Source organism: Haliotis rubra, unplaced genomic scaffold (assembly GCF_003918875.1).
Source record: "Haliotis rubra isolate DU_JTF1 unplaced genomic scaffold, ASM391887v1 Scf166, whole genome shotgun sequence".
Taxonomy (NCBI): domain Eukaryota; kingdom Metazoa; phylum Mollusca; class Gastropoda; order Lepetellida; family Haliotidae; genus Haliotis; species Haliotis rubra.
The window spans coordinates 238756-382934 of record NW_025765625.1 but is presented as its reverse complement, the minus strand read 5'-3'; the positions used below and the strand labels follow the sequence as shown (position 1 = coordinate 382934).

General features: G+C 39.4%; 4 protein-coding genes and 1 long non-coding RNA gene across 5 annotated transcripts; 2 read left to right on the top strand and 3 right to left on the bottom strand.

Moving 5' to 3' along the window:
* Positions 1–21546: 21546 nt before the first annotated feature.
* On the bottom strand, positions 21547–38808 carry LOC124272085 (kelch domain-containing protein 10-like). Its single transcript, XM_046707229.1, has 10 exons — positions 38729–38808; positions 37421–37578; positions 35962–36046; positions 34701–34855; positions 33927–34075; positions 32737–32821; positions 30352–30418; positions 28630–28677; positions 26841–26980; positions 21547–25208 (listed from the first exon to the last, which is right to left on the bottom strand). Exons 1-10 carry the CDS (start codon positions 38799–38801, stop codon positions 25002–25004), a joined length of 1167 nt encoding a protein of 388 aa, XP_046563185.1. The 5' UTR covers positions 38802–38808; the 3' UTR covers positions 21547–25001.
* A 103-nt stretch (positions 38809–38911) lies between these two features.
* On the top strand, positions 38912–59010 carry LOC124272084 (nuclear-interacting partner of ALK-like). Its single transcript, XM_046707228.1, has 9 exons — positions 38912–39010; positions 39609–39747; positions 41032–41182; positions 41873–41956; positions 52485–52612; positions 53818–53924; positions 54321–54447; positions 54671–55099; positions 56227–59010. Exons 1-9 carry the CDS (start codon positions 38916–38918, stop codon positions 56305–56307), a joined length of 1341 nt encoding a protein of 446 aa, XP_046563184.1. The 5' UTR covers positions 38912–38915; the 3' UTR covers positions 56308–59010.
* A 5680-nt stretch (positions 59011–64690) lies between these two features.
* Positions 64691–82905, bottom strand: LOC124272086 (ubiquitin-conjugating enzyme E2 H). Its single transcript, XM_046707230.1, has 7 exons — positions 82764–82905; positions 81188–81264; positions 79908–79982; positions 77342–77381; positions 74294–74346; positions 72515–72643; positions 64691–68687 (listed from the first exon to the last, which is right to left on the bottom strand). The coding sequence occupies exons 1-7, from the start codon at positions 82814–82816 to the stop codon at positions 68569–68571; spliced, it is 546 nt and encodes a 181-aa protein (XP_046563186.1). The 5' UTR covers positions 82817–82905; the 3' UTR covers positions 64691–68568.
* A 7851-nt stretch (positions 82906–90756) lies between these two features.
* Positions 90757–104933, top strand: LOC124272087. Its single transcript, XR_006897238.1, has 3 exons — positions 90757–90766; positions 100054–100058; positions 104818–104933. It is a non-coding gene; the product is annotated as an uncharacterized LOC124272087 (long non-coding RNA).
* Positions 104934–106654: 1721 nt separating this feature from the next.
* On the bottom strand, positions 106655–129440 carry LOC124272083 (eukaryotic translation initiation factor 4E type 3-like). Its single transcript, XM_046707227.1, has 7 exons — positions 129280–129440; positions 127064–127136; positions 125214–125308; positions 122452–122512; positions 121778–121844; positions 119056–119211; positions 106655–108643 (listed from the first exon to the last, which is right to left on the bottom strand). Exons 1-7 carry the CDS (start codon positions 129429–129431, stop codon positions 108588–108590), a joined length of 660 nt encoding a protein of 219 aa, XP_046563183.1. The 5' UTR covers positions 129432–129440; the 3' UTR covers positions 106655–108587.
* Between the last annotated feature and the right edge of the window lie 14739 nt (positions 129441–144179).

Here is a 144179-nt window from a genome sequence, read left to right as displayed (position 1 = left end):
CATACTTCCCTAGAAAGGGGTTCATATTACCCATTGGGGCATAGATACCGGTGAATATATTGTCTGTAATTGTCCCTAAATATCCAATATTTCCTTCTGTACATGGGAATAAATGTGTTGAAAAGATGTGACATTTTCTGACCAAGTCATAACTATTGTTTCCAAAATAGCCTGACATGTAATATTGATATCCATGTCCATGAAATGATGATTGTCCTCTTGGAAGGTGTTAGATAACTATAACATCAAACATAATAGATTCAGTTGTGATAGATCTGCAGCCACTATAACAACCAATGATTATAGTGCTGGCGATTGTCCTTTTCTTTTCAGCACGATTGTGTCAATTGAACTTTGTTCCAGGTATGTTTATCAGACATTCAACACCTTGAAACAAGCAGATTCCTCAGATCACTGACCACCTTCATCAATGAAACATGGTACATGTTATTCAGCTTCCAGCGTCAGCCTCAGATCGGGTTGACATGTGTATCTCAGCACATACAGAAACCCCTAGACTAACAACTAGTCTCTGAAATGAACATATTTTACTGAAAAAAAAGTTCATAGTAAAAAAATATATATATAATGAAAAGGAGCCCTGAGATTTTCTTAATTTCCTGAAGCTGTGGCAATCTAGACTTGCCACATTTTCTAGACTTGCGTGGGCTTTCTTGGATATATTTGCTTCAGGGTCTGTACGAGAGACTAAGAAACCCACAACAACCATGACTTGAAGGTATTGGGTTGGGGAAAATAGCCCAGTGATTAATGCAGTTTGGTCATGTCGGTGGTGGATAATACATTCACTTTGATTTACGGCACAGTGCTTTAATATATTTTATATTTTATGTTTGTTTGTTTTTTGGGTTGTTTAGGAAAAGGTTTCAATACACGGAAAGAGTTCCTTCCGTTCCCCCAACCCTAAACCTAACTCTAAACCTAACCCTAACCCTAACTTAAATTTTGGACTTTCAGTCATTTTGCGAGTTCTCTAGTAATTGTTGTGTTAAGTTTTGTTAATAATTTTAGTATATTTATAAATATTATTTGAGATGGGGGAACGGGAGGAACTCTTAAAGTACTATAATTCGATTGAAGTGTTATCGGCTGATCGGGCACAGGTAATATGTCGTTAGGGGTGCTGTGTTTTTACTGATGTTGAACGCCGACCTGCTCAGTTCAATCGGACTCGTGCTTCGTTGTAGATCATCGGCAAAAATATCTAAACTGACATCGCCTTGGTTGGTAATTTGTGTGTATTTCTGATTATCGACTGATACTGTGTGATTGACCACTGGTAATATCAACAACTGTTTGAACCTGGAAACATTAACATCAGATGAACGCCTACCTGACTCCATAGCAGCGTCTTCTTTCATCCTTCTTGCCCGCCCATATTTGCACGTGCAGTCCGTGCTGTGACGTCATTTGCTAAATTTAGCAATCTCGTAATCAGGGTGGGGTTTCCCTCCAACATTTATTTTTAATTTCCATTTTGAGAGTGGGTCGGGGCGACGAAGAAGGGGAGTGGGTTGGACTAAGGGGTGCATTTTGTGATTAGGCACTGTGTGTTCCGTTCATATGTTGTTTTACACCGCATTCACCAATGTTCAAGCTCAGAGACTACTGTAGGGTCTGCAGATAACTATAGTCCGTTTGGCTCAAAAGCGGACCGATGAATTGCAATCTAACTCGAAAACTAATAAACATAAAATACTCAATGAAACGCTGATCATAATCAAAACATCATACCAACTCTGTGAGGTTTTTGCAGAATTTTTGTCCTAAAAATAAAAAGTTGTTTAACAATCTATCATTAAAATATTGACACAGTTCACTGTTTGTTACGAGGGAGGAATGCAGAGAAAGGGACAGCCAGGTGTTCGAGAACGGATGGAGACGGCACAGCACAGGTTAATGAATAAATAACTTTGTCTGTGAACGTGCTTCTCGAACACCTGACGAACCACCCTATCCCATGAGTAGTCTGATTTGGTGGAGACAAACTGAAACCCGGTTCTCACTGTTGTGTTCAATATTCGGTATTCATATACATGTATTCACCATTTAAACTGGTTGCCAGACCCGTGAAGATCACGGTTAGAGCTGGTCCTCTGCAACCCACGCTTACCATCGTATCCATATTGCGGGCGTAGATCGATGCTCATAATCACTGGATTGTCCGGTCCAGTCTCATTTAATTACAGCTTAGTGTCATATAACTGGAATATGGCTGAGTGTGAGGCTCAACAACAAAGTGTCCGTTGACCAGTTATCACTGTGAAATATTTTCAACACACGGTTAAAGCCGACATTTCATGCAGCATGTTTTACTATCAGATCAGCATCTTGCTCTAAAATACTTAGACAAGACCCCAGGTGGTTATATGCACGGTTAGTTCAGTCATAGCTTACCTAGACTACCGCTTAGTCGCTGAATATATATAATTCTGATAGTAACAAACAAGACCATCTAAATTGAAAAGAAGACCCAGGGACCAGAGATTCTGAACCTGAGGAAATCTAGACTTGCTTCATTTAGGGCTTTAGCACTGCAGATAGGGCTTGGCAGTAGGGAATAATGTGGTTCCGGGACTGTGAGACAGGCTATAGTGTACCACACTAATAACACCTCATTCAGTCCTCCCGAAAATAGGACTGTACGCACCAATAAAGTACTTATATTTCAAACATGCATAAGGTGACTATACCCCAAATCCATGTAACAGATGTTAGTTATAAGCGTGGGCTCATCGAAGGTGGGGAATATTGGCTCTCGTCCACTGGTACGCGACGCATTATATCCAAACAATTCTTATTCCTTGAATAAATAAAATATATACCGAAGTACCTGAGATTACATAATAAGTACTCTGTTTGAACTGAAGGAGTGCACGTGATCACGTGATACAGTTTCAGGAAAGAATGCTGCGTTTTTGTGATCCAAATCCCTAATGGAATTCGCCTGTACAGGGTCACGTATGTCTGTGAAGTTGCCTCAAACACTCATTTAAATTCAAATTAAATTGTTCTTTTCACATTGCAGTCTGGTTACGAAATCACCCAAACATTTCAAGATTCATCTTTCTGTGAACTGGTGTTTTAAAATAGTTCATCCGTCGATTTCCAATTCTGACGATAACTGCTTCGGATCTAACAAAACGAATTGCTTGTGAATATCACACTATATCGCTATTTCACTTTGATATAAGGAGGTGAGGTGAAATGGGTTTTAACGTCGCTCGTTTAGTTGCTCATAGACGACGTGCGTATGTGTGTATGTGTGGCTTCTTGTACTAGCCCAGACTTAAGCTTGTTTTATAGTGCAAGCTCACTGAGAATACCCCACTCAGACACATTATGTTGACTCCAAGCCGGCCAGTCCTTGCTGTACCCACTAATGCCGAGTGCCAGGCAGGGACCAACAAGTACCATATTTTAACGTCTTTTGGTATGACGCGGTCGGGGATCGAACCCGCGACGACCTTCGCTTTCCTCACGGACGCTCTAACCACTACACCATGGAGGCGGTCTTGATATAAGGAAATTACATGAGAACAGTATATGCCGCTATAACAATAGTTCTGCTCACTCCAGTAACTCGACAAGTCTCAGAAAGTAAATTAACTTAAAGCCACAATACCTATTCATAAGACACCTTTACCACAAGTCGAGTACATTTTTCTGAACAGTGCCTGTATTGTTTATGAGAGTTTATGACGGGCTGTCGTCTGTTTCCCCTCAAAGAAACCAGTGACTATTTGGTGGGGTTACTATACAACCAACAACTGCAAAGTTACGTACCCAATATCCTTCAAACACGATTTTTAAATAAATGTACTGTGATAAAAGTTAATTCGTTCATTCATTCATTCGTGGGAACATATTCCCACCAAACTTTCGTACAATATATTGAAAAAAGAAATTGTAACTATCTGTCTGTCTGTCTGTGTGTCTGTCTATACATGTTCAGTGGTAATGATCGATGTTAGATTCGTGAATATTTTCTGGACTGACTGTTGTTAAATCGGCAAAAGTTCTCTAAGTTGAATAACTGTTTTGTGAAATGTAAATTCATTGTTTGTTTCCATATGCATTACCGAACAAAATATTTGAAGCGGTTTCTCTGGAATATATGGTGCCGTTTCGACGCGGGAACGCTTTAACTTAATCCCAATGGATTCGGTGTGACCTCATTTCCCTAATGAGATGTAACGTAGTATAAATCAAGATTATGCAAACATGAAGCAAACTAAGAAAATATCCAATTATTTGTGTCATTTCTTGGACTTGAAGACTATTGTGTCCATTATACATGTAAATCAGTCGAGCAAGATGGAGTGCAGAAGGTTAGAAGCTATTAGTTATGTACATATAAGCAGAAGCGGCCAGCATGTTCGTGTGATGGGACTATACCACATAACGAGTCTATTTGACTCATGCATGTAAGGTCGCGTCAGCATATACGTTATAACTAGTCTGAATACCTTAGCAATATGATGAGCGCATATTTTATTTACAAGCGATTAAAGGATTAAAAAGCAGGTCGGCTTACTGCATTATGCATACTTCAGGAAAATGACAAGTACACATTTCACTCACGGAATTCGATTTCTAGCATGATTTTTTACATTAATATGTGTTTGTGTTCGCGTGTGCGCGCGTGTGTGTGAAAGAAAAGAGAGAGTGTTGAAGTACCCATATGCAATTGACAAAGTATAATAAACTCTCTCAAGTTTATTGATATTAAGTACCAATCATTCGAATACAAATGGATTCACTGAGGTATATATATGCAAAAACCTATGTATGTAATAATGTTTGTCATTTGTGAGTAAAGTTCAAGGAGCATCTGATTAAGCGTTGTTATAGTATAAGGGAGGTAACTCTTCCTTTCAACGTGAGCTCCACACAATTTGATGTGTTGACACCTGCGTATAGATGTGGCTTGTGTTCGACCCCCAGGGTATGATATTTTTTGCGTTCATGGGCGGCAATAGTATGTAACGTGTGTTGTCTGGGGTGTATTCACCAAAGGCTGTGGTGATTAATATTTACAAATAATGCAAACAACTAAACTTTGAATATTCTATTCAAATAGAATCTAGTTTTTCTGGGGCACACAATCAATACGACCATTGACATTTGTTTTAATGTTTAACTATTGAACCATTATAGTGGAGCATCCCTGTATATATCATGCAGTTGTCATCATCATCATGTATATATCTGTATGTTTTCTTGTCTTCATGTGGAAGATCAGAGTATCCTGCCATTGACATGTGTTATGGAGAAATCATTATCATGAATAAGCTAGGGGTATGGCTTTTAAAGACTTATGAAATAGGGTTAAAAGTGTATGTGCGTATACTATCGATAGTGTAGGTGAAATCTTAAAGTACTCCGATCACCATTTTAAAATTAGTATCTGAGTATTTGTGAAAACAAATTCAATGGTCGACAAAAACAACTCCCAGTTGCGCGTATATTGGATCCACGTGATCACAGGATGGCACTGTCGTCTCATAGTCCAATACGTTTCTGGATGATTGCGAAGGGGAGATTGGCCCCCACTTCAGCGAGAGCATGCCGTGTTCTTAAAGAGTTGTCGGTGACAGCAGTGCCGTGTTCTTAAAGAGTTGTCGTTAGGACAGCAGCTATGCAGTGTTCTTAAAGAGTTGTCGGTAGGACAGCAGCTCTGCAGTGTTCTTAAAGAGTTGTCGGTAGGACAGCACCTCTGCAGTGTTCTTAAAGAGTTGTCGGTAGGACAGCACCTCTGCAGTGTTCTTAAAGAGTTGTCGGTAGGACAGCACCTGTGCAGTGTTCTTAAAGAGTTGTCGGTAGGACAGCACCTCTGCAGTGTTCTTAAAGAGTTGTCGGTAGGACAGCACCTCTGCAGTGTTCTTAAAGAGTTGTCGGTAGGACAGCACCTGTGCAGTGTTCTTAAAGAGTTGTCGGTAGGACAGCACCTGTGCAGTGTTCTTAAAGACAGACAGCACCTGTGCAGTGTTCTTAAAGAGTTGTCGGTAGGACAGCACCTGTGCTTAAAGAGTTGTCGGTAGGACAGCACCTGTGCAGTCTTCTTAAAGAGTTGTCGGTAGGACAGCACCTGTGCAGTGTTCTTAAAGAGTTGTCGGTAGGACAGCAGCTCTGCAGTGTTCTTAAAGAGTTGTCGGTAGGACAGCAGCTCGGCAGTGTTCAGGGTTTGTGACTGGACTGGTCACTTAATGCAGACGAAAGTCCCTTGCTCTAGGAAGGGCGTCACGACGATCTTTGAAGCCAAGACCGTATCAATGAAAAGCACCAGAGCCTTGTTCTGGTTTGTCCATTTGACGTCATCTTCAGGTGACCCAATCCTCGCGTGCTTGACTGTGACGTCTGGTCAGACGGCTGTGAAGGCATGCTGAAGACCGAAGACCAGCCTCACGGAGGTGAATATGCACTTTCTGAGTAGAAAAATTAACGCCACTGGCGTTCCGAATATCAGTTCTAAATTTGGTGGCAGCCAAAAGGTGATGACGTCTTGCAATCAGGAGTGAGGAAATGAGAGAGTGAGTTTAGTTTTACGCCGCTTTTAGCAATATTCCAGCAATATCACGGCGGAGTGAGGAAATGTCGTTTAACGGCGCATCAATGCAGTCAGGAGAAACCCTCTCCTCCCTCCAAAACACACGTGTCTGTGGGTAGCTGCTCCAAACTTCTGGTATCTGTTTCATGCCCTCACAAACCTGCATCGTGTCATCTGAGTACAGAAATTGACCGACCATCACTGCCGAGCTCGGAATAGAAGAGGAAGCTTTGGCCTTAATTCGCGAGTATTATTCTATCTTCCAGACGACCTCAGCTGACACTACAACTGCCTTTCTACGGTAACTGGGGTATCATTGGGTGTGGACAGCACCCGCAACTCATTCTTACACTTCACCATGAATGCGGAAGGTTATACTTCCCCGCTACTCGGAACATCTGACCAGCAAAATACACCCCCTATATCTACTGACCACATTCTTCACAGGGATAGTCCAGCATAACATGGCTTTCTCAGAATGGAACCCACGTGACCATGTACAGTTGTAGTGTGTAACCCATGTCCAGGCACCTTGGTCGTCTATTATAGGTATGGGGTACTTGGGTAAGATGACATCAAGTAGACGTCACGGTGACAATAGAACTTATGTGTGAAGCCATTTCTGGTGTTCGCTACTGTGATATTGCTGGAATATTGTTACAAGCGGTATAAAACCTTACTCGCTCACTCCAACCAATATTTATGAGCAATAAAACAAAAAGGTTTAGGTTTAATTAGCGGATATTACTCACAGGATTGGTGTACCGGTGTTTAGGCTGATCTTTATTGACATGCAATATCAGGGAGATAAAGTTCCGTCAAATGTATAGTCAGCATATTTCTCAACAGAACATAACTTCACGGCTCATTATTATTTCAAAGCAGTGAAAGGATATATATTCTTCTTGAAGGTTTTTCATGGACTTGTCAGCGGTGAAGTAAATGAGTGAGTTAGTGAGTGAGTTTAGTTTTACGCCGCTTTTAGCAATATTCCAGCAATATCACGTCGGGGGACACCAGAAATGGGCTTCACACATTGTACCCATGTGGGGAATCGAACCCGGATCTTCGGCGTGACGAGCGAACGCTTTAACCACTAGGCTACCCCACCGCCCCTGAAGTAAATGATCGTCCAACACCTGGAAGACAAATTCGTCTGCAAGATGTAATCCCATATGCCCCGTGCTGAAGAAGTGGGTCGGCAATGGCTAGTCCGACTCTCCACCAGTAACATCAGACGAAAGCCGATGTCTGAGGTTGGGTCGTCCCATCCTGGTGCAGGCTCCTAAAAACAGCAACGTGGAGACATGGTATAGGATTCACTGGTTGATGGAAGCGGATATCTTCTACACGTTACCGACTGCTGCTGTCGTGTATTGGGACGTCTTGGCTGACCCATGTACCGGAACCCTTTGCTTGTGGCTCAATGATGGTGTGGTGTTAGTATAAGTGCCAGTTGGATGTCATTACATGGGACCCTCCATGGTCAACAGAAAGTACTTCGTGACACATTTCCTTACTTGCTTGTCAACAGTACAGGAATCTGTATCGAAACGAATCTGTATCACCTGAATAAGAAGGTGTTCATCCATAAAGTTTGTCCTTAACTGACATTCCGACTTCTAAATATGCCACTCAAAGAAGTTGTCCATTCCCTTGCCAGTCGTGTGATATTTATGGATAAATAACGCTAGACCTCACCGTTCTCGAGCCGCCATGGCCTATTTGCAGAACAACGCCATCAAAACATTTCCATGGCCAACAAGGAGAACCGACATGAATCATATCGAACATCTTATTATTATCTTTGACGCCAAGGTCGAGCTAAAGATCCGTCTGTTCAAAATCTACAATGGCAGAGAATGCTGATGCTGAAAATTCGACTCGATTGCCAGTATGAGGAGGAGATGTGATCCGTGCGAGGGGTGGCTACACCAGGTACTGATGGGGTCGCCATTGGTGGCTCATAGAATCACAACAATCATTATCAGAGAACTGTGGGACAATAAGATTGGTGACGTAGTCACAGGGGCTTGTATTGCTGAAAATAGTACGTCCTACCTAGGTCCAACACTCAGTCGCTGATAGCCATCTACAATTATTTATATGTACTGGTGAACGAGTGTTGGACCTATGACGTATTATTTTCAGCAATACAAGACCCTGTGGTGTAGTCATGGTGACATATTGTGTGCATTCCTCAAAGACTGCAAGTATACTACCCATCAAAAGTTTAGACTCACTTGAAGCATTCACTATATGTCATGCATATAGGCATGGCTACATCGAAGATGAATTTCTCCTTGGGGAACCAGCTGCAAACCTTATGCAGAAAAATTGCACGAGGATAATGCATCAAATTGCCGAAACGCATGTGCAAATATCGTGCATGTGAACAGCTGCGTTTTGGTTTAAGGTTTTGTTTAGAATTCGCCAATTTCCACTGAATTTCAATTTTCAATTCAATTCAATTTATTTCGGTAATAGGGGCCATAGGCCCAGAGTACAAACAATACATCGCATTTTGTTTTGGTGGCTCTTACGTAAGAGCGTGAATGGCATAATTATACAAGTAGATACATTGTACAATTGAACAATAATAATCATAGGTTGACAATATGATAATGCAAAAGTTGATAGGATTAACTCCCTTGCAGTTTGGTACAGAATTCTGAGAAAGAGCATATCAAGTCATAGCAAATTGTATATGTATGTAGTGATGAATGATCACAATAATTTATAATGGTTACAAGTCAAACAATTAAACCATAGTTGTAGATGTTATGCGGAATATGATTGAGTTGTCTCGCTTGCATCAGGTATTCAGGAACTCCTGTCTCACAGCTGAGGCCTTGAATATGTATTCTGCTAATAGTGACTGATTCTCGCACTTCATGATGTGGATAAATTTCTTTTCGCTGGAGAGATAATGGGGAATATTCAACAGTTGGGATCGAAGATCATGATATTGAGAGCAAGTAATATGAAAATGAATTTCATCCTCAAGTACACAACTTTTGGACATAGACAAACAGTATTTACACACTCTCTCATCTCTAATAATTCCTAACCATCTCCCTGTTTCAATAGCAAGATCATGATTTGTACATCTAAATCTGGTTAGAGCTATTCTATATCTGTCTATTTGAACCACATTAAAATATGACTCCATTTCAAGTGAAGATTTACTGGCAATAAAGAGATAACTTGTTGCTTTCCTTAATGTTTACTGACCAATTTTGTCTCCAACAGTCAATAACTCTCTGTTTGAAAATGGTTAAAAACAATGACTTGTCTCCAACTCCTTGGTTTCCCCACACGATACCAAAACCATAAGAAAAGAGCAAACATCTAATACAAGAGGCCCATGATTTTCTCCCTGCACTGTCCAGACCACAAAGCATTGAATAACATGCTTTTGGATATCTATTACTGGGCATAGCTTGTAGTTTAAACCAAAAGTTCAACAATCTGCACATCTGACTGATAAAAAGTGGAAACCTGCCAAGTTCTCCATAGATGACTGCATTACTTGTGCTAGATTTGACTGATAAAATCCTTTTGCAAAATTTCAAATGAATGTTCTCTGCACAATAAGATTCTTCATAGCCCCAGATTTCTGAAGAATAATTAAGTATTGGGACTACCATCCTGTCAAACAAAATAAGTGTGTCTTTAGTTTTCGATTAAACTTATTTACAAAATTTAAAAGAAGATATATGGCTTTCTCAGCTTGCTGTGTAAGTGTGTTCCGAGCTAAACTCCATGATAATTTGGATGGAAAACAGATTCCAAGATACTTATAAGAGCTGACGACATCGATTTCTTGCGACTTGATATACCATTTTTCAATACTTTTTACAATACTCCATCTTTTGAAAACAATAATTTTAGTTTTGCTTAAATTGATTTTCATTCCATATCTGTCACAAAATTCTACTACACAATCAATATTTTTCTGCAATCTTCCAACAGTGTCACTCACGTTAGAAATGTCATCTGCAAACATCAGAGAAGTTATGTTGTCAAATAATTCATTTACAAATATTCCTTGGCACTTCTTGGCCTTGAGCATGGTTGGCAACTCATCAATGAAGAGAGTGAAGATCAAAGGGCTGATCATACATCCCTGACGTGTGCCAACTGTACAAGAGAAATAATCAGTTAAAGTCAGTTTTCTTGCAAGAACACAGGATTTCAATTGCTCATACATAGATGAACTGACTCTGTATATTTTCCAGTTTGATCCACGACGTAAAAGAACGTACTTCATAAGGTGGTGTTGTACACTATCAAACGCCTTAGTGAAGTCAATAAATATACAGTAAAAGCGACCTTTTCTTTTGGACAGATACTTCTGCACTAAAGAGTACAGAGTAAAGATATGATCAACTGTACTTCGACCCTGTCTGTAGCCACACTGCTCTTCACCAAGAATTTCGTTGTCTTCACACCAAGCAACTAGCCTGTTTTGTAGTATTTTTGTAAAGGTTTTCCAATAACTGAGAGAAGTGAAATACCTATATAGTTATTGGGATCTGAGTTACTGCCTTTCTTGTGCAGAGGAAACACAATAGCCTCACTCCATTCTGCTGGAAAGATTCCTGAATTTAGAAGGCTATTAAACAACTTATGAAGGTAGGGTAAAAGTTCTGTACTACCATATTTCAGATGTTCATTTAACACACCATCTGGGCCAGCAGATTTCCAACTATTGAGATTTCTCAGAGTGAGTTCTATTTCCTGGAAAGTAATTTCACTGCCTAGACCACAATCAAATGTCACCTTTTCTCCCTCTAAACTAATTTCTGCTGCACTATCTAAATACTCCTTCAACAAGTTTTGTACTTGGTTGTCAAGTCTCTACCTATATCGAAATAAGTTTCCTGAAGTAAGGTTTTGAAGTAATTGTGCCACTCCTCTGGAGCAATAGAACTGAACTGAGAATTGCATTTTGTGAAAAATTTGAGTTTCTTCCACAATTCCTTTGTGTCGAGAGTATTGGTTAGCAGAATTAGTCACCGAGGAGTTCTGTCGGCTTTCATACAGCCTTTTCTTTTTAAACTTGTTTCTAACAAAATGATATCTCAAAAAGTCCTTGTCTATCCCCGTTAAACGAAACTTATCCAACAGATCGTATTTCTCTTTCTTTAATGATAAAAGTTCTAAATCCCACCACGCATCTTGAGTGATAGAAGATCTGAGATTTTTGCGACAAGACATTCCACATTGCACAGCTGAAGATGAAATAACTGTGTTATTATATAAGTGTTGAACACTATTAATATCTGAACAGCTGATAGCATCTTCAAAGGACGGAGCCATGTTGTTAAGATTGCGTGTTAGTTCCTCCTTATATTCACTACACACTATATATATCTGTCCAACATAGCTTGTCCCACGTGTGTGTGCTAATACAGGTGGGTTGTGAAGAAGATAAAATATTCAGATTTAAAGAACAAGATACCGGAAAATGATCTGAATCATCGATACGTAGGATCTGGAAATTGGAAGCTCTATAACATATTGGATGAAAACATATCGTGCATGTGAACAGTTGCGTTTTGGTTTAAGAATTCGCCAATTTCCACTGACTTTCATCATTTATTGAACTCATGACAATAATCTTTTCAACGTTACAAATTTGTTTTACAATACATCAGCTCATGTGTAAACAGTACCTTTAAACAGTATGGAATATTTTGCAAAATCTAGTTTAGAACAGTTGACTGGAGGTAACTATTTAGACTAGTGAGTCTACACTTTTAATGGGTGGTATACATTGTTGCCGATTTTCAATTTCAGTTTTGGTTTGGTTATAATCAGAGTAAAATATGCTACAGTTACCATTTTGATACTCGGAATTTCGTTTTCTAAGCAAATACCGATATATCAAAACATGTTTAGTTTTCGTACTTGTCATATTAGAAAGTGCGTGGCGCTTGATCGTATCCTCCACATGTCTATCATAATAATATTTGAAAGCTTCACTAAGATCTGAATGTTAAAACCCTAATCAGTTTGTGAACAAGAGTCGTATGACGACATCAGAAATCGGAGACACCTTGTATAACTACCGTGTAACATTGATCTGCCCTCTCATAGTCCAAGGATTCTAACAATATACATACAGGAGAAATGAAAAAAAAATCAAGCGTATTTCAGAAAGATTAAACATCATTTCTTCGGCATTTAAGTCGGTAATTTTTCACAATATTTGATACATTGTCACCATGACTGCTTTGGCTTAAGTAACTGTTGTGTGCGTGATATGTCAGGGTTTTATGGCTTGCAACCTGTTGTGTATTTAGTCACGATTCCGTTCGCCATCACGATTTGCTGCTCGTATATTTTCTTTTTCATAAAACGTAGTCACCACATATGTGTTGTCTGTTTACATGCCTTGATTGTATATCTGCGCTGGGCCGAGTCTGAACTTGTCGCTTGAAGTGTTCTATTCTATTTTATGTGTTTTGGAATTCATCAATTTTCATATTTTTTTAATCTGTTTTCGTGAAAAACCAGATTTGGCTTACACCTTAAACAAATCAAACTTTTTGTTGTAGCAGATGTGTTCTGCAATTGTAGTCATCAAATAATATATACTAGTAGTGTATTACCCAAAGCAACAAAACAAACCTGAAGTCGTTAGTTTCGTTCAACTAAAATGCGAAAGCAATAAACGGGCGAGTGAGTGAGTTTAGTTTTACGCCGCACTCAGCAATATTCCAGCTACATGGCGGCTGTCTGTAAATAATCGAGTCTGGACCAGACAATCCAGGCATCAAGAGCATGAACATCAATCTACGCAATTAGGATACGATGACATGTGTCAATCCAGTCAGCGAGCCTGACCACCCGATATCTTACGACAAGCATGGGTTACTGAAGATCAATTCTAACCCGGACTTTCACGGGTCAATAAACGAGCGAAGCTGGACATATTGAAGACACGCATGTTTCAGAAGAACAAGGCTAAACGCTTCAGGTTTTGTGTTACTGAATAAGTAACCTGACATCACTTTCGTACATGTCCTTTCAAAAGTCATTTTAGGGCAAAATGGCTTATTTCCTCATTATGAATGTTTCAACAAGTCTTAGTTTTAACAATCCATTCCTTAACAAGACAAGTAGAAACGAGTCGAGAATGCGTGACCGTTTTGAAGGGTTCTGATCAAAAACGGGTCGCCAGCCAGTTTAGTTTAAAGACAAACGAATGAATAAGTGATTGCTTAAAGGCATGAATTTCATGGATGCCTACTTGTTATATGATATTTATATAGCGCACATATCCACGCAACTAGTACATGCTCAAGGCGCTGGTATATTTTCCCCTCGATCATTGGATGTCAATTTCAACGGTACATCGTATTATCAATCTCAACTCCCCTGGGGAGTATACAACTCTTGCTTGCCACTACGCGCACGGAGTTATTGTGGCTTTCTCACCCTAACGAGCTACCCATTCACAGCTGGGTGGACTGGGACACATAGTCACAGTACTTTGTCCAAGTTCACTGCACGTTGCTGTACCCGCAACTAGGTGTTTGCACGTATTCATGTGACCACCATCTGGTCATTTACCAATGGATTCGTGGTTTTAAGTGCACAGGGTTGTGTACTGTACACTAGGGGTTGTGACAACACGGAAAGAGTTCTGCACACAAAGTTGCCTCCAAGGTATTTTTACACCCGGTCACAGGCGGGCTCGATCCCGGCACCTCAACCTCGCTGGATGGCTTGCCTGGCGCCTTAGCCAGCTCGCCCACCGCGCCCATACTTCTGTATTGTGAAGGGTCACTATTGTACTTGTGGACGGATCTTGTTGCATCATCTCCATGGTGATGTACGTCGTATAGAGTGACCCTTCACAATAAAGAAGTTGACATCAATAAAGTTCTTGCCTTTATGTGTATCACTTCTAAATGCCCTTCAAACACTCCACTGAATGCTTGTATTTTAAAGCTTGGAAAAAGTTTATCTTATGACAGTCGGCCCTGTTTTAAATCTGGTTTCTCCCACGGCAGGTTTTATAAATGTTACATTCACTGCAATCTGTTGCACTTCAAGAGCTCAATTGTATGTTTTACCAATAATAAGACAATAAGCTATAATGAGTGAGAGAGTTACAATTTAACATTGCATTGATATTGTTTCAACAATAGTGCACACGACACTACGTACACACGCACGCGCACACACACACATACACTGTTCCGCCAACGACTGTCGCTTACAATATTACAAGTGGTTTTGTATTAACAGTTTTCAAATATTCATATTTTGACAAACAGATTGCTTAATCGTATAGTGTTTCACTTACCTTAGTCAACTTCAGAACTCATGTTGAATAACTTATGTACGTTTCTTCGAAAATGGCCAGAGAAAAGCACATCACAATCCCAAACTCTTCGATAACACGAAGCACGTAGATAGTATAAACGTCAGTGATAAATATCTAACATGCTTTCATTGCCGTTTCAAATACAGTTTTACCAGCTCTATAATTTGACACGTATAGGTGCAATATTTAAAGAGAGATCACTTCTGCTTCCTTTCATGGCGTCTGTAATTAACGCGCACTGAAAACTCGTGAAACGAAGGCGAGTCCTGATTGGTTTGACGCGAAACAATGACATCACGTGACATTCTAGCGTGGCATGAACACCTGCGAGAAACATACAACGCTTGAGCCCTGGACTTAGATGTTGTAATTGGCTTGTTTGTAATTGTTTCGAAGTAAAAGTGAGAAATCGTTTAAAATCTTGTGTCATAACTTGGAAGCTGGTCTAGTGGATTGTGGAAATTAGATGAACCATTGCCTTACAGCATGGCCCTGGTGAGATCAGTATTGTTACTTTATGTTTGGTATTCATTCATTTGCGACAAAAACTTCACGTTGCCAGATCGTAAATGTATAAATATCATTAAATATGTGTTCCACGAGGCCACGAACTGTACAAACCACATTAAAGTCTCTATTGAAAGGGCGGTAGGGTAGCAAACTGGTTAATGCGCTCGCTCGTCACACCGAAAACCCTGTTCGATTCCATATATGCAGTGTATGAAATAAGCCAAAAAACCAGCCAGACATAAGGGCTGATAACTTGAAAATGTTACCAGCCCAAATTGGATTTAACCAGACCAGACACCAAGCAGCATATGGTGAATTTACTCAGATGTATGAAACATCTAATTTTTTACCAGACCATCGAGTTGTCTAGCTGTAAATTTAGACCGTCCATCAGAAATCTAGCCCGTCTCGGGCGGTCGAACGGGCCTTATTTCATACACTGATATCTGGGTACAACGTGGATGTGAAGCCCATTTCCCATGTCCCCCGAATATTGGCAAAGCAGGGTAAAAAACAACAACTTAACTCACACACTTTATTGAAAAGTATAAACTCTCAGAGCGTGGTTTCATGAGAAGCCATGGGCACTTAACATTTAACTCTTTCAGTATAAATTGAGGGAGTCGAGATCGTTAGGGGGTCATACGATTTCATAGACCTTTATGACGCTAGTTTTAGTTTTTAGTCTGTTTCGGTTTTAATGTGTCGTTTTCTTTCTCTTTGTGGTTGTACGTGCGTGCGTGTGTACTTTTTCACAAATTGACGCACTGGCTGCATTAGAATCAGAATGCATTCTCAATTTGGGGGCAAGGTACATGTAGTCTGTTTTCCTGGCCATGGTCCAAATTCAGCATTTACATGATTTACCTGATGGCACTGTAATTAGCTGTGAAGAGTTGTGACCCTTGGCAGTGGGTTCGAATCCTTGATTAGCACTGATTTTGCTTGTCTTTGGTTGTCAGTACCAAACCCATGGAAAGACCTGAATCACTTCGTCTTTGATACAATAAATAAATATAATTGAAAAACAGTTCAAAGCTGCCTCAAAGCGACTCACAATAATACCAGGCTGACTTTTGCTGGTGACCATGGACAAAGGACGGTTAAATAGTGATTCTAGTCCTGTCTACTCTGTTAGAAACATCTTCTGTCTAAACTGTTAAATGACTCTCCTGTTTACACTATGAATCAACTGTTTACATTGTTACAAGAGCTCGCTGTCTTCATTGTCAAAGGAGTCCTGTCTACTCTGTTAGAAACGTCTCCTGCCTAAACTGTTACATGAACCTCCTGTTTACACTATGAATCAACTGTTTACATTGTTACAAGAGCTCACTGTCTTCGTTGTTAAAGGAGTCCTGTCTACTCTGTTAGAAACGTCTCCTGTCTAAACTGTTACATGAACCTCCTGTTTACACTATGAATCAACTGTTTACATTGTTACAAGAGCTCGCTGTCTTCGTTGTTAAAGGAGTCCTGTCTACTCTGTTAGAAACGTCTCCTGTCTAAACTGTTACATGAACCTCCTGTTTACACTATGAATCAACTGTTTACATTGTTACAAGAGTTCACTGTCTTCGTTGTTAAAGGAGTCCTGTCTACTCTGTTAGAAACGTCTCCTGTCTAAACTGTTACATGACTCTCCTGTTTACACTATGAATCAACTGTTTACATTGTTACAAGAGCTCGCTGTCTTCATTGTTAAAGGAGTCCTGTCTACTCTGTTAGAAACGTCTCCTGTCTAAACTGTTACATGACTCTCCTGTTTACACCATGAATCAACTGTTTACATTGTTACAAGAGCTCACTGTCTTCATTGTTAAAGGAGTCCTGTCTACTCTGTTAGAAACGTCTCCTGTCTAAACTGTTACATGAACCTCCTGTTTACACTATGAATCAACTGTTTACATTGTTACAAGAGCTCACTGTCTTCGTTGTTAAAGGAGTCCTGTCTACTCTGTTAGAAACGTCTCCTGTCTAAACTGTTACATGAACCTCCTGTTTACACTATGAATCAACTGTTTACATTGTTACAAGAGCTGACTGTCTTCGTTGTTAAAGGAGTCCTGTCTACTCTGTTAGAAACGTCTCCTGTCTAAACTGTTTCATGAACCTCCTGTTTACACTATGAATCAACTGTTTACATTGTTACAAGAGCTCACTGTCTTCATTGTTAATGGAGTCCTGTCTATATCTACTCTGTTAGAAACGTCTCCTGTCTAAACTGTTACATGAACCTCCTGTTTACACTATGAATCAACTGTTTACATTGTTACAAGAGTTCACTGTCTTCATTGTTAAAGGAGTCCTGTCTACTCTGTTAGAAACGTCTCCTGTCTAAACTGTTACATGAACCTCCTGTTTACACTATGAATCAACTGTTTACATTGTTACAAGAGTTCACTGTCTTCATTGTTAAAGGAGTCCTGTCTAATCTGTTAGAAACGTCTCCTGTCTAAACTGTTACATGAACCTCCTGTTTACACTATGAATCAACTGTTTACATTGTTACAAGAGCTGACTGTCTTCGTTGTTAAAGGAGTCCTGTCTACTCTGTTAGAAACGTCTCCTGTCTAAACTGTTACATGAACCTCCTGTTTACACTATGAATCAACTGTTTACATTGTTACAAGAGCTGACTGTCTTCGTTGTTAAAGGAGTCCTGTCTACCTCTGTTAGAAACGTCTCCTGTCTAAACTGTTACATGAACCTCCTGTTTACACTATGAATCAACTGTTTACATTGTTACAAGAGCTCACTGTCTTCGTTGTTAAAGGAGTCCTGTCTACTCTGTTAGAAACGTCTCCCTGTCTAAACTGTTTCATGAACCTCCTGTTTTACACTATGAATCAACTGTTTACATTGTTACAAGAGCTCACTGTCTTCATTGTTAAAGGAGTCCTGTCTACTCTGTTAGAAACGTCTCCTGTCTAAACTGTTACATGACTCTCCTGTTTACACTATGAATCAACTGTTTACATTGTTACAAGAGCTCACTGTCTTCATTGTTAAAGGAGTCCTGTCTACTCTGTTAGAAACGTCTCCTGTCTAAACTGTTACATGAACCTCCTGTTTACACTATGAATCAACTGTTTACATTGTTACAAGAGCTCACTGTCTTCATTGTTAAAGGAGTCCTGTCTACTCTGTTAGAAACGTCTCCTGTCTAAACTGTTACATGAACCTCCTGTTTACACTATGAATCAACTGTTTACATTGTTACAAGAGCTCACTGTCTTCGTTGTTAAAGGAGTCCTGTCTAATCTGTTAGAAACGTCTCCTGTCTAAACTGTTACATGACTCTCCTGTTTACACTATGAATCAACTGTTTACATTGTTACAAGAGCTCACTGTCTTCGTTGTTAAAGGAGTCCTGTCTAATCTGTTAGAAACGTCTCCTGTCTAAACTGTTACATGACTCTCCTGTTTACACTATGAATCAACTGTTTACATTGTTACAAGAGCTCACTGTCTTCATTGTTAAAGGAGTCCTGTCTACTCTGTTAGAAACGTCTCCTGTCTAAACTGTTACATGACTCTCCTGTTTACACTATGAATCAACTGTTTACATTGTTACAAGAGCTCACTGTCTTCATTGTTAAAGGAGTCCTGTCTACTCTGTTAGAAACGTCTCCTGTCTAAACTGTTACATGAACCTCCTGTTTACACTATGAATCAACTGTTTACATTGTTACAAGAGCTCACTGTCTTCATTGTTAAAGGAGTCCTGTCTACTCTGTTAGAAACGTCTCCTGTCTAAACTGTTACATTGTTGACCAACAACCCAGTGCCCATGAGTCCTTTAGGGAGATTGGCATCAGAAACCAAGAATATATTTTGCCTTAGAACCATGTGCCACTGAGAACCTTGGTTGTCACTAGGTGGTGGTGGTGGTGGAATTGGGTTTAACGTCGTGCTTGAGAATATTTCGCTCATATGACGACGTGCATGCATGTGTATGTGTATGTGCGGCTGCTTGTACTAGCCCAGACTGAAGCTGGTTTTATAGTGCTGGCCCACTGAGATACCATGCCGCAGTGAAGCATGAATATCCCACCCAGACACATTATACTGACTCCAAGCCGACCAGTCCCTGTTGTACCCATTAATGCCGAGCGCCAGGCAGGGACCATGCCGCAGTGAAGCATGAATATCCCACCCAGACACATTATACTGACTCCAAGCCAACCAGTCCTTGTTGTACCCATTAATGCCGAGTGCCAGGCAGGGACCAACAAGTACCATATTTTAACTTCTTTTGGTATGACGCGGTCGGGGATCGAACCCGCGACCTTCCGCTCTCCGGGCGGACACTCTAACCACTACACCACGGAGGCGGTCGGTTGTCACTAGGGCTGTGTATTGGCCAAACAATTGTATTGCAATATATTGCGATTTAGGTACCCGTATTGCGATATATTGGGGCCTTAAGTGTTTGACAGTGAGTTGCACTAATTGTGCATGTCAATCCTATTTTCTACATTATAAGTCCCTAAACATATATGTTAATGGTTCTGATAACAGCAGTCTCAAAATTAGGTTGCATAGTCATGGATTGTTATTTTCTATTTTATACAATTTACAGTATTACAGTGTGCAGTTTTGTCATTGGATAACGAAGGAAAACATCTGTTGTCAATGAAAGTATGTGTAGATTATAATTTATTTAATCTCAGAATCCCCACACAAGGAGACAAACATGGGTCACCAAGAATCTATTTAATCTCAGAATCCCCACAAGGGAGACAAACATGGGTCACCAGAGAATCTATTTAATCTCAGAATCTCAGAATTACACAAGGAAACAAACATGGGTCACCAAGAATCTATTTAATCTCAGAATCCCCACAAGGAGACAAACATGGGTCACCAAGAATATATTTAATCTCAGAATCCCCACAAGGAAACAAACATGGGTCACCAAGAATATATTTAATCTCAGAATCCCCACAAGGAGACAAACATGGGTCACCAAGAATCTATTTAATCTCAGAACATGGGTCACCAACAAGGAAACAAACATGGGTCACCAAGAATCTATTTAATCTCTCAGAATCTATTTAATCTCAGAATATTTAATCTCCCACAAGGAAACAAACATGGGTCACCAAGAATCTATTTAATCTCAGAATCCCCACAAGGAGAGACAAACATGGGTCACCAAGAATCTATTTAATCTCAGAATCCCCACAAGGAAACAAACATGGGTCACCAAGAATCTATTTAATCTCAGAATCCCACAAGGAAACAAACATGGGTCACAAGAATCTATTTAATCTCAGAATCCCACAAGGAAACAAAATGGGTCACCAGAGAACATTTAATCTCAGAATCCCCACAAGGAGAACATATTTAATCTCAGAATCCCACAAGGAAACAAACATGGGTCACCAAGAATCTATTTAATCTCAGAATCCCCACAAGGGACAAACACAAACATGGGTCACCAAGAATCTATTTAATCTCAGAATCCCCACAAGGAGACAAACATGGGTCACCAAGAATCTATTTAATCTCAGAATCCCCACAAGGAAACAAACATGGGTCACCAAGAATCTATTTAATCTCAGAATCCCACAAGGAAACAAACATGGGTCACCAAGAATCTATTTAATCTCAGAATCCCCACAAGGAGACAAACATGGGTCACCAAGAATCTATTTAATCTCAGAATCCCCACAAGGAGACAAACATGGGTCACCAAGAATCTATTTAATCTCAGAATCCCCACAAGGAGACAAACATGGGTCACCAAGAATCTATTTAATCTCAGAATCCCACAAGGAGACAAACATGGGTCACCAAGAATCTATTTAATCTCAGAATCCCAACAAGGAGACAACAAACATCTCAGCTTGACAAATTATTCCACATTGCCCTTAGTAATGGAGCAAGGATACTTAACCTCAAGTTCATTCTGCATGCAACAAACCATTTGTTTGTTTTTGTTTAACACCGCACACAGCAATATCCCACAAATATCATGGCAGCTTGAGTCTGGACCAGACAATCCAGTGATCAATATAGTGAGCACCAATCCACTCTGACTACATAAACTTGACACATGACAAACAAGTGAGAAACACAACACTGACAGGTTGAGTGAGTGAGGTTTTTATGATGCTTTTAAGAATATTCCAACAATATCACGGCCAGACAGACACTGATATCATTGTCGGCAAACATATTTTCTGTACTGACTTAACAAAACAAATATGAATATACTTTTCAAAGTCTGCTGGTGATGCGTCACTGAGGATGGATGTGGAACACCAAGCAGGCTTGAAGACTCAGTGTAAAATTCTGAACTGACAATACAATAAACAAAATCCCACATTCTTAGTCACTGAAAAATGAGTATTTTTGTCCTACAAATCCCAATTCAGTGTAAGGACATTGTGAGGTCTTAAGACTGTGAAGTCAGGTGTGGTTGACGGGGAATCAGTAAAACAGAGACCCCAAAATGAGGCAATTAAGAATAACTGGAATAAATGGCATCTAAAATTAGAAATATATAAAAGAAAAGACTCATAGTTACTAGCACTGACTGCATGCTTTTGATGAAAATATGTGGTTATTACCGTATCTGTTGCATTAAGCGCCACAGTCTAGTGAACCCCATGTTCAATATCTTAGTAATCTTCATAAGCATCCCTGACAAAGTCAAATGATTCACATGAATTACGTTTTACATCCAAGACGGTAACTGTCAGTTGTCTGTGGTCTGAGTTGACCGCAATAAGGACCCCATCACGGGGGTCGGCTCATGTACGAAACATACCATTTTGACACTGATTGTAGGGGTCAAGTTAGGGGATCTACGGTAATATACGGTACACTTGTTGCTTATGATTTTATTAAGCACTGCCATTGGTAAATTTCTTAATTACAGCAATTATTTAAACTGACTGCTAATGTGTAACAAGATCAATATTAAGTCAAATTACACAGGCCAACAAACAGAAGTTTGGATCAAAGTATTCTCATGTTAATTCTGCACTAGTTCCCCTGTATCATATTGGCAATGACAACTGATATATTTTAAATTTTTATTCTATGTCACTCTTTCAACGTTTTCTGCAACGCAACATGGAGGTATTATCTAAAGCAGCAGAGATTGATGAAAACTATTTGTTCATGACCAATTTGAAGTCTAAATCTTATACAGTTGAAGAAAAACTAGCACAACTAGATACCACTTTCAGAAGTTTGGTCTTTGTTTTGGCTATGTCTCAAGCTATTAACATAGCCATGCTAAATATTGTTAAAGAATTAAATAAATTTCTAATTCTCAATGGTCAAGACTTCTACATGAAGCCACTACTGGTATATATATTGGGAAGCATAACACAGATGTTTCTTCTATATCCCATTTTCAGGAAGAGAGAAGTAAATAGTATGAGTAAAAAATATTTTCACTCTAAAAAATACATGTTAGTTTGTTGTTTAACACCACATTCAGTAATATTCCAGCAATATGACGTCAATCCATTGATTGACATCTTGATGCCATGTGAGTCAAACAGCTTTCAACAGTCAGTGAAATATATCCTGTTTCTCTTCTTACGACTTCAACCAGTCAAAATGGTTGCAATACTTTCTCAAAAGTATTTTGGAAGCAAATAAAACTTTTCAATATCTTTATACAATGAAAGACACCAACAGAGTGTGTTACTCGGTGTTACTAGTTGTTAGGAAAATATTACCATGATGACATATGGTACATCTGTCTGAGACACCATGTTGAATATACATTACAAGATTCAACTGATATTTTGCATGTTTTATGGATTTCCAGCACTTTTGTTCTGATTGGGTGTAACATCCTCTGCTATTGACAGGTAAGGTATCTAAAACATCAATTGATGAACAAAAACCATCTCAAATACATAATATATCATGACAGATTCCAGATACAATTATCAAACAAGACATTTTTTCTGTGGTGAATTCATCAAACCCTGTATTGGAAAAAGATTTGATTTTAATCATATTTGTTAGCCTTGTATAAGTAGACAGACCGGTTTTAATCATCCAAAACTTGCTTCCGAGGCAGATATTGCAAGAGATTAAGTGATCTCCCCTGGTAGATACATGTACTGCTGAAACGAAATTGGATTACAATGCCTTGCAGATCATTATTACATCATCGTTTACCATGATGTCAGATCTACATGACGTTACTTATCAGAAATGGTTAGTTGTAGACACACAAAACACCGTTTATTACGGCTACAAACAGATAAAATAGAAATATCTGGATGACAAAAAGAATCAAGAATCTCCCTCTGATGTCAAATACTAGTATCAACACGCATTGATAAAAGTTTAAAGCTCCATGGCTTTCAAACTGTTAACAAAATTGTTGACATGGTTGATATCCAAAGACACTAGGGAGAGATTGTCTGTGTGTCTGAATTCTAACAGATTGTATCAAATTATACTGAAAAGACATTTTTAACATACAAACATCAAATATTAACATTAGTCCAACACAACCAGTGCACGGTTAGCTGACTGGAATGGCGGATTATGATCGGATGATTGATGAAAGACTTCACTAATATATCACATAAGCTTTGGACTCAGACCCTGCTTACAGTCACATCGAGTTATAACATTTCTTGAAGAAACAATAATATATATGGATGAACAACTTCTTTATTACAAAATTAGCAACATTTTGGTGGAGGTCCTGCTTTTACAGTTGCCTGGATTAGGGTTTCAGTTGAGTGGAGAAGATCGTTAACTACACAATGGCAGAGATGCCAACCCCAAAGCAAATAGTAGTTTCAAGATCAAAATTAGTAGTCTGACCATAAAATTAGTAGTCAACTACATGACAATTTCGCTAAAATTATGTTTGTTACTTGTAATGATTCCAGGTGAAATACGTCACTACATTTGATGAATGGAAGGTAAGTGAAGTCCAAAAATGTATTTAATCGATGAAAATATATGTTTTTGTCTATATGTCCAAATTTGAATGAATTTTCTTCAAATTTCATAGAATTTCTAGTGCAATCATATTGGCAGAGTTTAAGGCTACAATTTGTAGCGACTACGATAAAATTGTAGAGGTTGGCATATCTGCAATGGGTAAGGTTAGAGTTAAAATGCCAAGAGGAGAAGCCTGTAGTATAAACAAGTGAGAGAGTGAGTGAGTGAGTGAGTGAGTGAGAGCATGGTTTTACGCTTTTTTAGTAATATTCCAGCACAATCACAGTGGAGGACACACGGAATCTCTGATGAGTTGATGGAAAGCTGGAGTTGAGTTATAGCTTACTATCATATTTGTTTATATGCCTCTCAATCCATACACTGTACATCACTTGATAAGGTGTTGGAACCTACACCAAAACGCTCCTATTATAATAATGTCGTCTTCCATATATCATGTCCTTCTTAGTATTCCAACTGCTAAATGCCTCTCAAAGAAACCATTTTAAGAATCACAAACTAAATATTATATAAATGTCAGCTTCATTGCAATAAATTCAAGCAATGGCATCACACATGTCAGACATGCACATTTTGATCAGTGATAACTGCTTTGAAGGGAGACAACCCCTACAGTCATGAAACCCGGTCCAGGAAATCAGCCGGAACGCCAAGCTCCGCGAGAATTACTTTATCAATATTGTCCGTGCTTGGCAGAGCGCTAATCAAACTATTCCAGGCGATTTCTTGTAGTGAGGGGACCTTCAACCATATTCGGTAGATTTCACTGGTTCTCACATTGTCAATTGCTGTGACGCCACCGAATATGTACATGCACCCATTCTGAAACACGGAAACAAGGAAAACGCATTAAAACATTTTTTTACTACTTACACATTTAATTCTCTTGATTCAGAACAAAGGAGACCAAGTGCAGTTGGTGGGTTGGAAGTTACAGTGCATGTGTTGATATAACCCCACATATTGATAAATACAAACAGCATGAATTCAGTATGCTCTCAGTCTCAATTCTCTATAGTCTCATGTTCAGTGGAAATGAACTTCTTTTTTTGTCTTGTGTTTAACACTGCACTTAGCAATATTCCAGCTATATGGCGGCAGTCTGTAAATAATCGAGTCTGGACCAGACAATCCAGTGATCACCACTATGAGCATTGATCTACGAAATTGTGACATGTGTCAACCAAGTCAGCGAGTCTGACCATCCGATTCTGCTGGTTGCCTCTTACAACAAGCATGGGTTGCTGAAGACCAATTCTAACCCGGACCTTCACGGGTTGGAAAAGAACTTCTCTGCTGCATGTGGAGTGTGATGTAAAAAAACATAGCTTTCTTAATAATTTCAGATTCTTTCAGATTACTGTAAACGTACTTATTTTCGCGTGGTGCAATTTTCGCGGAATTGACAGTTTAGACTACATTGCGCGGTCAATTATTCGCGCAATCAGTAATTGCCAGAACTGCCAGCTGTCTCTTTGGCCGCCACTAATAGCAGTGAAAACAAACAGAGTGGCTTAACCTGTCAGGCGGCGTTTATTGCTTACTCACAGGAAATCCCTATCTGTGCGATATACTAGTACACAGTAATCCGTTTAATCCGGAAGAGATGAAAAACACATCAGTCTTATGTTCGAATTCTGGCGATTTTGGCAATTAACTTATACTGTATATGAAGCTCTTTGTGATTTCAAACAAGCGGGTTGTTGTGAATGAGATGATTGAGTGTTAGTGACTATTGCTTCATGATGTACTGGTGAATAAAATCTTAATGAATAAATAAAATACTGCTGTATTATTTCTTTCGAGTCGTTTTTCACGGTAATCTGTTTTGTATCAAACCATCTGTCATGTGACCAATTTCCATGGGCCACAACACTCATTGCTGCTTTTTTAAGCTAATTAGGCAATGGGATTTGGCTCGATTATTTAATTATGTTTTGGGAAATCCATTACAGCGACAGTTAAAGTATGATCGGTCGATCATTTAAGATTCCGTAGATTTCTGTCTTCAAGCGTGATGTGTTATGGTAACAACTCAGAGGCGTGTGGCTAGACTGAATGAATGACAGGTTTATTAAGCGGTGTATAAATTTTCGGCTAAAATGTTTTTTGTAGCGAAAAATAAAACCTCTGAAATATATCGTTTACAGTATTTTACTTAGACAGCTATATGTATGTGTGTTTGTTCTACTTCGGACAAACGACATTTTGATAATGCTAGCCAAATGGGACACCATGCCACTGTTTAACATGCATACTGACTCAGACAATGTATACTGTCTCGGTGCAAACCAATCTTTGTATTATCCCATAAGGTCGAGCACCAGGCAGGGAAACAACATGTACCACATTCTAAATCTTTTCATATGATGCAGCCAGGATTCAAACCTCTGACTTTTGTCCTCCAGGTTAATACTCTATCCACTACACCCCATGTGAGTCTGTGACACTAACCGGAGCGATGTCTGCAGCGTGGAAGTAGGTGGGCAGCACCATGTCGGGGGACATCTTGGTCCAGGTGTGGGTGTCCAGAGAGAACCGCCACAGGTCCGGCAGGATCTTCACCCCATCCATCCCTCCACACATGTACACGTCTAGAGGGAGGCGGAAAAGGGAAATATTACTGTGTCCTGTTCAGCACTATACTAGTTACATGACAACAACCTGTAAATAATCAAATCTGGGCAAGATTTTTTTTTTTAGCTTGTTGTTTAACGCAGGACTCTGCAATTTTTCTAGCTAAATGACGGCAGTCTGTAAATATTTGAGTCCGGACCAGACAATCCAGTGATCGACAGCATGAGCATCGATCTATGCAAATGGGATACGATGACATGTGCCAACCAAGTCAGCGAGCCTGATCACCTGCTTCTGTTACTCGCCTCTTACGACAAGCACAGTTTGCTGAAGACCAATTCTAACCCGGATCTTCACGGGTCTAATCTGGCCAAGACAAACCAGGGGCTGATATTCAGAACAATCAACACCAAAGACAAGCGGGGACACAAATCATCAAACTTGATCATATAGATCCATTAAGTGGACATTGATGAGGGCCAATTCCAACCCAGCATCACCATGTGTTGTTATGTTAATCTATTATACAACTTTACCACGGTTTGTGATATACCTAAAATTGTACACTGAACTTGTTATCTTAAATAACTTCAGATTTTCATGCATTGATTTTTGCTGATTTATCCCATAGTAACAATATTCCAGCTAAAGTCATTGAGTTTAGGCAGCTTACCAGTGCCTGAAATTATGAGCATTTTAAAACAAGTGAATTTTAACCCGGATCTTCACAGGTTTGAAAAAGAAAGAAAGATATAACTGAAGACATAGAAATCAGTACATACATGTTTGACATCGAAACAGCATTCAAAAGATACAATTCAGACTTAAGATGGAAGTTTGAAATGACAAATATCAATCCATTTAAGGTCAGTACAAATTTAGTCATATCTTATTGCAGAGCACTAGGCACTGATTCTAACATTCCATTCTCAACTGTTAGATTAAGAACTAACATTTGTTAAATATTTCTAATCTTTCTGGACAAAATGAAATATTACTAGACTGGGGCTTCAGTCTAGCATGTAACATCTCTGGGTGATACCTGTGACCAGGTGTAAAAACCTTGGAGTCAACTTTGTGTGCAGACTCTTTCAGTGTTGTCACAACCCCTAGTGTACAGTACACAACCCTGTGCACATAAAAGAACCCACGAATCTGTTGGTATATGACCAGATGGTGGCCACATGAATACGTGCAAATACCTAGTTACAGGTACAGCAATGTGCAGTGAACTTGGACAAAGTACTGTGACTACGTGTCCCAGTCCATCCAGCTGTGAATAGGTACCTCGTTAGGATGAGAAAGCCACAATAACTCGGTGCGCCTAGTGGCTGCAAGAGTTGTATACTCCCCAGGGAGTTGAGTTTGATAATACAATGTCCAGTTGAGACTGACATCCAATGATCGAGGGAAAAAATAGCTGCGCCTTGAGCATCACTAGTCGCCTGGATATGTGCGCTATATAAATATCCTATAATAACAATGATATGGGATCAGAGCAAATGGGGGTTGATAGCTCGAGCTTCGATTCACTTCCTAAAGATATCATGACAGGAGGTGACACTTTAAAAACCATTCCAGTCACCTGAGACAGCTGGTTACACCTCAGAATGTGGCTAGAAACAGCCATTAACAGACCTGCAGGAAGAAGTAAGTGTTTTCTCACCATTTTTCAGCTGGCAGCAGCTGTGGCATCTGCGTGGAGCAGGGAATCCTGGGATACGAGAGCATATTTGAGTTGGTTCATAGGAATTGTGTCAGTTTTATGAGACATTAATAATTGGCTGACATTAGTTTCAAGTAGCTAGCTTTAATGATAGATTTCTATGGTAATAATATCTAAAGGAGATTATTTTTCATATCAAGCACAGATGAAAGAGTAAGCTCTACTGACAAGTAGCAACATAGTGAATCAATCTTCAGTGGGTGTTTAGGGACAGTTCGTAATTTATGGCTAGTGGGGTGATGATGATTTTTATGGAGAAGCAGTGTATGAAATAAGCCAAAAACCCAGCCAGGCATCAGGGCTGGTAACTTCAAAATGTTACCAGCCCAAAATGGATTTAACCAGACATGACAATCCAAACAAAATAACTCAATTTTTAGTTATTGTTTAGATACTGTTTTAGAGAGTGCTTTGAGCTTGCGATATGATTGTTCAATGTTCAAACAGTAATTGTCAAGTCTAAATGCAAAGCTCAATTTGAAAAATAGATTTAAAGATACAGAAATTACTTAGATGTATGGAACATGTTATCAAACATTTTACCAGACCATCGGTCCAGCTAGCTGTGAATTTAGACCCTCCATCAGAAATCTAGCCAGTCTCGGGCAGTCGGACGGGCCTTATTTCATACACAGGGAGAAGCATGTACAATGTGAGTGACCCCCTCCCTCCCCTACCTAAACTTTATGTATAAAGTAAGTGATCCCTCTGCATGTCATGTACAAAGTCAATGATTCCCCCCTTCTCATAATTATATAAGCAATTTTTCTAAATACATGTATTTATAATGTACAAAATTGCTGACTACCACCCCACCCCCTAAAAAAGGACATGTGAACAAAATTGAAGACCCCCCTATCTCCCTAAAACTAAATGGGTGACACAACAACAACAAAAAAAACCCACACACACACACACACACTTTACACAGCTGGTTCTCTTGTCAAGTGTGTATGTTATAAAATGACACATCAGATCTTATTGTACACTTCAGTGTGTAAGACTGGGTTTTTAATGGTCTCCAGAATAATGAATCTTAATGATACATCGCATTGCTCATACATTGCACGATATTAACTGCAGTAAACACAACAAGTTGACATGATTATCATATCAGAAAATTATCTCCCTGCAAATTATCTCCCCTTAATCAGAACTGACTTCTGCGTGACTACTTGACTTTCTATTTCTTACTTGCTTACCGAGTCAGCAAAATAATGAAAAATGGTCATTGATGTTTTGTTAATACTGGGACTAGTACTTTAGTAAACTGTAAATATCTCCATCAACTCAATATTCAAGCTCTTGGTACCATAAAGTGACATTAGTAACTTGACCAGCTGCAGGCAGCATGTATTTATTTGCTTCCAATAACGGTCTCTAAGATTTCAAATATATTTCTTGAAGAAGTTGATTTTGTATTTATTGAGATCCAAAAGTATGATATAGACTTTCACTGAAATGTTTTGTTATTTTTGTTTACATGTTTTAAGATTTTGCTGAACCACATTTTATGTTACAAGGGATGGTGAAATATTCCTGCATGCTAGGGTGAATTTATGCTTCACAATTTTACATTCATTATCAAATAATTTAATTCTACAATAACTGCAGTGCTGTTAATATGTGATTGTCCATCATGCTCTTGGACCAGGCACCTACCAAACCGTTTATCAGGTACAGCTGGGATATTCTCCCACACCCGCTCTGTAAGACAGAATGTCGGAATCTGAAACAAAGCAAAACAACTTAGTGGGCAGCTTCTCAAATCTCAAAGTTTTAACTACACTCCTAGTTATGAAGGAGGGCCTAGATTTTTGAAGCTCTCTTATCGCTAAGATAGTCGTAAGTTAATGTTAATGTATGGCACTTACGACTATCTATGTCTTAGCTAAGATAGTAAGTGAAGTTAATGTTAATGTATGGCACTTACGACTATCTTACTTGAGCTAAGAGTCAACTTCCAAAAATCTAGGCCCTGGGTTTTTGTTAAATAGACTTTAAACCAGTGAGACAGTCAATATTGCTGCATCAGAGTCGACTTTAAACCATGCGACAGTCACACTTCATCAACCAGGGTCAGCTTTAGCTTTCAACCAGGGTCAGCTAGACCAGACTCCTAACCAGGGTCAGCTTTAGACCATGAGACTCCTCAACCAGGGTCAGCTTTAGACCTTGAGACTCCTCAACCAGGGTCAGCTTTAGACCACAGACTCCTCAACCAGGGTCAGCTTTAGACCATCAGACTCCTCAACCAGGGTCAGCTTTAGACCATGAGACTCCTCAACCAGGGGTCAGGGCAGCTTTTTAGACCATGAGACTCCTCAACCAGGGTCAGCTTTAGACCATGAGACTCCTCAACCAGGGTCAGCTTTTTAGACCATGAGAGCTTTAGACCTCAACCAGGGTCAGCTTTAGACCATGAGACTCCTCAACCAGGGTCAGCTTTAGACCATGAGACTCCTCAACCAGGGTCAGCTTTAGACCTTCAGCTTTTGGAGTCCTCAACCAGAGTCCTTTCAGCCAGGGTCAGACTAGACCTCTCCTCAACCAGGGTCAGCTTTAGACCATGAGACTCCTCAACCAGGGGTCAGACTTTAGACCATGAGAACCTCCTCAACCAGGGTCAGCTTTAGACCATGAGACTCCTCAACCAGGGTCAGCTTTTTAGACTTGAGACCCTCAACCAGGGGTCAGCTTTTAGACCATGAGAGACTCCTCAACCAGGGTCAGCTTTAGACCATGGTCAGCTTTAGACTCCTCAACCAGGGTCAGCTTTAGACCATGAGACTCCTCAACCAGGGTCAGCTTTAGACCATGAGACTCCTCAACCAGACTTTAGACCATGAGACTCCTCAACCAGGGTCAGCTTTAGACCTTGAGACTCCTCAACCAGGGTCAGCTTTAGACCATGAGACTCCTCAACCAGGGTCAGCTTTAGACCATGAGACTCCTCAACCAGGGTCAGCTTTAGACCATGAGACTCCTCAACCAGGGTCAGCTTTAGACCATGAGACTCCTCAACCAGGGTCAGCTTTAGACCTTGAGACTCCTCAACCAGGGTCAGCACTAGACCATGAGACTAACCAGGGTCAGCTTTAGACCATGAGACTCCTCAAACCAGGAGACTCCTCAACCAGAGTCAGCTTTAGACCATGAGACTCCTCAACCAGGGTCAGCTTTAGACCTTTCAACCAGGGTCAGCTTTAGACCATGAGACTCCTCAACCAGGGTCAGCTTTAGACCATGAGACTCCTCAACCAGGGTCAGCTTTAGACCATGAGACTCCTCAACCAGGGTCAGCTTTAGACCATGAGACTCCTCAACCAGGGTCAGCTTTTTAGACCAGCTTTGAGACTCCTCAACCAGGGTCAGCTTTAGACCATGAGACTCCTCAACCAGGGTCAGCTTTTAGACCATGAGACTCCTCAACCAGGGGTCAGCTTTAGTCAGCTCCTCAACCAGGGTCAGCTTTAGGAGACTCCTCAACCCAGCTTTTGGATCTTCACTTTAGACCATGAGACTCCTCAACCAGGGTCAGCTTTAGACCATGAGACTCCTCAACCAGGGTCAGCTTTAGACCAGGGTCAGCTTTAGACCCTGAGACTCCTCAAGAGACTCCTCAACCAGGGTCAGCTTTAGACCATGAGACTCCTCAACCAGGGTCAGCTTTAGACCATAAGACTCCTCAACCAGTGTCAGCTTTAGACCATCAGACTCCTTAACCAGGGGTCAGCTCAACCAGGGTCAGTTTTAGACCTTGAGACTCCTCAACCAGGGTCAGCTTTAGACCATGGAGACTCCTCAACCAGGGTCAGCTTTAGATCAGGAGACTCCTCAACCAGGGTCAGCTTTAACCAAGACACAGTCAAACTTCTTCAACCAGGGTAGGGTTTAAACCTGATAGACGGTCAAACTTCATCAAGTAGGGTAGGTATGGTTTAAAACATTTCATTTACGGACTGATTTCTGGTGAACTTCTTGCTTCCACTTGGGAATCAACACATAACAACATTTAGCAGAAGCATGTGAGTGTGTTGTACATACCAGCTCAAACCTGTAGGCCTCCCCAGCAGTGCCTCCCCCGAATATATACAGTCGATGTTGGTAGCATGCCATCTCATGTCGATATCTGTCACAATACAGGAATTACTACATCTTAATATATTTTCAAAGTGAAATTATTCATACTTATCCCAATTCATACTAACAGCTTATTTCTTCATTCTCCTAAAATGTAGTGGAAACAGTTCTCCAATAACAGAAAAACATTTCACCCAAACTCACCCTTCTTGTCTATATACAGGTAACCAAGAATGATGTGACAAAAGTCTTATTATGTGTTGAACTTTTCTAATTCTTTGATAAGATCTAATTCTTCACATGATCAAAATAATGACCACTCTGTTTTTCAAAATTCAGTCTCTATTCATAGCACATTTGATTAAAAGATTTTAAATAGAACTGTAAGATCGAATAAAACTGGATGGTTGAAATACATGTAAACAGATAAGGAATGTTTGTGGGTTTTTTTAATTAATAGGATTCTTATATTATCTCACTTTGACAATATATTGCCGACATGACAATAAATTTTAACTCCCATTACTTTTAAATTAGTAAACAGCCAGGTGGAAACAAAACCTATTAATTTATGACTTTCTTGTGAAATTTCATTTTAAGAAAAGTAATAAAACAGTTTGTCCAAAGTGAAAATGTGATTATGGTGAGTGTTTAACATGTGTTGATGTGAGTCTGGTCACATCGATGGTGGAGTGCAGGTAAAGGCTTGGAGTCCCAATTCAACAACATTAATAATGAAGGATAAAAGTGACGTCTTCTGAAAGTCCGCTCCACATTAGATTACTGACATATAGGTCCGCTTCACATTAGATTACTGACATATAGGTCCGCCCCACATTAGATTACTGACATATAGTGTGACTATCATCATCCGTAGAGGACGGATCAGCTGGACTCTTATATGTGTGATCCTACCTGTTGTCTAGATCAAAATGACTCTCCTATTCCTGAGTGTATCTGTCATTGGAATGATTGGACTCTAGTGTACTTCAGCCTACTTGTTGTCTGAAAAGGGTGGATTCTCTGTACCTGAGCCTACCTGTCATCTAGATAGGAAGGACTCTCCTGTACCTGAGAGTATTTGCTGTCTGGATCAGATAGCATGAGTCTATCTGTTGACTGGATCAGATGGACTCTCCTACTTCAGTACCTACCTGCCCTCTGGGTCAGATGGACTCTCCTCGTCCGAGGACAGCTTCTCCCACACCAGGGTGTCGAGACTGAGTCTATGGACGTCCATGTTGTACACAAACCCTGTGGTGCCCCCACACACATACAGGTATCTGCCTATCAGCAACATCGCCTACAAATAACAAGGTAACTTTCATCAACATGAGGGGCCAGTGTTTGAAATATACATCGACCCAATGGCCCAAGGTCGACAGATTTGTTCACAGGTTGATAGTTTTAATTTCAGCAGGCCCCTATGCTACAACTTTTAGATTTCTTTGTCATTTATTTTAAATTATTGCTACTATGCACAATAAATCCTTTCCAAGTAACAGGATTAACTTATACATGGGTGGTGGAGTAGCTTAGTGGTTATAATGTTTGGTTGTCACTCTAAAGCCTAGGTTTGATTACCCACATGGATACAATGTTTGAATCACATTTCTGCGTCCCACATGATAAAGAAGGAATATTGCTGTAAGTGGCGTAAAACCACACTCACTCATATATAGACTGACTGACTGACTGAGTTTGGTTTTACGCCGCTTTTAGCAATATTCCAGCAACATCACGGCGGACTTATATATAGACAATGTAATGGATTATGGTGACTGTTTAATGGAATTGTTTCTTGATGAAACATGACATGAAATTGTTTATCAATCTACTACATCGTCTCAACACGTATCACGATTCCGATACATATCCATGAATCTGGACACACCACTATGTAATACACCCAGACCACAGATACTCACATGGCCATATTTCTTCTCTGGATGTTGTCCTGTACACTTGAAGTGCTGCCAGCTGTGACTTGTGAGGCCACACACATGGAGGTCATTACTACTCGCCTCACCGAACGGCACACCGGTACCTCCGTAGGCAAGCAGTTTGTTGTTGTCACGGACAGCTGGAAGCATAATACAATAATTTAATCAATTAAATCAAACTTATACAATCAATATTGGTGTGTCTCTCAGGGCTGAAAGTGCTGACATTTCACAATCGGAGGTACCAGTATCTGATTTCATGACACTGTTACAAGAAATCAGGGTATAGTGGTTTGCAAGGTATACAGATTATTTTGAGTTACCTCCCTTTGTAGAGGCCATTGGTATCTGAATGTCTTTCTGTTCACATGCTGTAAACTGTCTCTAGGGATAAAGGTTAATTTATTTTCTCTTTATGATTATGATGTCACTGATGTTGATTAGATGTACATGTAACTATAGAAATGTCAGTTTAACTTGCATGTGAGGATGAGCACTGTTCAGTAAAGTTGAGACAAGTTGGAAAACTGTGTTGTTGTACATGTATTTGGCCAGTAACGATACCAAACTCAACTGCCGCTAGTGTGCAAAATAGCCGCTGGCCCCGCTGATCCATGACTAGTAAACTTTTTGTCAGGTTGGAGAATGTGAGTGAGTGACTTGAGTTTTACACCGCTTTTAATATTCCAGCAATATCATGGGACACCAGAAATGGGCTTCACACATTGTGCCCATGTGGGGAATCGAACCTAGGTCTTCAGCGTGACGAGCGAACGCTTTAACCACTAGGCTACCCCACCGCCCTGGAGAATGTGAAATGTCTCCAGCCTGACTGGCAGGTGAATATTTAATGGTGATTTGTTCCTTGCTATGTACATCACAGTCAACCTCAGTCTTCAGCTTGTGAAACTTTATGTTGGCTAGTTACATTCAAGACCAGCTAGCACCCCTTCGCTTTTAAAATGTTGAAAATATTTCACTCACTGCATGTAGGTACAACAGAACACCGAAAATACTTAAAATTTATGAACTTAAATAAATTAATATCCATTGGCCAGGCTCCATGGCAACTAGACCCAGGAGAGGAGAGAAAGTGACAATATGCAATGCACTTGTGCCCAATCACTTTGTCTTTTCAGACAATAAAATATGATTAGAACAAACCCAGGAAAGAGATCTTGAAATATCCATCAGCCTGATGATACCAATCTCCATGGCAACAAGACCCAGGAAAGTGTCTACCCACCTGCATGTGAGGCCAGCTCAAGGGGCATGTGACCTGTTGTGTTCAGCTTCTTCCACTTCCGGGACACAAAATTGAACTGCCACAACTAGACAAGGAGGGATAAATTAGGATATGATTCACTTTACACATTACATAATACAACATGATGATTAGACTTTAGAACATTTAACAACATAAACATGATAAATTTTACAATCTGATTAACATATCCATAATCTCATTGTTATTCCACATGTTCAAATGGACAAAGGAAATATGAATGAGGACTGCATGTGTACATATTAGTATTTGGAACCATAGTGAAATATCCTGAGTGCTGGCTGGTGTATTCAGTCTGACTACATCATAAAGTCTGGGGCTGAGATGGGTAACTAGGTAGATCGGGTAGATACTGAGGACCTGGGTACTCCAAGAATACCCAAACTGGTGGTAGGTCATGTGATACATTGGTGAATGACAATAACACTACAACTTCATGATTACACGAAAAGTTGCTTTTGTACATACATGTATTTCTCTCTGACTAAGCTTGCATTCCTTCTGACTTTCACATGTTTGAGTAAAGCTAAAACTTCAGTCAGCTACAAAGCATGCATGATCAGATCATATACTGTAAATCACAAATTTGTTGTGATTTACAGTATATGATCTGATCATGCATGCACGTTTTTGCGTCCTGATATTTTTGCGACTTATTATTATTCTAAATAAATTGCAACTGAAAGTTCTACCTAAAGTAAATCCAATCACATATTAAAGGTTGCCGCTAATCTTGAATGAGCTCAGTAGAGTACTTCCGTGTGTATGAAGTCAGTGATGTTTTCCTTTGATGATTATATGAACTGGTGAATAATAAAGAGATAATGAGACATGTTATTTGTTGATTGTTTTTAGCATTTGACCAGCAAATTGATATTTTTGCAAATTGAAGTCATTCGCAATTTACGCAAAAATATCATGCTCACAAAAATATCGTGATTTACAGTATACATGTACAAGAAACTTTTTGCCAAGGTTTCGGTAAAACAATTCCCAATCTCACATTTTGTACCCATCGTTTGAGACCTAAAGCAGGAAGTAACAATGGACTTGTTCCACGCCTAATGGTAACATTCATATGATTAAAATCATAAAACACAGTATGCATGGTAAACCAAAACCTTAATATCAATACTGTGGTAGTTGTGTTCAAAGTCAGAGGGGAATTATCTAAGCACTGTTTAGAGACACAATAGCTGGTATCTTCATACAACATTTCATACCAAGGCCTTGTCGTTTCAAAATGCAGGAAAACAGAAATCAGTTCAAAAGTCAAACTTAACACAATACCTACCACAACATAAGCTCACTTGACTTAAATTCAGGCTAGTTGTAAGGTGAAAGACGGAACACAAAAGAATATACTGGGGAAATAAAGATAATAAATGTGATAATTGTTGGCTTTCAGTTGAGAACTTGCCTCCTTGAACAGTGGGAAGTAAGTGTCTTCTGTATTTTCCACATCCCAGTACTTGGGGTTGTAGCCCCCAAGAGAGTACAGGTCGCTATCCGTCACCACGATACGATGTCCGCTCCTTGCTACCGGTAGATTTGGATCAGTGATGTCACCCTCGCCACCTGGAATAAAGTAAAGACACTGTATCCAAATTGCTTAGATCGATGCTCATGATGTTGATCACTGGATTGTCTGGTCCAGACTGAATTATTTATAGACTGCCGACATATACCTTGAATATTGCTGAGTGCAGCATTAAACAACAAACAAACAAACAAACAAACAATCAATCATGACAGATGTTTATTTTACTTTTACCTTTTACTGATAAATATGATATATAGAGCTAGACTTCTGGACCTGGCAGAAAAGAGACAGTCCTCAGATGGACTTTTCAACACCCAACATCAAAGAATGTGAGATCCAACATGCTCAATTTATCCAAATTCAATTTTCCATTCTCCCTGTTTAGAGTGTGTGGGTGAGTTCATCTTACATCGCTTTTAGCAATATCCTAGCAATATCACAGCAGGGGACACCAGTAACGGACTTGACACATTGTACCTAAGTGGGAAATTGAACCCATGTCTTCGGCATGACGAGTGAACGCTTTAACCACTAGGCTACCCCACAACCTCTCTTCCTGTTTAGAACCATTATCATGACAACTCTTTTTTCAATATGTCAGAGGAGATGACATCGATACAGAAGAGACAAGAATTTGAACTAATTATTCAGTGGGTGTATCTGCTTTTTTAAGATGATCAAATGAAGGAAGACTGAGAAGACAGACATCACCCTAAACAATGCCAAGAGAGTGCATTTTACCAGGTGAACTTTTACATTTTGAGTAAAATTGATAAAGTAGATTTTAAACATAAGTCCAGATATGCAAAGAACATATTTCATAATGACATAGTGTAAAAGCACGATGAACTTGCTAATTCAATACTCTAATGTCTCTATTCCGATGACAGAAGATGTACAAAGATTGGTTCGGTTTATGTAATAGACATGCCATTTTGATGCTGATTTAAGGGTCAAGTTAGGACCTCGGCTTTATACATGAGATTGGCTAATCTACGGTCATATACGATAATTCGTTAGAATAGAATTTTTAAGCTAACCAAAACTATACTTCACAGCTGAACTAATGATCGCGTGCCTAACCCTTAGGACCGTAAAGTTGTGTGTGATTGACAAGGTATTCAACCTAAAGGGTGTTGACGGGGCTTTGTTACATATTTTGACAGAAAATGTCACAGTACATACGTTGTCCATCTCCAACTGATGGTTCTACATGGGTAAATCTGTAAACATCCATGGACAGCGCCATATTTCTCATGCCAATACCATACGGTATCAAACGTTTCATTGGATACTCTCATTTCACTGACCCAATGAAAATACCTCATAGCTGCAAAGGAAGTCAATTAATTCGCTTCCTGTGAAAAACATCATGGCTGCCAATACATGTCCTGTAACTCCGGAGCGGGTTCGAAAAATTCTTTCATCGTTTTTGAGCGATGGAACGAAGAATGGAAACGACAAGGAGTACGTGATAAGTGAATTTATGTCATTCCTGTTAAGTGTAATTTAGCAGGTTGTCTTAAATTGTCTCACAATAGTAATCAAAATTCACATCAACGTCTGCCACATTCCTGCCTGTGCTTTGCAGGTTGAACAGAACAAGAAGGTAGCGAATCTTGAAGTGCTCTTTCTGATTCCAGTTTTGGCCGCAGGTGGTCTTGAAGCTAGACTATGCTAATGAATTAGCTAACCAGCTCCTAATATGTGCCACCTCGATTCTTGTTCAACTAATGTTCAACATCCCAATACTGGTCACCTGCCAAAGGATGAAAACCAATATTCCCCCCAATTCAATCCATTGCTTGACAAGATCAGAGAATAACCATATACAGCACTATATGTGGAAAATTGTGTTGTTGGACTTTTGATAACACATTATTTGCTCACATTCATGTGTTGTGATTTTATATTTCCTGACAAGTTAATTGGTTCCCTTTTGAATAAACTACCCTATTTCAATTATTGTTTTATGAACATTAGCATGATACATATGATGTTCTTTGATCAAACTCATAAAGGACATTTTTTTTCTTTTATTGTAGTTTTGCTTTTTGTCTTTTAGAACTGAGTCAGAAAGTACAACCACTGCAACTGATGCAAAATCTCAGGACAAGGAGAATACGACGACAGAGAAGAAGCAGGATAGTTGTCCTAACTTGCGAAGCAGGGATGCCTTCTTTACCAGAGTTGCCACATTTTCGGTATCTTTTGTACATGTAATAGAAAGTGATCTTTTTTGTAGAAGTTTCCTGATTTAAATTTTTTTCCATAGAACTTTATTTTTATCTGTTTTAAATTAATCTTAAATAAACACTAAAATATCAATTAGTTTCTATATGGAAAGAAACAATTTCAGTGGATGGCTGTTGCATCTCTGCCAATCAGGTCGATTCGTGCTGATTAATGTTGAATGAACATGATGAACATGCCGGTTGAGGCTGGTTGCAGTGTGTGAATATGTTATCAGCATTTCCTGTACTGTTGGGCACAATGTTTACAAGTGTCCCAAAACAGAACTGCATTCTATTTCTAATTAAAGAGATAGCTGAAACAAAAGCTTACTGACACAGTGGATGATTTGAGTGTCATGGCGACATGTCTGTCATGGTCTGATTAGTTTCAAGATGTTTTGCTTCTTGGAGTTTTGTACGTTGGTTTCTTTGAAATTTACAGGCTGTCACCATATAGGTGTCATAATTGCCGAGTGTGGTCTTACAGAGAAAGCAAATGCAAGCCCCCAATGCATGCACCTGTTTATTACTATCTTGATAAGAATGAATGGATATCCAATATATGGGGCTGTGATGTTGCCTAGTGGTTAAAGTGTTCGCTTGTCACGCTGAAAACCAGGGTTCGATTCCCCACATAGGTACAATGTGTGAAGCCCTTTCTGATATTGCTGGAATATTGCTAAAAACTGTGTAAAACCATACCCATTCACTTATCCAACTTATTAGTAAATATAGGTCTGGTCCTAAAATGTATTTCATGACAGACAGACACTATATTCCATGATTCAGGAGGGGCGGTGGGGTGGCCTAATGGTTAAAGCGTTGGCTCGTCACGCCGAAGACCCGGGTTCGAATCCCCACATGGGCACAATGTGTGAAGCCCATTTCTGGTGTCCCCCACCGTGATGTTGCTGGAATATTGCTAAAAGCGGCGTAAAACCAAACTCGGTCGGTCCATGATTCAGGCTCTTGGCCATCATGCAAACAATTGGAAGGGCATGATGCTGACTATTTGCTGGAAATTAAACTGACTTATGTTACAAGGATGATCTGTTTCTTATTTATCTTGTAATATGAATATACTCCAACATTTACCATTATGGATATTGTCATCAGTCTTGTAAAGGTTTCAGTTTTTGATGGGTTCATCATGTAATTTGGAAAGCTGTGTTTTTTCTCTTGAAACTACAAAACACACCACATGCACATGTAGAATAGCTTATCATACATGTTTTGACCTTAACCTATAATTAGCCTCTGACCTGGTTTGCTAAACCAGGAGAGTTGTCTCCCTTGGTATGTGCGCAGTATGGCTGGGAGAACACGGACGTGGACATGCTGCGATGTGTCAGCTGCAAGTCCTTCCTGTGTGGGAAACTACCTGCGAATACAGATCAGGTAGCATGTGAGTATTGTAGTTATAGGTGACAACAAACCATAAACATTTCAAGATATTTTAACATCAACCAAAATGAGCCGTATCTTGGCTTTCCTTCAGCTGATGATTTAATGCATTAATCTTTTCTAAATCAATATTAAGAACACAAAAGCGGTTTCTGACAACTTCACAGTTTATCAAGAACAAGCAAACCTTTTACACCTCTTGTAGAATGGTCATCTTCAAAGTTTGTAAACAAGCAAACAGACAAGGCCATGAATGAAACATTTAGCTGAACCTTTAAAAGGAAGAAATATAATCACATGGATGATAGTCTCCTAATCTTTATGAAATTATTTTTCTCATATTTGTCCCACATTTACCTCTACTCTTACCGCAGTTTAGTGTGTATGTAATCAGACTGGTTGAAACACCTGATCTTGACACCTTACATTTGACTGTTGAGTGAACATGGACCTTAGCTCCCCCTAGCTCCCCAGAACAAAATGGGTGACCCCCCCTTAAAATCATCATCACAACAACACCCCACATCCAATATGGTAAGAATTGCATCATCAGTAGACCTGATTTGAGTTTCTAATAGATACATGTAACTGCTGTATGTTAATTTCTCTCACTTTTGACACAAAGGTCTGAATTCCTTTTCATGTGAGTTGACCACCCCTAAACAATCATGTCCTGATGCCTGTATTTCAGACAAGGAAGCCTGTGAGAAGCTCAAGAAGTCCATCTGTGCCAGTCATGAGAAGATCTGTTCCTGGTCCACCAACCCTGCTCCAGGTAATCTGTTGTTACTGGTCATAGAGCTGAAGATTGCTCTTCTTGGTTCATTTTAATGGCATATTTCTAATTTTGTTCCTATATTTTTCTTATCCTGACTCATGCTTATTTGCTTGTCTTCTTCTTCTGGCGAACCTAGTGGAACACTTGTATCTCCCAATTGAAGTTCCCTTCAATAAAGAATCACTCATTAGTACTCACCACGAGTTACCTCCCTTCTGTAAGCGGGAAGCGAGAAGCCAATAAAGCCCATGTGCCTCACTCTCTCCTTCTTAGCCCAGTCTCTCCTTCTTAAGCCCAGTGAGCTGGACGTGAGAGCGCCTGTGTCTCCCAACACACTATATCCTTTAATTATATTTAGTTAGTTCCTCTTATACGTTAGTATAGAGGTAGTACTAGTATAATTATTCAATTTGCATTGATTATTAATTGTGTTTCTGCTGTTTTATTCACGGTTCGTCGTGTTTGTTCAGTAGGCTACATTAATGAAAAATTGCACAGAATGTAAACTACGTTATTCTGATACCGATCCACATTTAAAATGCCCTAGTTGCATTACTCCATGTTCCTTTGATTCTCGTTGTAAATTTTGTATCAATTTACCTATCTCTGCCTTTGACAAATATTTATGTTCCGTTTATAGACGGAAGGCAGATAAATCCCGTAAACAGAATTCAAACATGGCTAATAGATCGCAAATTAATGTTTCATGTCAACTGTTGACTGAGGACACGCCACCGGCTGGTGGCATGCCTGAGTTTCCCTCGGCGGATAAGCGTGGGGCGCTTGATCCGCTATGTCCAAGCGACCTGCATCTCAAGAGCTGCCGTCTTCTCAGTCCAAGTCGAGGAAACCATCCATATCATCATTACACTCGTACACCAAGATCTACACCTTCATCTAAAGGGAAGTCAACAAAATCTAATAATTTTGCCTCTGATATCTTACCAGTTACAGAATTAGCATTATATGATGATGATTTGCCAATTATCATTCAGAAGTTCGTCACAAGAAAGCGGCCCGTTTCTGCGACTGTCACCTCAAGCAGATGAACACACAACCCGGAGATGCCGACTCTATCTCCAGAAATTTTATCTGAGGGTCCCACCTCTGCAGAGAGACATCCCTCATCAGCATGAACCGCTTCAGGCGACTTGATCAACCACATAATGAGGGTGATGGAAGACTGCTACGGCTTACAGAGGCCTCAGAGCCACGGGCCTCAGAGCCCACCCCATATTAAGTCATACAGGGCCTCAGAGCCCGCCTTGGCCAGCGTAGGGCCTCTGAGCCCATAGGCGCCTCCGCGAAGGGCAACCCTGCCGGGTGAGCTCTTTGCATAAGGTATCCCAGGCGCCTCCGTGAAAGAGCCAGAGCCTCACCTTTTGCAAGAGGCTTTGTGAGGAGAAGGCTTTCGCCGAGCACGCACCTTGTCATGCACGCGAAGGGCGTCCGTGAAAGCAAGCTCATATGTCGGATCGGACACTGACTCCAGACATTGGCGTGGGGCCGAAGGCTAAGTGGTTCTACATCGCCTAGAAGACGATCGCGTAGCCCTCAACGTTCGAGAAGTCCAGAGCGTCTGCGAAGCCATCACCGTTCACGAAGCCCACAATCTCCGCGAAGGATGTCTTCTCCAAGGTCTACATACACTAGCCACTCGTCAGTCCGTTCTCCTCAGTCCTCACATAGATCTTCTTACAGATCGAGGACTCCGACATACGACCATACGTCAGAGGAGGACGATGGTATCATTTTCTCAGAGGCTGAGATAAGGTATTGGATGGTAAACGAATTACAACTGGCCTCTCCCTCTAAGAACGAGGATACAGCCCAAACTTACCTGATGTTAGATGATGATGTAGATCATATCACCGTGCCTCCTATGGATCCTATCGCAGCCGTTCCTGCTAAACTGGATACAGCCTACTCCAAATCTGCTAAAACTCAACTTACCCATTTACCATTCTTCAATGCCAAGAGTTTTTATGGACATAATATGGAGCCCTTTTTCAAGACTCAGGAGATTGATGAAAACTTTAAACTTATCAGTGATTCCAAGTCCAGAAGTTATAGGGTGAGCGATCGCAAGATGGCCCAGTTAGATACCATTTCCAGAAGGATGTTCTTTGGACTCAACAGATCTAGGACTGTTAACGAAACTCTCATCACCAAGTTCAAGAACTCCACGGATGAGGAAGACAGGATGATCTATTCAGCTCTACTTATGCAGAAAAAAGATCAACAATTCCTTACAGACCATCTTTCAGCACTTACTGAAACTACTACCATGACCGTCGGCAAGGATTACTAGCCTCCTGCTCTTGGAATAAACAATTCACAGAGCCCCTATACACAGCTCCATGGTCTTCACCCTTACTGTTTGGTGGCAACATTAACAAGGTCTCCAAGGAAGTATCAAAGATTCTAGAGAAGTACTCATGATTAAATCTATGGATACATTAGCGCCAGGTCTTTAAACAATCAGCACAGAGGTACTCGGGCAAGTCCAAGTTTTCAGGGCTACAGAGAGCACGGGATAAGAAATTAGCGGCCGTTAATAATCCCAAGGATTCCTTTCGTAAGCCCGTACAACAAGTTCAGAGGAGGATCAGCTAGAGGCAGATCATCCAGAGGTGCCGATGGATTTAAGCGATGAAAGTCAGGTTGGAGCGACTGGAGTCTTCCACCCCAGTCGTCCCAGTACAACCTTCTCAAGTGGGTGGGCGTCTACAACTACACTGGGAAAACTGGGGAATACTTCAAGATCCGTATGTATCCAACATCCTTCAGAATGCGGATATCGTCTACAACTCAAGGCCAAACCACCGTTAACAGTCAACCCACCAGGGTTCAAGCGTTCATCTGGCACAACTTCCGATGTTAAGAGAAACAGTTCAGTCTCTACTAAACAAACAGGCCTTAGAAGTTCTCGATCAGCAAAACATCATACCAGGTTTCTACTCCCCAGTTTTCCTAGTGCCGAAAAAGAATTCCAAAGAGAAGTATCGTCTCATTTACAACATGAGCACATTCAACAGAGAATTTCTATGCAAACCACCAGCGTTTCGCATGATACATTTACCTCAACTCCGTCATCTAATTCGTCCACTAGATTACATGGTAAGTATAGATCTGCAGGGCCGCATACCTACACATTCGATTCATCCCAGTTCAAGGAAATATCTGAGATTTATGCTAGACGGCATACACTACCAATGGAAAGTACTTCCCTTCGGAATCACTTCGGCCCCATGGATATTCACAAGAGTAACCAAGCCTATTGTCTCATACCTACATCGTCAAGGCCTGCGGAATGCATTTTACCTAGACGACGGTATACAGGTGGATCTAGATCCACAGCGTCTCAGACTACAGCTGAACTTTACAATCAAGCTACTAACGCAGTTAGGCTGGTTAGTAAATCTACTCAAGTCGGACCTAGAGCCCATGCAGGATCTGCAGTTTCTAGGTATACGATTCCTTACAGCGCAGAGAATCGTATGGTAGTCCCGGAGGACAGATGGATCAAGATACAACAACTGATCCCCCAAGCCCTACTCTCTCCGTTACCACTACGTCAGTGGCAGAGTCTACTGGGACTACTCACATCAGCTCAAGACTTGACACTCAGAGGCAGGCTTCAATTACGTCCATTACAAGTCCTCATCAATGCCCATCTCGAGGACCCTCTACCGTTCAGTCTACCAGATTACATCAAACCACATCTACTCTGGTGGACCAAGAGATTGAATGTTTGCACAGGTGTCTCCTTAGTAGAGCCGGAATCGAAAACACATCTCTCGTGGGCTAGCGTCACTAAAAGGTTGGGGAGCCCACCTTACCGGCAGGACAGCGTCAGGCCTATGGAGCATTCAAGAGAGCTTATGTCACATAAATCTGCTAGAGATGCAAGCAGTCATAAGCGCCATAGGTCACTGGAGCAACCTATTACAGAGCGGCTCAGTTAATGATTCACACAGACAACTCAACAGTGGCGTTTTATGTGAACAAACAAGGGTCAACAAGATCACTGAATCTTCTCACTCGATGTTTCAAACTGTTGATTTAGTTGACAGTCTAAACATACGCATCAAAGCCTGCCACATTCCAGGAGCAAAGAATGTGTTAGCAGGCGCTCTCTCTCTCGGCCGCACCAACCGTCGCCGACAGAATGGATGCTCCACACAGAGATATTCAATCAGATAATCATGGAAATAGGATCTCCTCTGATAGACCTATTTGCCACCCAATTCAACAATCAACTGACAACCTTCGTATCGCCAGTGCCAGATCCGTTAGCTTGGGCAACGGACGCACTAAGCATATCATGGGAGGGACTAAACGCGTATGCTTTCCCGCCTCCTGCGTTAATCCCACAAGTCTTGCTAAAAATCAGTCAAACGAAGAGCCTCGATCTGATTTTGGTCTCGCCTTACTGGCCAGCGAGAACGTGGTTTCCAGACCTCATACTAGGAATCGGAAAACCAGTACTTCAGCTCCCACTACGCTCCAATCTACTGATACATCCGCACACCAAACAAGTGCACAAAACACCAGAAGCATTCCGACTTCACGTGTGGATTGTATCAAGGCATGTTTGAATAAGAGAGGTTATTCCACCAGAGCGGCGAAGGCGGTCACGCTTGCACTACGTAACTCTACTCGTAACTTATACGATGACAAATGGCTCAGATTTGTCAATTATGCTGCTAAGAAAGGATTTTCAGCCAGATTTGCTACACATCCTCAAGTGGCAGATTTCTTATGTTTCCTACGTCAAACTAAGAATCTAAAAGGATCTACACTGTCCACTTATCTTGCAGCCATAAGTTCAGTCATAACAATGAGAACGGGCGTCAAATTGACCAAAAACACGGAGTTACTTTCGCCTTGTTACGTGCCTTTCGATTGGAAGACCAGAAACGGAAGTTTCAAGCGCCAGCCTGGGATCTAAATGTGGTACTTCAACACCTCACAAGTGAGGCTTACGAGCCATTGTTATCTGCGTCATATGAATCATTGACCCACAAAACCTTATTCCTGCTAGCGTTAGCCACTGCCGCCAGGATGTCTGAAATTCACGCTTTGGATTACGAGAGAACACGATTTGATGATATTCATAACATCGCTCATCTGGGACTTCGCTGGGATTTTATAGCGAAAAATCAACTACCAGGTCAACCAGACAAGTTGTTCCATGTCCCAGCTCTCTCATCCATACTTGGACCGCAGGATACGATGGACTTATCACTTTGCCCTGTACGTGCACTGAAAATATATCTCCAAAGATCCAAGCAAAGTAGAGGGAAATTCAAAAGATTGTTTATCCCTATATCTACCGCCTCACAGACAGAAGTGTCACGCACTACCATTTCTATTTGGATCAGAACTGTCATACTAAGAGCCTACAAGGCAGCTGGACTGGACCCTCCAAGTGCTACTAATCCTCACGAAATTAGAGCACTAGCTTCAACTTTGGCTTTACATGGAAATTGCTCATTGAATACCATCATGGAGGGATGTTTTTGGAGATCCGATATGGTGTTTGCCAACCACTATCTGAGAGATATCACCGCTAAGGATGTCTCAGGTATCCACCATTTCAGTCCCATGGTCCTCGCTCAACAGTTGACAGTTCCACGGAGAAGATAAGTCTATCTTGTTGATTTTATACTTATCTGATAACAGTACTAATAGCTATTTGGATCAGAACTGTCATACTAAGAGCCTACAAGGCAGCTGGACTGGACCCTCCAAGTGCTACTAATCCTCACGAAATTAGAGCACTAGCTTCAACTTTGGCTTTACATGGAAATTGCTCATTGAATACCATCATGGAGGAATGTTTTTGGAGATCCGATATGGTGTTTGCCAACCACTATCTGAGAGATATCACCGCTAAGGATGTCTCAGGTATCCACCATTTCGGTCCCATGGTCCTCGCTCAACAGTTGACAGTTCCACGGAGAAGATAAGTCTATCTTGTTGATTTTATACTTATCTGATAACAGTACTAATAGCTACATGCTATCTATATATATTTGCTTAAGTTAAAATATTATCTTAAGCTCAGTACTATGATTTATATCATAATATATATATACCTACAACTCTTACGAGTTTCTACTATTATATATATGTTCAGCTTAAGTTCTTCCTTAAGCTCAGTCATATGTTCATTTCATAACATGTATAAGTTAACAAACTATCAGTAGTTGGTTACTATTATACAGCTTAAGTTATCTTTATACCTTAAGCACAATTCTGTTATAGCTTATATATATACATATTGTAAGCTTACTACTTTGGTTCTTATAAAAGTATTCATTATAAACTATCAACAGTTTATACTATCACATTAATGGCCTTAGCTTAATTAATGTTCTATATACTTTTTATTATGTGCAGTAAATTGTAATAACCTTCTTTAAAGGCAGCTGTTATATTAACAGCAGGAATTCAGTTCAGTGCCTTCATGAAGTTCCCATACGGAAGAAAAGTAGTGCTAGATAATATAGAAAAGTATGATTTGACAGACATTTGGAGGGAGAGAAATTATGATGTAAAGAAATACACATGGTGGAAAAAAACACCCCTAAACAACAGTCCAGACTTGATTTCTTTTTAGTTTCTCAAGATTTAGCAAACATGACAACTGACTGTTCAATACTTCCAGGATATAAATCTGATCATTCAGCAATTACCATGTCTTTTTCTAATCAACTTAATAAGGAACGAGGTGGAGGATACTGGAAACTAAACACATCATTACTTTATAACCAAGAATATGTAAACACAGTCAAGGATATGCTTTTTGAAACAAAATTAGAATACTGTAACTGCACTGAGGATGAACTAGGTGATATTGAAGATTCTAAACTACAACTTAATATAAGCGACACTTTGTTCTTAGAAACATTTTTAATGAAAGTGAGGGGGAAAACAATATCATTCTCTTCCTACTTAAAAAAAAGCAAAACTGAAAAAAGCAAAAATTTAGAAGGAAAAATTTTGGCAATGGAAGAAGAAATCAGAGAAAATTTCCAAACCATATGTGAAACTAAACTTTCTGAACTATCCAAATGTAAATTAGAGTTTGAAAAATTAAAAGAAGATGAAATAAGAGGTATACAGATAAGAAATAGAATTCAGTGGTACGAGGAAGGAGAAAAACCAACCAACTATTTCTGTCATCTCGAAAATAGAAATTATACCAGTAAACTTATGAATAGTGTTCTCAATGACAAATGGGAAGTAATATCAGATGGTAAGGCTATATTAAATGAACAAAGGCAATTTTATGAAAATCTATACTCATCAGGTGGTAAAATAACAGATAAATATATTAATATATTTGATGATATTATTACACCCAAACTGCACACTGTACAGGCTGAAAATCTTGAGGGTGATATTACTATAGATGAAGTAACACGAGCCGTTAAATCAATGAAAAATAACAAAAGCCCAGGAGTAGATGGTTTCCCAATAGAATTTTTAAATTTTTCTGGAAAGATCTTCATATTTGGGTTTGTAGATATATATCAGAAGCATTCAGGCAAAATATGTTAAGTCCAACAATAAACAGAGGCGTCATCACATGTATCCCAAAAGCTAACAAAAATAGACAGTTGTTAAAAAACTGGCGCCCAATTTCCCTACTGAATTCTTTGTATAAAATACTCAGCACATGTATAGCCAATAGAATTAAAACAACATTGAATACTCTTATTCATGAAACTCAGACAGGTTTTATACCTGGAAGGTGTATTAGCGAGAACATTAGATTATTATACGACATTATGTTTGAAGCAAAAGTACAAGATAAAAAGGGACTCTTGTTGCTTATTGACTTTGAAAAAGCTTTTGACACTGTCTCTAAAGAATTTATAATTTTAACAATTGGAAAGTTTGGCTTTGGACCCAATATGGAAAAATGGATCAAAATATTAATCAATAATGCTACATCATGTGTTATACAGAATGGTCATTTATCTCAATTTTTTGACAATGAAAGGGGCTGTAGACAAGGGGACCCAGTCTCTCCCTATATATTCATCTTAGTGGCTGAAATATTAGGAATAATGATCCGTAATAACGCTTGCAATAAAAGGAATTACATTGAATAACACTGAACATAAAATTGGACAGTACGCAGATGATACTGAATTATTTCTCGATGGTAAGAAGAAAGTTTAAGGGCAGCAACTGACACTCTCAATAATTTCTACAAAATGTCTGGTTTAAGAATAAATATAGATAAAACGAAAGCAGTGTGGATAGGCTCAATGGCAGGTAGTAGCATGATTTTATGCCAGGACCTTAAGCTTGATTGGCATAATGAGGACTTTGATATTCTAGGAATAAGACTTAATCCTAATTTAAATAACCTTTGGGTAATTAATACAAGAAAAAGACTAGAAATTATTAATAGAACTCTAGGGAATTGGAGGAAAAGAAAGTTGACATTAATAGGAAAATAACTGTTATTAAAACTTTAGCACTTTCATCATTGGTGCATATATTCACCTCACTCCCAAATCCTCCAAAGGAATTCATTGACAAATTAAACAATATATTTTATAAATTCATCTGGAATGATAAGCGGGATAAGATAAAGTTTAACGACACTTATTAGAAAATATGAAGAGGGGGGACTCAGAATGGTTAATGTACAGGTATTCATAAACTCTTTAAAACTGTCAGTTTTACATAAATATCTTCAAAATAATAGCAATTCTATCCCTAGTATCTTTCCATTTAAAGATATATTTCTGCTTGGAGCCAATATTGAAAACTATGTCAGTATTATAAATCCCTATTGGAAAGATGTATTGGCTGCATGGGGAATATTCTATAAAACACATCAAACTGATTTTACAGATATTGATCAAATCTTATCTCAACCCCTTTGGTTCAATCACCAATTCCAAAATAGTAATTTCATTATAAACCATTGGCATCTCAAAGGTATTCACTCTATAAGAGACTTGTGTAATGATCAAGGTATTTTGCCATTTAGTGAACTTAAGAAAACTTACAAAATTAAAGGCACAATTCTTGACTATTACCAGGTTCTTTCAAATATACCCCAAAAATGGAAAGAAACTATAAGAAAGAATTTATTGATTGTTCATAATCATTATCTTAACACATCACTGATAGATTTACTTTCAGCACCAAAGAGATCCAGATATTTCTATGACAAACTTATAACTACTGAAAACCTACCATCAACATGTGAAAAATGGCAAAATATCTTTGATATTGCAATTCCATGGCAAGATATTTTTAGAAAATATAGAAGATGTACAAAAGATACCAAATTGATTGACTTCCAGTTTAAATTTATCCACAATATTGTCTACACAAAGAAAGAATTATTGAGAATGAAATTAGTAGATGATGAACTTTGCTCATTTTGTAATTTAATGTCAGAAAATTTGATACATGTTTATTGGGAATGTGAATATGTGAAAACGTTCTGGCTGAAAGTGAAAGAATATATTGAAGATAAATCATCAGAAACTTTTACCCTTACAAAATATACAGTCTTAATTGGCGGATATAATAACGACCTTATGAATCACATACTTCTTGCCAGTAAAAATATATCCATATATCAAGTATTAAAAAAATAAATTATCACTGGATACATTTGTAAAAATATTGAGTGATATCTTCAAGACAGAAAAGTTTATTGCCAGTAAGAATCAAAACATATTACAATTTGACAGAAAATGGTCATCTCTACTGCACACATTCCCAGCCTAATGAAGATCCCAATATGTGTAATGCCAACCCATATGAATTTCTCTCCTACGGTGTACAAGTGTTGTTGCATCATGTGCTTTGTATACATGTATCTACTGATTTTGAATGAATAAAAAAAAAAAAAAAAAAAAAAAATCCCATACGGTTATTACAATCATATCACTTCAAATCACTAATTAGTAAAATCCAAAGTATATATAATCCCACCTCCTAATCCGTAGGATTCTACAAGCAAATAAGCATGAGTCAGGATAAGAAAAATATGAAATTTTTAGAGTAAAATTAATATTTTATACTTATCCTGACTCATGAGGTAAGCCCTCCCGTCCTCCCCACTTAACACTTTGGATATCTCGGGAAAAAGAAAGTGTTGGGCTCAAAGCAAAAAAGGAGAGAGTGAGGCACATGGGCTTGGGTGGCGCCCTCGTTCCCGCGCTTACAGAAGGGAGGTAACTCGTGGTGAGTACTAATGAGTGATTCTTTATTGAAGGGAACTTCAATTGGGAGATACAAGTGTTCCACTAGGTTCGCCAGAAGAAGAAGACAAGCAAATAAGCATGAGCCAGGATAAGTATAAAAATATTAATTTTACTCTAAAAATTTCATGTTGCTATGGTAATGCTGATGTTGTGTTTCCATGTTTCAGACTGGTAAATGCATGTTGCTATGGTAACTGTGATGTATATCCATGTTTCAGACTAGTAAATGCATGTTACTATGGTAACTGTGATGTTGTATGTCCATATTTCAGACTGGTACATGCATGTCCCCCACTATGATCTGGAGGAGGTGAGGCGTGACTTCCAGACCCGGTACAGGAGGCTGAAGGAGGCCAGGGACACTTTACCGGACATCAATTATGACAGTCTGGCCAAGTTTGTAAGTTGTTACACTGAGCTCTGGAGAAGCTGTGCATATTAAAGTACTGTCGGAAATAGAAAAAAACTTTTCTAAGACCATGGCTTTATGCAAATTAGTGTGCGATGATATTGTATTACAAAGGACACTTTTTAAATTCCCATTTTGAAATTAAACTTAGCTTCATTATAAATGATAGCTGACGTACAAAATAATAACTTTAAGACTGAAACTATGAAGGATGTAGCTACCATGGAGTCTCACTATCACCATAAAAAGAAACAGGTTAGAGGGCTCGTCACAAAAGCAAAACCACAATGGGTGGTTGGGGTCGGGCTGGGGGATAGAGATAGGATAATCCTTTAGGGGAATTAAACTGTGGAAGAAAACGGCATGTCATAACAATTTACAAATAATATCCAGTCCTGTCTATCTTCGGGTGGTCATGCCACTTATATATTTTGAGACATTTAATACGATTGCTGATTTAAGCTTTTCTATGGGTATGGGTATCATCCTCTTTACATATCTCAACATAAACTTTATAAAAAAAAAAAGACATGTAAGATGTTAATCAATAGATGAGACATGTTCAATACACATGAAAAAGCATAAAATATCTTTGAGATGACCCCTTGTGCCTGCATGCAGCACATGCACTTCATGCCAGGTAAGTCGACGGTCCGTTGTCATACCTGGCTGAGCGACCTAATTGCCATCTATAGTCTGATCTATTGTTTTCAGCAGCTATTCGTATTTTTGTTAAGTTTTGCCCCATTTTACGAGTAAACGTGCTTTTCTGGATATCCTATTACACATTCCACTGAACGCCCAGTTAGGCCGATGTGGTTTATTTCGACATATGCTATTTGCAATGGTGTAAATTTTAGGGATACAGAGTAACAGCCTAAAAACAGTTTTTTTATCTATTTCCGACAGTACTTTAGTGAACAACTCATACTGACCTTTGGAACTGATAATTAAATCTAGGGTACATGTTTTGATTTAATTATTTTAGTATCTTTTGCTTGAACATGCAGTGGATGTTGTTTGCATCCATTCTTTATTCATTCCTTATCAGGACAGAATAATTTATGTTCATTAAAACCCCAATCCAGAATCCTGTGTCACTGAACAACTGAGGACACAGGATAGTTGTAAGTCATCTTTATAACCAGCAACATCTTGTGTACAAAAGGTCTATAATAATTTGCTCATTTTTGCAGGGCTTTGACACATACCACTGTGGGCGACTGACCTTCTCTCTGGACAAGTCCAGTACAGAGGGGATGAAAGTGGCAGCAGCGCTTGCAGTTACTGGCTGGGCCATCAGGTGAGAGACTTGACACAGACTCTTGTTCCATCAGCATCAAGTATTCTAAAGGCTAAAGTCACTGCAAGTTGATTATTTGTTCTGTGGGTTAGAACTGGTCCCTGGCAATCTATGCTTGTTAGAAGGAGAGGCGCCATAACAGGTGGCATAACTTGATGGTGTCTTGTTAGTCACTGGATTGTCTGGTCCAGATTTGATTATCAATGCTAAACCAACGCAAGAAGTTGTGCATATCACACTCAGTAAACAGCCAAGACTTTCTGAAATATCAGTTCACCTGCAGGAACCTTGATTCTGAAACATGAAGTAGGCCCACATATGGGAAATCTAATTTTGAAATTTTTTAAGAACAGTCTTTAATTTGCTGAAAGGTTTCCTCATTAAATCTCTTTTCAGCAACAATGACACCCTAGTGTGCGAGTATTGTCAGAGGAAAGCTGGGTTGTGGAATTTCAAGGTGAAGATCAGCAATGGCTCCGACCAAAATGGTGATTCTGATCCTCCTCTGAAGAAACAGAAATTGGTTAGTAAATCTAGCAATCATATTGTGCAAGTATCTTTCCACTGATCGTGGTTCTTGTTTTGATTAGAAACTGATCACTCACCACACTACCTTTTCCGCCATGATATTGCTGGAATATTGCTAACAGCTGTGTAAAAACTCACTCACTCACTCACTCACTCCTTGATGTATAGTGGCATTATACTCACTGTTAACATGTACAATATATCTTCTTGGTCTACAGGAAAACAAGGACAGTTTTGATCCATCTGATGAGCATCGCACATTCTGCCCATGGATCAAATTACAAGAACAGGAAGACAATTCCCAGTCTGCAACTGGCAACAACACTTCACAAACTAGCCCAAGTCTGTTTCGAAACAATTCTCAGTCGTCAGCAAGTAACAAAAATTCACAGCCCAGCCCAAGTCTGTTTCGAAACAACTCACAGCCCAACACCAAGCATAGTCCGGTGCCAAAATCACCGAATACACAGAGTCCAGGGCTGAACTCCTCACAGTGTTCCGACACAAGTAATGATAGCTTTGGATCCCCAGGCCCTGCGGAGAGGAAGGAGGGTACAAAGCTCCCAGGATGGGTTCAGAATCTCAACATCATTGCTCCTAGTCTTCTCTCGAGTGATAGAGAAAGTTTGTCCAAGACAATCAGGAAGGTGAGATTCCCTTGTTGGTTCTTTGAAACCCCCCAGGGGATTCTGTGGTAGAATTGGTCTGCCTGGTCATGCGAGGCAAATTAGTGGATTGGATGGTCATTCTGGGTGAATGGTTGATTGGGTGTCATCTTACTCATTGGTATGCTCATAATATCATCACTTGATTCAAGATCCCGGGCGGGCGCTGGGGTATCCTAGTGGTTAAAGCGTTGGCTCGTCACGCTGAAGACCCGGGTTCGATTTCCCACATGGGTACAATGTGTGAAGCCCATTTCTGGTGTCCCCTGCCGTGATGTTGCTGGAATATTGCTAAAAGTGGCGTAAAACCAAACTCAGTCAGTCAGTTATCCCGGACTTGAGTATTTTCAAGTCACTGTCATATTGTTCTTTGTGGTGTTAAAAAACAAATAAACAAAATAACAAAACTGATAAAAATTCCCCTTCCGAGCTTCCCATATGTGTCAGCTTGTATACAAACTGGTACTGATTGTCATCCTGAAATTAACAAATGCAACTTATTATTTAGCCTATTCAATTATTCCGTGTATTATACAGTAAACTATGTATATAATGAACACGCTTATAACGAACTGATGGATTTAGCAAACTTCTTGTTTGGTCATGACCACTGTCTGTATATTTATTCGAAATGTGTATATATCCTGTGTATATATCCTGTGTATATATCCTGTTAAAAGATCCAGGTTAACATTGGTCCTCAGCAACTCATGCTTGTTGTAAGAGGCAACTGACAGGATCGAGTGACACATGTCATCGTCTCAATCGCGTAGATCAGTTTTCATGCTGTTGATCACTGGATTGTCTGGTCCAGACATTTACAGATTGCTGCCATATGCTGGAATACTGCTGAGAGCAGAGTTTAACAACAAACAAATGAAATGTGTGTAATGAACTGTGGTTACAATGAACTAAAAGGAGCAATCCCTTTGAGTTTGTTGTCAATGTAATTACTGTAATTACATGAAATTTTGTTGTAAAGTGAGTTTGAAAACAAAAAGCTTGTGCACAAAGTATGTCTTATACATAACTAAAAACTTAAGTGTACAGTTTTAGAATTTTGTGGCACAATTTGTTCGTACATGTGACAGACTTCTTGATTGTTTCAGAGTCCTATGGTAGTCGGGCTCCGCTCAATTCGCAGGCTGTTCAAAGACTGGGCTTCACCAGAGACCAAACAGACATCTTGATCTTTGAACGTCCATCACTTGTAAACTGTTATCTGATTATATGCAAGATCATCCTCCAGTGTGCTGTATCTCTGTTCTCCATACATACCCTGGACTCATCCATCACCAGAGCTTCATGAAGGAAGCAATGTCACCATCCTCATCTGTCTCTTTTGATTTCTCTCTCCCATGGGCTTGACTTCAACAACCAGTCCAGTGCTTCTTCTAAATATATCTGTGGTTTGATCTGCATGCAAAATTGTCTTGCAATGTATTGAAGTTGGAAATATTGTTATAAATGAACTATTAGCTGAATTATTCAGAGTGCTACTAGTTAAGCAGTGAAGAAATGCTGGATTAGGTGATTATTTTCAGTGATGAAGCTCTGGTAGTGAATAGGTCCAGGAGTTACCCTGGCTATAGGATACACTGGGTTATCCAGGATGATACAAGACATGTATGACATCCTAGCATACTCAGTGACATTTTCTGAAACAGAATGTTTGAGTCCAAGAAGTATTCTGTATTCATTAGACGTATCGTTCATATCACATATCCGCCTTGTAATAACATCACATCAACACCTGGAATGTTACACCTCTGCGGCATGAGCACATCCTGTTTTGACGGAGAGCCGTCTCAGTCATTCAGAATCACTACAGATTGCAGTGTTTGTTTATTTGTCAAAGACCATAAACCGGTATGGTCACTGGTTTGTTGTTTAACAGCGGACACAGTAATATTCCAGCTATATGAACACAGTCCGTAAATAATCAAGTCTGGACCAGACAATCCAGTGGTTGACATCGTAAGTGTCAGTGAACGTTACCGGGTCAAGTTGACACGCCTCCCATATATCCATGCTCTGGATTGTGCTGGTATATGTAAGCAAGCAGCCTTTTATCAGTAACTGATTGCAAGCTGCAACTGTGTCAGCTATTCTACAGTATAGTGTTGGCACAGACTGGATTGTCTGGTCCAGACTTGATTATGTAAAGGCCACCATCATATAGGAATGTGGGCAAGTGCAGTGTATAAACTAACAAAAAACAAAATCAAATCAGGGACCCTGCACCTCTTATATTGATTGTTTAGCCATCCAATGAAAAACTCAAGAAAGGTAAACTTTGGTGCATATGACAGTTTTGTTTTGTCTAGCCTGTGTGTAATGGTTTTCTCAGAGGAACTGTGGTTTGGATTAAGATTTGAGATAAACATGTTTTCCCCGATGTGAGAGCCAGCTGTATGGCATCTGATATTGTAAATATATTATCATTGATTTGTATTTCAAAAATGTGTTCAAATTTTTTTTGCTTCAACTATTTGTGCCAATGAGTCAAGATTCTGTTGTTGTTTTTCATTTGTTGTGTACATACTTTAGATCATTTAGATATAAGATGCTCATTATAATAATGATATGCGTGTACGATCTACGACATAATGTCCGACAACAGTGCAATAGCTGTTTACACTCAGACTCCAGTATGTTTGTGCATGAGGTGATGCACTGTTTATTTCACCAGTCACTGCTCCTACTTCTATGTAATGGGATAAAGAAAATCGTTATGAATGTTTAAAGCAATTTTTTCACCAAGTTAACATTATATATTGATCATTCTTCAGCTTTGTGTATTTTCTTCATCACATTTGATGTGAATCTGGCACAATGCGGAGTCTTGGAGACCCTTCATTAAGATTGTTGAAATACAATGTATCAGCAAAGCTGATGTGGCATCTCAGAGCAGTAACTTAGCCAAACTTCATCAGTCAAATGTGAAAACATCTGTACAGTTGTACACAGTTTCCAGCCTCCATTCAAAATATTAGATCCAGGTGTATTCTTGTATGAAACACTGAACATCTGAAATGACATCGTCTCATTGTACATTGCCCAGTTGTTACCTGGCAGTATAAATCAACTATAAGACAAGATAGTATTTGACATTATGAAACTTATTTCATTGACTTTCCTCTGCACTTCAGCTATTGTTAGCCAATGTTGGAGAATTTAAAGTCTTCAATGCCAACAACTTGTCGAATCTATAAGTGGGCAACATACTTATGGAGTGATCAAGAGGCAAGATAAATCTCAATGGGTATTTATAGTTTTCTTTAGGTGTTTAATATACTACAATTCCTTTTGGCCCTGTGTACTGGGTATTTATATACCAATGACTAGACATGGATCGTGTAATCAGAAGTCTGCTTGAAATGTTGTGTCAGATGATTTCCAATTCCTATCTGTGCATATGCTGTCATTCAGCGGTCTTGTGTGGTGTCCACTTACAACCGTCATACTTGCCAGAAGCAGTGCTGTTGTGCATAATTCACTGACGTTGATTTCATATAGACGTGATGCCGGTCTTTTATCAATAAATAAAGTTATGTGAAGAAATACAGGTGACCATCTGAAACAATCTACATTGTCAGGTTATGGTGTTAATTCAGATTTCTTGCATATTTGCATACATGGGTAACAGTGAATATGTTTGCAGAAAGGCAGCTCATCAAGCTCGGTATCTTGTTGAGGATAGTTTTATCTCTGGTTATTTTTGTAGTTTACAACAAGCTTGTTGGAAACCATCTCAGTCGAACATTGATTGGTGCAATTTACGTCTTTTGAATATTTTTCATGTTTACAACTATTTGTGTATTGTCAGGACACTATTGACATTAAGCTGTAAATGAACATTAAATGTTTAATTAAACTGTATGAGTCATGTCTATCATGTATTATTGTTTGTGTCATGTCCTTTAGTGTAGGGCCTTCCTTAGGTATAGTGGGTGGACTGATGAACACCAGGGCCAGGTATAGTGGGTGGACTGATGAACACCAGGGCCAGGTATAGTGGGTGGACTGATGAACACAAGGGCCAGGTATAGTGGGTGGACTGATGAACACCAGGGCCAGGTATAGTGGGTGGGTATAGTGGGTGGACAGGTATAGTGGGTGAACACAAGGGCCAGGTATAGTGGGTGGACTGATGAACACCAGGGCCAGGTATAGTGGATGGACTGATGAACACAAGGGCCAGGTATAGTGGGGTGGACTGATGAACACCAGGGCCAGGTATAGTGGATGGACTGATGAACACAAGGGCCAGGGGGATGGTATAACACAATCCCAAGGACTGATGGACTGATGAACACCAGGGCCAGGTATAGTGGGATGGACTGATGAAACACAAGGGCCAGGTATAGTGGGGTGGACTGATGAACACAAGGGCCAGGTATATTTGGATCGACTGTACCATACAAGGTTCATGTCCCAAGTACAGTCAGATGGACTGGTCCACACAAGGCCCATATATCACCAGATGGACTGGTCCACACAAGGCCCAGATATCATGGGATGGACTGATGAACACAAGGGCCAGGTATATCACCAGATGGACTGGTCCACACAAGGCCCATATATCACCAGATGGACTGGTCCACACAAGGCCCATATATCGTCAGATGGACTGGTCCACACAAGGTTCATGTGCCAAGTACAGTCCGATGGACTGGTCCACACAAGGCCCATATATCATCAGATGGACTGGTCCACACAAGGTTCATGTGCCAAGTACAGTCCGATGGACTGGTCCACACAAGGCCCATATATCACCAGATGGACTGGTCCACACAAGGCCCATATATCATCAGATGGACTGGTCCACACAAGGCCCATATATCACCAGATGGACTGGTCCACACAAGGCCCATATATCACCAGATGGACTGGTCCACACAAGGCCCATATATCACCAGATGGACTGGTCCACACAAGGCCCATATATCACCAGATGGACTGGTCCACACAAGGCCCATATATCACCAGATGGACTGGTCCACACAAGGCCCATATATCACCAGATGGACTGGTCCACACAAGGCCCATATATCACCAGATGGACTGGTCCACACAAGGCCCATATATCATCAGATGGACTGGTCCACACAAGGTTCATGTGCCAAGTACAGTCCGATGGACTGGTCCACACAAGGCCCATATATCATCAGGTGGCCTGTCCAGCACAAGGCCCATATATCATCAGGTGGCCTGTCCAGCACAAGGCCCATATACAGTCAAATCCCGATGAGTCGAATGCTGGTGTCTCGAATATTATGCATAACTCGAAGTACCTGTCGGTCCCGACCATTCCCTGTTATAATTGTCATCATTTGAATACCGGTTACACAAATTCATCTCATAAATACACACGATGACTTGAGAAGGAAATTTGGTCCCATGAGATTCAAACAACAGCAATCTTGTATACATAAGCCGAAGTCAGTCAATGAGAAGTTGATTGGTGTAGCAAACTGATCCAATTAACAAACCAGCGCGGCTCACACCTTTCCGCCATTGACGGGTGAGTTCAAAAGGCAGATTAGTGATTGTACGGAAATCACTGTCTGTGCTAATGAGACTGGAACTGATAAGGTTTCCCTATTAGTGATATGGAAATCATTAGATAAACAAATGCTTAGGCGGAGGAATTAGGACTGGATCATCATTTTTTCTACCCTCATAGACATACCTATGTCTCGAATACATTGATAAGTAGAATTTATTACTTGGTCCCCAGTGATTCGACTCATCGGGATTTGACTGTATCATCAGGTGGCCTGTCCAGCACAAGGCCCATATATCATCAGGTGGCCTGTCCAGCACAAGGCCCATATATCATCAGGTGGCCTGTCCAGCACAAGGCCCATATATCATCAGGTGGCCTGTCCAGCACAAGGCCCATATATCACCAGGTGGCCTGTCCAGCACAAGGCCCATATATCACCAGGTGGCCTGTCCAGCACAAGGCCAATATATCACCAGGTGGCCTGTCCAGCACAAGGCCAATATATCACCAGGTGGCCTGTCCAGCACAAGGTAATGTCTCAGGTGTAGAGAGATCAACTGGTTGATGGTCAACCAGCTTCAAGTCCAAAATTGAAACCATGTACTGCCATCTTCATGCAAAAACCACAAAATATAACACAAAAAGAAAGTTGCAAATTTATTTACAAAACACATCTTTATAATGCGTAATATAATAAATGCACATCAGCTGGTCATCTCTCTGATGATTGAAAGCTTCTACCTGTAGTTACCTGCTCTACGCAGCAACTACTGCCTGTTCCCCCTCACTAACACACACACAGAGTCCGCTGCCAGCTGTTTGCTTCAAATATCATGTAGATGGCAATGGTAAAACTAAGTGATAAGTTTGATTGATATTCAAAACTACTCACCGTTGATACAATTTTGAAGGTAGATTTGGTTTCATTGCTCCTTGCAAGTTCTGGCCATGTGATGGAACTGGATTTTGATAAAATTGCTTGCATGTCTCCATTCTTCACACAAGTGTATGAGGGTTCAAACGGTTGCCTAAAAATCTGGTATCCATGGTAACTAAAGAGCTGAAATCCTGTGGAATACCACTTAGGAATGTTTATCCCATTCAAAGATTTTCAATATTTAAAAACCAAGAAACTATTTCATTTGCCCATATTACATTTTAAGTTTAATGCTGTTGATTGGGCTGGCATTGTTCTTAACTTACTCACGCAGTATGAAGCTTTGGCTGTGGATGTTTTTCACTATGTGTTAATGAAGTAATACCTAATATGGTATAAATGTCAGATATTTCTTGGAACACAGGCAGTAACAACCTACTAGGCCTTCTGCTACGAGATCAACCATGACACAAAGTAAGATTTCAACATAATTGAAAAATGAAAATATGCTTTCTTTGCTGAGAAATGCTAACATGGATTCTGAATGGTTAAGCTTTATGGTATGCAACACCTGATTAACATTCAACTTGAAAAAAATCAATGTGTGTTTATTCTGGACTGACCTACTGACCTATTTTATTCTTTCAAAGCAATGTCTCGCACATGTTTTAGCAAGGGACAAGAAATGGTCTTTGAACACTACCCAAGTGAGGATTCAAACCTGGGCCATCACCATGAAGAGTGAACTCTTTAACAGCTGCATGTACAGAAGTACTGGTATTGGAAATTACTCAATACCACTGCTTGATAATCCTTACCAAAATGTTGCACCGAGAGAACATAATAATGTAAAATACATACCAATCTTGTCCTTATCAATGTTAATTATGTCCTTATCAATGTTAATTATGTCCTTATCAATATCAATCCTGCCCTTATCAATATCAATCTTATCCTTATCAATGTCAGTTCTGTCCTTATCAATGTCAATCCCAACTTTATCAACTTCAATCTGGTATTTATCAATGTAAACCCTTTTCAGTGTCAATCCTGTCATTATCAATGTCAATCCTGTCATTATCAATGTTAATCCTGCCCTTATCAATGTCAATCCTGTCATTACTGTCATTATCAATGTCAATCCTGTCCTAATCAATGTCAATCCTGTCATTATCAATGTCAATCCTGTCCTAATCAATGTCAATCCTGTCATTATCAATGTCAATCCTGTCATTATGTCAATCCTGCCCTTATCAATGTCAATCCTGTTTTTGTCAACTCTGTCCCTATCAATAATTATGTATATAACCTTCTGATCATGTTGCAAACTTACAGTATAATTGCCTCTAACTTCTCATGGCAGGTAATTTCAGGCTTACAAAGTATTTTCGACTAAATGTTTTGACTTTAAAATAATTCTTTGACCCATATCCACAGAAACATAAAAAAATGTCTGATGCAAATCAGCTACTTCAACCTCTAGATTCAATACAAAATTGTGGAAAACGTTGCACAAAATATCTTTAAAATCAACAAATGGTAATCTAACTTGCTTAGGATGGGTTCAGTATTTGCACATTTTAAAAACAAAACAAACATAATTATATACTATTGACAAAGTTCCAAATTTGAAATCCTTCCATTCTTAATAAACTTCATCAAGATTTTGAGTATGATTTATCATTATTCATCAATATTAGGTTCAGGACAACTGAAATGGAATTCACATTGACACTGTATAACAGAATTGTAATTGTAATTCTGTCATTAATATATTTACTTAAATTATTCTATAATGATGAAGGTGTTATGTGGTCGATGGAAAGAACATTTGGCAAAAAGCTTCAAAAGATGAAATGAAACATAAGGGGTTCTGTAAGGAATCTGTATACTGGTAACCATGGAAACACAACATTAATTATCATGCAACAGAAAAAGTTTATTTACTCTTTAGAACAGAGTATCAATGCTGAAATGTCAATGGTAGATGGAAATATGACACATTCAGATAGGAACTGCTCACCATTCTGTCCACCCCCAACAACAAAGAAGGTGTCGGAGGTCTTTCAATGGCTTCTACATGATTCCAGTCAAGATTCTTACCACTCACGATGTTTCAAACAAAACCTGAGAAAATTGACTTACCCTATGTCTACACACATTTTCACCCAGTTACTTTAAGGAGAATGGTCTTGTTTTCAGCCAAACTTTGATGATGCCTTCTCTTTTACACAAATACATTTATCTCCGTATTTGGTTAGAACTATTCAGGCCTCTCCATCTTGTTCCAGCGAGACTTCACCTGAGTGAGAGCATGAATGAGCTGGGTTTAACGCTGCTAACAGTATTTCAGTCATATCACAGCGTGTCAGCTTCGTGTGAAGAAAGTCGGAGATCCAGACATTTCCCACTTCGCTGAAACTAAAGAGGACAGGCATGGTGCTGACAAACGTACAAACATGATTGGGCAGAACTGGGATTTAAACCCAGATTTCACTGAAGCAAAATCATAGCATCTTTTGCTGAAACCCTCCACTAATGTAAAAAATAAAGAGGAAAAGATTTTTTCAAAGAGTATGTCATGGCACTAGTATAAGCATATATATAAAAAATAATAATTTATCTTCAACATGTTTTGAGTACTACCTTTAACAAAAATGGCAATAGGCACTGCGAAACAGTAACTTTAGTTAATTAATATTCTATTAAAATAAAATTTACTTTTCACCTCGTGTTTTGGGCCCCTATCAACAAAGTATTCATATCCCTACGACATTCAGACGCCTATTGTAAACATTAGAGTGAGTGAGTTTACTTTTACGCCGCTTTTAGCAATATTCCAGCAATATCACGGAGGGGGACACCAGAAATGGGCGTCACTCATTGTACCCATGTGGGGAATCGAACCCGGGTCTTCAGCGTGACAGGCAGACGCTTTAACCATCAGGCTACCCCACCGCCCTGTAAACTTTAGAGTTACGAAGGGTCATAAATTTATGACCTCTTTGTGGATCGGAACCCTGGATTAGTAATCTGTGACACTAGTACTTAAAATGTCTGCTCTTACTGTAACAGAAAGTGCACTCCATAACAAGACTCTATTCAATGATTCCAGTATCATCTTGAGACAAGAATCATCATGGATAATCTTTGAGAGAGTAAACAAATCAAATCTTCAACAGAATCAAAATTAACAATATTTATTGAAAGAAATAATGCTTACCCATAGGGCAAACACTTTGAAAGAATGGTGAAAATCTTGATGTATTCTAGTAAGGTGAGATAGTATTTCAGCACTTGGCGATGTGGACGACAAGATCAAAGTGACTAGTTCATCACTTGTACAATGATTGTAATGTGTCCCTAATTATACAGATTATACACGGATTATGTCAATGCATATATGACTTTCCCTCCCTAAGCGGTAACCATGGAAACAGAGGTATCAAATGTCCCAAAATATGAGTAAGAGTTTAATTATTTATGAAACATTTTCTTGAAATAAATCCATTAAATACATTACTTGTATTTTGAAAATATAAAATTTCCCTTCACCTAACATACAACATATTACTTTACTAAGGTGCAACTTGATATCATAGTATCACCATTATATTCTTTATACATCATAGGTTAACGATGACAGAGTGAGTGAGTTTTACACTTCTTCTCAGTTGTAACACGCCATGTCAGCTTCATGGAGTTAGATATTTACCATTTTGCTGATGCCAACAAGCACAGTATGGCGCCGACACACCAAAAAACATTATTTGTGCAATCCAGGATTCAAACCCACAATAGGTTTCTGGTGTGCCAAGGGGACTAACAATGAAAGAAATGTGAAACCTAATGACTTTGGGATGTGCGAATCTGATTTGGCCACTTTATGAGGTATTTCCGATGATAATGCCCAGTCACACAAACCAAGATCTTATGCTGTCAATTTTGTCAACCAATTATTTCAATTAGTTTTACCCCCTTTATAAATGTCCTTTGCGTAATCCCTCAAAGTCATTACACATGGCCACATGAAAAACATTTGTATTTAGATTTTGCAACATCTAAAATATTCTCCCTCACGTCAGCGTGGTCGCCGTGAAACAACACATACCTTAGCAACATTTATGTGGATATTTTGCAAACCTAGCTTTGTACCTTGTATCATACTTGGAAAAAAGATACATAACTGCCTTAATTTGTATCAAATAAAATAACCAGGAAATGTTTTTTCGCAGTTCTGGCCGTGTCATTTCTTAAAACACTCTTCTCTGTTCACAATGTTAAACAATGAAAAAGATGGCAAAACATTTCCCCTGGAGATAACTGGGACAAGTATGTATTGAACTATAGGGAAACATCAATGGAGTACTGACACATCAATGTTATCTAGGAAAACCGTTTCCCTAAAGAATTCCACATACTATTCACCTCACAACTATTCGGACCATTTCATCACAAGGGGGGGGAGAATGGGTTACATAAGTAACAAATATCAACTGTCACATGACTGCACGTTACAGAACACTTAGTCACATCACCTCTTGAAAAATGCTATTATCCAAAACACTTTGGTTATTAATAACCAACCACACATTGCCAAACTCGTCCAAAATAAACAGACCATATTACAAAATCGTCACAGCAATATGATTTATTTTTTAAAATTTGGCAGGTGGCAGTGTTGGCAACCAACTGTAAAATCTCTATAACAATATGAAATTTTTCTCCTAAATATATTATGGTATACTGTTGTTGAAAAATGTCGAATATCTATGGGAGTGCTCACAACCCCATTGTCTGAACAATATTGCCGACAGGACAAGAATCACACACTCCCAGTGTAGGCTAACCAGCTGTGTCTTCTATATCGCTTGGTACAAAAGTAGAACAAAGAGACTTTGCATATGGGTATATAGTCTTATGCTTCATTGTGTAGTTCTCAAACTCCCTACCACTAGGGTTAAAATATACAGTTTACACATCAGGATCAGATAGATTCAAATACATCAATCATGAAACTAAGACTACAGATATCAATATTGTACAGATTAATTACAGCAAGTTCATTAAGATACAGAAAGGGTTTTATCATCACATACCAGATCACAGACTCCAGTGATGAGGACAACGCACAACCCAAAGCCTCTCTTTGAATAGGTTGCCATGGAGATCACATCTCTTATCCAATAGAATCAGTTTTCCAAAATTTCATCACAATTTGCAATGAGTCAACATGGAAATTTCATTTGTTTATTTTTCTTAGAAAATACAGGTTTTCCAATGACAATAGGATGTGTGTTAAAATAGCACATGGCCAACTAATAGGTTCATCTTAGATTCCTTGAGTGAGGAACACCACATTTGTTTGATGAGGTCGTTCATGAACTAGTTCAGGGGATTTAAGTTCACAGGTAAGGTCAACAGGAAATATCACACTTCAGTCTCAAAACATAATATAATAATGATGATTTCTTGTATAGCTGTATAGACTTGTTCAGAGATTTCTTGGGTCTTCGTTATTTCAGCCTGGAGTCAACGAGTCTGTCATCAAACTACATAACAAATATTCTCTGCACCTCCACACCTACGCTTCACAGTCAGTCAACATTGCAGCAGTCATGTACAAACAATTCACTTCATTAATTCCATTCCATATGTAAAAATAACAAAAATGTCAATATATGTAAATCATAAATCTACATACAAAATATGTTCATAGACTTTATGAAATCACCAAATATGTTAAACAAAAAACAATATGCTTCATTTGTAATCTTTTGCTTTCAAGTCCGATTCACTGTTGATGCTACAACCTTGACTGTCTATGAAGAGAATCTTGTCTCCACTCCCGGTATCCATGGCAACAATCCCATGACCAAATATGGTCAACATCTCCAACAAGTATCACTACGCACACAAAGAAATAGGGCAGGCATGATCACAACATCAGTTGGGTGACTGAAAACTTTTCCAATATAGCAAATCAATTTCACTTTACTTTCAAAACTTCCTATATCAAAATGAGTATTTTGCATTGTGAGGTGCAAAAAATTAGTTCGTGAAATAGAATTTCTAGTCTATTTGCTTCACCTATTTTCTAGGCTTACTTTGCAAAGAAAACCCACTACCAAAGTAGAAAATTCCAACATCGTCTTGAACCTGAGTTTTGTGGAATATAGTGATGACTAGATTTAAACGAACATTAATAGAAGAAATAGTTCTCCTGATGTGAAATAGGAATTCGTTTCCCGATGTGAAGAAGGAATTTATCCCCCAATGTGAAATAGGTTTGGAGGACTTCCAAACCTGGTGCATGAACACTACACATTTACATCATATCACTGACGATGATTTCCCCCATTAAAAACAACTGAAAACGATAAAGAAACAATGAAGTTAAAATTCCTGTGATAAATAATGACTATTGAAGCAGCCTCCGTCAACCAGCTGATGAGTGACGCAAACACTGTACATGAACAAACTGCGGGCTTTCATTAAGTAATGTGACTAAAACTACAATCCTGTACAGACAGTGGTGTTGGTGCTGGCCAATATGAGATGACAGCCATGCAAAAAATGATGATGATGAAGACGACATCTGATGATGACGGCACGCTACAATCACCACACTATCAGGAGATCGGAATTCATATTTTGTTCCAACTGTTGTCACGACATCTTGTGAATGAATACAACCAATTTTGAAACAAATATTTGTCAATAAAATGTCAATGCCAAGCCAAAATTATCTGTTATGACACTATCTGTAACTAATGTCTCATAAAATCATTTGCTTAAATCATAAATATATTTCAAATGAGAATTTTTTAGTACTTTTGAGAATAGCTAATAATATGTACTTTATGAGGAATTTCTGCGCCGATAATAAAATATTTAGAGTCCTTACAACAGCTGCAACAAAGTACGCACACGCCTGACGTTGAAGTCGAACACAGGCAACTAGTTGTCATAACATATCCCCGTGCCATCTGCATGACTGCAAGAATGTTGGGTCTAGAGTATTTACAAATGAATTATGTACAGATTAAATTAAATGAGATGTTAAAGCTCCATATCCTGAGCTTCGTCTTCAGAGAAATCACTCATGGAACTTTCACTAGATGAAGATGCATGTTCTTGCTCTCTTAATGCCTCTTCTGTAGCATATTTCTGAACATATTCTGGAAAAAGAAGAAGAAAAAAACATAGTTTATTTGAAAAATAATGTAAACAATAGCATATATATACTAACCATCATAATTAAGGGAAAACCCAGGTAGCAAGAGACAAACTGTCACATTTCCAAGAGTGTAGTTCAATTGCACCTGAACTGACATATTTTATGCCCACAATGACTGGTACTTGTATGCATTACAGATGTAATGACTGGTAGTACTTGTCATGTATTACACATGTAATGACTAGTAGTACTTGTCATGTATTACACATGTAATGACTAGTAGTACTTGTCATGTATTACAAATGTAATGACTAGTATGTGTCATGTATTACACATGTAATGACTAGTAGTACTTGTCATGTATTACACATGTTATGACTAGTAGTACTTGTCATGTATTACAGATGTAATGACTGGTAGTACTTGTCATGTATTACAGATGTAATGACTAGTAGTACCTGTCATGTATTACAGATGTAATGACTAGTAGTACTTGTCATGTATTACAAATGTAGTGAGTAGTATGTGTCATGTATTACACATGTAATGACTAGTAGTACTTGTCATGTATTACACATGTTATGACTAGTACCTGTCATGTATTACACATGCAGTGAGTAGTATGTGTCATGTATTACAAATGTAGTGAGTAGTATGTGTCATGTATTACACATGTAATGACTAGTACCTGTCATGTATTACACATGTAGTGAGTAGTATGTGTCATGTATTACACATGTAGTGAGTAGTATGTATTACACATGTAATGTGTCATGTATTACACATGTAGTAGTAGTATGTGTCATGTATTACACATGTAATGACTAGTAGTACTTGTCATGTATTACACATGTTATGACTAGTAGTACTTGTCATGTATTACAGATGTAATGACTAGTAACTGTCATGTATTACACATGTAGTGAGTAGTATGTGTCATGTATTACACATGTAGTGAGTAGTATGTGTCATGTATTACACATGTAGTGACTAGTATGTGTCATGTATTACACATGTAATGACTAGTACCTGTCATGTATTACACATGTAGTGAGTAGTATGTGTCATGTATTACACATGTAATGACTAGTAGTACTTGTCATGTATTACACATGTTATGACTAGTAGTACTTGTCATGTATTACAGATGTAATGACTAGTAGTACCTGTCATGTATTACACATGTAATGACTAGTAGTACTTGTCATGTATTATGTAGTGAGTAGTATGTGTCATGTATTACACATGTAATGACTAGTACCTGTCATGTATTACACATGTAGTGAGTAGTATGTGTCATGTATTACACATGTAGTGAGTAGTATGTGTCATGTATTACACATGTAATGACTAGTAGTACTTGTCATGTATTACACATGTTATGACTAGTAGTACTTGTCATGTATTACAGATGTAATGACTAGTAGTACCTGTCATGTATTACAGATGTAATGACTAGTAGTACTTGTCATGTATTACAAATGTAGTGAGTAGTATGTGTCATGTATTACACATGTAATGACTAGTAGTACTTGTCATGTATTACACATGTTATGACTAGTAGTACTTGTCATGTATTACAGATGTAATGACTAGTACCTGTCATGTATTACACATGTAGTGAGTAGTATGTGTCATGTATTACAGATGTTATGACTAGTAATACCTGTCATGCATTACACATGTAATGACTAGTACCTGTCATGTATTACACATGTAATGATTAGTACTTGTCATGTTTGGCGAGAATACTCCTGAAAGCAGCATGAAATGATACTCACTATAAAAGAAATAAAACAATGACATTTTTGTCATCACTTGTTCAAAGTGTGTGTTTATTAATGTAATAATTCATTGTTAACAACGAAACACCTCCACAAAGGTATTAGACCATTCCAAAGGTCGAGATTGTGTTTGAGGCTCCCAAGAACAATCTTGGGGCCTCTCAAAAGTCTGCTTGAGGCGATATATGCTCAACATGTGAGTACACAACAGATTGTATTGAAACTAATTTTAGAATTCAGAATTTTTAGAGAAAAACCTTCATGCCCTCAAGCACCATTTTAAAAAAGACATGGTTTTGAATGTTTCAACCTGAGAGGAACAACACATGGTACTATTCCGAATGTCTAGACAAGGCCTGAAGTATAGATAACTGATCCCAGAACATCTTCATGAAAGGGAGGTAACTGCTGGTGGCAATGCACAATGATGCGTCAATCAATATTCATAGCAACAGCAGCCCTGTTATATCACTATGCAGATGATGACATACTTATCCCACATTGTGTTATCACTGTTATCCAATTCGATATAACCACGTTACCTGATAACAATGGCTCAGGTAACAATGCCTCCCTTGACAACAAAACTAACACTGACTTCAATCAATGAATTCTCAACAAGGGCTCACAGTGGTAACAAAAGGGAAAATAGCAGAAGTTTCTAAAGTTCAGAATTTCTATTTTGTGACTGCAAGGTCAAAACTAAAATACTGTATCCACAATCTCACCTATCATAATGCCTTCACTGGATGATACTCTTTTCTTATGCTAAAATATCAAGTTATCCGTACACTGTACCTACTCTGTCATCTGTCAACTTCTAAGAAACTGGTAGTGGTGGGACAGCGTAGAGGTTAAAGTGTTCGCTCATCAAACTGAAAACCCAGGTTCAAATCCCCACATGGGTACAATAGACAAGCCCATTTCACGTGATCCCTGCTGTGATACTGCTGGATTATTGCAAAAATCGGCGGGAAATCTTACTCCCTCACTAATACTTAGATATAAACTAATATTCACCATCACCGATCAAGAGTACATAATTTCCAACAGCCAAGGAAACCTAGCTGATGTTATCTGTGCTAGAATAAAATAGAGTAATGGTTTATTCAAAATACACGTTTCATCTGCAGCTGTTAGTTAACAAGATCCCGTGTCACCTTGTTGTTGTGGCTCCAATATCGTATCACCCACGACAAATTACAGCACCATGACAATCCCATCAGTTATTTTAGGTTCATATTTAGAGCACCATCAATAATTTCATCCAACACTGCATTGAAAAAATCAAAGTTAACTATCATGTTTATTACTGAATATTTTTATGACCTATAAAACTTTGTCTTCTGGTGATGCGCCGTCATACAAAGCAAACCTTAACGCTACCACAGTTGTCAATGTTAAACTACAGGGCCTAGATTTTCAAAGCTCTCTTAGCGCTAAGATAGTCGTACGTAAGTTAATGTTAATGTATGGCACTTACGACTATCTTAGCGTTAAGAGAGCTTGAAAATCTAGGCCCAGGAGTTTATGATCGCTCTGTACAATGCCACACCAAACCCAGACAATATTGTCGGCAGTGAAATACACCCATATGATTCCTGAACACCTGATAAATTTAGTGCTAACTCCCTATTTCACCAACAGCAGTTTCCAGTAATATTATATTGGAGTCTTCATTAGACAGATGCAAGACCATCAACAGACTTCACAGAGTCAAAAAACAAGATACAACCATGCTTCCAAGCAAACAGTATCAGACTACTTTGACGGACTATACAAACATCCTGTCTTTGCCAGTGTTTCTGAAATACAGCCCTTGTGATTATTTCCTTTAAATAAAATGTATGTTGTAGTTTAGTCGCAACTTCATCAGACAGCGGGACAGTAGAAAGCTATGTCCAGGAGAGGCTTTCTATCAAGATGAAATGCTGTAATATGACTGGAAGCTATCTGAGTGACATGGCAATGGATAGATCCACAGTGTATGTAATTACAGGATCCACAAATGATAGCATAGGATGCTTTGAGCAATATGACTCACCTCTAACTTTTTTCTTGTATTCCTCTGGTTTGTGTAGATATAGTGCTGCAGCATCCCCATTTAAAGGATCTATTGGGTTGGGGTATGTCAACAGCTGAGGCAGGAAGGACTCAAATATGTTGGACAGGTCTGAAATAAACCGTACAAGAGTGAGTGAGCGAGTGAGGAGGGTCTGATGCTGAAGTGAGCTGTCTGCTTTGTGAGTGAGTGAGTTTAGTTTTATGCCACACTCAGCAATATTCCAGTTTTTGGCGGAGATCTGTAAATAATCAAATCTGGACCAGACAATCCAGATATCAACAGCATGAGCTCGATTCTATGCATCTGGGATATGGTGACACATATCAACCAAGTCAGCGAGTCTGACCACACGATCCCGTTAGTCGCCTCTTATGACAAGTAAGGGTTACTGAAGATCAATGCTAACCCGGATCTTCACGGGTTGTCAGCTTCATGAGGGGAAAGCCGAAAGTGATACAGGTCTCAGACTTCCCAGAGAATCGAACCCAAAATCATCAATCACGTTTCTGTTGAGGGATGCAACTCTGCACATTGAATTGTGATAAATAGCACTATCATTACATCCAAGTAAAATAGGCCATTAAAATGCTCCCACTTGCGTAGATTGATGCTCATGCTGTTGATCACTGGATTGTCTGGTCCAGACTCGATTATATACAGACCACCGCCATATAGCTGTAATATTGCTGAGTGTGGTGTTAACCAACCAACCAACCAACCAACCATTATAATGCAATCAAGTGGTCAACATGGTGAGCAACAACCCAAACAGTGAATGTATAAGTACTCCCACTTACACATTTGTAAACTGGCTGTTGTTCTGCACATAATGCCATGACAATATAAGCATATATTTATGGTAGTGGGACCCTCACCACATATTCATCACATAAAACATTAACATACATAGGATAACAGCTAACTGTGTGATTGTGTACACATTGTTCCTTAAAATACATCAATATATGATTAGTATGTCAACGTTGGCAACATAGATACTTGCACAACTGTGGAAATTGTGGAATGGAAATTGTGGAAAATGGTGAAAGCGAGGCCAGTGGATCAAATATTGAGTGAGTGAGTGAATTTAGTTTTATATACATCTCTTTCAGCAAAATTCCAGCAATATCACAGTGGGGGGGAAACCAGAAATGCGCTTCACACATTGTACCAGTGTTTAAAACTCCCAAAATTCCAAGCCAGACAGCCGGACTGGTAATTTAAAAAAATTACCAGTCCGGATACAAACTTGCCTGTCCGGTTTTCAACAATAAAAAACTGTGACTGCCATTGCCAACTCGCGCAAGATCAATTCACTATTTGTAGGCATCGCAATTAACTACATAGCACTAACAGGCAATGCACCGAGTTAAGGTAAACTGAAAGTACACGTGTTATGATTGGTTATCGTAACATGAACTGTACAATCGTATGTAGTTTAATATAATTTTCATAATACCTTAAACACCTCAAACTGACGACAGGAGAAGCTGTCTGATATTATCAAATATTTACAGTTAGGGGTAAAAATATCAACCAGACCACCGGACAGGCTACTTTTGAAATTTGACCGTCCGAGATGACAATAGACCGTTCCGGACGGTCGGGCAGGCGGGAATTTTAAACGCTGATTGTACCCATGTGGGGAATCAAACCCAGGTCTTCGGCATGGCGAGAAAACACTTTAATCACTAGGCTACCCCCACCGCCCTCAAATATTGAGAATCACACACAATATCAGTTTCATCTACAACTCACCATACAACGCTGTCCATGCCTGGTTAATGACATCTAAACACACCGTGCCAGATCTGAAGAAAATAGCAATGTGTCGTTACTGTCAAATAACCTCATCATATGTAGAGGGTGTTTAGCATGCTACTCACGTTAATAGACAATACCTTCGAACATTCATGGTATTAGTACACTTTTCCTGAGAACACAGTACTACAGTGAAACCTGCCAACACCAGCACCTGTCTAATCTGGCACACTGTCAAAACCGGCATAACATTTTGATCCCGCCATTTTACAATGGAAAATGATTGTCAATGTCTAATCCGGCATCCAGTCTAAACTGGCATTTTATTTCGGTCCCGTGGGGTGAGGGTTGAGACAGGTTTCACTGTATTTCAGTGCTAACACAGAAACGAAATGTATGTTATCTGCTCCTAGTACATGTTTGCAACATCTAATTGTGTGAGAGGAGCATTGTAATGCCATAAATATCCACATTCAAGTAAATCACTTCTTTCTTTCAAGTGCACAACATGCGAGGAGTAGTTTGAGGATAGAATGTTGATACAAGAGCCCTAGCATTAGGTAAGTCACAGAAGTACACACTGAACAAACATTTGTTTGAACAGACCCTGCTCTCTGGGTGTGACAAAATCAAACAAATATCTTGCCCAATACCCTCCTACTACAATCTACAATGATATTTCATCAGATAAAGATGAAACAGGAACTAGTTAAGAGGACAATAAGCCCATCCAGCTGCCAATCCTTGGTTACCCCCCAAACAAGCACTAAATCCATACATAAACTGAAGGAAACCATCCCTATTCAGAATGTCAGCATCGCATGTCTGTACAAGACGTGAGGAATAATGAAACTTTGAGTGAGCGAGTTTAGCTTTACGCCACTTTTAGCAATATTCCAGCAATATTGCAGCAGGAATCACATGAAATGGGCTTCACACATTCTACCCATGTGGGGAATCGAACCTGGGTCTTTGGTGACGACGATCGAATGCTTTAACCACAAGACTATTCCAATGGCCACCCCTAACTGCTGCATAGCCTTAGATTGGGGTCAAGAACTGGATGCTCTTCTGAGACAGGGGTTTCACTGTCCCACTTTCTCCACATAGGCCTTCACTCCATGAAGTAAGTGAGTATGGTTTTATGCTGGTATTAGCAAGATTCCAGTAGTGTAGCACCAGGGGCAGCAGAATTGTTCTTCACACATTGTACCCATATGGGGACCTGAACCCAGGCCATCAGTGAGATGAGCAGCCCTGGGTGCCGTTCCACTAACCGATCTTAGCCCTACGCCAATCGTAAACCCCTAAAATCCCAATCTTAGCATGACGTTACGATCGGCATACCGTTCCACTAACCAATCTTACTCATGTCAATCGTAAAGTTAAGATCCAAAGTCTAAGTTGCTCATGACCAACCTAGAATCGCTAAAATCAATCGTAGAGAAACCAAAATGGTGGCTTTCATATTCTATGTGACTGACTGACTGACTGAGTTTGGTTTTACGCCGCTTTTAGCAATATTCCAGCTACATCATGGCGGAGGAACACCAGAAATGGGCTTCACACATTGTACCCATGTGGGGATTCGAACCCGGGTCTTCGGCGTGACGAGACAACGCTTTAACCACTTGGCTACCCCACCGGCCCTATTCTATGTGAAGAAGAAGAGCAAGCATTTCACCGTGAGCGTCCCCTAAAAACCCCCATGAAATGAATATGTTTATTTCTGTGATGTAAACAAACACTGCACTGAAGCCTTACAAATGTGAGGCCAGTCTGACCACTGTTGTCATGAGAACACAGCCGAGTCGGTGTAATACATTTGTACATAGAAATAGAGTACAACAATATTGCAACGTCATGGTTAATAATAGGGACGGGTCATGAAGTGAACAATGTTGTGAAACAAAAGGATACAAATATGTTTGATTTCACTGCGCTTATTTGGTGGGGGATTCTGAATTTTAAGGCAGGCCATGTGTTTTTCAAGACCACTAACAAATTCTAGATATGTTATCAGATAATGTGCTTATGGCGAGGTAGAGGCATTCACATGCACTTGCACCTGAAACCAAGGTGCTCACTACCCTAATATTTTTTCTCGAGGTTTTTTCTCCATGTTTTTCAATTGGTTCCAAAACTACTTCCTTCGTCTGCAAGACTATGCAAAAGGAGATAACTCGTGCCTCGTATTTTTCTATCTCTCGCACGAAAGAGTCTCGATCTAAGCTTAGATTGGATCGTAAGATCGGGACCGGCTACGATCGGCCTAAGATCGGTTAGTGAAATGGGTGTAACTTTTAGCTAAGACGATTGTAAAATTGGCGCAACTTGCTCAGATTGATCTACGTTAAGATCGGTTAGTGGAACGGCACCCTGGGATTCAGGCACCCAATCACTAGCTGGGAATCCTGGATGGGACTCAACCCAACAAAAAGTACTAGAATCTGTACTTTAATGAGAAAGTGTAATCCGAAATATAATGTATGTTACATCTGACCGTTTTCTAAATATCATTGTGTATTCATAGTGACAGCATGTGTCATATGGTCCATATTCATCATAGTGAGTGAAGGTTTTAAGACAAACCTGGCTGATGACAAAGTTACCAAAGGCAGGTTACTACAGTAGTGATTGAGTGAGTGAGTGAGTCCAGTTTTATGCCGCTTTTAGCAATATTCTAGCAATATCACGGCGGGGAACACCAGAAATGGACTTCACGCATTGTACCCATGTGGGGGAATCGAACCCGGGTCTATGGTGACAAGCTGACGCATGAACCACTAGGCTACCCCACTGCCCCGGTTACTATGGTAACAGAAGAAAGCTGGTCATCCCAGGTGGTCCCAGATTCAAGTACAATCCATGCCAAGCTGCCACTGTGACATCTAATCCACATTAGTAAACTATTAGTGGATAATCGGGGCCTATCTTCACCAACATAATGACAAAGGTCACAAGTCAAAACAAAATCATCTTTTTAGAGCGACTGACATTTTAAAAGCTGTACAGTTTCTACCACTGGGCTTTGACAATACTTACACTTCATCAATATTGGGGTGGTATATTCTATTCATGAAACCTGCAAAGAAAAACATGCATTTCTGAGTTATGTTATGAACACATGGTAATCACCGAACAGATAAACGTGAATTACTGTCATCACAGTATGTAACATTATGCATAAAAAGTGCATATTTCGATTACTACCTTGATGTCAATGTTTGGATTGCAATAAACCAAGCTATTTCAATGACAGCAGTAGCAGTGTTTGAAATGAACAATGACTGGGAGGATCAACTGATGTCTTTAAGGTTTTTGCTCTCAAAGTATTTGAATGAAGGCATCCTTAAATGTTTATTATTTAGCATATGGGATACGACTTTCATGTTAAATCCTGACCTTGAAGCACATTGTTGCATCAGTTATTGCAGGGACAGAATGAAATTTAGCTTAGGGGTCCACACGGGGCACCAAACAGATGATTTAGGTGAGCCTTTGGGAAAATGAACATGCCCATACGTTTTGATGTTCCAATTAAACTTAAAACAATTACATCATTCAATTTATTTTTGAACAAAACAGTAAACATCATGTAAACCTGTAAACCTGAGAGCTGGATTTCCTAAACATCATCAGAGTGCAAGAATCGTTCAGCATCATTTGTCCTGGACCCAGAAACTAACCACAATGTATGTTATCATCCTGGGTCCCATTCCACTAAGCATCCATAACATTACGACCTGTCATAACTTTTCTGTTTACCGTAGGCTTACGAATGTCGTAGCACTACGAACACTTAGTGGATCAGGACCCTGAACGGGATTTCCTGTAATGTGCACTGGCATTCAAAATGGCTGCTCCCACATGGTGCTAGGGAATGTTTGAATACAACTGACTGACTGAGTTTAGTTTTACGCCGCTTTTAGCAATATTCCAGCAATATCACGGCGGGGGACACCAGAAATGGGCTTAACACATTGTGCCCATGTGGGGAATGTATGAATACAAACAGATACAGCTGACTATACTCTGCAGTAATGAAGTTATGGCATCGTTATGCCACAGGCAAACCGCAAACAACAACAAAAGATGAGGATTGTCTACCAGATCCGTTGTGAATCTAGAGACTCCTATATTGGTGAAACGTCCCACCCGCTCCCACTACGAATCAAAGAACACAAAACTTCAGTCCAGAAAAAAAACTTGAAATCCGCCATAGCTGACCACACCCAAGCCAACCCTGACCATGCCATCCCATGGAACAACGACGACATCCTGGATATCAACCGAACAGACTACAAGATTAGGAAAGTCCTTGAAGCCATAAAAAAACAACACTACATCATGATCAAGGTTATTTCATCTCCTCAGCCTATCACCACATAATCAAAGACGATTGCCAGTAATCCACCCATACCTCACTTGTCCATCTGGCTTCAGTGCTTCCCTTTGTGTGTTGTAATCACGACCAATCACAGTGTACTTCAACTTACTTATTACCATCTCATTGTACATCAACTCAACCTCTAATCACAATCAATCACAGTGTACTTCAACTTACTTATTACCATCTCATTGTACATCAACTCACCATTGTATAAACTCAACCTCTAATCACAATCAATCACAGTGTACTTCAACTTACATATTACCATCTCATTGTACATCAACTCACCATTGTATAAACTCAACCTCTAATCACAATCAATCACACTGTACATCAACCTACTCAGCTGAAATCACTAATCAGATGTCCAATGTACATCAACCTTGTCAATTGTATATGCTCACTATGCAGCTATGTATATATTTTCCTTGTTTCAACTCATTGTATCACTTGCTTGATAACGGTGTCAGTACCTTCACAGAAACGTCGCACTTATGGCAACAGAGAAGTTGACTATCCAAAGAACTTGGTTTTCCTTAATCTCTATTTTATTAATATACCTACAAAAGTTCTAACATTTGAGTCAAGATTACTAATGCACTGTTTGTGTCTATTCTGCCCGCTTGTCTGTAGTGATTCACATCTCTAGGGGAAACAGTGAGAGTGAGGGAGTACTGTTTTATGCCACTTTTAGCAATATTCCAGCAATATCATGGCGGGGGACACCAGAAACGGGCGTCACACATTGTACCCATGTGGGAATCGAACCCGGGTCTTCGGTGTGAGGAGTGAATGCTTAAACCACTAGGCTACCCGACTGCCCCGGAAAATGATGAGTGATGAAGAGGCTTACACAACACAAAAATGAGCATGCAGCAGCCTTTAAAGTCTTGATAAAAATAATATAGTGCATCCTGAAGGGCAGAAAGTTACATTCAGTGAACCAACTTAGTGATCAATATAGAGGTCCTGTAAATAAAGTAACAACCAAGTCTTATAGCACAGTATACCGGTTCTGGACCATTTCACTACTAACAGGATCCTCATGTTTCCTGTATGGACCCTTGAAACTAATTATGGGGGATTCCGTGGACTCTAGGTCACAGGTCAAGGTCAAACATGGTTGAGTGTACTGTATGGGGTATCAACTTGTTACACTTATATATGTTACAGTATGGAAACAATAACATCACAGGCTTGCTTATTTAGACTCATTACCTATTGAGGGTGACTTGAATGGGTACTTCTCTGGCAAATCTACCCGGACCTTCCAGACACCACCTTCATAGGGGGCTGAAAGTAAAAACGTTAGTCAGAACAACGTCAAACTATGGGTATCGTAATAATAAATATAATTCCAATCACATGGTGCAAAAATTGAGATTGATAATGTACTCATGGCACAATACTTGTTATAAAAGAGATTAGAAAGATAAATCTTCCTGTTCTTTGAAAGAAGAATGACTTGGCACTGTAAAAACGTACTCTTGAAGATTGTTCTGATTCATGGCCCGGTGTGATGAAGGTTTTAAGGATATGACTTGAGTTTTCTGGGGACGTCAAGGAAATGCTTCTGTCCAGAACACATGACCCTGATTGTGCCGTGAGCAGGATACAGAGAGAATGCACACACTAATACATCAAGGACAGAACTGTTAAGTCCACTCTTGCTCTCACCAGTCATCAGTGAAGCTGCACGTGCTGGAGTGATGCTGTCGGACTGGCATTTCTTGTGTTTATATTTGTTGCGGTCTGGAGATGATGTTCGTAGACATACTATATAGTAGACTGTTCCCAAGTCAATGTATGACAGTATCTAGCAGGACCTGACGCTCTTTTCTCAGTAACAATATGTCAAATGGAGAAAATATTACTGAGATGAAACTAGCAGGATTAATATATTTCAGCGACTTGTTTCTCCAATAAAAATTGGGAGCAACCCACAAAACTTCCGTAGCTCTGTGCCATTTGCATTAAATTGTAAGCCTATGATAAAGTATAGAGTTATGATGGGTCGTAATGGTACAAAAGTTTTGCAGATAGGGTCCCTGTATTGTAAGTGTATATTGTAGTAAGTACAGACCCAGCAAACAGGTACCTCTGTTTACCACATAAAGGTGTAACAAAGTTGCCTCATTTTTCCATCAAATCATACCAATTAACGCACAATCAAATATCATGAGAGTACAATTAAATTCTTTTTCAAATATTCAGTCTACATATCTTAATACATATTCAAGGACTGACTGACTGAGTTTGGTTTTACGCCGCTTTTAGCAATATTCCAGCAATATCACGGCGGGGGACACCAGAAAAGGGCTTCACAAATTGTACCCATGTGGGGAATCGAACCCGGGCTGTCGGCATGAGGAGCAAATGCTCTTACCACTAGGCTACCCCACAGCCCCCATATTCAAGGAAGTAGAATTACAGGCTCAACTGAATGTGAAGGTAAAACAGACATAATTCAGAACAAAACAATAATAAAATATACTCACTTCCTGGTGGACCATAAAATTTCACCATGAACTCATTCAGGCCTCCAAGAATTGTGACCTCATGCTTGCTTTCTATTCTGAACAAGGGTCAAGGATCACAACAAAAAAAGTCATATCACAATTAACATCAAAACTGAAGCTCTAGCCTTTGATTCTCAACAACAAGAACACCTACTATCAAAAGCAAATGGCTGGTATGAATATAGGTTTGTGCTTGTACTGCACAAATATTAAACTGAACATTGCTTGTCTATTTTATCTCTGATTATACATGAATAACAACGCTGGCTTACAGTGGCACAAGAATTAGTTTTATTATTGTATCAAATATTATGATTGTCAAGTAACTTTTGCAAGGATAATATTATCCCATGTAACCTTGGTAACACAGTCAGCATACTTCCTGAGAGAAACTATGAACGAAATTTAAGAAATCATTGACATAATTATAAGCAGTTATAGAAATAGTTATTTCTCATCACAGAAGTAATGAATAATATTGTACACCTGAAATAGGGCCATTGGCATAATAAGTAAGTATTTCAATCATGCTGTTTATTTAACATAACAAAATGAGCTTGACACACATACATGTATCAAGTTCAAATTTTGACTTCCTGCAGAAATTCACCATATAACGAGGCTTATGTGCTGATCAATTTCATCACATTTCTTCTGCCTTCTACAGTCAAATTACTAACAAGGAGAGAGCCAATTACTTCAACTGCTGCTAATCCCTCAATTGTTACATGTTCAATAGGATTCTTGAATTCTTGAACAATACATGTGAACTAAATAACATCTGACTAGTTATTTAACCACCAACTAACAAATCAGTGTTTGAATATTTATTGCACGACTCTGAATAAGCGATGAATTGTTTTCAGTTGCTTCTTTACAATCAACAAGAGTTTGCATCATAAATAGATTTCAAATCTCCCATAATTAATTAAAGCCTGTTATAGGTAATCACCAATCGTTATTTACAATCTATTTACATATTATATTATATTTATGTCATTCTTACCACGTTAACAGTTGTTAGCATGTTCTGGATGTTGCAACCACTTACCCTTGTAACAGTAAATTGTTTGGGACTTTCAGCAACACATCAAGACGCCCAAATGTTGCCACCTTACAAATGTGCGTTAAAAGCTCGACTTGCAAATAAATCGAAACACAATATCGACTGGTTTGTTTCATTGAGAGCAGGGCTGTTTCACGGTCACATACCTGGCAACAACATAACCGTGACCTGTTTACCTACAAACGATGCAATCTGGACTCCCTCGACAAAATTGGAACGGTCTTATGCATGACCTTATTTAGGATGACGAACATGCAGCGTTACACATATACATCAACTTTAAACTTAAACCATATAAGGCGATATAACTTCAATCGGTTATCCATGCATAAGAAAACGGTTGGGGTTGCCAGCTGACAAATATTTATGCCCTTTCGAGGGCCCGAGCCCGAGTGAAACGAAATTTATGCCAACGAGAAGTTAGGTGACATTTGCACAAATGCCTTCTAAATCGAACAACACCATACAAATGCTTTGAAACTAGGATACAATTTGACCACGTCAGTGTCCATCCGTCTTTTACCGGGGCTTGGGGACGACATAGTGAGAAAATTTCACCTAAATAACCCGTCCAGATCTGTCTTCTTCCACAACAACAACAGCTATGGCGGAGTAGATATCTGCTATGGGAGTGACGTATCCTGGTCACGTGGTACATATAAGCCACGCCTATTTGAAACAAAAAATCCAAATTTTTGAGCTTGTATTGCCTTCACAAGCCGCAGTAATGTCTATTTTCACTATTAATTGACATACTTAGTAAATAGAGGCTCGTATAACCGATAAATACTGACGTGTAACTGTTTGGGAGATTTAAGGTCAAAGGTCAGAGATGATTGACACGCGATACACTGCGGTCAGCTGTTCGATGTAAACAAACCCACATGATGGTTGCTGTCGTGTTTGTATACAAGAGACACAAACAGCTTTCTCATCGGTTTTGTTATGTTGGAAGCAACAAGTTCGGCTGAATATTCACACTTGACATTTATTTCACGGTCATATCATTCTCGTGGTTTCAGAGATGCAGAAACTGTACATGTTTGTTGGCAATGAGAGCTCGCTCCATCCCGGAAGTGAACCTTGCATCATTTTCTCACGAACAGGAACATCGTCTACAATTAATCATTCAGAGATTAATTAAATATTAGACCTAACACACGACTGACATTATCGAAAAGATACTTTCAACGCCAATCAGAGGACGTTTTGGGTGATGTTTTGTTGAAACCGTTAGTGTGATTATTACGTCATGGGCTATTTTTATCGATGACAGACAGCCACAAAGAAACGGGGCATGTTTGTGTAGTGTTGAGCTGACAGGCTGCGTCACGCCCAGACAGCGCTCATTCACTTCCTTCCCTTTGTGGTACAGTTCAACTTTATAAAGCATCTAAGGAGATGACATTGTGCAATAACACTGTATAGACTGTATCATCATATGCCAGGTTCCCAATAACCACGCCACAGTATTATAATGAGGATAAAAAATACAAATATTACAGAATTTGAATATTTAAGAATGGTACAAAAACAAAGACGAAATATAATAAAATACAGTAGAAATTTAGAAATGAAGATACAGGATATTTAATAAGTATAAATGAATTACCTTAATTATAGAACCCCAGCTATAAGAAGCAGACCGGAGTGAAGAGTTTGTTGCACTGTTAGGTTACGTCATTTAAAAGTTTATACAGATGAGATTTAGTCTGTCATATTCACAACACTGTAACTTTCAGCTGATTGTAATGGTTACTGTAATAAATATAAAGTGATACTTCGTTTCTATTTTTACTAAATAATGTTTTCCATTGACCTTATATTTCACATTACATTGATATTACAGCCTAACTTCCTGAAGCCATCGTTACACATATTGTCTTAACATAATAACGGTAATCAAAGGTAATTGTTGTCTGATCATAATGCACATTTCTCGCTGTGTTATCTGTTCCACGCTGCTGGTTCTCTACAGCTGGCTCTGTGGCCAGTAGTAGACCTGTGATCTAAGTCCACGCAATACATTACGCATAGTTACGTCCCTTAACGGATCGTCGGTTCATTACCAATATTTCCTCCCGATGAGGGACCTCTAAGCACCAAGTCTGGCTTCCAGACTGGAGAATAAAATGATGAAGGGGTCCAACTCTTGTCAAGAATTATTGGACAAAAAATGGCCTGGGTTTCTTTTGGGTTTTAGCCTTTTTTAATTAATATTTACGTAGATATATATAAAGATAACTTTATTTCAAGGACTGAATGTCAGTCTCATAAACACCAAACTCATCCCCGTCGGTTTCTGAAAATTAGCATCTTTTTTAAAACGTCTATTTGGACTGCTTTGCCACAGTTTTTTTCTAATATATCTTGTATACTGTTAAGGCGATCACTATAAAGTACGCATCTGTCATGTCGTATTGCAAGGCAAAAATCAATACAATTTGGAATAAGTACAGCGGTACAGTCTCAACTGGAATTTGACTTGGTAACCCTTGCACTCTAAACCCGCTGAATACCTCCAGCATATATTTACTGTGTGGGTCCCGTTCCCCTGGGCGGTCTAAGTACGTTCTTGTTTGTTTGTTGTTCAACGCCGCACTCACCAATTGTCCTGCTATATGACGGTGGTCTGAACCTGACAAGTGGTTGACATCATGAGCATCGGTCTACACAACTGGGTTTGTCTTGTTGGTTGGTTAACGGCACACTCAGCTATATTCCAGCTATATGGCGGCAGTCTGTAAATAACCGAGCCTGGACCAAACAATCCAGTGATCAACAGCATGGGCATCGGTCTACACAACGGCACACTCAGCAATACTCCAGCTATATGGCGGCAGTCTGTAAATAACCGAGCCTGGACCAAACGATCCAGTGATCAACAGCATGAGCATCGGTCTACACAACGGCACACTCAGCAATACTCCAGCTATATGGCGGCAGTCTGTAAATAACCGAGCCTGGACCAAACAATCCAGTCACTCGGTTATATTCCAGCTATATGGCGGTAGTCTGTAAATAACCGAGCCTGGACCAAACAATCCAGTGATCAACAGCATGGGCATCGGTCTACACAACGGCACACTCAGCAATACTCCAGCTATATGGCGGCAGTCTGTAAATAACCGAGCCTGGACCAAACAATCCAGTGATCAACAGCGTGGGCATCGGTCTACATAACGGCACACTCGGTTATATTCCAGCTATATGGCGGCAGTCTGTAAATAACCGAGCCTGGACCAGACAATCCAGTGATCAACAGCATGGGCATCGGTCTACACAACGGCACACTCAGCAATACTCCAGCTATATGGCGGCAGTCTGTAAATAATCGGGTCTGGACCAGACAATCCAGTGATCAACAGCGTGGGCATCGGTCTACACAACGGCGCACTCAGCTATATTCCAGCTATATGGCGGCAGTCTGTAAGTAACCGAGCCTTGACCAGACAATCCAGTGATCAACAGCATGGGCATCGGTCTACACAACGGCACACTCAGCAATACTCCAGCAAATAATCGGGTCTGGACCAGACAATCCAGTGATCAACAGCATGGGCATCGGTCTACACAACGGCACACTCAGCAATACTCCAGCTATATGGCGGCAGTCTGTAAATAATCGGGTCTGGACCAGACAATCCAGTGATCAACATCATGGGCATCGGTCTACACAACGGCACACTCAGCTATATTCCAGCTATATGGCGGCAGTCTGTACATAATCGGGTCTGGACCAGACAATCCAGTGATCAACAGCATGGGCATCGGTCTACACAACGGCGCACTCAGCTATATTCCAGCTATATGGCGGCAGTCTGTAAATAATCGGGTCTGGACCAGACAATCCAGTGATCAACAGCGTGGGCATTGGTCTACACAACGGCGCACTCAGCTATATTCCAGCTATATGGCGGCAGTCTGTAAAGTAACCGAGCCTTGACCAGACAATCCAGTGATCAACAGCATGGGCATCGGTCTACTCAACTGGGATACAATGGCATGTCAACCATGTCAGCGGGCCCGATCCCGTTAGTCGCCTTTTACGACAAGCATGGGTTGCTGAAGATCAATTCCACCCAGGATCTTTACACGTTGATCTCAGCACTAGGGCTATTGTAAGCTTCTGTTTAAGCATAAGACACGATCATATTTGAACCAAGATAGCTTTGAGGAACGGAGCCTTGATGTTCTTGGCAATACTCGTTAAATATGGTCAGTGTGTATTTTCACAGTTAAGTTGTCCTTGGTCTAGTAGGTAGAGCGTCTGCTTGGAGAACACAAGATCGGAGGTTCGATCCCAGTCCACGTCATAGAAAAGGACGTTTAAAGTGTTAGTTGTTGTTGCCCTGTCTGGCTCACAGAAGCAGATGAATAAACATCACAAAATAAACCGTTCTTGGGACAGACGCTCCATCCACTTGACCACATAGGTGGTCAGACCAGTTATGTATATTAGTGTGAGTATATTATATCTTTAAACCAAGTTCAAAAGAAAGCCATTGTCGTTGTGTACATATCCCACGTGTTTCACAGTGTATGTACAGACAGGTGCCGTTGTAGCGCAAGAACGATCTTAGCGCTAATGTATGGCGCTTACGACTATCTTAGCGCTAAGAGAGCTTCGAAAATCAAACTTAAGGTAGCGATCTTAGCGCTAAAGGCCGTTCCCATACAACATAGCACTTAGGACACTAAATTGCTACAAAAGCAACACCAGAAACGGGTTTCACACATTGTACCCATATAGGGAATCGAACCGGGTCTTCGGGGTGACGAGCGAACGCTTTAACCACTAGGCTACCCCATCGCCCCAAGTTGCTATAGTCTCTAATTACTTATTTGGTGCATGTATAAATAAAAACGAACACCCGTGATCAATGTTTAACTTACAAGGAAACTGGTGTTCGTGTGATTACACATGTGATAACAACGTCCGCTAGAAACAGAGTGAATGAGTTTAGTTTTACGCCGCACTCAGCAATATTCCAGCTATATGGCGGCGGTCTGTAATTAATCGAGTCTGGACCAGACAATCCAGGGATCAACACCATGAACATCGATCTACGCAATTGGGATACGATGCCGTTAGTCCGCTATAAAATGAAACTTACACTCTTTAAGAAGATACATCTTCATTGGTATATGTGCCAATACATTTACCAATGAAGATGTATCTTGTTAAAAGAGTCTCAGAAGAGAACAGTTACGCGTCAACATCAGCACCAACGATGTCAGTGTCACTGCCTCAGATATAGACCGATGTATTGATTAAAACCCATTGTCTGCTGCTTTCTGTATGCCTGTGACCTCCGTGTCTGACCTCTGATAACGCCGAGATCAAAGAGTCAAACAAACAACGTGCCTGTTCTCTGTTTCAGAACACGTGTTATCAACACTGTTCCTTGTCGACAGTTGCTGTTTTATCTGGAGCAGTAGCCGAAACGGCGTGTATTTATTGTTTTACCTGAGATGTAATATGTGAAATAACTGAATATGTTCTTGAAAATAGGATGCTTTATCAGTGATAGGTGTGATAATTGACATGACGTGTGTCTATTATGTCTTACTTACGACTATCTTAGCGCTAAGAGAGCTTCGAAAATCTAGGCCCTGATCCCGTTAGCAGTCTTGTACGACAAGCTTGGGTTGCTGAAGACCAATAATTCTAACCCGGATCTTTACTGGCATTCACACATACCAGATTTAGATTATCCTCAATCATGATGAGTTTCAAGTATAGGCTATTCTGTCCATAATTCATTGTCAAGGAACTGAAGAGCAACTTCGCAGGTGACCAGATATTACACTGTGACGTCATAAGCAATAGTTGGTGATCTACTGTATTATCCTCAACAATGACAGAATGAGATCCACATCGCTCCGACTGACCAATGAGTAATTGAATATGTGGTACAATAATTGAAATAACCCAATATGTTGTTGACGTTAGGATAAGGTATCAATCATACGTGTGATAATGGAAATGACAACTGTCTATTATATCCCGGCAGTGCGATAATGTAGCAATATTTGGTGCTACAACTGAGATGGCATGTGTTAATATGCACTTGGCGGTGAGATGATGAATAGCTATTTGGTGCAAAACTTGAAATGGCTTGTGTTTTAACTTTATACGCATTTGGCAGTGAGGGGGTATTTCAGTATTTGTTGCTACAGTTGAAATGACGTGTTTTTAGATGCACTTGGCAGTGTTAAAGTCTATCAGTATTTGTCATATACTGATAATATCATTCGATTCCTGTTCAGAAAGTTGTTGATCATGGTTAAATCATTCAAGGTCACCCTAAATCTTCAAAAAGTTTTATTGTTTCTATTCGGCACACATTTCCCAATTGAATGCATCAGTGACTACAATTATGTCTGATGTATCTCGCTATTTTGATTTGTACGATGTCTTCCAAATTTTTTCAGGCAAACAGTTGCCTTGCCTTGCCATGTGTTTGTGATGGATGGAGCTTGATATACTTAATTTTTCCCGAACACCTGGTGTCATCACAGTCGGAATTGTTTAATTTACTTTGCATTCAGCGGAGGTTACTTTTACCTTGGTGGGGTGATGTAGACTTGTGGCGTAGTCTGTGCCAAATGACATGTCAGTGATATGGTACGGCAGGGTATGATGTAATGTGTATACGATATGACATGTCTGTGATATGGTACGGCAGGGTATGATGTAATGTGTATACGATATGACATGTCTGTGATATGGTACGGCAGGTATATGTGATGTATAATGTGATATACGATATGTATACGATATGACATGTCTGTGATATGGTACGGCAGGGTATGATGTAATGTGTATACGATATGACATGTCTGTGATATGGTACGACAGGGTATGATGTAATGTGTATACGATATGAAATGTCTGTGATATGGTTTGTGTGTCAAGTTATATGTGTATGATATTATGTGAATATGATGGTGGGAATCGAACCCGGGTCTTCGGCATGACGAGTGTTTAATATATGTATGGTATGATGTGTGCATGATATATGTATGGTATGATGTGTGCATGATAGGATGTATGTAAATCAACTTTGTGAGATATGATGTGTCTCTAATATAATGTTTAATCGATGTGATGTTTCTTAAGTGATGTGTGCTTCGTGTGATGTGCATATGTGATATAATTACAGTGAGTGATATCATATTGGTTTATTTGTGTGTCATTAAATGTGTATATGATGTACATATGCATGGGGCTTATGTGAATATGATGTGTATATGTGTCATGTATTGTTTCATTACAACATATTTTATATAAACCGAATTTACACAGCTTGATTTTACGAATATCACCTATGTTATTACACACACATTACATTAGGGCGGTGGGGTAGCCTAGTGGTTGAAGCGTTCGCTCGTCACCGAAGACCCGGGTTCGATTCCCCACATGGGTACAATGTGTAAAGCCCATTTCTGGTGTTCCCCGCCGTGATATTGCCGGAATATTGCTAAAAGCGGCGTAAAACTAAACTCACTCACTCACACATTACATTTCTTGCAGTGTGATCAAGTTGATATTTTAAGTGAAAGGTTAACACAGAGAACTATAGACAGTTAAATCTCTCAATATATCGTCGCATGAAGGCGCAGTGTTTCTTTTTATTTTGGTTATAAGAGAGATACAAATACTTGACTCTGATTGATGTGAGCAAATCATTCCTTAATTCTATAGCATACGGAAATATGACTGAATAGTGCTACTGTATGGTATGGGTAACCTTTTAGAATTTCTTAACTTGCACGCTAATATTTCATCAACAGTATTTGTTCACAAAGTTACCTGGTTGTTAGTCTTGTAAAACAGGTTCTTCCTGTAATTGTATTCCAACCCGTTTTAACTACACGATCTGATCATTAATGTTGTTTTTCACGTTTTCTCTTTAGTTCCAATGAGCTACATTCCGTAACAAGATATTTAAGGATGTATGGAAATAGTGTTGTTGAGTGTTATATTTAACATATGCTTATTTTTTCTCTGGATTGTAAGACACAAGCCAAGTTCAAACCGAATCATTCATGTGGACAAGACTTCTGTTCAATGGTTTACGTAATATAACGCTCAGGTGAAAATGTACTCAGTGATCTGTAAACCATCTTTGCGTTCAATCAAGACGATCCGCAACTTCATTAACATATATGATAAATAAGACGGTCCAAGGACTGAGCCTTGTGGGACGCCACACATACTGAGGACTTTATAATGTCCCATTTGAAAATACCTTTTGATGTCTCTGGCCTAAATAACTTCAAACCAGTTCAACACGTTACCGTGTACACCATATCCTTTTAGTTTACACTCAATGTGCCATACACGATCAAAGACTTTGACACATCATTAAATATCATCATTTATTTGAAGCATAGCAAACAGCATAATAATTCTAATACGCTGATGAACAGTAGAATGTCCAGATTCAAAGCCTGATTGATATTTATGTATAAGAACAGAATTAGTCATATACTTTACCAGTACTCTTTCTAATATGTTGCTAACACAACTAATTAACGAAATTGGGCAATAAGTACATGCAAGTCTTCTGTTACCTTTCTTTTATAGCGGGCTGTTTATTACTATTATTATTTTTATTATTTGGTTTTAAAAAGGTTTGACCCGAATATAACGTGTGGGGTTTGAAAAACAAATCACCTTCCAGGTTTCCATAAGAATAATGAATGAAAACAAACACAGTGACGGAAGTATAACTTCGGTAGACAGCCGAATGACAAGGTTTAATTTTTTAACCCCTCCCACCCAAAGAAAACAAAAACAAAACAAAAACAAACTTATGAATATTAAAAAACACACACCTTTTGGGGTAAGAATTAATATTGCATACATACTTATTATTCACTATTTCCGAGTTACATTTGAAATAAAATGTCGTGTTATTTTCTCTTCACCCATCTGTGAAACAGAAAGCAAATCAAACCCCATCTCACCTCGTTATGTTATATCCACACATGGTAGACAATTGGTGTCCAATTAGACATGCCATATGCACTGAAGCGCTTCTTTCGTTTGTCACAATTGTTTTTAGAGGGCGAGGATAACATTTTCCCCCGACAGCATTTATCCCCCTTTGACAAGTAAATTTGAATTTACAGTCACTTGATAGCCAGGATTCTGACATGACTAAGGGCGACAACTCTAGAGAGAAAATTGCAGTGGCGACCTGGGCCCCGTTTCACAAAGCTCTCGCAAGCCTAAGATCTCGTAACTTTCCTCGTAGCATTAGCACATTCGCACCTCCTATACTGTAACATAGGACTGATGACTGACTGACTGAGTTTGGTTTTACCCCGCTTTTTAGCAATATTCCAGCAACATCACGGCGGGGGACACCAGAAATGGGCTTCACACATTGTACCCATGTGGGGATTCGAACCCGGGTCTTCGGCGTGACGAGCCAACGCTTTAACCATTAGGCTACCCCAACGCCCCTGTAACATAGGAGGTACGAATGCTACGAGAATAGTTACGAGATCTTAGGCTTTCGAGAGCTTTGTGAAACGGGGCCCAGGCAACCAGTGTCTCACTTATCCCTGAAGCTTTTACCCCATATCTTACCAATACCTTAATTTTTAAAATGAAATGAAAACAGTTGAATTTCAACTGAATGTAGGATAACAAACATCTTCTCTGAAATACACAATGCCATTTTTAGAAAGTGGTCAAATGTAACATATGTTATATTTAGGATTACACTTTCTTAGTAAAGTACAGATTCTGGACTCAACCCAAAAAGTACTAGAAACTGTACTTTACTAAGAAAGTGTAATCCCAAATATAACATATGTTAAACATCTTCTCCACAATAGTGTCAGTGGTTTCAGTATTGAATGTGAATGTCTGATAATAAACATCTTCACAACAACTGTGTTAGAGATTTGATTCTTGAGAGTGAATGTCTGATAATAAACATCAAGACAAGTGTGACAGTGGTTTCAGTCTTGAAAGTGAATGTCTGATAATAAACATCAAGACAACAGTGTCAGTGGTTTCACTATTGGAAGTGAATGTCGGATAATAAACATTAAGACAACAGTGTCAGTGGTTTCACTATTGAAAGTGAATGTCTGATAATAATCATTAAGACAACAGTGTCAGTGGTTTCAGTCTTGAAAGTGAATGTCTGATAATAAACATTAAGACAACAGTGTCAGTGGTTTCACTATTGGAAGTGAATGTCTGATAATAAACATCAAGACAACAGTGTCAGTGGTTTCAGTCTTGAAAGTGAATGTCTGATAATAAACATTAAGACAACAGTGTCAGTGGTTTCAGTCTTGAAAGTGAATGTCTGATAATAAACATCAAGACAACAGTGTCAGTGGTTTCAGTATTGGAAGTGAATGTCTGATAATAAACATTAAGACAACAGTGTCAGTGGTTTCACTATTGAAAGTGAATGTCTGATAATAAACATTAAGACAACAGTGTCAGTGGTTTCACTATTGGAAGTGAATGTCTGATAATAAACATTAAGACAACAGTGTCAGTGGTTTCACTATTGAAAGTGAATGTCTGATAATAAACATTAAGACAACAGTGTCAGTGGTTTCACTATTGGAAGTGAATGTCTGATAATAAACATTAAGACAACAGTGTCAGTGGTTTCACTATTGGAAGTGAATGTCTGATAATAAACATTAAGACAACAGTGTCAGTGGTTTCACTATTGAAAGTGAATGTCTGATAATAAACATTAAGACAACAGTGTCAGTGGTTTCAGTCTTGAAAGTGAATGTCTGATAACAAACATTAAGACAACAGTGTCAGTGGTTTCAGTCTTGAAAGTGAATGTCTGATAATAAACATTAAGACAACAGTGTCAGTGGTTTCAGTCTTGAAAGTGAATGTCTGATAATAAACATTAAGACAACAGTGTCAGTGGTTTCAGTCTTGAAAGTGAATGTCTGATAATAAACACCAAGACAACAGTGTCAGTGGTTTCAGTCTTGAGAGTGAATGTCTGATAATAAACATCAAGACAACAGTGTCAGTGGTTTCAGTCATGAAAGTGAATGTCTGATAATAAACATTAAGACAACAGTGTCAGTGGTTTCAGTAATGAAAGTGAATGTCTGATAATAAACACCAAGACAACAGTGTCAGTGGTTTCAGTCTTGAAGTGAATGTCTGATAATAAACATCAAGACAACAGTGTCAGTGGTTTCAGTCTTGAATGTGAATGTCAGATAACAAACATCTTCAAGACAACAGTGTCAGTGGTAAATTCAGTCTTGAATGTGAAAGTTGGATAACAACATAAAAACTATCAGGAATAACCATACAATAGGGCTTTATTTTCTCAAGTCTCTAAAAGGAACATGGACAAATCGACCACATCTTAAACATTCTCACAAAGTTTACCTGTTTTGATCTTATACAACTGCTTTTCTAAACATAAAATTATTTCTTAAGTAAATAAAAAATACAGGTAGGTTTAATCAGTTGATTCTCTAAAACCTCATAAATGGACAAGCAAGACAGCTTGCAAATCAATTTATGAATATATAAAAGTTTCTAAACACACATTATTGTTTAGTATACATCAAATGTTCACACAAACATGATGAAAATGTTTCAGGAAAGACAGAATTTACAGCCAAACTTCTCCAAGTGATAAGGCGTCAATATTTATATATCAATACACATCAAATGAAACTGACAATGTACAGATGATTGATAGATGAGTGAGACAGATACAATAACACAGACACTGCCGATATCAGACTAACTGCTGGATCTAGAGGATACTGGGAATATCGCTGAACTGGGAATATGCTGAAGGGGTTGGGCACTGCTGTTGTGGGCACTGCTGATATCAGACTAACTGCTGGATCTAGAGGATAGGATCGCTGAAGGGGTTGTTGTGGGCAATGATATCAGACTAACTGCTGGATCTAGAGGATACTGGGAATATCGCTGAAAGGGGTTGTTGTGGGCACTGCTGATATCAGATATCAGACTAACTGCTGGATCTAGAGGATACTGGGAATATCGCTGAAGGGGGTTGTTGTGGGCACTGCTGATATCAGACTAACTGCTGGATCTAGAGGATACTGGGAATATCGCTGAAGGGGTTGTTGTGGGCACTGCTGATATCAGACTAACTGCTGGATCTAGAGGATACTGGGAATATCGCTGAAGGGGTTGTTGTGGGCACTGCTGATATCAGACTAACTGCTGGATCTAGAGGATACTAGAGGATACTGGGAATATCGCTGAAGGGGTTGTTGTGGGCACTGCCGATATCAGACTAACTGCTGGATCTAGAGGATACTGGGAATATCGCTGAAGGGGTTGTTGTGGGCACTGCCGATATCAGACTAACTGCTGGATCTAGAGGATACTGGGAATATCGCTGAAGGGGTTGTTGTGGGCACAGGCACTACAGATGTGTACCCCAGGTATGCTTCTGTATGCACAAAACCAGAACACAGAAATGTACCCCAGGATGATTCCATTCTGCACTGTGTTGTTTTCTTGATTGGAACTGTAATACTGTTGCATTAGATGCATTTGATTGTGTTACATAAGAAACAAGCAAGCACACGAACAAATATTTCGCAATGCACATTATCACTAACAATCAGTTGAACGGGAACAACTACATACAATTTCAGTTATGGGTTGCGGAATATGGACTTGTCTGTCTTTTGGGTATTGGGTACATTTCTGTAGTTTGACATTGTTTAGGGTACCTTTCTGTATACAGAAACATACCTGGGGTACATATCTGTAGTATCTGTACCAGCGACCCCTTCAGGGTGAATATCACTACAGAAGCACATTCACATCAAGGTGGGGGGGGATAGTGTCTGAGGGGATAGGGTGGAGGGTTAGGGTAGGTGGAAAGGATAAAGTTCAGATACTGACCTCTGACATTATATGAACATATCAGAAGGCTTTGACAGGGAACCTTTTGGGTGGCTCAATGATTGTCAATCTCTGTTATCCAGTATTTCATAACACACACCCTGAACCCATTTGGCGACCTTGCTTTATTTTAGAAGCAACATCCCCAGCTTCATAACTCTTATCACTAACTCACTACAATCTCTGTCATTATTGGTAAATCAAGCACCAAACAAACTAGTCAGTAATGGCTACATAGACAGGGTTCACCTTCCTGTCCACCCAGTGTCAAAGGTACTGAGAATCACTGGTTCCAACATCAAGTTTGACATGAATGTTCTTTTCCATGTGTGCCGTAGGGCACTCACAAAGGTTTTAAGGTGGTCATGTGCCCATGGGAACGTAACTTTAGCTGTACCCTAAGAAATGGGACTAATACAACGAAAATTCTTTCAGTTCATCAACTCAGTGAAGATATTAATTTCGCCACAAATAAATTAGAAATGTGTTTAAAACGCCTGGATCCAGTATGGTTTATCTTAGTTAAATCTTCCATATTGTGTTCAATATGTACCTCGGTCAACAGTCATCACTCCCCTTCTGGCAAAAGTAAATGATATTTTGCTTTGGTATTTTCATAAAAAAGTTGATGAAGCCTCCTAATACTGACAAAACAGAAGAAGTAATTTGTAGAACATACCTTTCAAATTATATCTCATATTCTTCTAGGCAATTGTTACTTTATGAACCGTCTTGTAAACATAATATATTGTTTTTAAAGGAATAATATTCTAAAGATTGCATTTTTAAGATGCAAATTTCAAAAATGATAGTTTGAATAATGATATGCGTAGCACTTTGGTACAGTTAATTGCTATGGTTGGATATTTTTTATACATATAACTACTTGATAAGTCAGAGTCGACCTCATGATCACAAAAACTTCATGTTGAAATGTTGTAGTTAAACTTCAATAAATATGACTTTTAGCGAGTCAAAATACAATCAATTCTCAACAAATATCTTCAAATAAAACTGATAACCAAAACACACAAAAGAATATAAACAACTTAAAATATGTACTGGCTTACCTTCAGGAGTAAAATAGGAAATGAACTTTGTTAGGCCAAATAGCAACCTACAGATGTTGGCTTTGTTGAAAGAGCTAAACACATTAGGAATCAGGAAAAGTATCCATAAACATAATCTGATTTCTTTCTATGTCATATCTTTACACATGAACTCAACATCTTTGGATTTAAACCAATCATATTCAACATTTTAAACCATTCATATTCAACATCCAGGTATCTGCCAGTACCCATGCCAGCAGGTTCTTCATCAAAGCATTAAAGTAGTAGCAATAATTAAAAACTATGAAAATATCTATCAGTGGTGATATGTGACACATATGACTCTAATCAATAGAAAAATAAATAGATATGCTTCTACTGTTTGTCTAGGTAACTTAACACACATAACTGAACACTTGTATCATAATAAGTACAGCTGTATAATAATATATAATTCTACACCTCATCATCATATAACATGAAACTGAGAACTTCTTAGTGATTCCAACATACATTCACACTTTATTAATTCATACCTAGATGAATAGTTTCCTTAAATAACAAACCATTAGCTACAAATTTCCTTCTAGTTGAAGTCTTGGGTAAATATGGATGAATATCTAATCACTACTTCAACATCATTGAACATGGTTTTCTCAAACTTAATGACTAGAGACACAACTAACAAGTGTAATGGACCTTTTGAGTCAGTTGCACTTGAATCTTTGGATCATTTAGAATGCAGTCAGAAATATGAAAAACAATGTTTTAATGTGACAAAATATTTCCCCATTACATGCAAGTTTTGTACTTTATAGGGGATGTCAGAATACAGCCTGTTATCTACCAATATTCGTGAGTGCTGTCATAGACTTTTATGGACATTCTCACCAGAAGGTTTTCAGCTAGGTCAACAACAATTGAACACAAAAATGCAAAATAATTGTGTCAATACCTTTTGATGATGTAATTAAACTGAAAACATCACAAAAATGGTGTCATTTCAATTTATTGTTGAACAAATCAGTAAACATCATGTAAACCTGTAAAGCTGAGAGCTGGATTCCTAAACATCATCAAGTCTGTAAGAATAGTTCAGCATCATTTGTCCTGGACCCAGAAACTAACCACAAACTATGTTATCATCCCTAACAGTATTTCCTGTGATGCGCATTGACATTCAAAATGGCCGCGCCCATGTTAAGCTGTAAGATTGAGAGTCCTACCAATAAACAGTTTGATGGGGTGCAAAAGATAGGTTTTGAATCATTTCAGTCGGTCAAATTTATCGTATTTTCCATTAAATGAATTATGGTGAGCATTATTTTAATGATTTCAGTCGAGCTGCCAGGGCACATAGAAAACATTTCATCCACGCCATTTTACTACTTCCCGTGCCATGGCACGTACACTCAGCACTATTTCATCCACGCCATTTTACTACTTCCCGTGCCATGGCACGTACACTCAGCATTATTTCATCCACGCCATTTTACTACTTCCCGTGCCATGGCACGTACACTCAGCACTATTTCCACCCCTGCAGAGCCAACCATTTATAAAATCCATCTGATCAAGAACATAAATTTGGATAACGCAAACAATTAGATCCATTTATGTTATTGCCATGGTAACCAGAAGATATCCTGGGTATGAGATGCTGAAGGTTTTAACAGATCAAACAATAATTTATTGCACAGAAGATAGATTCAGTTCCCTCATACTCAAGACACTGTGCCACAAATCTGGCTGGAACTTCAGAGGAGCACTTGTCTTCCATGATCCTGGGAAATGAAGGTTACACAGTTAAGAAATTATCGGAGATCCAAGAGATGTGGTCTCACCTTAGACAAGTGAGTTTGTTCAAAATTGCTTCTGTTCACCCAGCAGAAAATGGGTACCTGGTGGCATAAGTCATGTGACCAGCAGCTTGGGTTTTTCCAGGGTAATGATTTTGTGAAGCACCATTGAACAGCTTTGAGTTGGATACAAGGAGCCATAGAAATCCATTATCATTACCTCTTTCCATAATGTTAGGGTGAATCACAGGAAATTACACACCTGAAAGTACAGTATGTCTGTCTATATTTTGAGAGGCATGACAGATAATCTCTGGTATAATATGAAAAAGATGGGTGTTCCTTACTTCTTTTGAGTGGCATGACAGGTCAACAATAGGAATAGGAAAGAATAGGGAGTTCTTAAACATCTTTTGAGTGTAACCCGTAAAGATCCGGGTTAGAACTGATCTTCAGTAACCCATGCTTGTCGTAAGAGGCCAGAAACGGGATCGGGTGGACAGGCTTGCTGACTTGGTTGACACATGTCTTTGTATCCCAATTGCAGATCGATGCTCATGCTGTTGAACACTGGATTGTCTGGTAAAGGCTCGATTATTTACAGACCACCGGCACATAGCTGGAATATTGCTGAGTGCAGCGTAAAACTAAATTCACTCACTCACTCTTTTGAGTGAACACTAAAGACTAACTAAAGTAATGTGAAACAATCAGGCGATTTTTAACTCCTTTTGAGTAGTGTATATTGAGATTTTGATCATATTACAACACATGAAATCGTGTCACTGAAATCATGATAGTGGGTCATATACCCTTATGTCCATGATTGACCCTGACAAAAATACACAAAAAACAAAGAGTCAGTTATGTCACTCAGAACATTCAAACATATAAATCAGCTGAAACGTTTTACATTTTATACAGGCTATGTATCGTAAGTGTTTAACATCAAATTATAATGTATCAAATTTTGTATGAAATAAGCTCCTGATTTGATCTGATTTCTGTAAGTTACTGTGATGACTCCCATTGTGGATTGTCCTGATTATGCTATTGAGCATTACAATCTCCAAAATCACCCATCAATACCATTTAACAACTGATTGCCATTAATAATACCCCACAGAATCTTTTCATTGTGTTTTTACATGGAAATGTTCACTGTATAAAATGAAGGAAAAACAATGTGATGTTAGCGCATGACACATCTGCCATTTTCTTGACATTATAACAGAAAATATGCATGTTGTATTTCTCAGACTTCCATCACATTACCAAACCCACATGTCACATTGTATAGTTAATAACTAGCCTAACCCCGGCCCCAAGTCTAACAGGCAGTCAACGCTATCGTTAGAAGATTCATGTGCTGTAGGTATTAGTAAGGCCAAATACACTAACGACGATTTAATGATTGCTATAATGGACTTGAAAACTGATCTAAGGACTATTAAGGATCATGTAGCAACATTGGATACGAAAGTTGACAAAATGGCGGCACAGGCAAGCGAGCAGAGGGAAGAAATTACCCAGCTCCGTTCTGATAATAAATTCATGTGTGACCAGATAAAGCAGCTAAATGGTAGACTTGATGATGAGTCCCGTTCAAGGAGAAATAACTTGCTATTCCACGGCATTGAAGAAGAGAAGGGCGAGAAAATAAAGTCAGGGCTTTTATCAGAGACAATCTGGATATAGCTGAAGCGGACGATATTCTTATCATAAGAGCCCATCGTCTTCGGAATGGAAAACAAAATCCACCGATCGTCAACTTTGTTCTCACAAGCGACAAGAATAATATTCTGTCTACATCTAGGAGGAAACTACGAGACCGGGAAAACCTGAGACGTGTTACAGAGGATCTCACACAGCGTGTACGAGAAGCTCGCCGATCGCTTGCACCACTGTATTCAGATGCTCTCAAAGCGGGATTGAAAGCAAAGATCCGACATGATAAGTTACTCGTCGATGGGAAAGTGTTCATTCATGACAGAGAAAATAATAAGAATGTGTGTATATCAGGTGGAAACCAACGATCTCATAATTCAAACAGAGCACACACTCAAACAGAAAGCCACGCCTCTTTGTTTACACCTGACAACGGAAGTGAAGGGGAGAGCATTCCAAGTAGAATCACACGATCAACAACTTACCGAGACAAATGAGGATTAGACCATGTCTCGTGTAGTATCCTTAGTTGGAATATCGAAATATCGAAGGATAATACAAACACGTGAGTTTTACGTTTAGTGACTTTAAACAATTCTACTCTAGATATGACATAATTGGACTCTGCTAGAGACCCGAAGGATTTTGAGACATTACTGTCCGGTTTTCGTTCATACCATTGTTGTAGACCTAAGCAAAAGTTAATGGGTCGATACAGTGGTGGTGTCTCTGTGTTCATTAAAAAGAACTTGTGGACTATATTAGAAGAACATTTGCTCATTTAGAGAATTACAGTGGTCATATTGTTTGAAACATCTAAGCTTGGACTTGATAAAGACACTGTGATGGTGTTTGCCTATATAGTACTTTACAGCTCCAAAAGAAAATTAATATTGTTGAAAAATTCTGTGCAGATACAGGAATGAAAGTCAATGTGAACAAAACCAAATTTATTGTTTTTAGAAATGGTGGTCCTCTCCGTTCTTATGAGAAATGGTTTTTAAATGGTGAACAAATAGAAGTTGTGAATATGTACAGATATCTTGGGATTGTGTTCACCCCTAAACTCTCATGAACTAAAGCCCAATCCTGCTTAGCAGCTCAAGCAAGTAAAGCTATATTCTCCATCTATAATTACCAGAAGCATTTTGGATGTATTAATCACAAGGACATTTTAAAGATATTTGATTCCATGATTACACCTATTCTGTGTTATGGATCAGAGATTTGGGGAACCACTTATTGCAGACATATTGAAACTGCACATTTTAAGTTCTCTCACTGCAATACCACTATACCTCCAGATCAATAATGTACTGGTGCAGACTGTTGCAGCTACAACACCATAGACTTCCTTATCAGGCCTACCAAATGCTCAAATCTCTTGATGATTATTATAAATCTACCTGGGCTTCACACATAAGACAAATCCTTTTTCAGTATGGTTTTGGGTTTGTATTGATCTCACAAGAAATTGGCTGCATTAAAACATTTATATCCATCTTCAAGCAGCGATTTTATGATTGCTTCCTTCAAATTGGCCATCCTCACTTGACTCTTCATCTAAATGTAAATATTATTCACAATTTAAATCTTTACTTAATGTTGAACACTACTTGTCCTGTGACCTCCTTCCATATCAAAGGAAAGTTATGGCTATGTTCCGCTGTAACAACTTTAGATTAGCAGTGGAAACCGGTCGTCACACACATACACCCTATGATCAACGTCTCTGCCTCTACTGCCACTCTGTTGGCCTAAACTATGTTGAAGACAAGCTCCATGTCCTACTTATCTGTGACAAATATTCTGAAATAAGAAATAAGTGTTTCACAACCCACCAGACCAACCCTCCAACAACTGAAACCTTTGTGCCTGTAATTACTTGCAACAACATAAATTATCTAAAACCATTAAGTACATTCCTCTCCACTGTACTAAAACTAAGAAGTAAACCCACTACTACAACTAATTGACCCTGTATTCCAATCGTTATCCTACATCCAGCATGTATGTATTCTTTATATTTGCTCTATGTTGTATTATGGGCCAATGGCCAACATTACTGAAATAAAATGTCTGTCTGTCTGTCTGTTAATAATTATTGTAGTGTAGCGTAATTTAAAAGTGAGTGAGGTTTCATCATGGAGTCAGCATTCAGCTATGTCATGATGGCTGACTGCATGAGTAACATGCATGCTAAGGGGTTACAATGATACACTATCAGCCAGGTCACATGTTATATCCACCACGGTTGATTAGCCAGCTCTAAAGCAGAATAGTGTACAATGTGAGAACCCATTGCAGGTGCCCCAATGTGTTATTGCTGGAATATTGCTAAAAGCGGCGTAAAACTATACTCAATTGCTAAAGCAAAATAAGAAACCCTTCATAAACTGACCAATGGATGTCAGAATCAAAAGCAGTTGTAAACAAACAGTACAATAATCCTCTGCATATACTGATGCTCATGATGTCGATCACTGAATTGTTTTGTTTGGACTCGATTATTTACAGACCTTAATCACACAGCTGGAATATAATTATTGCCAAGTTGTGTTAGATAACAAACAAAATCACATGTTAAACAACAAGGAGGTTACCAATACACTGATTGATATTTGTTATGGAGGGGGTTGTGTTGTGGTGGAATATTACTCAACACTTTGTGCACTTCAGGTCACAAGGTCACAGAATTCAGAACACATTGGATAAATGTGCAGTAACAACATCTGACAATGGCCGTTAAAGAAGCAGAGTTAATATACAAGTACTGACAAAAGGAAAAGAACCATCCTAGATAGTCCAGGGAATATTACCTGTTCTATCATGTTTAATACCCTTGGCCAATACACTAGACAGATCCGAAACAACACAATGCCTAACATATAACAGTCAACCAACACACATGGACAAAAGATGGATAAATAACAGAAAATTAAAGATAAAATAGGGAGAATGTGATGTCATATCGGAAATGAACTATCGAGGCGAAAGTCATGGGTATTTATCATGAGAAAGGGATAACATGCTGGCTATCCAAGGATGGTCTCACCTCCCATATTGTCAAGCTGCCAAAGCAATGAATATATTATCATACATTTACATATATATGTGACATTAAATATTGACAGGTAACATGGCAGAGATTGCTGTTGTACAGTTGGAATACTGTACAGATGCTGAATCAAGTCCTTAACATCTTGGGGCAATAGGGTCACAGTTTCCAGAACTAACACATTGGTAATACAGTTTCTCATTAAAGTTATATAATTATTTATAAAAGTCAACTGTAGGATGGAGTAAATTAGTGGTGGTTTATAACCATATAGGTCAAGGGAGGCAACTCAGTATAACAAATAGCATTACCTGGGACCACAACATCTGCGTCCCTGATGATGTCAACTAGTGACAGTATGATGAAACCTTTCGTTTTCACATGAAACCTTTCAGAAATAATGATTGCCCTAATAACTAACAGAGTGTTCATACATTGATACAAATACAGCTTTGACGCTTTTGCAATAAGAATCTGTTGGTGGCCATTTTGAACTATTCCAAATCAACATGTAACTACCTAAAGAGGGATCTTATATTATTCCACTTCAAGATACAAGATACTTTGTAGTCATATAATAATAATTTGGTTTGGGGTTATGATGCTTAACAAACAATTGTTTTGGGGAGCCATTTAGAGTTTTATATACAAATTTTGGTGTAGGCAGATACTTTTCTAGTCTGTCTTACAGTCCCTGAACCACATTATTTACCCTACTGCCTAGCCCTCTCTGCAGTGCTAAAGCCCTAATTGAAGTAAGTCTAGATTTCCTATGGTTCAGAATCGGAGTCTCCAATCTCAATAGGGCTGCTTTTCAAGTTAAACGTTACTATCAAAATTATAAATTTCCAGAGACTAAGTGTTAGGGACCTTTCATAATTAATGCAGGGGAGAAGAATATATGATGTGACTGACCCCAGCCTACAATTTGAGTACAAAGTAAGTGAGCCCCTTGCATGTCATGTACAAAATCAATGACACCCCCCACCCCCTTTCCCATATTTTTTAAGCATAACTTTGAAATATTTTTTATGTACAATGGCCCCATGGCCCCCCTTAACATCAGTATCATTGCTTTAAGAAGCTATGTATACTACAGCTTACATTTGGATTATTACTTTTTTGAACCTGAGACACAAGATCGTCCACTCCTTAAGTACATCACACCTAGTTGTTGCAATGTTGCTCACTTCCATCCAGTTCATCCAGATATTCATGATTACATTCGCTCAAACCAGTCCCCGGACTTTGCACAGAGCAAATGTAGTGCTGCTTCGATAACTCCTACTCTTTAATATACGCTTATAATGGCCCTAGCACTATAAGATCTCATTAGAAAGGAGGTTAAAGAATCTCCAGCTACATGTGCCTCATTGGCCAGTCAGGATGATGCACATAGAACTGTTCTACAATACTGGTGGTCATATTGTGATGAAGGAAATCTGGTGGTAGCAGAGTTTGGCACTTTTAGCATAGGATATATATACATGTCCAGGACCCCAGATAAGGGCCATATCGGCGTGTGTACGGATAAAAATATGCACGATACAGTAGGAAATAATTTAGAGAACTTAGCAGATCCGCACTACAGCAATGGTGTACGGTCTTAGAGTCATTTACAGACGTATTTATCTGAAAAAGTATTGTTTTATTGTTCATTGACCTGTTTACACAAGAGTAGCAATGTTGTGGTGCATACATAAAACGAAACACAAGATTACTGATACTCCATTAATTTCCATTCAGTACTCTACATGTACTCTTAAGGTTGTCCAGTACTCCTGTATTGAAAAATGCATTTTTGTTTATATTTTTACCTACCAAACAAATTTTCACCACAACAATTTGTAAACCAAAATAGAAAAGAGAAGTCTTGATTCAGTAGCTTATGTCTAGGCACACTGACAGTCAACGAGCAATGATGTAGGGAGAGATTTTGTCAGTAAATTTCCCTAAAATCAAATAAGTAGTGAAACAAACACACGATCTCTGATTGGACCGAAGGCTGGTGACCAAGCAGCGGGATCAACAGCCGTAAAAAAAGTAGGGGTGAAACGATATACAGCGGTATCAGTAGAACCACGGTATTTTGCCTATGATTCGGTATACCGTAATGCAATCCAAAAATTTGGTATTTTCGGTTTTGGTACCGTCATTTTGATCTTGTAATAAAATGACAGTTTTGTTTATTCAAAATAACAAAGATTATGGTTATTTCTTTCAATGTTAGGTTTGGTTCTTGTCAATTTTCTGCATTATGATCATATCACATATACCGAACTGAACCGGACCGAACTGAAGGCCTTGTACCGCAATACGTACCGTGCCATGATAAGAATGTACCGTTTCATCCCTAAAAATAATTCACATCTTTTCCAGAAGTGGCGGCAACTGGTGTTACTATTTCTGTAAACAAGACTTAACTCAAGGAACTTGGTTTAACCGACACAAGGTGCTTGTTGACATGAAAAACAAGTTGCACAACAAAACCAGGCTGCTCTCTGGTTCCATATATTCATCAAGTTCACACAAAGATGCTTTAGAACAACATATTCAGCCTAGATGCTAGTCTGTCATACAGACCCTGAAACAAATATATCCAAGAAAGCCCATGCAAGTCTAGAATATGTGGCAAAGTCTACAGTTCCACAGTTTCTGAAAATAAAGAAAGTCTCTGGACTCCTTTTCATTATATTTCATGATTATATTTTTTCTGTAAAATATGTTCATTTCAGAGACTAGATGTTTGTCTACCTAAACACGTAAAATCTTGGATCTAGGATGACTGTGTCAAGGTGGCCACATAACACAGGGACAAGTGATGAAGTAAGAACACAGAGCTTCCAGTGGGTGTTCAAAGACTGAAGTTCTGTGGACAAATCAGGGTTAGTCTGACATAAATTGTTTCCAATGCACTTGGTGCATATACCAGAGCTACAGATAACTTCTTGGGTCATTGAGTTATGTACTTGCTTGTGTCAATCTCAATTGGGTATCGTAATTTTCCTTTGAGTAACCAAATAAATTGTACCCACCTCACTAAAAATCAATTGGGTATATTGCCATTTTCCATTTTTTGTAAAATTATAATAAAGTTTATATGCTGGTTTACGTGTTTGTTATTTATGTTGGATCTGTAATCTGAGAAACAATAAGAAAGATTGCAAGTTGCCAAGTTCAGGTGCTGAAATAGAACCTCTCAATATACCTCAGTTATTTTATCTATTTTTGTTTGTACGCATGTAAGATCAGATTTATTGAGTATTTACAAAAATTGAAGCGTACATGTACGCAATAGACTAAACAGGAATTGAGTTTTCACATAAATATTTGCGTAATTTACGCAGATACGCAGCTTATCTGTACCTCTGATGTACACATAAATATCAAGTTGCATTTTTCAGTAACCGGTTGCACAGGAGCATGTGTTATATAACTAAATCCTGCCCTGTGGAAAGACTAGAATTTCTTGATAAAACTTGATCTCGGATTAGCAATAATGATAATGTGAAACATTCAGGGGCCTGTTTCATAAAGCAGTCCTAGCACTATGACTATCAGTACACCAACGCTTTTCAACTGACACATGAAAGTCGTAGTAATCCGATCCTTTTGCAAAATGACACCCAAGTGAATAATGTCTTGAATGACTAAAGCATCTATGTCCTCTGTCTATATATACATGAATATCTCAGCAGACAACACATCTAACAGCATATTTTGATGGAATTGCCATACATCATAAATAAGAAACGAGAACCCCATCAACACTGACCTGGAACAAAGTTGTCATGATGGTCTGACGTGGCATGGACTCCACTCCATACATCACATCACTCCATGTAAGTTGTTGAGAAAATCAATAAAACAAACAAATGAAATATTCAGAAAATAATTTCTTAAAATGTCTCATAAATAGCTAAATGTGTAGAAGATTATTTGAACATACAATCTTGCATTCATTTATCAATAAATGTTAGCACCACTATTATTTTTTTGAAAAAAATAAATGAATGAATAAAACACTCAACCCCAGAACCAAGCAGCTCAAGAACCATGTTGTTTCTTAAGTATAGCAAATGGTTTCATGAAATCATTGTACTTTTCCAACTATCTTAATATACTTATTCTCTACATCTCCTAGGCAAGCTTTTAACCCCGGATCCATTCCAGAAGTTCAAATTACCTGTCCATTTTATCAACCAATCAAACATTAAGATAAAGAAACGGAAAATGTCAAGGGAGGACTTACTAGCTCCAGTTTTAATAGACATGAAGACATTCTTTCCATGAAAAACATTTTTGGTTTCTTTTGTTGTCTGTCAGTTTTTCAATGGTGAATTTCCCACAAACTCTAATTAATAGCTGCCATGTTGTTCACTTCGCCAACCCAACATTAATGCTAGTTCACATTCAGATTAGACTGTTAGATCAAGCAGCCCGGCCAATCAAGCTGGCTTATGAAAATCAAGGGCAGGTAATTATAAATCTTGAGAACCACAAAATGGATGCAGGGATTGAGGAAGCTGTACTGAAATGGTTGCCCTGGAGATATAGAGGATACAGTAGTCGTAAAGCAATTTTCATATTTTGATTTAAAGAACAGTCAGAAAAACATTAAAGTCAAAGCAAAGCACATAAAAAGGGAAATCATATAATTGTGTAAAAGGCATTAAGGACTTCCAACACATCTGATATCACCATAAAGATCATTTCTTAAGCCAAGTAGACCATAATTAACATGACAGTGTCACCTGCATTCTGAAATAATGCAGCAATGGGAGCAAGTGTTTGATGACTACCTCTAGTTTTTGTTTAACAAATTAAAGACAAACAGATATTTGTTTGAACCTCACATCCATAATTGACATTTTACATGTTCAATTATTTAATCAAGTAATACTTCTAACCACCATGCACTCCTTAACTTATCAGTCTTGTTTATTGGGCCAGGATGTTTTAAAACTTAGCATACCAATCTGCATATTCCCACGAAGTTGAAAAGTGAGAAAAAAACATCTGGTGACATAAGTTTTTATTATTTAAAAAACACTCATTCAAGATGACTTTCTATACACTAAAATAAACCTGTCCAAAATTCATCTTTAAAATCCAGACCCTACTCCTACATTCTTTAGATATGGACTAAATATGAAAAACAACCTTAACAACTGAAATTGGACTGTTTACAACTTTGGAGGGGGTTGAAATATTTAACTTAATTATTTAGCCCCCAAATTCCTAAATACACCCAAAAAGATAAAGAAAAACCTGTGGCCTAATCAAACTTTGGAAACGATATTGGTCTATTTAATTACTACAAAAAGGGAGACAGTTACCATGGTTACACATGGAAACACAGTCCATAGCCGCTAATAACATTACGAGTTTGTCCTGAAGTCAAACAAATATCCTGTCACATTCAACAGGCTGTAACAAAATTTCACCTGATATAAACCAAAGCACTAACATGCACAAAAATGTGTAAAAATACTTAATAAATATAAATACAATTCTCCCGATGTAATACAAACAAATCAATGATAAAACTGCCATGAAAAGTCGCACATCATCCTAACCATGTTCAGTAAATGCAAGGGATATACACTGCTCACTGACTACAGGCTTCAGTGTCTGGCAGACACTCTCTTGACTACTGACACTGGAAGAGCAAGACACGTAGTATAAGGCTGTCAATCAGACACAAGCTCCTCCTCTGTTTTGTTCAACCAATCAGCATGAGCTCAGGTGGGGTATTTGCTCAGTGTCCAATCAGAATGGATCTTTGTTAAGAGTTCCTAGAGGATGTCGCTGTCATCGCTTGACCTTGAATGCCTTTTCACTTTCAAAGGCTTCATGTGATTGGAAGGCTGAAAAATATAAACCAGAATGTAATCAAATCTATCTTTTGTTTGTTGTTTAACACAACTAAAATGTTATTCCTATCAGGTCATGGCGGTCTGTAAATAACAGGTCCATAGACAAAATGGACAATTCAAATACAGCGATTGTTCCACCCTAATAGACTCTTAGATAAGCATTGATACACTGAACCCCTCAAAAAACGAAAGTCCGACTTTAGATACATATTTAGAACAAACCAAAACATGACTTGCAATTTTCACTAACATCTAACCCACTCAGCCACCTAAAACGGAAGCCCAACAATTTAGTCTTGATCACGTACATTGTACATGTAATTGGCCAAAGAGTATGAACACACTTGGCTTTACAGATCATTATAACATTCAGAAAAAAATTATCCACTAAATTTTACGAAAAAAAAGCTTGAACCATGAATTTGACACAATTTTGTAACAGAATCAGTGTTGGATCACTATGGAGGCATTATCTGAATGAAAAACTGAGCAAAACAGAGTTGCAACAGTGTTGCCCAAATGAACATGTTCACTGAATATGCTAAAAACATTGAAACTTCACAGATATTTCATTCAGAGAATTTACAAGTAACTTGGGCCTGAATACTTTACCTTTACCTTGCATGTAATACAGAATCCAGTTGTAGCAATTACAAAGGATCAACCTCATATGCATGGCCACTGGATATCTCTTAAATCCAGTGTATTAAATAAGGCCCGTCTGACCGCCGGAGACGGGTTAGATTTCTGACAGACGGTCTTAATTTACCGTCAGCCAGCCTGGTGGTCTGGTAAATATTTTAGATAACATGTTCCAAATACCAGATCATAAAATCTGTTTTTCAAATTGAGCGTTACATTTAGACTTGACAATTACTGTTTGAACATTGAACTATCGTATTGTATGCTCAAAGCACTGTGTTGACATATATTGTCACTAAAACAGCGAGACCTATCGATGCGCGTAGTAAATACACAATGTCTCAGGTTCATTAAATTATTCACTGTAACCAATAATTGAGTTATTTTCTTTGAATTGTCTGGTCTGGTCAAATCCATTTTGGTCTGGTAACATTTTGAAGTTACCAGCCCGAATGTCTGGCAGGCTTTTTGGCTTATTTCATACACTGTTAAATCCAAGCTTCCAAGCCAATACCCCTTTGTGTGAAAATGTCACAACACCTAAGAAAGTCATGTCAGTTGAGTAAGCAACAAACTTTGATTGCCAATTTACACAAAGGCAGTACAGGTCACGGAGCCTGGGAGATGTCATCTTGAAATGATTGAGTTCTGTTTCTTTATCCCCTTGGGATGTCAGTTTTAGAAAAACAAATGCCACAGATGAAACAAAACTTCCTCCGATGATACACCTCCTGGGTCAAGATGCCAAGGAGAGCAGGAAAAGGTGTATAAAATAACCACAGTGTCAAGATGCCAAGGAGGGAAGGAAAAGGTGTATAAAATATCCACAGTGTCAAGATGCCAAGGAGAGCAGGAAAAGGTGTATAAAATATCCACAGTGTCAAGATGCCAAGGAGGGCAGGAAAAGGTGTATAAAATATCCACAGTGTCAAGATGCCAAGGAGAGCAGGAAAAGGTGTATAAAATATCCAGTGTCAAGATGCCAAGGAGAGCAGGAAAAGGTGTATAAAATATCCACAGTGTCAAGATGACAAGGAGAGCAGGAAAAGGTGTATAATATATCCACAGTGTCAAGATGCCAAGGAGAGCAGGAAAAGGTGTATAAAATATCCACAGTGTCAAGATGCCAAGGAGAGCAGGAAAAGGTGTATAAAATATCCACAGCATCAAGATGCCAAGGAGGGCAGGAAAAGGTGTATAAAATATCCACAGTGTCAAGATGCCAAGGAGAGCAGGAAAAGGTGTATAAAATATCAACAGCGTCAAGATGCCAAGGAGAGCAGGAAAAGGTGTATAAAATATCCACAGTGTCAAGATGCCAAGGAGGGCAGGAAAAGGTGTATAAAATATCCACAGCGTCAAGATGCCAAGGAGAGCAGGAAAAGGTGTATAAAATATCCACAGTGTCAAGATGCCAAGGAGAGCAGGAAAAGGTGTATAAAATATCCACAGCGTCAAGATGCCAAGGAGAGCAGGAAAAGGTGTATAAAATATCCACAGCGTCAAGATGCCAAGGAGGGCAGGAAAAGGTGTATAAAATATCCACAGTGTCAAGATGCCAAGGAGAGCAGGAAAAGGTGTATAAAATATCCACAGCGTCAAGATGCCAAGGAGAGCAGGAAAAGGTTATAAAATATCCACAGGTCAAGATGCCAAGGAGAGCAGGAAAAGGTGTATAAAATATCCACAGCATCAAGATGCCAAGGAGGGCAGGAAAAGGTGTATAAAATATCCACAGTGTCAAGATGCCAAGGAGAGCAGGAAAAGGTGTATAAAATATCCACAGCGTCAAGATGCCAAGGAGAGCAGGAAAAGGTGTATAAAATATCCACAGCATCAAGATGCCAAGGACTGACTGACTGACTGAGTTTGGTTTTACGACCGCTTTTAGCAATATTCCAGCAACATCACGGCGGGGGACACCAGAAATGGGCTTCACACATTGTGCCCATGTGGGGATTCGAACCCGGGTCTTCGGCGTGACGAGCCAACGCTTTAACCATTAGGCTACCCCACCGCCCCAGATGCCAAGGAGGGCAGGAAAAGGTGTATAAAATATCCACAGCGTCAAGATGCCAAGGAGAGCAGGAAAAGGTGTATAAAATATCCACAGTTTCAAGATGCCAAGGAGGGCAGGAAAAGGTGTATAAAATATCCACAGCGTCAAGATGCCAAGGAGAGCAGGAAAAGGTGTATAAAATATCCACAGTGTCAAGATGCCAAGGAGGGCAGGAAAAGGTGTATAAAATATCCACAGCATCAAGATGCCAAGGAGGGCAGGAAAAGGTGTATAAAATATCCACAGGTCAAGATGCCAAGGAGAGCAGGAAAAGGTGTATAAAATATCCACAGCATCAAGATGCCAAGGAGGGCAGGAAAAGGTGTATAAAATATCCACAGGTCAAGATGCCAAGGAGGGCAGGAAAAGGTGTATAAAATATCCACAGCGTCAAGATGCCAAGGAGAGCAGGGCAGGAAAAGGTGTATAAAATATCCACAGGTCAAGATGCCAAGGAGAGCAGGAAAAGGTGTATAAAATATCCACAGCATCAAGATGCCAAGGAGGGCAGGAAAAGGTGTATAAAATATCCACAGTGTCAAGATGCCAAGGAGAGCAGGAAAAGGTGTATAAAATATCCACATTGTCAAGATGCCAAGGAGAGCAGGAAAAGGTGTATAAAATATCCACAGTATCAAGATGCCAAGGACTGACTGACTGACAGAGTTTGGTTTTACGCCGCTTTTAGCAATATTCCAGCAACATCACGGCGGGGGACACCAGAAATGGGCTTCACACATTGTGCCCATGTGGGGATTCGAACCTGGGTCTTCGGCGTGACGAGCCAACGCTTTAACCATTAGGCTACCCCACCGCCCCAGATGCCAAGGAGAGCAGGAAAAGGTGTATAAAATATCCAGTGTCAAGATGCCAAGGAGAGCAGGAAAAGGTGTATAAAATATCCACAGCGTCAAGATGCCAAGGAGAGCAGGAAAAGGTGTATAAAATATCCACAGTTTCAAGATGCCAAGGAGAGCAGGAAAAGGTGTATAAAATATCAACAGCGTCAAGATGCCAAGGAGAGCAGGAAAAGGTGTATAAAATATCCACAGCGTCAAGATGCCAAGGAGAACAGGAAAAGGTGTATAAAATATCCACAGCGTCAAGATGCCAAGGAGAGCATGAAAAGGTGTATAAAATATCCACAGCGTCAAGATGCCAAGGAGAGCAGGAAAAGGTGTATAAAATATCCATAGCGTCAAGATGCCAAGGAGAGCAGGAAAAGGTGTATAAAATATCCACAGCAAAGGGATGGCAGCCTTTTTGTATGTTTGTTCCAGAAAGTATGTTTTCAAGATACAGAAATCAGATCTGCTGCTTCGAAAGTTCACTGGTACAGTAAAGTTAGAAGCCTGGATGTTGAATATATATCTTCAGACAGTTCACATGTGGTGACTCTCATGCAGAGGTGTCCCCAGATCTTTACACACATGTATCAACGGTAGTGAAAGAACTGAGTTTATAGAAACTGAAAACATCTTTACATGCAAAGTACAGAAAACAATAATATACCAAGCATCATTAGTGAAGGGTCACTTATATAATTTAATCTGTCAAATCACAGTTGATACAACACTAAACAAGGTTTGTCATGGATGAGAATTTATTTATTAAACTTAACAGCAAATGTCACAAAAAATGAAACGGTTAACATCAATATCTGGTGTAACAACCATTAGCACGCAAACTTGTGTCACAATGAGCCCGCAAACTCCTTATTATGTTCATAAAGAATACATGGAGTATTGTCTGCCATTCCCTGTGTAGCGCTAGACGGAGGTCAGCAAGAGTCTGGGGAATAGGGTGGTTTCTGTAAACTCTGCGGCCCAACTCATCCCAAGCATGCTCACTTGGGTTAAGATCCGGGCAACAAGCTGATCACTCCATTCTCATGGTATACTGCTGTAGGAAGTCATTCACAATTCGTCCTCTGTTTGGTCTGGCATTGTCATCTTGAAACTGGGGTGGCCCACGATACGCTGGAAGTTGACGCATAAATGGTACCACACATGGAACAATAATCTCGTCTCTGTATCGTTGAGCTGTGATATTTCCTTCCACAACATAAAGAGGAGTCCTCCCAGTAGCCGTTATCCCATACCATCACTGAACCGCCACCAAATCGGTCATGGGTTGCTACTGTTGCGTCAGCAAAATGTCCATTCTGACGTCGATAAACCCGCCTACGACCATCATTAAATGAGAGGTTAAACCTGATCTCATCATAAAAAAGAACACATGACCACTGGCGTTGATTCCAACGAATATGAGCAGGGCAGAACGTCACCTGTGCCTGATGATGACGAGGGGTCATTCCAGTTTTGACAGCTGGTCCCTCAGCTCTAAGACCCACACAGTGTAAACGGGGTATCTTCCCATTATGACTACACCCCGTTTGACTACTCATGAACAAAACCATATAATTGAGCACCCCTACACTTAATGTGCTGTACCTGTATAGCTGATTACTCCCAGTTTGTCTACTCTTTGAAATAGACCTATAAGGGAGACTCCAAGTGAATCGGGGATACTGTGATCATTCATTGTTTGCTTTGATATTTGGAGATAACTCCTTTATTCGGATTAAAACTTTGTACAGTTATAGTACAGGTTGTTTGTTTTGAAAATTGGACATAATCCCTCCCACTTCCATTCAAACTATTAACTGTAGAACGCAAATATATTCTCGATCATTTTTACTGAGCGTGATTATGTTGTGGAATTTATTGCCCGATGGTGCTGTTAACCCTATTTCCCTGAATCAATCTATAACCATGATAAACCCAACAGAAACTCGCGATTATTTTAATTTATATTTTGAGACTAGATTTTGTCAAATCATTCATTGTCACCTCAAGCTCGGCTGTAGTGATCTAAATGCAGACAGATAAAATTTACATATATCGGAAACATCTAAGTGTTCATTATAACGAAAACGTTATTCATTACCTTTTTACATGTGAGAACTATCAAAATTTAAGAACAAATGTGAATTTCTATATTCAAGGATACGATGTTAAAACTACTTTATACGGTAACGGCGCATTGAATAACTCAACAAATAGTGACATTCTCAACTCATTACACCAGTTCATTTAAACAAGAGTCATCAGAAGATGACATATCCCCCCCGGCCCCCATATCTTTGAAAGAACAAATCATCTGACAGTTACTTAAAGTCCAGCTTGATTTTAGAATAAGTGCAAATCGTTTCCATGGAAATCATGAAAAAAATACATGACAATAAATCTGCAAATAGCAAAAGGCACAACTTCAAGATCTGCCTCACATATCTGCCAAGTTTTGCTGAAAGATATTGAGAAGTTTTCGAGTTGTGCTCCGGAAACGAAACCCACCCCTCCTTTTGGGACTAAGTCCGAAGCGTTTCCATGGAAACCGGGAAAAATAAAAATGCCCCAAATCTGCAAATAGCAAAAGGCACCACTTAAGGTTCTGTTTGATATATCTACCAAGTTTTGTTGAAATATATTGAACAGTTCTTGAGTTATACTCCGGAAACAAAGCCTACCCTCCCTTTTGGGATTAAGTCCGAATCGTTTCCATGAAAATCGGGAAAAATAAATATGCCAAAATTCTGCCAAATAGCAAAAGGCACCACTTTGGCATCTGCCTCACATATCTGCCAAGTTTTGCTGAAAGATATTAAGAAGTTTTCCAGTTGTGCTCCGGAAATGAAACCCACCCCTTCCTTTTGAGACTAAGTCCGAATCATTTCCATGGAAACCCGAGAAAATAATTAAATCACAAATATCTGCAAATAGCAAAAGGCACCACTTTGGGATCTGCCTCACATATCTGCCAAGTTTTGCTAAAAGATATTGATAAGTTTTCGAGTTGTGCTCCGGAAACGAAGCCCACCCCTCCTTTTGGGACTAAGTCTGAAGCGTTTCCATGGAAACCGGGAAAAATAAAAATGCCCAAAATCTGCAAATAGCAAAAGGCACCACTTAAGGTTCTGTTTGATATATCTACCAAGTTTTGTTGAAATATATTGAACGGTTCTTGAGTTATACTCCGGAAACGAAGCCCACCCCTCACTTTTGGGACTAAGTCCTAATCGTTTCCATGGAAACCGGAAAAATAAATATGCCAAAAATCTGCAAATAGCAAAAGGCACCACTTAAGGTTCTGTTTGATATATCTACCAAGTTTTGTTGAAAGATATTAAGACGGTTTTTGAGTTGTGTCCCGAAACGAAACCCACCCCTTCCTTTGAGACTAAGTCCAAATCGTTTCCATGGAAACCGAGAAAATAATAAATGCCAAAATCTGCAAATAGCAAAAGGCACCACTTAAGGATCTGTTTGATATATCTACCAAGTTTTGCTGAAAAGATATTGAAGTTTTTGAGTTATGCTCTCGAAATGAAGCCCACCCCTCCTTTGGGACTAAGTCCGAATCGTTTCCATGGAAACCGAGAAAAATAAAAATGCCAAAAATCTGCAAATAGCAAAAGGCACCACTTAAGGTTCTGTTTGATATATCTACCAAGTTTTGTTGAAATATATTGAACGGTTCTTGAGTTATTCCGGAAACGAAGCCCACCCCTCACTTTTGGGACTAAGTCCTAATCGTTTCCATGGAAACCGGGAAAAATAAAAATGCCAAAAATCTGCAAATAGCAAAAGGCACCACTTAAGGTTCTGTTTGATATATCTACCACGTTTTGTTGAAAAATATTATACGGTTTTTGAGTTGTGCTCCGGAAACGAAAGCAATCCTTACTTTTTGAGACTAAGTCAAAAATGTTTCCATGGAAACCGGGAAAAATAAATATGCCAAAAATCTGCAAATAGCAAAAGGCACCACTTAAGGTTCTGTTTGATATATCTACCACGTTTTGTTGAAAAATATTATACGGTTCTTGAGTTATGCTCCGGAAATGAAGCCCACCCCTCACTTTTGGGACTAAGTCCTAATCGTTTCCATGGAAACCGAGAAAAATAAAAATGCCAAAAATCTGCAAATAGCAAAAGGCACAACTTTAGGATCTGTTTGATATATCTACCAAGTTTTGTCGAAAAATACTGAATGGTTCTTGAGTTATGCTCCGGAAACGAAGCCAACCCCTCACTTTTGGGACTAAGTCCGAATCGTTTCCATGGAAACCGGGAAAAATAAAAATGCCCAAAATCTGCAAATAGCAAAAGGCACTACTTTAGGATCTGTTTGATATATCTACCAAGTCTTGTTGAAAAATATTGAACTGTTTTTGAGTTATGCTCCGGAAATGAAGCCCACCCTTCTTTAAGACTAAGTCCAAAACCGAGAAAAATAAAAATGACAATAATCTGTAAATAGCAAAAGGCACCACCTTAGGTTATGTTTGACATATCTACCAATTTTCGTTGAAAAATATCGAACGGTCTTTGAGTTATGCTCCGGTAACAAAATGATTACGGACGGACGGGCAGACGGACGAGGCGACGACTATATCCAACCGCATTACATGCCGGTGGGATAAAAAGTAACCGCTTCCATTGATAATCATCTCTGCATATATTCTCAATGTAAGATTCTCTGCGGAAGCTCATTTCGTTGCTAGACATAACCAACACCATAACGAATATGTAATTTTTAAAGTAAAATTGATATTTTATACTTATCCTGACTCATGATCTTTTGCTTATCTCCCTTTCCCTTTCGCATGGTAGTGGAACACTTGAATCCCTTGAAGTTCCCAAAGCGGACGTATAAATACTCACTCACGAGTTACCTCCCTTGCCCTTTCCCGCGCAAACATACCATGTGACGTGCCCATACTTGTCACTCTCTGCATATTTTCCGCCCATGCACTTGAATCTGCTGTGAAATCTCAAGGGTCTTCAATGGGGAGGTTGGGAGGGCTTGCTCGTCATGAGTCAGGATAAGTATATAATTTCAATTTTACTTAAAAAATTACATATTTTTCCTTATCCTGACTCATGATCTTTTGCTTATCTCACTTTCCCTTTATTATTAACCATTTATCTGTTATTTTGTATCAGTATTATTCTTTTGTCAAATTATTTCAGTTATGTATCCAGCCATTGGAACAATGTACTGGAGCGGCGTCTATATAAGCCACTAGGCTTGTTTGCCTATATCCAGGTTTCTGCTTTGACGAAATAAAAATAGGCTTAAACCATATTAAAGTACCAGAGTTTCATTGAGCTGTCAATGGCAGACCCATCACAGTGTTCACAAAGTCTGTGTCGCTTGTGCTGCCCATAGTTAAAAATATTATACAGCACATTAACTTCTTAATTAACTTACTATGTAGTGTATATGATATATCGTGTAACTCAGTATATGTGCATACTTGAACTCTTCCACAACATGTACAATGACCTATGTAATTAGCTGAATAAATATTGTATGAAGCTGGTACAGCTAAAATTGTTTATAAGTGTTGGTGGAACAGTCTACCTGATGGAGGGGAGAGAGCTAGTAATTACAAACCACTCGACTGGAACAGGTTGTGTCTTGGACGGGTAGTCAAACTGGGAGTTGTCATAATGGGAATGGTGGACACACTAGTCCTGGTGTTGTTGACGTTGAAGTGTTTATGTTGAAGATCTGTTGCAGTCATGAATGAGAACGATGTTTCTGAGGTGACTGTCTTGACGTTGCGTGACGACACGAGGTTGATCTGGCCTTGATCTATGCCACAGTTCCTGTCACCTGGAATTGTTGCCACAGTCTACCGATGACACTCTGAGACACATTAAAATGTCTGGCAACTTGTCGTTGACTTAATCAGTATTTAGCATTCCTATTGCTTGGCCTCGTTCTTCAACACTCAGAAAACGCCTCATTTTGAAGCACGCTGAATAAAGATACAGGATCTCAAGTGTAAAGACCGATGTCACTTGAAAACTTTCATTACACACTTTCCATGTGCAATGACACATCACTGGATGTGTTCGTGTGAGCTGTTTTGAGCACTGTTAACAACACACCAAATTTCAAGAAAATTGATCTAACCAACCGTGGAGAGACAAGTGCATGCGACAAAGTAAGGCAGGGGTTCAAATTTTGTTTAAAAGACTATAAGAAAGTAACTTGTCCTGACTAATTTTCCACTTGCCCTGATTTTATGACATAATTATGATGATGTAATTATGAAAGAAGAAATCAACATGGTATTTGATGTTAATGTTTACTGGACTATTTATTGAAAAGTGATAAATAGCAAAGAAAGATAACTCTTCTTTATTATCATTGCAATTTAATAGCTACATTTTGAGCAGATATGAAATTAAATCCAAGTTTATTTGCGGTTTGAAACCATAAGTGAAAATTATCTAGTAGCCCACGGACAAGTAAGATACCATTATTTGATTAACATAGAGATTTTTTCTGGGTTACATCTTCTTTTTATTCTCGAGTACAACGTTTATTTGAGAATAAAAAGATGTAACCCAGAAAAAATATCTATGTTCATCAAATATCATCTTCTAAAATGCCAATCAAGCATCATTATTTGATTGCCCGAAATGAAAACTGACTTGTCCCGGGCGTCGGGCGATGGGATTTTTGAACCCATGTAAGGTCTTGTGCAATGTTAATGATTGATGGCCAGGTGACTACAATGCCATTATCAACATTAATGAAAACTGCTGTAAACTAAATCATCAAACTATATAGGTGACCCTTGACTAATTATGTTTAGCATATTTCACATGTCATGCTGACTTACCTTTGTAAAATATTGTTGTGAATGTAACTTTAGGCAAGAGTTGTCTAACTTTGGTGATGACAGTAGCTGCTTCTGCATGCTGAGACTTTGTGTTCCAGATCTGGATGATGTCGTCACGATCACGGATGCTAACACTCACGCCACCTATCTCGTCATCTGAAACAGAGAAACACTGCCAGGTGAACGTAAATTCGGGGACATTCATTTTTGTTCCTGCCAAGAGGGTTAATGTTAGTGCTCATTTTCGCTCACAATATGCGGTTTGATAATCAGAGCTCAGCAATCGATTGTAAGCATAAACCTCACCAACAAACTCAGTGGACAATGTCAATATCTGCACATTGTGCAAATGAACCAAGCATCGATTAGTACCATGATCAAGATGAATGTGTATACTTCTGTTGAGACACGTATTTGTTGCTTACATCACAGTTTTACGAGTCAGGAAACTGCATCAGTTGTTAATGTCATTAATAATAAACAATAGTAAATAACAATAATAAACATAAATTTGATGCTTCATTTCTCATGAATATCAATTAACTGCTCAAGGTTGTATATATGTAACAGTGTGTAAATAAAAGTGTTTCATTTTAATGTGTTAAACTTCATTATTTTAAAACTTAGGTATAAAACTTTCATCAATTCCAAACTGGCCTGTGTTAACACTAACACTTGCACTGTTTAATCAATTCACTGGTAAGCTAGCTTGGGGTCTATTGTTAAGGGTAAGTGATCTGTGTCAGGTTCAATCTCTGCATTGGCCTGTTGTCAAGGTTCCTATTGTTTCATAGATTTCACCTTCTCATCATATTTAAAGCTTTCTACTGCCTTTAAGTTGTGGCAGTCTACATCTTTCTCCATGAGAGCGCAATCACAGCACAGCACAGCACAGCACAGCACAGCAACAGCACAGCACAGCACCAGCACCAGCACCAGCACCAGCACCAGCACCAGCACCAGCACCAGCACCAGCACCAGCACCAGCACCAGCACCAGCACCAGCACCAGCACCAGCACCAGCACCAGCACCAGCACCAGCACCAGCACCAGCAGCAGCACCAGCACCAGCACCAGCACATTATGGGGTAAGTTAAGTTAGATGTTTTGGTATTATATCTATAGTAGGACTATTAGGATTTACATGTTTTAGTGTAGTTTGGTGTTTGTCTATAAATATATGCATGCTTAGTATTTTAGACAAATATATGATGTATTGTGTACCAGTACACTAGTATACTGGCGTGAGTTTATTTGAACAGTAGGGTATTTTATACCACCATGATGCTGTAATTTGTATCATGTATATGTATTAGCTATTTCATGATTGGCATGATACAGTAATGTGTATCATGCATATTTATTATATGGTTTAGTTTCTATATGCATATTGATGTATGTATTAGGGTCAATAAGATAACTATTTATGTGTTCGCTAATGCCATTTATGATGTATATCTGTATATACTAGCAGCATACTTATATTTTGTTTATTTAGGTTCACTAAGAATCAGATGTTTTATTAGCTGTTGGCCTATTCTGCCTGCGTGCCTGAGACGAGGTGAGGTATTGTTTTTAGAATGTGATTGTAAATATTAGTAATTATAGTTGTCATATATGTGAGTAATAATCAGAGTACATGTCTTTGCTTAAATCGGGATGATTGACAGTTATCAGATGTTTTAATAGTATAGTGGTAACCATACTGAACATATAACATGATACGTATTTCATTATGAGAGACATGTATTAATTGATGCATATTTTATTATTCAGGGCGTTTTGTTAGTTCAGTTACATGGACTGAGAACCAACTGGGGATCTCCATATCCCACGTTACCAGCGCCGGAATAAATCCCTGAAAACCTACACAAGTGTTCGTCTTCATTAAAACTACCATATACGAATACCTCTGTTACATATATATCATATATGATCGATCAATTTACTGATAATTCGATCAATCACTCCAGCACTAGTTACTATATTTCCAAAAAGTCGCAACAAATGAACTGCTCTGTTTAAAGGTCTGTAATGTAAATGTGGATAACCAGTGTGTGAAACTCCCCTCAATTTGTACCAGAATGATAACTTTTAAGACCGACAAGCCCCACTGTCGGTCAACATTGTCAAAAGTATTCTTTAATTAAATCACATCTACCAGAAGAATACATCTGTTTGATGAGCTTTATTTAAATGCACAACCTTTTGCATATTGGACCTTGATCAAGTTCACAAATAACCTCATCAGAGTGTCACTGAGGGTTTAGTCTCGTGATATTATTGTTCAAATATTAAACTGTCTGAGGGTCAGGAGGCTTCTAATTTTTTTACCCGTAAAAACACGACTGTAATCACTGATAATGTTTAATGCTGCTTTTAGCAATATTCTAACAATACCACAGTGGTGGACACCATAAATGGGCTTTGCATTTTGTACCCATGTGGGATTTGGGACTGAGAAAATAGATATTTATAAAAGAACAATATTTATATGCAGAGAAAAATATCATAGATTTATGAGATACAATTCAATGTAACAACTTTTGCAATCAGATTGCAGCATATGTTCCGTTACCATGGTTACAATGGTGAAATAAGACTACATAAAGCCATGTTCAAGTCACATTAGGGATGCTGTGCGACAATATTCCAGCTTTATGACTGCGGCCTTTAGTTAATTACCCAGGTACATTCACTCCCATGTTCATGACAACCCTACCTTCAGCCATGAACTCGGACAGCTGTTCTCCTATGGCTGCCAACAACAGCTCCTTCCAAACCGTCGGCTGAAACAGTTCCGTCTCACTTCACCACAAATTTGAAACATTCAAAACATGTCGATACCACTGAAGCAATATTAAAAACACAGGTGCAAAAGGTACTACAATTTGTGTTACAAGAAGTGTTTGCCACTAACATAGCAGTGTCCCCCGCCGCTAAAGAAGAATGAAATATAACACATTTACTAGGTTTTATCTATTGGTCACACAAAAGATAACTTTTTGTGTGATGTAGTTATCGCATTAACAAGATTTTGAAAAGTGTTATCTGAAACTGAAAATAAGGTCAAGGTCACCATGACATGACTGGTGCCTGCGTTATCACCCAATGGAGGCTGTCGATATAATTGAAGACACTGGGTGCAACGTTTTATGAGATACATGTACCCGGTATCGTGTTTACATAACCTTGAAAAGTGGTCAAAGTGTCATGGTGACCCTAAAGATAAGGTCAAGGTCACCAAAATCGACTGGTGTCTGCATAATCCCCCAATGTAGGCTGTCATCAAATTTGAAGATATCGGGTACAACAGTTCATAAGATATAGTGTTAACAAGAATTGGGACATACGGACATACGGATGCTGCTGAATACATAGTTGAGCCTCACTTACTGTGTCGTGTTTATGACATTTCAACCTCCAGTGACCTCCCTTGCTGTTGTACTCATCTTCCCTGCAACAATTATATAGTAATAGCAGGGTTAGTCCAACAGACTACTCTCAGGGGTGGACAAGTCACGCCAGCAAGTCCACAACCACGCCAACTTATTTAAACTACTGATGAGAGACATGAGTGTTGCCATCATTCTGTTGATGAATTGGAAATCTTAATTACATTTCGTCTTAATTACCAACAATATTAACATTCTGAGGGTTCTTATGAATTTGAAAACAAAAGTGTTTCCATCATTCTGTTGATGAAAAGGACTGACTGACAGAGTTTGGTTTTACGCTTTTAGCAATATTCCAGCAACATCACGGCGGGGGACACCAGAAATGGGCTTCACACATTGTACCCATGTGGGGATTCGAACCTGGTTCTTCGGCCTGACGAGCCAACGCTTTAACCATTAGGCTACCCCTCCGCCCCTTTGATGAAAAGGAAGATTCAATTAAATTGGATCTTGTTTACAACATTAACATATATGGGGATTCGAACCCGGGTCTTCGGTATGACTGGTGATGGTGATGAGTTGGAAATCTCAATTAGATTTGATCTTGTTTACAGTTTTCCCAGAAATTATTGAGAAAATCTCTGTTTCCTAATACTGATAATAGAATTTTAAAATAGTTGTTACATTATGTAGTAAGGTACTCAGGTACTCAATATGGGAGGCAACTCTTGTAGGCTTTAGAATGAACCTTACTACATCAAGAGTTATCTCCCGGCTTCCTTTGTTGACATGGCAGATTTGACAGCAGAAGAGAAAAGAAAGCTGGTTCTAGATGATTTTGAAAGGGGTGTGACTAATGAAAAAAAGTTAGCTGGTAAACATGACATTCCTCTGTCTACAGTATACAGAACTTTGAAGAATATTCAGTCAGGAGTTGGGACTGGGCACAAGATGGGCAGGGAGGCCAAGGATCGCTGGCACCTTGGTGAGATTGTGAGTAGGGGAAAATTGAAAAGCGTTGAGAATATCAGAAATGAGATGATTAATAGAGAAAGCCCTCAGGTATGTATTGAAACCCTTAAACAAGAAACACAAAGTGAGTGAGTGAGTTTGATTGTACGCTGCTTTTAGCAATATTCCAGCAATATCACGGCGGGGGACACCAGAAATGGGCTTCACACATTTTGCTAATGTGGGGAATCGAACCCGGGTCTTCGGCATGACGAGCGAACGCTTTAACCACTAGGCTACCCCACCGCCCAGAATTACAAAGACTTAACTGGGTGAAAAGGCGTGGAATTCCCTCACCATTGATGAAAGATGCACAAAAAGAAAGACGTTTTAATTGGGATAATGTTTTCTTTTCTAATGAAATATCTGTCTGGCTCTTTCCGAACTGTATGAAAATTTGGACAAAAAATACCATGAAAACCTATCTACCAACGCCCAAAACATAGCCCAAAATTTCACATGTGGGGTGGGATATCTTCATGTGGAGTGACGCTGTTGTGTATTTTCACTGGAAATTTCACAAAGGGATGATATGCTGACTTCTTAAATGATCACCTCCTTCCAACGGCCCGAACACTGTATGAAGATAATTGGATTTTCCAGCATAATAATGACCCAAAACACACTGCAGGCTACACAAAACAGTGGTTGTCGGACGAAAATGTTCAAGTTTTAGACTGGCCCAGCTACAGCCCAGATCTTAACCCTACTGAGAATGTGTGGGGACTAATGAAGGACAAAATTAACCAAAAAGGACTTAGAAATATTGGGGATATGAAGAAAGAAGTGCTCGAATATTGGGATACGCTGTCACACGATTTCTTACAAACTTTGCTCGGTAGTGTATCTAGGCGCATTCAGTCGTGTATTGCAGGGCAAGGAGGTCTCACAAAGTACTGAAAAGACACTTAGACTGTAAGAGAATCATATCTCAACATATTCATTTCAATAAAACTTCCATAGTTTATATACATGTATTTGGTATTTGCCGAAACAACTTTCTCAATAATTTCTGGGGATACTTTACCTACAACTTTAACAAGTCACGTTAACTTCTGTGAGTGCTTACGGATCAATAACTTCTTTATTACTATGAAGGCTAGTCTGTCGTACAGACCCTGAAGCAAATATATCCAAGAAAGCCCACACAAGTCTAGAAAATGTGGCAAGTCTAGATTTCCTCAGCTTCTGAAAATGAAGAAAGTCTCAGGGCTCCTTTTCATTATATTTTTTTTTTTTACTATGAACTTTTTCAGTAAAATATGTTCATTTCAGAGACTAGTTGTTAGTCTATATGAAGGCCTAAGACAAGTTCCTTGACAAAGGAAGATTTGGTCTCGTTTACCTTCAACATTGATGGGACATGTCTTACTTCTGTGAATGGCATTAAGAAGTTCGTGAGCTGAGCAAGAGAAAGTTCTTTTCACTTCTTTATTACAATTAAGGCCTGACTCCAGTTATTTGACCAAAGGGTTAAAATCTACATCGAAACATTGCGTTACTTGTAGTAAATATTATGTATCCACATGAATCTGTCTCTTATTCAAGAGGTTTCAAGTTTAGTCTTCTTATATTCTGTTCAAGGTAGGTATTGTTTCTCCCCATTTCAATTTGTATAGAAGATGTCATTGCTCAGATATTAACAAGGGTTTTGTTCCTACAGGTTACCATAGTAACTAATTTGTAAGACAATGATTCTCTTCCTTATGATTGAATACACCCAACAATAAACAAGGGGAGATAACTCACCAGACTGGTCGCGTCACAAAGCGCATGAGATGGTAGCTGTAGCGTGAACTCAGCTCACTTGGGTCTGGGATGTTGTTGTACACACTCCAGAAACCCTAGAACAAAGTCAGACACAACACGTTAAGGGACCTTTCATAATTAATGCCTTTGGGGGTGCTGATGATTTTTATGGAGAAGCATGTACAATTGAATGACACGCCCTCCCAAATTTATGAACAAAGTAAGTAACCCCTCCCGCATGTCACCCAGACACACACACACACACAAAATTGCTGATCCCACTAGAGCTTGTGTACAAAATTGATGGACACCCCCAACAAAATGGGTGACACCTCCTCCCCCTCTCAAAATTAAAATAGAATAAAAATAAATAAAAATAAATACATAAATAAAATAAATGAATATATCATCATCCCCTAGCGATAAATTATGAACGGTCCCTAAGCTATAGTTGTCTGTACCTGAACATATTATACAGTCAAGGTGGCCTCTTTGAAAAGTAAGCGGTGGGGTAGCCTAATGGTTAAAGCGTTGGTTCGTCATGCTGAAGACCCGGGTTCGAAATCCCCACATGGGCACTATATGTGAAGCCCATTGCTGGTGTCCCCCGCCGTGATGTTGCTGGAATATTGCTAAAAGCGGCGTAAAACCAAACTCAGTCGGTCAGTCAGTCTTTGAAAAGTAGATTTTCAATTCCTACCACAGAATCTCGCTACATGCATGCTTGGATAAATTCTCTGAAGTATACAAGGACCTTGAATATTGTGTGTACTGGTGCCACCACTCCTTAAGTTGGATTACCGGCCTTCATTACCAACATGACTTGTCAGTTGAGCAGCGTGATATATGAGTAGAAGACTTGTACGTGAGTCAGCAGAGACTATATATTTGTATTATATGGTGTCTGGTGTCAGACGTGCTGCACTGTTAGGATTGTTCTGTGTTCACTTGAAAATTATGATATGAACATCACAAGTTACATGGTTTATCTATTCACAATAGCACACAATTTATGATCTACAATTTAACATGGCAATCAGCAGATGTTGAGTGTTCACACTTTTTCCTATATCTACTGGCTGCTGAAAAAAACATGCAGATTAGTTGTAGGCTCAGTATGTGAAAGGCAGAGTGTTGTGGAAAACAGGTTCAATTGCTCCCCTCTACTGGCCGTTATCAGTAATATATCTTTAGCAGTCTACAAAATAACAAGAGCAGTCTCTTGAAATGCTGGACCTGTCATCTTGCCTCTTATTTGTTCCTAAATAGTCATCAAAGAACTGAATAACCTATCAATCTATTATGCATTAATTCAATAGAGAAGTATATAAAGTCAGGCACCATTGTGTCGAACTCTGATAACTCGATATCTCAGTTGTCTCGATATAACATCTCGGTCCCGGCAAAATCTTTCATGATTTCATCCTTCATTATTCTAGCTCTTTTAACTCAATATGGATGTCTCGATATTTCTGATATTTCAATATAATTTCATGGTCCCAACAAGAAAACTTACCCTTTTAACTCGATATTTGCAAAGAAACTCGATATTCACCTTTCCTGGGCAAGTATCCCTCTGAACTGAGGTTTCCACACGTTTACACACGGTGTGGCATGAATCAAAGAGATGTGGTTGTGCAAACTAATTAGGGCTAATTGAGTTGAAGGTGTCACTTGTTTGTTATTTAATTAGGATTAATTAAGAAGGAATTAGTTAGGAAGTACTCACTGTTACGACTAAACACTACCGATAACAGATTATAGTTTCGAATCAAAACATACTGAGAAGCGTTTTGTTTTCTTTCATAGTGATATGTGATGATATGCCCTGGTGAGATGTCTCATCTTACCTGTACAGTATTGACTGTGTACAGTTTCTTCAAGGATGCTTCATATTGAGCAGCTGATGTTCCTCGAACTGTCCTGAAAACAAATGGTTTCAACAGGAATTATAACTGTCACATTACCATGTCATCCTTCCATGTACCCATTCACTGCCAGGTGAACGGAGGCATATTTCAATCAAAGCACCAGTTGTAATATGTGATTTTCTTAACATTACTATCATACTAACATTTGTACAGCAAAAATATCCAGCTCAGCTGCTCAAAGGCACTTTTATTTTCCCTCGATCATTGGATGTCAAACTCAAACGGCATATTGTATTATCAATCTCAACTCCCTGAGGATCATACAATTAACTCTTGCAGCCACTAGGCACACCGAGTTAAGGTGGCTTTCCCATCCTTACGAGGTACCCATTCACAGATGGGTGGACTGGGACACATAGTCACAATACTTTGTCCAAGTTTCACTGCACCTTGCTGTACCCGCAACTAGGTGTTTGCACGTATTCATGTGGCCACCATCTGGTGATTTATCAACGGATTCATGGGTTCTTTTAAGTGCACAGGGTTGTGTACTGTACACTAGGGGTTGTGACAACACTGAAAGAGTGTGCACACAATGTTGACTCCAAGGTTTTTACACCCGGTCACCGGTGGGCTCAATTACATCTGGGTCAAATGTACAGCCATGATATAAATTATAGGATGCAAAGATCTGCAAATATGATTGTCTGAACAGACAAGTTTCAGTGGCAGAACTACCTTAAATTTGTTCAAGCTACTCTGCATTTTTCACCCACCATCCACTGGTCACAAAGTGACAATTATATACTTAGGAGTCATCTAATCAGCCAACCTTGTGTCCATCATGGGATAAAAAACAAACACTACACTCTGCCAGACCCTATAAAGGCCAATGTTATATCAGCATCAGGCCCCGATTTCTCGAAACAAACTTAAGTCTGAGTTTTGACTCAAATTTGAGAAAACGCAGGAAAATGCATTCCACAGAATGAACTGAAATCGGTATTAAACTCAAACTATAGAAGACAATTTGAGTTTGGTGGATAGATTACTTAAGTTGTTTGGGCTTTTATATTTAGAAAAAGCAGTTGAGTTAAAAATTCAGCTGTTTCAAATTGTGAAACTCAGTTTGAGATTTGAGTAAAAATTAAGTTTGTTTCCAGAAATCTGGGCCAGACTTCAGTACAACGGTATGAAGCTATTAATACCTGTGAAGCTACGTGTTAGAATTGGTCTTCAGCAGTCCATGCTTGTCGAAGGAAGCAACTAACAGAATTGGGTGGTTGTATCCCAACTGTAGATTTATGGTCATGATGTCAATCACTGGATTGTCTGGTCCAAACTCAATTATTTACAGTACGCAATCAAATAGCTGGAAAATTACTGAGTGCTGTGTTAAACAACAAACTGTAGCTAGTTATTAGCAGATGGCCAGCTAGTGTAGCCTACATTTCTGTTTATGCTTTAATATTTTGTTGAGGGTATATATTTCTGCAAATCCCAAATGACAGTGAACGCAAACATCCTTCATCTCCGCTCGAACTACATAACACTAACTCAGAACAATATTGAAGTGCCTCAATGATACTTAACACAGCATCTGTGATGTAATTATTATACAAACATATGATGCATAAAGTGTGTCAAGGGTTTTATGATGTAAGTGGTCATGTGATGAATTATCAATGTACATTGAAGACAAATAAATGTGACTCTGTAATTATCCCATGACTGCAATTACCCTAACGCTGCAATGAAAATACTGAAAACATGTATACATCAAGCTTCTCCTTTTCCTTGACTCTCGAGGAGTGTATTTACATAACTGTTTGTTTATATTGGGAAGTATTATTGGCCAACAGCATGCATGTCAACAATATAGTCAAATGTTATTCTAACGGTCTCGTTATTTTGCACCAATGCGAAGTCAGTTCACACTGAGCAAAAATTGCTTGCAAGTACATATCGTAATTCTGTCGATATTAAACCGCAGTTTCACAATCTGTCAAGTGCTGTTATTGTTTTAAATGTCCAAGGTTGCACGCTCGCGATGTTTGGTCGACAGCAGTTACCTCCCTTAGCTAGTGCCATTGACCAAACTACTCTGAGCTTAACACTCTCTTTACTCGGGTTGTTCAACATCGCGACTAACTGTCAAACGAAACTGAGTTCGTATGTTTTTAATGCATACTAACTTGTCGAGCCAAAATGTCCATGGAGTATTTAGTGGAACCCCCGTCTGTTCAGAGGTGTCTATTTCATTGATTGCCTTTCTAGCTAGCTGTGGACTGCCGGGGTAGACCTTGTTTTCAGACTCCCGTACACTGTCAACATTGAAGGCCGCCATTTTTGACCACCTGACATGATCATGTGATCAAAATAGCCATGACGTCAAACTGCAGGTGCGCGAAAAGTTCCATTGGAGCCCAACAAAGGCACTCATGCTTAGAAAGAGCACCAGTGTAATAAATAACCATTTGAACAGAACAATCTGATCATGTTTTTATGAATATTATCTGTTCTTTCGATTTTCCAAAGGGCTGGACGTCAATTTATCTTGAGATAAGCAAGTTAAATGAAAAAATAAGTATAAGAAAAAAGTTCGAAAGGCTGTATAATTGTGATTCTATTCGAGTCTGCCGGGCAATACAATCCAATGATTGATATCATGAACATCCGTGTAAACAGTGTTACACGTTATACACAACTGTCTACAGGGTAGCCTTTAGTTAATCATTTGTGATCGTTAGTATGTCCGGATGTTCTGGTTTACCAGGCGTACAGAAGGCGTTAATACATATAGCATTTATAGATTTGTTGTTTTAATACTGCATTTATCTGAAATTCTAAAATCGATATTTCCCTGAAATAACACTATCTATATCCCCCATTCGTTTAAATAGTTTATTTTCTCATACGTGTAGTAAGAGCCGATTAACAGGATCCTGTGGTCTGGGTCGCTGATTTGGTTGATGCATGTCATCGTATCCCAATTGTAAATCGATGTTCACGGTGTCAATAACTGGATTGTCTGGTCCAGACTTGATTATAAACACACCACCGTCATAAAGCTGAACGTCTCTTAAGTGATGCGTAAATTAACAAACCACATTGAGCAATGTTCTAAGTCAAAGGGGCGGATTTATACAGGTCGACTTTGGAGTAATCAGAACAGTGATTGATATTATGAACACATTGAAGGATGTCATGTACGATGCCATGAATCAAGCAAGTCACCAACACAGACTAAAATGTTATATACTCCAGAAACGAACCATCTCGTATTTGAAATGTATGTCGCTCATTGTCGATGTAACATTGACGAAAATGGCATGGGTCGATGTAACATTGACGAAAATGGCATGGGAGGCGATATATTCCATATTATGCATAGTCTACAGCATATAGAGATTATAACACGAGCGAGAGCGAGGGCAATACATGATTTTGCACGAGTTTTGTATAAGTCGTATGGCACACTTGCTCGAGTGTAATAATTTCTTTATTATCCATTTCATTCATGTACATTCGTGCAGTAAAGCATGGCAAGCAAGTGTGACGGGCACCATTGCCTGTTGCGTTCCATTGTTTCATGATGTCACAAACGACGAAAATACAGAAACAATGATTGCTAGGCAAAAGTGAAATGTGCACATATGATATATATGACACTAGTTATGTTTCACCATATGGATGATAATATAAATCATGCCAGTTGTGGTTTTACATAAGATTAAAAAGACCCAAAGACCAATGGTCCCCACGATTGACGGAAGTCCGTGCATGGTTCACCAAGCTTGGTTTATGTTTATCAGCTGCGTGGAACGAACAACCAAGAAACAAAATTCTTCCTAAAAAGCATTGGAAGGGAATGAGATAAATTTAACGTTTAAAACATACACCGCTTGCGATACTTACAGTATATGTATCTGAATAATTTCTGACACGATGTATCGACAATCCGAATTCACTACTTAAAATATTATTCTTATGGCTGATTATGACATTGGGTGTATTTAATCGAACCTTGTGTGATGCTATATATATTTTTAAAAATATTTGTTCATATCTGCGGATGACATATACGAGAGTTTACCCACTGCAGTGTAAATAAATAAATAAGTAAATGAATGAAAGAATGAATGAATGCCCAATGGATGGATATGGATGAATAAATAAATTTCCCTGACATTTTAAAAGAAACTTGAAATGTCAAAATTTGTCTTTTATGGTGATTTTAATTGACAAAACGACTTTTAACCATCCTGTAAATCACGGACCCTTTTCACCGATTATTTTAGCTGTGTTGTACATACATGAAGGATTAATACAGCAGTAATTTGCATGTTGGTGGCGATGAAATATATATGTATCTTGGCTATGTACGGATTAAAACAAGACAGTTCAAGCAGACATGGGAAGCAAGTTGTTTTGTATAGTCAAACTGACAGTGCCAGATTGGTTGGGGTGGGGGGGGTGGGTGTGGGGCATATTAGTGTCTGAAAGTAAAGAAAATGTCTTCCCTTGGGATTCTCTCTCCCATGCAGAATTTAATATATTGTTTCTGTAAAATATATTCATTTCTGAGACTAGATCTTAAACGAGAAAAGCGCAACCCTACTAACCACAGTTCAACTGGTTTTTCCAAGCGAAAACTAAACCGGAAGAGAGTTGTCTCTCTTGAAGTCACATGATTGCCTGACGAGTCACATGCTTTCATTCTCTCAAGATGGCCGCACAAGGCAGCTTTTTGGCTCTGGTGGTTTTTGTCTTGGCTCTGTTCATCCCCGGTGTGTCAGCATTTGATGCAGGGGATGCCATCGCCCTTGTTTTGGGACTTGTTATTGGAATTCTGGGAATATGTGCATGTTTAGGGTATTATGCACGAAGAAGAGCGTCGTAGATGTAGATCATTGGTGATGTGGGTGTTCCATTTTCAGAGTTCAATGGACGGTGTTGACAAGAGAAATCGTGGTTGCGAAGACCACGGAGGGAGACAGTTGTATATAACTCTTCATTTGTGATTTATTCATCGTCAATTCATGTGGGAGGATCGTAACTAATTCCACGTCTGTTCAACAGAAATCGCCACCAGTCAACCTACCTTATGTATCAACTTCCGTACAAGATTTTGTAACGACGAAATGTAACAAAATTAACAGGAACTACTGGAGTGACAAGCTTGTATAGCCCTCCATACCAACAAGACATCGTTAAAGACTTCAACCGACCAAAGGCGACATTGCTTGTATCCTTCAAGCGTCTTTATGATCATTACTTGCCAGCATTATGAGAAGAAGAAAATGTTGTCACACAGTTTTTGTTTGTGTGGAGCTTTCTAACCACGACAACACTTTAATAAACCCCGGAACAGATTGTTAATCATATTGGCGGATGACCCTTATCACCTGTTGACTATCAGTGCTGCAAGTTTAAAGACTCCTCTCCTTGACAATGTCGGTGTATCACTGGGATGTGACTGTCACCCATGTAGTAACGCTTACAAACATTCCATGTTCCATGACCACTACAAATGATTTACTTGTTTTTGATTACTAAATTATTTTGGATTTGTGATGATTAAACGCAATTCTTATTGCTGATATCAAATTGAAACTTCAGATTAATGAGAATAGGTTTGAATGTTAATCATAAAAGCTGTACATCAATAGGTCTAATTCCACAGGAGCATTTCTGTTGATCATGAATTTCACCCAAAATCTAAAATGACTGTACATTTATGTTTAACATCAAAGGAATATAATAGTGTTGTGTTAGTGTGCTGTATAAACTATGCTCATGTATCAGCTAGTTTTGACATCAATGCCTTATATCATAATTAATAAATTATTCTTGTTTTAAGTTCTTAGTTTTGTTATGATTGTAGACAGTGTGTAGAACTTTGTGTTCGTGTCATCTGCTTCAGTTTGGGGTTTGCTGAAATATAGTTGCTCATTAATGTTGTTTTTGCTGGAAAATATGTTCATTTCAGACATAGGATGTTATTACACTTTCTAGTACTGATTCTTGTACTTTTGTTGAGTTGAGTCCCAATCCGGGATTCAAACACTCAGACTCAGACTCAGGCACCTAATTGCCAGCACAAAAAAGTCAGATGTCTAACCCACTCAGCCACCATGGCTCAGATAACCGGTTAACCCACATGACTGGACTTTTCTCAGATTTGCAAACAAACCCACTCTGAAATTAGAACAGATAGGTGAAACCAATTTAGATCTTCCCTTACCATTATATATGTATATTACTGCACTTGTGACAGTGTGTGCATGGGAGTAGATCTGTAGCTTCATACCAGAAAGTGACTGCATGTCGTGAGCTATCAGATGAGCTTCCAATAACAGCTGGATAAATACTCAAAATTGAAATAGGTTTTCATGTTTTAGGATATTTTGATAGTAAGGTTTTATGCCACTTTTAGCAATATTCCAGCAATATCACAAAGGGGGACACGAGAAATGGGCTTCACAAATTGTACCCATGTAGAGAATCGAACCAGGGTCTTCAGCGGGACAAACAGACGCTTTAACCATGTTAACCATTATGCTACCCCACCTCCCCTGCAAGAAAGCTAAATTTTCATACCACATTTAAAAAACTGTACACAGTATTTGTTAACTTTGTGTCTGTATCATCAGCTTCAGTTTGGGGCTCGCTCAGATGCAGTCACTTACACGTATACAGTTGTGAAGAGTAGAAGACGTAACGTGTACTCAAGACGGTCCTCCGTTACACGTACAAGTGACTACCTGAGATGGGGTCACTCATTCACGTGACTGCCTGATCACAGACAGGGAAATTCTGCATGTCACACAAAAACGCATCTAAAGTGTTATTTAAGAAAATAATTAAACAAAATTTGCTACAGTCATTGATAGATGTTCAAGTTATTGAATGACATGAATGAAAACGTAAAAAGAAAAAAATTTATAGTCAAATTTTGACCAAAATGTGCAAAATTTATTATGGTGAACATATTGGTGAACATCTAGCTCAAGACTAAATAATGATGCACAGAATTTTGTGTTAATATAACTTCCTGAACATGATGCTCTGTGAATGCAGTGGTATTTGCAACCTTCCAATATCCAGTAGGCACAGGCATGTGTACATGGATCATGCTGATTCTCAGAATTATTCCCTTTTCACTAATGATCATTCTCTTTAAATTTTATACTTATATTTGGTGTTCACCTTGACCTCCTTACAGTTGTGTCACTGTCAGGTGAACCCTGAGGGAACTTTGACCTCTCAGACTGAATGAAGTAGGTGTGAGATTTGAAAACTGACAAGCTTCATTTTTTAGCCTAAACATTCAGATAGGCTGAGTACTTCACTCAGGAAGTTAGACGCCTTGACACTGTTTGGCTGATTTGAAAGTCTTGACTCTTCATGTAGAGATACATACTGGTGTAATGATTCTGATGTAGATGACTAATACTGACATTGATTTGGTTAGTGGAGCAGTAATTACAGCATTGATTTTGAAGTGGTTATTACAGCAGTAACAACACAAGATGTTACTTCAATCCAGGTGTTGAAAAACATGTAGCCATTGCAACTAACCTGTTCAATGTTAGCTGAAATAGTGTTTGGGAAGAGTTTGTTTTAAAGGTAACCGCTCCAAACCATTCTGCAGCCAATCGTTATTTGGAATACATACCATAGCACACAATCCAGCTAAATTATCGTGGGGACATTACTAATACAACCAATCTAGGCCACAATAGGCCATGATTTTCAACCATGTTATTAAAGTATGTGAGCATGGTCACTTCTGATAAGTTTGTTATCATAGGTAAATCATAGTTTGGGGTCAAATTATGGTTCATAAATCACCCTAAGTAACTGTCATGGGTGACGCTTTCCATATTGTTTTTATATGTTTCTCATCTCCTACATCAACCAACAATAGAAGAGTCAGGCATAAAATGATTTTCACACATTGTGAATTATGTAATTTCGAAATATACATCACTTGGTAATCATCTTCAGTTTAATTTATGATCGATAACTGGCATTGTGTGTTTAATCATACCAGGTCTTGTTTTGTAGCAGGGCATGGAGTCATCCTACAGATGACATCCTTACCTTGTCAGCTTAGAGTCAGGGGTTTACCTCTTTGGTAATTTTATCCAGCCATTAGATTTCGGATGTTAAGGAGAAAACACTCTCCCAAGGTTTTGGTAGAGAATGTAAAACGAGGGAGGAGGGAAATCCCAAGGGGCTTTAGAATAGAGGCTATTTTCCTTAGAACCTGGGACCAGGTTTTACTTTCAAGTAAAACCCCCTCGACAGGTTTAACTAAAAGTCCAAGGTTTTCTTTCCAGAGGTTTTACTTGTTTTCATGCTATAGAAAAACCCTCAATTGTAATTTACAAGATCTGTGAAAGGTTCAAAGAGAAGGGTGGTTTTTCATGCTATAGAGAAAACCCTTGATTGTAATGGACAAGATCTGTGATAGGTTTAAAAGAGAAGGTCTGTGGTTTTAATCAAACTATGGGCCTCAGAATGTTTATAGATGCTGCACTGGCCTCACGTGGGGTTCAGCATGCTTGTATCAAATGGGGAAATATGTATCAGTACCCTGCTATGCGGCCTGCATGTGCCTTCTGTGTATGTAGGGGTATGAAGTTATCCTCCAGGTGACGGGTTCACGTGGGGTTCAGCATGCTTGTATCAAATGGGGAAATATGTATCAGTACCCTGCTATGCGGCCTGCATGTGCCTTCTGTGTATGTAGGGGTGAAGTTATCCTCCAGGTGACGGGTTCACGTGGGGTTCAGCATGCTTGTATCAAATGGGGAAATATGTATCAGTACCCTGCTATGCGGCCTGCATGTGCCTTCTGTGTGTGTAGGGGTATGGAGTTATCCTCCAGGTGAGCCGGGTTCACGTGGGGTTCAGCATGCTTGTATCAAATGGGGAAATATGTATCAGTGCCCTGCTATGTAGGGGTATGAAGTTATCCTCCATGTGCCTTCTTGTATCAAATGGGAAATATGTATCAAGTACCCTGCTATGCGCCTGCATGTGCCTTCTGTGTATGTAGGGGTAAGTTATCCTCAGGTGGCGGGTTCACGTGGGGTTCAGCATGCTTGTATCAAATGGGGAAATATGTATCAGTACCCTGCTATGCGGCCTGCATGTGCCTTCTGTGTATGTAGGGGTATGAAGTTATCCTCCAGGTGACGGGTTCACGTGGGGTTCAGCATGCTTGTATCAAATGGGGAAATATGTATCAGTACCCTGCTATGCGGCCTGCATGTGCCTTCTGTGTATGTAGGGGTATGAAGTTATCCTCCAGGTGACGGGTTCACGTGGGGTTCAGCATGCTTGTATCAAATGGGGAAATATGTATCAGTACCCTGCTATGCGGCCTGCATGTGCCTTCTGTGTATGTAGGTATCAAATGAAAATGTTATCCTCCAGGTGCCCGGGTTCACGTGGGGTTCAGTTCATGCTTGTATCAAATGGGGAAATATGTATCAGTACCCTGCTATACGCGGCCTGCATGTGCCTTCTGTGTATGTAGGGGTATGAAGTTATATCCTCCAGTGCGGGTTCGTGGGGTTCAGCATGCTTGTATCAAATGGGGAAATATGTATCAGTATGCATGTGCCTTCTGTGTATGTAGGGTATGAAGTTATCCAAATGGGGAAATATGTAGGGGTACCCTGATTATGCCTTCTGTGGGTTCAGATGGGGTTCAGGGTTCAGCTTGTATCAAATGGGGAAATATGTATCAGTACCCTGCTATGCGGCCTGCATGTGCCTTCTGTGTATGTAGGGGTATGAAGTTATCCTCCAGATGACGGGTTCACGTGGGGTTCAGCATGCTTGTATCAAATGGGGAAATATGTATCAGTACCCTGCTATGCGGCCTGCATGTGCCTTCTGTGTATGTAGGGGTATGAAGTTATCCTCCAGGTGACGGGTTCACGTGGGGTTCAGCATGCTTGTATCAAATGGGGAAATATGTATCAGTACCCTGCTATGCGGCCTGCATGTGCCTTCTGTGTATGTAGGGGTATGAAGTTATCCTCCAGATGACGGGTTCACGTGGGGTTCAGCATGCTTGTATCAAATGGGGAAATATGTATCAGTACCCTTCTATGCGGCCTGCATGTGCCTTCTGTGTATGTAGGGGTATGAAGTTATCCTCTAGATGACGGGTTAACCCCTTCAGTCAGTTGGACAAAGTGCCTGACTTTGGATCAGAAAGTCTGTGGTTTGAATCCCAACATCTGACTCAGAACTTCTATGGTCACTACAGTTGGAACAATTCACTGTAACTCCATAGTTGCCCAACAAGACATTAATGACTGTCTGACTGGACATGCATTCCTTCTGACTTTTCTGTTTGACTTTAACTTTGGTATATGCAAGAATGCATGTATCTAACTACTTCTTGCCAGGGCTTCTCTAAAACAATTAGAAATTTTGTAGACAATTCTGGGGACCTACAGAGGGTACCCTGGTTGGGTTGGATAATGGGCTGGATAACTTTGGACACATCCAAGCACTAATCATTCTACCAAATTTAAGTATGAACATTGGGATGTGAGATGAAGGAGATTACATATATGACTGGTTGATGGACTTGTATCTGTGTTCAATCACAACAGGGCTGTTCGTCAGCAGAGAAGTAAATTGTTGACCTATATATCACTGTGTAAGGTTTGACGTATATCAGATATCACTTCTCCCAGGGTGCCTGTTTGAATGGAGCCTGAACTGTGACTTGCAAATCGTTATCACTGCTGTAACACATATTTCAAGTACCCAGCATTCCATCCTGGTCGAAGAAGGGGAATTAGTTTTTAAGTAAAATGTCCATGGTCAGCTTTGGTGAGTCAAAACTTTTCTTGAAAAGGGCCAGTTGACGGTTATGAAGAATTGTTTACAAACAGAAGCCAGCTACCATAGACCACATACTGTAACCTGGTGTAGTCTGTCGAACAGACCCTGAAAGAAATATATCCAATACAGACCATTTAAGTCATAAATATTTGGAGAGTCTAGATCACCTTAGTAACTGAAAATGAAGAGAGTCTCTGGCTGCTGTTGTTATATTTTATGACATTTTAAGAACTGTTGTTTTTCAGTAAAACATTTTCATTTTGGTGATGTTAGTCCACCAGTAACCCAAGAGTTGATTCGGTTCGGCACCAATGACTGCAGTGTAAGCTCTTTCTGCCATTGGAGTTTTCTCAGATTTGCAAACACTCTCTGAAATAAGAACAGGAGCCAATTTAGATTTTTGGCCTGCTTTTCATGTTGTTTTGCATCATGTGACAGAGAGGTGCTTGAGAGTTGATCTGTAGCTTCACACCTGAAAGTGTCACGATGTGTGGGAAGGGCTTGAAATAACAGTAGGATTAATATGCAACATTTGGAAATTGGTGCTCACGTTTTGACAAAGAGACTTTAGATTTCCTATCACATTATCTCACTATTCTGCGCAGAACTTGGGTTGTCAGTTTCACGGGCGTATTTATTTTGGTTTATGTTTACATTGTGCAGTTGTATAAGGTTAAAGTGAAGCCACACTCACAGAGTACATTCGCGATTTCTTCATAACACTCAGAATTGGAACATTTAGGATTTACGAATCCATCGACTGCCGAAATTGAAATGTAAAAATATCCCATGAAAACAGTGTTGTGGTTTTGTTTCTTCGGCCAGAAAACATGTAAAATGTTAATAAGTGAAATCAAACTCGGGTATGACTAATGACAAAACTATTGAGGGGTATACAAACCAAGGGAGGTAACTCCAAAGCTGGGTCTTCTTCAACTAAAATCAGGGGTTTTTTCATTCCTCAGGCGAGAAATTTATCAAAATGTTATTGTTCAAAAGAAAATAGTTTACTGCTATCGATACACCTAAATCCTATAGGATACTACAAATTCATGTACAGCCTATTGAAAAAGTAATTTACTAATCTTGAAAACCCCACGAATATGATGAAATATCGTCAGCACAAATATTGAATATCTGGTTCGTTATGTAATCATAGCGGCTCGTACAACAAAAGAAGCTCACATAAAATGATTTTGAACCCGTTACTTTCGCCGATCTTCTCACGGAGACCCAAGAAAGTTGTTTACATCCTTCCTGAGAATAGTAATTGTAATTTTAGGAGTTTGTTTAATGTTAACGACGTACTAAGTGTTAAAGTATAGAATTTTGAGATTTTGGAGGATTTCCTTTCATTTCTATTCTGATCCGGGCTACCGTGTGTTTCGGGGGTTAAGTTACACCCATGCCTTAGCCGCACAAAGGGACTTCTTAAAAACATATATGATTTTTTATATCTGTTTTAAGGGGACATGGTGGGTAGCCAGATCCCCAGTAAATCGACGGTCATCACTCCGGGTTCGATTCCCTACGTGGGGGGGCCGCCTCCGTGGTGTAGTGGTTAGAGCGTCCACCCGGAGAACGGAAGGTCGCGGGTTCGATCCCCGACCGCGATATATCAAAAGACGTTAAAATATGGTACTTGTTGGTCCCTGCCTGGCGCTCGGCATTAATGGGTACAACAAGGACTGGTCGGCTCGGAGTCAGTATAATGTGTCTGAGTGGGGTATTTATGCTTCACTGCGGCATGGTATCTCAGTGGGCTAGCACTATAAAACCAGCTTTAAGTCTGGGCTAGTACAAGCAGCCGCACATACACATACACACGCATGCACTTCGTCATATGAGCGAAATATTCTCAAGCACGACGTTAAACCAAATTTTCACCTCACCTCACCCTACGTGGGTACATTGCGAAGTCCATTTTGAGGGATTCCCGGCGGCGTAAAATAGATTCATTCACTCTAAATGGATTATGCTCAACGGACTGATCGTGTTTAGTAGAGATAAAGCTTGATACCGATACCTGAGTGATGTTAGTCATGATCCTACTCATGTGATCAAGGTGTGATACGGTGCACGTGGCAGTGATACACTGTAAGTACATTGTGTACATATCTTGATTGACAGCTCTCGTGGGACTATGCTGTCAGGTGGATGTCAATATCGGGGAAAGGACACGTGGTCCAACAGAAATATGTAGTTCGGCTATATCCACACTGAAAAGTTCGGTTTTTCCTTTGTTTTGCGCTGCTTTTAGCAATATTCCAGCAATATCACGGCCAGGTGCTTAGCTACCATTATAATAAAAAGCCCGGGCTTACACATGATTTTTTTGCTAAAAAGGGTTGGACAAGCCCACAATACTATCTAAATATAAAGCTTTGCAACCTATCGGGCTTACACGAAAAATATGGCTTGCTACGCGCCTGACGGCGGGTACAACAAAGTTGGCTCCCCACATTGAACCCATGCGGTGAATCGAACCCGGGTTTTCGGCGTGACGAGCGAACGCTTTAACCACTGGGCTATCCCACCGGCCCCGCACTGAAAAGAAAACCGTCCTCTCTCGGGCCATGACGAAAAATAGTCTTCGGACCATGTTTCTCTCTCTCTCAAAGGGACGGTTGGGAATCCTAGAGGATTTCTGGTGAAATTGATTTCACACACTGTGATATTACTGCCATATAGACAAAATCGGAGTAAAACCACACTCACTCACTCACTGGTGTTTCCAGGTCAGAATCCATCCTCCAGCAACCAATGTAAGTCATTCGAGTTTAACGGTTAAGGGACTTCGTTAAACGTGTGAGTGAGGGTATAACGCCGTAACGCCGGATATTCTTAAGTCGTTAAGAGAGTGAACATGATTTAAGGCCGCTTGCCTCAAATTACAGTTGTATCAAGCTAATGCGTGACCTAATCCCTTAAGTTCTCTCTTCAGAGAGAAGCAAAGTAAACCGCCGCCCCTAAAACCTACACACCTTTTGCTTTGGGATTATTTTCCCAATAAAAAAAACCCGAAAAACCCGATGATAATATTTTGCTAAGTGTTTTGATTGTGACTCTGTGTACTTATTGCGGAACTGTTGCCAAAACACCAGATATATCATTTTACCGTCTTGTGCCAAGGTTATCATGAAATCACGATTTTAACGAATCGTCCGTGCTTGGTAAGAGCCACCACAATAAAACACAGCCGATTGAGATTGTTAGTGGTGCACCTGTTAAAGGCAGATGCTGTCTTGGTTTTATTAAGTCTTAGTATCTGTGTTGTCATCGTAAGATGCGACTAACGGGATCGGGTGGTCAGGCTCGCTGACTTGATTGACACATGTCATCGTATCCAAATTGCGTACATAGATGCTCATGCTGTTGATCACTGGATTGTCTGGTCCAGACTCGATTATTTACAGGCCGCCGCCATACTGAAGTGTACATTCGGCGTAAAACTTAACTCACTCACTCGTATCCGTGGATCCATACTCGTGATGTCACTGGACTGTCTGGTCAAATATCATTGTCTTATGGTTGAGTGTGACGTTAAACAAGGAAATAAACCCCGACATTGTCAGGGAGTATTTCCTCCACCTTGTCCGGAAGGCGGTGTGGTAGTCTAGTGGTTAAAGCGTTTGCTCGTCGAACCGAAGACTCGGTTCGATTCCTCACATGTAAACTGAGGGGCAAAAGAAACGTCCCCGATCATTTTTGTATCATAAAATGATACAAACACGTGCAATTCAATGTTGAAATGTTTGATATAATTTTTGAACATATTATGCAGACTGTCATTACAGAACAATTGAAACAATTTGCTGTAAGTAGAGTTTTTGTGACGTTTTTCACAGGAGGTTCAAATGTCCGGTTTTCGATCATGACAACACATGCACATCAGTACTGACAGAGTGTCTTTGAGTGTCCAACTCCTCAGTAGCGAGTGTGTCCACCTCTTGCAGCGATACATGCTGCCACACGACGTAGTGCAGAGTGCACAAGACGTCTGATCACGTGATGTGGGATGCGACGCCATTCTTCCCGTAGAGCTTGAGCCAAAGCGTTTCTTGTCTGTGGGGGATGTTGACGTTGCTTCACCTGACGGCCGAGATGATCCCATAGGTGCTCAATAGGTGATAAATCGGGGATCTTGCTGGCCAAGGAATGACGTTTACGTTGTTGTTGTTCAGGAAGTTCCGGGTAACAACAGCAGTGTGGGGAGTAGCGTTATCCTGCTGAAACAACACGCCTCGATTCTGCTGGAGGAAGGGTAACACGACAGGTCGTAAAACAACATCAATGTATCGACGGGCATTCAGGTTTCCCTCTATCACCAATAAGTCAGTCTTCCTCTCGCCACAATTCCCACAATTCCACACACACCCCCACACCATCACACTACCGCCGCCAAACGTCTCAACTTCCTGAACGCAACAACGTGCTGTGCGTTCGTTCCGACGTCTGTAGACTCGTACCCGACCATCAGCTTTGTTCAACTGGAAGCGGCTCTCGTCACTGAAGAGTACCCGGCGCCAGTTCCGCGGCTGCCACTGCCGAACTCTACGTGCCCAAGCCAATCGACGACGTCGATGTTCACGCGTTAACGTCACGCCCCGGAATGGTCTGTAGGCTCTGATACCGAATCGGCGGAGTCGTCTGGATATGGTCCTTCTACTGACTGGATGGGTAAGGCTGGTTGTTGCTGATGACGTCACAGTCAGGAATCTGTTGCGCAAGTGAAGCACCCGTAAATGGCGGTCTTCCTGAGGGGTGGTTACGGGTGGTCTCCCTGTCCTAGGCCTGTCTGCAGTCCGACCTGTTGTTCTGAAGCGTGTCATCAGTCTGGTGATGGTTTTCTTGCTGCAACCCATGATTCTTGCAACGTGACTGTGAGAAGCACCCAGCTGCAACATCCCAATAGCTCGTTCTCTCTGTTCTGCCGTGAGTCGAGGCATGTTCTTTGTGTCCAACGTATTGAAGTGATGAATTCGAACAGTCGAGCATAATTTTTATACTGTACTTTCATACGGGTATGTTTCCACAGAAGCATGCAAAAAACGTGAATAAAAGCAATTTTCATGCTTACAAAAAACTCCACGTGGATTTCCTTTCTGTGAGACGTGGGGATGCCCTCAGTTTATGAAGCAATTTCTGTTGTCCCCCGCCGTGAATTGCTGGAATATTGCTAAAAGCGGCGTAAAATCTAACTCATTCAATTAGCGTTGTCATGGAAGAGTGACAAAAGAGTATCATAATAAAATAAACAAGTTGACATCCATAAAGCACGCGAACCGTTGGAAACCAGTGTCTTTGATCACTTGTGTGGCTACTTGTATTACTCCACATTAAATTACATTTGTGACGTCATTCCATTGTCTGTTCGCTCCATTACTTTTTAGGAATGGAGCGATGTGTACCAGTTTCAAAATAAAACCTTCATTTTGTCATTTTGACATTTAATTTTGATAACAGCAATATTCCCAATACTTCGAATGTAATTTAAGTAGGGTAATATCCTCGTAACTCTCCATTCCTTAAAAATAATGTGCCTCGGCCCCTCCGGGGCCTCGGCTCCATTATTTTTAAGGAATGGAGAGTTACTCGGACATTACCCTCTACCTAATACCCGTGAAGATCCGGGTTAGAATTGGTCCTTAGCAACCCATGCTTTTCGACTAACAGGATTGGGTGGTCAGGATTGATGACTTGGTTGACACACGTCATCGGTTCCCAATTGCGTAGATCGATGTTGATTACTGGATCCAGACTGGATTATTTACAGACCGCCGTCATATAGTTGGACATCTGATGTGTGTCAGTGGCGTTAAAAACAAACTACCAGAAAATTCACGCTAATGCTGGTGTTTTCGTGCTCGCCCACTGGGATGCCATAGCTTAAAATGGATGCCACATTCAGACATAGTACACTAATCCAAGCCAGCAACTACTTGTACTCCTTAATGCCAGGCGACCGCCTCCGTGGTGTAGTGGTTAAAGCGTCCGCCCGGAGGGCGGAAGGTCGCGGGTTCCATCCCCGACCGCGTCATACCAAATGACGTTTAAATATGGTACTTGTTGGTCCCTGCCTGGCGCTCGGCATTAGTGGGTACAACGAGGACTGGTCGGCTCGGAGTCAGTATAATGTGTCTGAGTGGGGTATTCATGCTTCACTGCGGCATGGTATCTCAGTGGGCTAGCACTATAAAACCAGCTTCAGTCT

Coding starts and splice junctions, on each gene's coding strand:
- LOC124272083 (XM_046707227.1), bottom strand. CDS start 129,431: ATGGCGGCCTTCAATGTTGACAGTGTACGGGAGTCTGAAAACAAGGTC. Junction 125,309..127,063: donor ACACAGTCAATACTGTACAG/GTAAGATGAGAC, acceptor ACTTTGTTCTAG/GGTTTCTGGAGTGTGTACAA. Junction 122,513..125,213: donor TTTGTGACGCGACCAGTCTG/GTGAGTTATCTC, acceptor TAATTGTTGCAG/GGAAGATGAGTACAACAGCA.
- LOC124272086 (XM_046707230.1), bottom strand. CDS start 82,816: ATGTCGTCCCCAAGCCCCGGTAAAAGACGGATGGACACTGACGTGGTC. Junction 77,382..79,907: donor ATTCAAGTCACCCTCAATAG/GTAATGAGTCTA, acceptor TTTTCTTTGCAG/GTTTCATGAATAGAATATAC. Junction 74,347..77,341: donor CACCCCAATATTGATGAAGT/GTAAGTATTGTC, acceptor TATTTTCTTCAG/ATCTGGCACGGTGTGTTTAG.
- LOC124272084 (XM_046707228.1), top strand. CDS start 38,916: ATGGCTGCCAATACATGTCCTGTAACTCCGGAGCGGGTTCGAAAAATT. Junction 39,748..41,031: donor CCAGAGTTGCCACATTTTCG/GTATCTTTTGTA, acceptor ACCTATAATTAG/CCTCTGACCTGGTTTGCTAA. Junction 54,448..54,670: donor CTCTGAAGAAACAGAAATTG/GTTAGTAAATCT, acceptor CTTGGTCTACAG/GAAAACAAGGACAGTTTTGA.
- LOC124272085 (XM_046707229.1), bottom strand. CDS start 38,801: ATGAGAAATATGGCGCTGTCCATGGATGTTTACAGATTTACCCATGTA. Junction 28,678..30,351: donor TGTACCTGATAAACGGTTTG/GTAGGTGCCTGG, acceptor CTCGTATCCCAG/GATTCCCTGCTCCACGCAGA. Junction 26,981..28,629: donor CTGCTGCCAGCTGAAAAATG/GTGAGAAAACAC, acceptor GCCTCCCTCTAG/ACGTGTACATGTGTGGAGGG.